General features: G+C 43.1%; 4 protein-coding genes and 1 long non-coding RNA gene across 13 annotated transcripts; 3 read left to right on the forward strand and 2 right to left on the reverse strand.

Moving 5' to 3' along the window:
- Window positions 1-5589: 5589 nt before the first annotated feature.
- NNT (nicotinamide nucleotide transhydrogenase) lies at window positions 5590-59450 on the reverse strand. Of its 3 annotated transcripts, none has more exons than XM_079994751.1 (22): window positions 59219-59450; window positions 52395-52602; window positions 45540-45769; window positions 41904-42121; window positions 41058-41145; window positions 38264-38352; window positions 37452-37639; window positions 35938-36071; window positions 35380-35571; window positions 34581-34734; window positions 33570-33731; window positions 32203-32313; window positions 30411-30556; window positions 28899-29094; window positions 27036-27269; window positions 25547-25707; window positions 24363-24542; window positions 22602-22761; window positions 21696-21777; window positions 9915-10033; window positions 9370-9485; window positions 5590-8317 (listed from the first exon to the last, which is right to left on the reverse strand). In XM_079994751.1, exons 2-22 carry the CDS (start codon window positions 52546-52548, stop codon window positions 8168-8170), a joined length of 3264 nt encoding a protein of 1087 aa, XP_079850877.1. In that variant the 5' UTR covers window positions 52549-52602; window positions 59219-59450; the 3' UTR covers window positions 5590-8167. The 3 variants fall into 3 exon arrangements, with proteins under 3 accessions (XP_079850877.1, XP_079850878.1, XP_079850879.1); XM_079994752.1 differs by lacking the exon at window positions 59219-59450 and adding an exon at window positions 58884-59014; XM_079994753.1 differs by lacking the exon at window positions 59219-59450 and adding an exon at window positions 58417-58435.
- Window positions 59451-62408: 2958 nt separating this feature from the next.
- On the forward strand, window positions 62409-83171 carry PAIP1 (poly(A) binding protein interacting protein 1). Its single transcript, XM_079994963.1, has 11 exons — window positions 62409-62934; window positions 68187-68335; window positions 69538-69726; window positions 73881-73993; window positions 75143-75254; window positions 76788-76913; window positions 77760-77866; window positions 78576-78693; window positions 78807-78861; window positions 80431-80524; window positions 81569-83171. Exons 1-11 carry the CDS (start codon window positions 62673-62675, stop codon window positions 81666-81668), a joined length of 1425 nt encoding a protein of 474 aa, XP_079851089.1. The 5' UTR covers window positions 62409-62672; the 3' UTR covers window positions 81669-83171.
- On the reverse strand, window positions 82626-87310 carry LOC307226447. Its single transcript, XR_013843430.1, has 2 exons — window positions 87210-87310; window positions 82626-83291 (listed from the first exon to the last, which is right to left on the reverse strand). It is a non-coding gene; the product is annotated as an uncharacterized lncRNA (long non-coding RNA).
- On the forward strand, window positions 85194-106420 carry LOC307226230 (uncharacterized protein C5orf34 homolog). 3 transcript variants are annotated; one of them, XM_079994836.1, is made up of 14 exons: window positions 85348-85366; window positions 93930-94080; window positions 94239-94467; window positions 95240-95329; window positions 96953-97584; window positions 98807-98908; window positions 99596-99716; window positions 100235-100326; window positions 100617-100689; window positions 101630-101800; window positions 102888-102982; window positions 104041-104133; window positions 104456-104496; window positions 105221-106418. In XM_079994836.1, exons 2-14 carry the CDS (start codon window positions 94052-94054, stop codon window positions 105460-105462), a joined length of 2010 nt encoding a protein of 669 aa, XP_079850962.1. In that variant the 5' UTR covers window positions 85348-85366; window positions 93930-94051; the 3' UTR covers window positions 105463-106418. The 3 variants fall into 3 exon arrangements, with proteins under 3 accessions (XP_079850960.1, XP_079850962.1, XP_079850961.1); XM_079994835.1 differs by lacking the exon at window positions 85348-85366 and adding an exon at window positions 93622-93847; XM_079994834.1 differs by lacking the exon at window positions 93930-94080 and having other exon boundaries at window positions 85194-85366; window positions 105221-106420.
- Window positions 106421-106516: 96 nt separating this feature from the next.
- TMEM267 (transmembrane protein 267) lies at window positions 106517-116771 on the forward strand. Of its 5 annotated transcripts, none has more exons than XM_079995128.1 (4): window positions 106571-106626; window positions 109157-109282; window positions 110041-110428; window positions 112140-116771. In XM_079995128.1, exons 3-4 carry the CDS (start codon window positions 110105-110107, stop codon window positions 112473-112475), a joined length of 660 nt encoding a protein of 219 aa, XP_079851254.1. In that variant the 5' UTR covers window positions 106571-106626; window positions 109157-109282; window positions 110041-110104; the 3' UTR covers window positions 112476-116771. The 5 variants fall into 5 exon arrangements, with proteins under 5 accessions (XP_079851256.1, XP_079851254.1, XP_079851253.1 ...); XM_079995127.1 differs by lacking the exon at window positions 106571-106626 and adding an exon at window positions 107129-107195; XM_079995129.1 differs by lacking the exon at window positions 106571-106626 and adding an exon at window positions 107177-107195 and having other exon boundaries at window positions 109182-109282.
- Window positions 116772-143473: the final 26702 nt, after the last annotated feature.

Consider the following 143473-nt stretch of genomic DNA (forward strand, 5'->3'; position numbering starts at 1 on the left):
ATGTTCACTCAGAAGCTAAACCACGTTAAAAGGGGGTTAATGTCAAAGTATGTCAGCCCCCCAATCCCTGCTTAGTGGTGCATAATATTCCAGAGGGTTCCAGGCTCTCACCCAGGGTCACATTTCCATTGAGAATCAAGACGCAGGAGAGACTGTAAAGGTAAAGGTAAAGGGACCCCTGACCATTAGGACCAGTTGTGACTGACTCTGGGGTTGCCGCGCTCATCTCACTTTATTGGCCGAGGGAACTGGCGTTCAGCTTCCGGGTCATGTGGCCAGCATGACTAAGCCACTTCTGGCAAACCAGAGCAGCGCACGGAAACACCGTTTACCTTCCCACCAGAGCAGTACCTATTTATCTACTTGCACTTTGACGTGCTTTTGAACTGCTAGGTTGGCAAGAGCTGGGACCGAGCTTGTAATAAGGTAAAGGGACCCCTGACCGTTAGGTCCAGTCGCAGATGACTCTGGGGTTGCGGCGCTCATCTCGCTTTACTGGCCAAGGGAGCCGGCGTACAGCTTCCAAGTCATGTGGCCAGCATGACTAAGCCACTTCTGGCAAACCAGAGCTGCGCACGGAAAGGCCGTTTACTTTCCCGCTAGAGTGGTACCTATTTATCTACTTGCACTTTGACGTGCTTTTGAACTGCTAGGTTGGCAACAGCTGGGACCGAGCAACGGGAGCTCACCCCGTCGCAGGGATTCAAACTGCCGAGCTTCTGATCGGCAAGCCAAAGGCTCTGTGGTTTAACCCACAGCGCCACCCACGTCCCTGGAGACACTGTAGTGACTAAGATTTATAGTGGGGTAGGAGAGCTGAAAATAATGCCAGTATATTTCACATCTGGCAACCAATGTTTCCCTTTGGTTTCAGTCCATGGGTAGATGAGTCTAAAAAGCCCAGGGCACAAATTTCCATGCCCCTCTTGCAGCTATGGTGGCTCATTTACAGATCCAGTAAGTGTTAGAATTTAAAACAAAATAAAAAAATTCCTTCCAGTAGCACCTTAAAGACCAACTAAGTTAGTTCTTGGTATGAGCTTTCGTGTGCATGCACACTTCTTCGTGTGCATGCACACGAAAGCTCATACCAAGAACTAACTTAGTTGGTCTTTAAGGTGCTACTGGAAGGAATTTTTTTATTTTGTTTTGACTATGGCAGACCAACACGGCTACCTATCTGTAACTGTTAGAATTTAATCAAGCTTCCTGAATGCCTGGATCCAGCAAGGGTTAAGATATAAGCCAGGCTAACTTCTTCATGATGTAATCACCTGGGTGAGGGGCCATTAAGAGAAGAAAGGGGAGGTAATGAGCCATTAAGAAAGCAATGAAGAGGGCACTCGGCCTCCGGCTCTTAGAAAGTGAGGGGGACAATGCCAGCGCTTTTCAGCAGAATTTGCTGTGGTGTGACCTAGAAGGGGGGAAGGTTGCAGGATGGAAAAGGACATGGCTAGTGTCCATTTGAATCCGAGGCTGTGGTGGGGGAGAAACAAGGACTACGGGGGAGGGTTAATGCTGTGAACGCCTCTGACGTAGGCTCAGGTTTGTTGTTGTTGTTTAGTCCTTTAGTCGTGTCCGTCTCTTCGTGACCCCCTGGACCAGAGCACGTCAGGCACTCCTGTCTTCCACTGCCTCCCGCAGCTTGGTCAAACTCAAGTTGGTAGCTTCGAGAACACTGTCCAACCATCTCTTCCTCTGTCGTCCCCTTCTCTTTGTGCCCTCCATCTTTCCCAACATCAGAGTCTTTTCCAGGGAGTCTTCTCTTCTCATGAGGTGGCCAAAATATTGGAGCCTCAGCTTCAGGATCTGTCCTTCCAGTGAGCACTCAGGGCTGATTTCCTTCAGAATGGAGAGGTTTGATCTTCTTGCAGTCCATGGGACTCTCAAGAGTCTCCTCCAGCACCATAATTCAAAAGCATCAATTCTTCAGCAATCAGCCTTCTTTATGGTCCAGCTCTCACTTCCATACATCACTACTGGGGAAACCATAGCTTTAACTATATGGACCTTTGTTGGCAAGAGGCTCAGGTTATATATATGTAAATAAACAATTATTCATGAAGACACCACAGTCTCCGCCGTGCCTCATTTCCAAAAGGAAACATGGACCCTGGGAAAAGCTCCTGGAACCCCTGGAATCTTGAACTACTCAGAGATTGGGGTGGACTACACCAATATAGATTTTTGCCTCTTACTGGAAATCACGTGTAAGGAGAGTCCTTATTGCGCTTCGGTCCTGCTTGTTGGCTTCCCATTGACCACTGTGAGAACAGGATATGGGAATAGGTGGGCCATTGGCTTGATCCAGCAGGCTCTTCTTATGTTCTTAGTTTCTGTTGAGTATAGAATAGATCTGCCTCTAAGATGCTACAAGGCTATGTATTCATTGGTGTCAATGCCCCTAAGCCAAATTTTAGCAAACTGCCCAATTTGTTACTGTGTAGATTACTGTTTTGCCCCGTCCTTTTCCTCAACGAGAAGCAATAAAACTCCCACATGGCCAGACTAAGAGCTTCAGCCTGTAGAATCAATTGTTACTTTGAATCAGGGAAAATATCTTGCAAGCCAACATGTACTAGGGTTGCAAAATTACTGCTCTGGGGGAAACTGCAATGAAAGTCTAAAGGGGGAAAGTAGACACAAACTTACTAGAAATAATTGGCCACAAGTTTTCTTTATTTTTAAAGCCTTTATCTCCCTCATTATCCATCTCACAGAGAATATATTGGTATGTGCCACTTTAGAAACATTTTGTGATAGTTGGCAAGAGAAAAAAGGTCACCCTCTAAATCTGCAGGGGGGTGTTTCTCGTTACAAGCATAAGTTTCACAATTTAATTATTTGTGGGTATATGGAGTGGTAAAATAACCTGGATGGTGATTAGCCCCATACCCAGCTGTGATGGTGCAGTCTGATCCTCTCATTTAGCAAGCATCACATGCTTGCAGGCTGAAGCCCTAATTAATAGAATTATTTGTTTCTCCTAAGTGACTTCAGGCCAGCTGGATTATACAAGTCACTGCCATGAGCGCAGAAGAATTTTGGTCCCTGGTCTACAGCTGTTAGAACAGCAGCCAGTAAAAACTAGCAGCTCTCAAGGAGCTGGATGTTTAAACAAGAGGGCAGCTCTAACATTCTCATCATTCAAATTCTCCAAAGCAAAGGTTTTCTAAGGGTCTGGAAAGTTTGCTTGTTACATGCATACATATGGCAGAGGCAGGGAGATTTCAATTTAACTCATCGAATTTGGTTGGATTTGTGGAATTGAAAGAATTTTTTTAAGCTCCTGTTGATTCTTCTAAGAAATTTCCATCACAGAGGCAATTAGCACATAACAAGTACAGTGAACAGACACTGTGTGTTATGATTCCATTTTTTAAAATGCTACCAAAATGCATGGGTGGTTAACTAGATTAAGAACAGGAGGTCTGGCATCCTTGGGGCCCATTGTCATCTCTGAGCCTTTGCAAGCCCTGTCCTCAATGGGCAGGTGTGAGCTTCCCTTTTAAAAAAAATGCCACCATGCCCTGGGAGCCCTGACACAGCATTACTCCAAGGCACTGTAGGAAATTCAGTTGCCTGCTGCAACCACCACCCAATAAACCAACAAGCAGCAGGAAGGAGACAGGAGAGATTCCACACAGGGCACTTTGCCAATGACCCGCTCAAACACGGGACCCATTCTGCCAAGGAAAATAGGTGGTTGTTGTAAAAAAAAAAAAAAAAAAAAAAGCAGCTTGGTTAGCATGGAATAACAGACATCCTCTGGGTATATTAGCCACCCTGAGTCCAGCCTTGGCTGGGGAAGACGGGGTATAAATAAATATTATTATATTATTATATCCATATTCATTTGATGCCCATTTAACCATTGTGATGCCTCCTGCAAAGAACCCTGGGGATTTTTAATACAGTGAAGCTGCAGCAGATTCTGTTAAGAGGTCCTGAGTCCACCTAACACAAACACAGTTCCCAAGGATCCTAGGGTTGGGAAGTGGGTAGGGAATGGGCAAGACAGTGCTTGAAATGGACGGTTCAATTAAAGGAAGTTCTCTGAACTACACCTGGAAGCAGGTCCCATAACTGCTGGATGGGAATGAAGTGCATTTGGGGGTAGAACTTGGAACGATTTATCGTTCATCTTTCAAGTTCGTTCTCTTACATTTGTCAGAGACTCTTTGGGCCTTTGGAGCTTAAAGATTGTAATTGTTTCCCCCACCCCCCCCAAAAAAAGAAATTACTCTCCACTGTGCCAATGATCATTTGGACGAAAATGAATGGACTGTTCCTCTTTGAGAGGAAGGACCATAGCCCAGTGGCAGATCGTCTGCTTTGCATGCAGAAGGTCCCAAATTCAACCCCTGTAATATCCAGGTGTCAGCAGAGAATCCTGCCCAAAACCCTAGAGAGCTATAGCAGGACAGTATTGTGCTAGAGATGAATGAACCATCTGATTCAATATAAGGCAGGTTCATAGCTGTGAACTGAAATGAACTAGCACATTTTGTAAAGGGATGAACACGAAATGCAATTAGTTCCTTTTTCCGACAGCCTGAACTAGTTTTTGAAATGAACTTCCCAAGATTCAGATGAGAAATTATATGCTGCATCCTTGGTGCTTTTGTTCTAGAAAAAAAATGTGCTAGTACTCATCATGAAGTTGCCACAGTAAGTGCCACATTTTAACCAGCTCTTTTCTTCTAAAAAAAATAAATGTTGACAGTACTGCACTGTGCATACTTAATATACATACGTAATTTCTGCAGATCCCATATGTTTTCCTGGTGTCAGATTTTACTTTTACATGTGTGTGTGCATGCACACACATATTTCTGGTGGATTTAAATCCAGGACAAGATTGCTCAAATACTTTCTGCTTTTAATGAATGGCTGGATCCTAGAGCACAGTCTGAATGGACACAGTGAAGTAAAATGCTGAAATTCTGGATCAGTGACTGGATGGGAAGACTGAATGAGACCCCCACTCTCTCTCTCACTCCTGACTTCCATGGAAGAAAGGTGGGGAATATTAATAGAATCATTAAAATAAAAGCCTATTAATAGATGACAGGTTTCTGGAATGGCTAAATTGAATTTTATGTTTCCACGAAAAAGCAGACAAATGATGGAGAGTCGCGAAAAGCAGGCGCTTCCTGTTATTGCCCTCTGGAAATGAGATTCACTAATTACTGCACTTGCTGTATAAGGATCATGAACACTCATGCATCAAGTTTGACATGCAATAAATAAGCAGAAGACTCCTTAGCTGGCAGTAAAAGAGTGTGGAGGCAGAAGATGCTGGTGGGTTTGAAACAAATGAGGCAGTATTATTTTAAAGGCTCGAATTTATTTTTCTTTGCCATTTGCACTTCTAAGTGAATAGGTAACGGATTTTTTAAGGACTGGTTCAAGTTGTTGGCCATTAAAGAGCTACGCAAACTAGGGGACTGCTAAAATGTGAAAAATAGCAATTTTGTGCCCAGTAAATTTACACACACACACACACACACACACACACACACTTCAAAATGAAGAAAACCTGGTTTTTTTCAAAATACTGCAATAAGGACGTGAGATTTGGTTCACTTTATTTATTTATTTTAATAATCCTCTTGTGTTCCATAATACAAACAATAGGAAGGTTAACATTGGTACTTCTGGTCCTCTTTACGAACTGCTTGTATATCATCAAATTAAAAGACAATATTTTAGGCAAGTTGGAAACTGCAGCCTTTAAAGGCATCACTATGCATTGCAAAACTAACTCTGATGATGGTCCTCTCTTTGACTATGTTAATGTGTAGGTTGTACAGAAATGGGAGGGCAATAAGACAATAGCAAGACGCAGAACCTTATAAAAATGCACATTAAATCCTTATGGCTGCAATGCAGCATTCAATAAATAACGATACCAATTAACACACTGCTTTGTTATGCAAACTTGATAGAAGATTGCAGCTGTGTACACATTACCGTATTTACGCTGGCTCCAGTGCGTTCCCACCGCTGGCATTGAAAGCTGAGCGTACATGATGTTAACCGCAATCTATGTGTATCTTGTAGTTTCTTGATAAATGCTCCTATGTGCTTCCCTCAAACCAGATGCCATCCGATTTGAAAACGCAAGCTGCGGTTAAGATGCGTTTTGCGCAGCTCAGACAGCCTTTGCGGAAGTGCAGGTGGCAGCTTCCTTGAATGGGAGTCTGAGGGTTGCAGGCACAGGGGAATGAATCGGGCAATGTGAGTTGGGTGAAGACACCGCTGCCCCCTCTCTGGTGTGTACAGAAAGTGCTAATGTGCCGTAGAAATGGAAAACAAACTTGCTGCATTTGAAGCCACTAATGTGTGCATAGCCTGAAACCAGCTGGAATGGAGTCTTAACTGGTATTCTGTAGTAACTGGTACGGTTATTTATTGTTTGCATGCACCTATGAGAATATATGGTTTTACATGGGACGCGGGCGTCGCTGTGGTCTAAACCAGGCATAGGCAAACTCGGCCCTCCAGATGTTTTGAGACTACAATTCCCATCATCCCTGACCACAGGTCCTGTTAGCTAGGGACGATGGGAGTTGTAGTCCCAAAACATCTGGAGGGCCGAGTTTGCCTATGCCTGGTCGAAACCACTGAGCCTCTTGGGCTTGCTGATCAGAAGGTCGGTGGTTTGAATCCCCGCGATTGTTGTCGTTGTTGTTTTACTTTATATGGTTTTACAAAGTTCTGGATCTTTTTGCCATTTGCATTATTGTAGGGGGCGGGGCTCTGATGGTGTACAGGTTTGTATCTTTAGAAATGTATGGCACAACTGCAACACAATCAAGGTCCCAAACAGGTCCTGCTAAAACATAGCTGCCCAAACTTTGCATTGGAATGTTGAGGCTTAAATATTCTTATGCATCAGAATGACACTGAGTAAGGAAAGATGACAAGTTTTTTTAAAAAAAGAAAAGCCCCACTGAAATGAATGGGAGCTGAGAGGAAGGATCACTTCTACTGGTTTACTGGGCCTGGAAGATCCTAGCTGGATCCAGTCCTCTGCTATCTACTGCTGTTTAACTTATGGGAATCTCACCATTAAAAAAAAGAAACTAACCAAGAAAAGGAGGTAGCTAAACGGACATAATTTTCATCTGCTATTAAATTAGAAGGTCACCATAAGCACAATGTTAAAAATCAGGATTTATAAACAGTCAAGTTGGGCTAAGTTTAACTCACTTCATAGTAGTCTGTCTTGCCCAGATGTTAAGGCTTTCTAACACAATTACAGCTATTTGTTTTGCCTCTGTCACCACGGACGGTTGCTACATCATTATGCAAACATGACAAATTCATTTTATTAGTCAAACATTTGAGTTCCACTCAAGTGCACTAAATAAAATCAAGGCTGCACTGGAAATCAAATAACCCCCGATACCACTGAATTGTAGCTTCAATGGTAATCTTAATTAAATTAAAAAGGAAGACCAGTAATCAGAATCTTTTTTTCTCCCTGAAGCTTATTGGGTTTCTATGCTGCCCACATGATTTTTTTAATTAAAAATGTATTTCAGGTGGTCTAGAATTGTAACTATCCACCCACACCCCAGCATCTGAAGTATGTTGGACAAGAAACCACCCATATCCAGCATCTCAAACACGTCGGTTGTGAATGTATCAAAATGCATTTCAAAAGTAGCACAAAATAGATTTTAGAAGGTCGTAAGTAAGAAGCCAGCCAAAATCTAAGATATCCAGCAAAGGGGTCTGAGATCTGGAAAAAAGCCAATCAGCTGAATTCTGTGTTCACTTGGAACCAATAAACAAGAACTGAAGCCAAATGACCCATTTTAAAAATGGCAGCAGCTGCCCCGCATGTATAAATGCTTCCCTTATATCTCATGTCACACTAGATGAAGAGATTTACCCCCAAATTCCTGAGTGTCATTGTGTTCCTCTGAAATGCACTGCATTCAAGAATTCTAAAAATCCATGTTCCAGCCCCACAAGAGAGCTCACTTTGGGTCCCCCCCCCTCCCCCTTATATACTGTTAGTTAAATTTTCACCCTTAACACTTTTTTTCTGAACCTCTGTTTCAAGAACAACCTACGACTTTTGACGTAGATAACACATTTTAGATTTTTTTGTTCATACTGGCCAAAGGATAGCTTTTTAAACAAGAGGTGTTTATTTCTGGTAGGACTCCCTCACTTTGGCCTGCAGGGCATCACACGTCTTCTTAGCATCCCCAAGCAGCATAGCAGTGTTGGGCTTGTAAAAGATTGGATTGTCCACAGCTGCGTAGCCAACACCTAGAGATCTCTTCATAACAATGACCTGAAATGAGGAACTTGTATTAGATATGGCACAGGTATAAATACTCAGCAACAACACAAAAGAAGGTGGTTGTTTATATAGAGCAACCCCATTGGAAAAAAAAATATTTCAATACACATTAACTGTTCTGTTGTCAGGTTGGGGCTAAAGGTTTCCCCCACCCGTTTCAGAAAAGCCGACCATACTCTGTTAAGGGATAACTGCAACACTTTTTGTTTATTCAATACAGGTGTGGCAAGCACCGTATTTTTCGCTCCATAAGACGCACCTGACCATAAGACGCACTTAGTTTTTAGAGGAGGAAAGGGAGAAAGCCCCATTTGGGGGGGGGGATCAGCTCACAGTTGTGCAGCTTCTTTTGCAAAGGGGAAAAGTTTCTTTTTTTGAGGATCAGCTCAAAGTTGTTAAGCTTACTTGCAAAGGGGAAAAAATCTGTTTTTATGGGGTTCAACTCACAGTTCTGTAGCTTCTTTAGGAAAGGAAAGGGAGTCGTTTCTACAGTTTCTAGACAGATAATCTAATCAGCCAGTCACATGTCACTGGGGAAACAAACAGCCTCCATCTGCAGAACATTCAACAATGGAGGCCTGGGCAAGGGGGCGGGGCCAGAAAGGGACCCAGTGATTGACCGCATATTCGCTCCATAAGACGCACAGACATTTCCCCCTACTTTTTAGGAGGAAAAAAGTGTGACTTATGGAATGAAAAATACGGTAGGTCCAAGAGGAGTTGTGGGACTAGAGTAACAGCAGTCTATATAATCAAGGCACTGATAGCTCCCTGCAGTGGGAGAAAGCAACAATATTCCACTATGTAATTCCCAATGGGCAGAATAATTTGGAAGACATTCTTCCAGGTGAAAGTTTGCAAATTTTCCCTGCCCTCTCAACAGTGCCTTCTAGCCTGTCCATATTGGAAAAGAGTTCAGGAGAAAGTAGGCAGAAAATTTGTGGTAGCTTGGGGCATAATTAGTATTATGTTTCTAAATAAGATGACAGCTTTAAAGAGTTTGAGAAAACATGGAATTTCTGCCACAATGTTTTGGAGCCTACCTGCTTTGCTTTCCAAACTTCTAGAACAGGCATTCCAGCAATGATGGAGTTTGGATCTTCCTGAGCAGCTGAATTAACTGTGTCATTAGCTCCAATGACAAGGACTAGATCAGTTTCTGCATTAAGAATAAAGGGGGGGAGACCACATACAAACACACAAAATTATGAACAGAACTCAATATTCCAACAGTTAGCCGCTTGCATCATAGTAGCATGAAGATGCAGAAACTTCAATTTATCACATGGAGATATAAAACCAGTACAGGTGGACTTCCCCAAATTAATTATTGGAGAGTGTTAAATTGTTTTTCCTGGAAGCTTAAAAAATTAGATTAAAATGATAAGGAGCAGCATGGAAATATTAATTTCCAATGCATGCATTTAGTAAGGGAACTGATAGCAATGACAGAGTGAGCCAGATAAGAACCTGACATAATTTAGACTGCAAATTTCCATATTGTAATCAAAGTGAAGCATTCTGAGCTAGCATTTTAGAAACCACACAGAGATGAAAGCAAAAACGGACCAGGGAGTGGCCCTCTCACCTGGGAAGTCTTCATTGATCTCATCCATTTCTAGAACAATGTCATATGGCACACCGGCTTCTGCGAGTAGCACATTCAGTTGCCCAGGCATGCGTCCGGCGACGGGATGAATACCAAACCTGAGGGTAGTGGGAGAAAGAGGCAATGAAATCATGTATGTGGTACATAATAAAATAAATAAAAAGAAAATAGGAAGAAGCTTTAGAACATTGAGTCCGTGTAGCTCAGTATTGTCTGCAGCAGGGATTCCCCAAACTTGGGCCTCCAGCTGTTTTTGTACTACAGTTACAATCATCCTGACCACTGGTCCTGCTAGCTAGGGATGGTGGGAGTTGTAGTCCAAAAATAGAAACCCAGGTTTGGGAAACCCTGGTCTACACTGAGTAGCAGAGACTCTCCAGGTTTCTCAGACAGGGGTCTCTCTCCATCCTACCTGGAGATGCTGAGGATTGAATCCTGGGTTCTGCATGCAAAGCAGATGCTCTACCACTGAACTCTTCCCCAACTCTTCTCTTATTAATTATCACAGCACATTATTTGAGTACAACCCCACATGTTAAATATGGAACCCCAAGGCTGAGAGGGTAAGTTAAGAACATAGGAACCCTGATGGGTCAGACCAAAATCCCATCCAAAATCTCCTGGAAGCAGATCAGCATTCTTCCAACCTGATATTCAGAGGCCTGCTATCTTTGGGACTGGAAAACACCCATAGCTTTATCCTGTATGTTAGGGATGATGAGGAAAGTGACAGAAAATGTAACTCCAAATAATATGACGGTGCAACCACATTTGGAATAATAGGTAGAGTTCTGGTCACTCAAAAAGGATATTGTAGAGCTAGGAAAGGTTTGCAAAAACCAACAAAAAAGGGTTGGCGTGGTTTCCTAATGACAAAGCAAATAAAGCATTCATTTAGTTTAGGGGGGAAAAGGTGAGTAAGGGAGACATAGAAGTATATGAAATTGTGAATGAAATGGGAAAGAGAAATAGGGTGAGGGGATTTTTTCCTCCCCTCTCTTATATGTAAAATACTAGAACCTGATGTCCTCCAATGAAGCAGAATGGTGAAAGATTTGAGAAAGACAAAAGGAAGTAATTCTTCACAAAGTACATAGTTGAAACGATGAATTTGCAACAAGATGTTGTGGTGGCCAACATGCATGATGTGGACAGATTTAAAGGGATTAGACAATTTTATTGAATTTCATTGAATGAGGCTATAAATGGCTACTATTCATGATGGCTCCAGAAGCAGAGGCAGGCAGTGTGCCACTGAATGTCAGTAGCTAGGAGGCACCAGCAGGAAAGGGCTGAACATTACCCTCATATTCTGCCCATGGGTTTCCCATGGGCCTTTGGCTGGCCACTGTGGGAAACAGGATAAAGCATGAGGCTTTTCATCTCAGGGTCGTGGGTTCAAGCCCCATGTTGAGCTAAAGATTCCTGCATTGCAAGGGGTGGGGCTAACTGACCCTCAAAGTCCCTTCCAACTCTACAATTCTATGATTGTTCTTGTAATAAGGTAAAGGGACCCCTGACCGTTAGGTCCAGTCGCAGATGACTCTGGGGTTGCGGCGCTCATCTCGCTTTACTGGCCAAGGGAGCCGGCGTACAGCTTCCAAGTCATGTGGCCAGCATGACTAAGCCGCTTCTGGCGTACCAGAGCTGCGCACGGAAAGGCCGTTTACTTTCCCGCTGGAGTGGTACCTATTGATCTACTTGCACTTTGAGGTGCTTTTGAACTGCTAGGTTGGTAGGAGCTGGGACAGAGCAATGGGAGCTCAACCCGTCGCAGGGATTCAAACTGCCGACCTTCTGATCGGCAAGCCCAAGAGGCTCAGTGGTTTAGACCACAGCGCCACCCACGTCCCTCCTCTTCTTGTATGCTTTTGTATAAATGAGTGATTGCTTTAATCATGCAGGTTACTACTAACAGTGTCAATGTGAAGCTGTTGCCTGAACGAGTTTAGATTTGAGTTTAAAATGCTAGGTCTTTTAATTTTATTTGCATACTTTACAACAAAAGCCACAAGCCAATTCAACACTCCAAATTCCTCATGTATAAAACCAGTTCAAAGCAAGATGGGGATTTTTGCCTTTTAAAAAAAAAATCCAGATCATGTCACAAAGCTGGCCCTGGGACTATACCAAAGAACTAAGATCTGGGAGCCACCGATGGGTTTAAAATTTAGCTGAACTTGAAAAGCCTTTCACAAACACCTCAAGGGTAAAAAGTCCTTGTGTGAAAAACCTCAGTCTACAACAATTCAACATGACATAGAGATTTTCTTTAGAGCCCAGATTCTGGCCCAAATAGTGAAGATTTAGCTGCTTCTGGATCAAGTCTCAAATACACAAGGACTGAACTGCTGAATTTATCAAGTTAATGGGGGTGATTGTTGCCATGAAATTATTGAAGAGATTAAACCTGTGGCAAGAAGAGGTGGGCAAGACCACCTGCTTAATTAAGTCCACTTGGGAATTAAAAACATGTTTTTCAGAAGCTTTGCTTTGTATTCCTGGAACACCCTGGCCTGTATTTGAGAAACATGCAGGAGCTCTGGAGCAGGAGTGAGGAAAGTATAGAGAAGCTTCTCCCCACCTTATATAATTTGTACCACTGTATAGGAAATTTGTCAACGCAGACACACTAGATTTGATTTGCTCTGTCTAAAAGAGGGTTCAACATAAAACTAATACAATGGCAATTATGACGCACAGTGTTTCATTATCATACCTAATCCTTAATATGAACATTTCTCCACCATTTTAGCACACCGGCCAAATATTTTCATCAAGCTTTCTACAGAAATGTTGAAAACAAAACAAAGGACACCAATCTTGTGTGAGTACAGTCAAATTAGGCCACAGAAGCATAGGTGTAATTAAGATTTTCTTTTTTCTTTAAGGAGAACTCTTCCCATGCCCAGATCACCTAATTATCTATGACAACCTGCTTCCAATATTTGATTTTGGTTGTTCAGAGAACTGGGTGAGTTGTGTTTAAGCACACAGAATCATAGAATCATAGAGTCGGAAGAGACCACAAGGGCCATCGAGTCCAACCCCCTGCCAAGCAGGAAACACCATCAGAGCACTCCTGACATATGGTTGTCAAGCCTCTGCTTAAAGAAAAACATGCACCACATATTTTAGTGGTGGTCCTGGAAAAGATGGCAGTGATATGGAAGGCCTGGTGTAAGCATATATTATCTGACAGACAGCTATTGAGGGCTCATGTATCTCCCACTGCCCTGCTTCACATTTCTAGAAAGAATCATTCTGCAGGGTTAAGGTACTGCTGGTGTTAGCACTAACCAAAGCTAATTACTTGCTGTGTTATGATTGCCAAGCCACTTGAGCATCTCGGGACTAAACAAGGCATGTTATATAGGAGATTCATGAACAGGACCTCCTCAAGGGATAAAAAATAGAGAGAAATCACAAGCAACTACAGGGAAACACTAAGTGAGACATTCCTTTGCCCTCTGCTGTTTTGCAACTAAAACCAGTACCTGCAGTGCTTCCTTGCCTTGAGCTAAAGAAAAATCAAAGTAGACCTTGTTCTCAGATGTCCTGTGACATGTCTCATTTGGCCCTAAAATTATCAACACAGGAAGTATGTATTCACATGTCTACAGTACTTCCAGGATAGTGGACATTTCATAAAGCTGCTTCTGGATTTGTAGCATACTTTTTTTCCTTTTATAAACGTATATACATATACTTCCCCTTAATTGAGCATCTCATGGAAATGTTTCTGCAATTTTAAACTAACATGGAAGCAGCAATCAGTATTCAGCCCTATTTTTAAAAACCATAGGGGCTAGAAACTTGGGAGACGGAAGGGGTAGGGAAGGCTGATAGAAACAGTAGGCTTTTTCCTCACAAAGCATGTTTGCAAACGGCACACAGCCCCAAGGATACTTTAGAGGGAAAATAACTGCAGTCCTTCTAGCAAAGACCAGATGTAGAATCAGATATACAACAGCAAAACAAATAGGACAAAATATTAAGAAGCTTAAAGGTTCAGCCAGTCAGCCACTAAGTAATTCAAGCCATGTGAAACAGTTCTCCTCTTTCAAAAAAAAAACACCAAAACCCTGCTGAAGCACAATAATTTTTAGAAGAACTCCAATGTGGATGTCTGTGTTAGAATTCAGGCAAGAGATGCAGTTCCCCTGTGTTTCCAAAATAAGTTATATCTAAGCAGTTTTTATTACAATGCATCTTTTGGTTCATCTCCCTCCCTCAAGGTTCTTCTCCCTCCCTCAAGGTTTGGGAGGGACAATTGTTGTTTGTTGCTGTTGTTTAGTCATTTAGTCATGTCCGACTCTTCGTGACCCCATGGACCAGAGCACGCCAGGCACTCCTGTCTTCCACTGCCTCCCGCAGTTTGGTCAAACTCATGTTAGTAGCTTCGAGAACACTGTCCAGCCATCTCGTCCTCTGTCATCCCCTTCTCCTTGTGCCCTCAATCTTTCCCAACATCAGGGTCTTTTCCAGGGAGTCTTCTCTTCTCATGAGGTGGCCAAAGTATTAGAGCCTCAGCTTTAGGATCTGTCCTTCCAGTGAGCACTCAGGGCTGACTTCCATTTTTGAGTGACCAGAACTCTACCTATTATTCCTAGTGTGGTTGCACCATTATATTATTTGGAGTTACATTTTCTGTCACTTTCCTAATCATCCCTAACATACATCTTATTTTGTCTTTCTCTCGTCTGGTGTGTTATGAACAGTAACAATTTAAATTTGAGGTCTTGTTGGCAATGTCTTCCTTGGTTAAGAACCAGCAGTGGAAACCAATTTGCATTGTTGTATTGCTCCAAGGGGTAGGACCCAAACCAACAGATTCAAATTACAAGAAATGAGATGCTGACTCAACATTAGGAAGAACTTTCTGACAGTAAAAGCTGTTTGACCATGGAACAGACTCCCCTGGGAGATAGTGGACTCTCCTTCATTGGAGGTTTTTAAGCAGAGGTTGGGTGACCATCTGTCGGGGATGCTTTAGCTGTGGTTCCAACATTGCAGGGGGTTGGACTGGATGACCCTTGAGGTCCCTTCCAACCCTAAAATAAAATTATTATTATTATTATTATTATTATTATTATTATTATTATTTATACCCCGCCCATCCGGGCAGCTTTCAACAGAATATTAAAATACAATAGTCAATTAAACATTAAAAGCTTTCCTAAACAGGGCTGCCTTCAGATGTTTTCTAAAAGTCTGGTAGTTGTTTTTATCTTTGACGTCTGGTGGGAGGGCGTTCCACAGGGCGGGTGCCACTACCAAGAAGGCCCTCTGCCTGGTTCCCTGTAACTTGGCCTCTCGCAGTGAGGGAACCGCCAGAAGGCCCTCAGCGTTGGACCTCAGTGCCTAGGCTGAACAATGGGGGTGGAGACGCTCCTTCAGGTATACTGGGCCAAGGCCATTTAGGGCTTTAAAGGTCAGCACCAACACTTTGATTTGTGCTTGGAAACGTACTGGGAGCCAATGTAGGTCTTTCAGGACTGGTGTTATGTGGTCTCGGCGGCCGCTCCCAGTCACCAGTCTAGCTGCCGCAATATATTATATTATTCTCAGTGTTTGTGCAAAACAGTATGTGCTTGTTGATTTAAACAGCTCAGCCATTGTGTACACAGAGTGAACACTCTTTGAGCATTATGTGTGAATAGCTGAATGAATATACAACACCCCTGAAACTGCATGTGGAAAACTGTGGGTTTAGAGCTCAACTATTTTTGTACAGATGGCACACGAATCGAATGCAATGTAGAAACACCCCTGATGCTTCACCGCAAGCAGAGAAGCCTGGGTTGAATGCATTACAGGTTACAAAACTTTTAATCTCTCATTCCGCTTTACAGGTTCCGGTCTCTGGGACCTGTCCTCTGTAAACTCTGATTCTCATGTATTCCAAGCAAGCACAACACTCCTAAGGATGTTCGTATGTTCTCTCATTCATATCATATTTCTTACGAAAACAGAGAGCGTGTTTCTAGGAAAACTGCCAACCAAGTGGATACTGGGAACAGAGAGAGATTGCACGCACCGGGATAATCAGAGGCAGAGTGGCTAGCAGAGCATGTTACACAGCAAATTTATAACTCTTAGCAGTGCTCAGAAATGCTATTGAGCAAGCAGAGATACGCATCGAGCAGATGTAGCTTACTAGGATCACTTATGTCTCAGAAATTTTGGCAGAAGCTATTTGCACATAAGATTATTAATTAAATTACAGCAGACAAATTCTGTGACGGGTTGGACGCATGAACTTCCATTGTGTCAGGGCAGTGAAAGCCTATTATTTCCAGCTTTTTACAATAAGGACCTCTGGCTGTATTCCAGTTGGGCAGCCTCACCGCACACCAGTGGGGCTTCTCCACTGCCGAGTTGTAAAAATAAATAAATAAATAAATAAATAACACCCCTAAAGAACGTCCTGTGCATCTGCCAAATTCGTAGCCAGCACTGGAGCCCCATCCAATGATAAGCTAAGCAAAATAAGAGTTTGAACTGTGGTTAAGTTTAAGCACATTTTAGAGAAAGGCTGGAAATGGCCCCACTTTTTGAGGAAGTTGTCCTTGTGAAGCTAGAAACAGAGTCTTTGGCCACATCCATACTATGCATTAAAAGCACAAACTACCCCAAGAAGGAGCACATCATGTTCTCTGCCAGAGGTACTACCCCTCCTCTAACAGTCGAAACACTTCAGTGCTGCTAACGCAGCAAAAACACAGTTTGGGGAGTGTGAGGAATGCTGGAACGGAACTTGTGAGTAGAGATCTTTAGTGCATCTACTTATGGGCCAAGATGGAAGCAGGGCATGTCCAGAGGCTGCATGGTGCAGCAACCTTTCAGACATTAAGCAAGTCCAGTCTGTGGTCCAGGCACTTCCTGTGCAGAAGGACCACCAGGGCACACTGTGTGGCCTACCCTGAATTCCCTGGAGGAAAGGCAGGATTCCCTGTGTAATAATAAATTAAAAAACAAAGCACAGTCTTTATCACAGCTGCTAGACCTAACTGCCAAGCCACCTTGGGTGCTGTGTATAGCAGAAAAGTCAGGGAGAAGTTTCCCATAAATAAATAACTGAACAACAGAGTTTTGCAACTCCTTGTATGCAATGTGTAGACACAGGAGAAGGAGAACTGTGAAAGGATTTACAGCTCTCTCCGGAAGCTTCTGATATCCCTGGAGTAGAACTGCATCGCAATGTCCAAATAGTCATGTGTATTTTAGGGTACAGGGCTTGGCTATGGTGGAGTGGTACAAACAGTTGTTAATTAAGCTGTGTTCTGTAGCTGCGAGACACTAAACCTTTGACTTACAAGGTTTGTGGTGTTTATCTTATGCCTTCAGTGGGGCATATTTACATTCGGCAGTTTAAGTACTCGGCGGGGGGGTGGATACTGTTTGTGATAATACTTGTTCACCTGCTCTCAATGTTACATGAATTCTAAATTCTAGAAGTGGCATTTAGTAGGCTGAATTAGTGAAACGTTTCAGTGTTTCAAACAAGACATATAACATATTATGAAGAACATTAAATTGAGTGAAAATAGTTTACACAGACTATTTAAAAGAATCCTAAACGGTACCGTAAACTAAAAAAGGAGCTTTCTGGGCCCTAATATATTAATGGTGCAGAGCCAACAAAAGTCAGCATGGTTCCATAGAGACTTGGGTTCAAATCCCAACTCCCATGCATGCAGTGGAACGGATGAATGATGGTGTTGCTCACACCAGAATTCCCAGTCTGCAAAAATGGAAACAGTGACCTGCCTTATAGAACCGGGAATTGCATGAAATATTACTCCCTACCAAGAGCTCAATAAGAGCCTGAGATCAGATCCAGAATCTGGTTTTGAAGAACGACATAGGCCCTGGGAATGAACAACTTGGAGCAGATGCAGAGCACACTTTCCTTTGTAAAAATGCCAGAGCTGCCCTGTTGAATCAGGTCAAAAAGCCAATCTAGTTGGGCAACTTGTTTACCCCAGTAGCCAACATACATCAGAAGAGTCCTGCTGAATGGGGTCAAAAGCTCATCTAGTCCAGCATCATGTTCTCACTGTGGCCAAGCAGATGCCTGTGTGAAGCCTGCAAATGGGACATGACCACAACAGTGCTCTCCCTACTTGGGATTCACAGTATAATGCCTTCAACAGTTCACCTCTAAGAACTCACAAATAGACCTATGCAGAATTAGATAAACTAACAGGAAGGATTCGAAACCGGCGAGACCAGAAATTCACGGAAGACTGGAGTAAATTTACGGATTATTTGAAAAGTAATTGTGAAGAACAGACGACGTTTGTAGGGTTGCAAGAAGTTTTGTGAGGAGTATTATTAGAAGTATTGTAAAAATGGACAAGGGGGAGGATGATTTGTTAAGAGATGTAAAGGCAATATAAAGTTAAGAAATGCATAAGAAGTGGTTAAAATGGTGGATCATCAGAGGTGCTGATGGAAGTCTAAAAAGATTGTATAAGTGATAAGTTTTGTGGTATATTTTATAATTTATATGTTAAAATTAATTTTAAAAAAATATAAAAAAGAACTCACAAATAGACCTGAAAACCCCCTTTTCTGTTGTTGGAGACATGCTATGACCCCCTTTCCCATCCTTGTTTAGTGTGATTCTTGTCCCTAGCCCATGGGTGGCGATGGCAGTAGTGGGTGTTTGTTGCTGCCTTGACTGATGATTCTGGGAGTCAGTGTACCTGCTCTCTATTTGTCACATACCATTTGCTTCCCCTTCCAGGAATGCAAGGCTGGAAATGATGCCTCCCCAACTAAAGGGTAATTTTCTGATGCTTCAATTCCAGTTCCACTTTTGCTTTGTTAAAAACTTCCGTGACTTCAAGGGGACTTGGTTGCAAGCAACTGTGCTCTTAAGATCACAACCTTGGTGGATGGTCGCTGCTTGCTGCTATGCTTTCATCGTTCAATTAATACCAGAATCTAGTGCAACAACCATCTCAAAATAAAAGCAGAGGCAGAGGTTTGCTACCACCTCACTTTGAACCCAGTGCTTATTGAAAGAGCCTGCTCCTGTATTTGCCTGCAAGTTATTTAGCCATTAGGCTTCCGGCAAAAAATCAGCCCAAGGGGGGGAAATGTCTTTGGAAACGCTTCCTTAAGAAACACAGCACATCCATCACCAAGATACTTACTGTATTACGCAGTAAGATACAGACAGGGAGAAAACAGCAGGAAGTTATGTTACAGGCACATATTATTATTTTTTTGCCTGGTTTTAGTAATATGTTAAAGATGCAACCCTGCTGCAAAGGAAAACCTTATGTCCAATGGTGATGTTAGGAAATGCTGTTTCCCTCCCAAAATCTCTCCTACGCTTCTGAGTCGCAAGTCTCAGTATTAACATTACATGTTACACAATCTCTGAGGGTTTTTTGTTTCTTTTCTGGAACATGTTATGGCTATGCGCAAGGCTCACCAAAATCACAGCGTCTCTGAATCACAGACATCAGGCGTGCCATCAGGATGACAGATGCAATTTTTTCTTGGCGCAGCACAGGTATTATACATTGATGACCATCGCATGACTGTGCTGGCATTTATTTGTCACAGATGTGCAGGCAATGCCACCGCATCTGGGACGCAGCGCTGTCCTGAGGCTCTGTGGGGCCGGCAGGAAGCGCCGGGCAAGCAGCTGCACTCAATGAACACCATGGGTGCACCAGAACGTGATGAAAGACCCAACATGCCGCAAACAGTAAATACAGACTTCTTTCATATAAATCCCTCCAGGTAACTGCTGTGGCAAACGCTTGCCAAAATGGGCTCTAGCATCTACTCCATTTGCATTTATTCTGTACAGAGCTGACGCAGAAAGGAAAGTCTTTAGTGCTTTGAGGTTTTAAAAGGGGGGGGGGGACTTAAACACTAGCTCACACAGGAGCCAAAGGGAAAGAAAAGGTTGGTGGAAGAGAGAGAGAGATAGAGAATAGCGAGCACTTTGTTTTGTTAAAAATTGGTGGGCCACACTCCTGGTGTTATAAAGAAGTGATTGTGGCTTAGAACACAGCAGCAAGCATGGTCATGCTACACCTGAAATGTCAGAATTATCCCTAAATGATGGCAACACCCATTTTGTATTAATTGTTGGAAGATCCAACAGCAGCTCCATGTTTCAAAGGAATTCAATGGGCAGCACAAGCAGTTCTGGCATTTTAAGCATCAATCCATGTTCACCCAAATGAAAAAGTGGTCAACAATAATGCCATCATGCCCCCCATTCCGAATGATTATCTATGGAAGGCAGCGTCCATGCGGTATTAATACACACACCACAATCAAGCAGAGGATTACAAAAACCATCGTGTTGTTCCAGAAATTAAGAACCACGGAACTAATTTAATAACAGAAGACCTAATCAAACAAAGCTCAAGCCAGCTAAGCCTTAGATTTCAAATACACCAATTTAAAACTCTTTAGGGCCACATAATCATTTGTGAGAAAACCATCTAGCATAGATGAGAAAGGCCAGCAGAGAAAAAGGAATTTGCATCCCACCACCAGAAAGTTAATCTCTCATTTGCCTATATATTTGATCGCACTTGGGGGCAGGCATACAAGGAGCTGCAAGGCTGAATGGTGAAGTTAGATAACTTAGTCCCAAGTTGTCTCTGGTTCTACACAGTGCTTTTCTTCTAGAAAAAAATGTGCCGGTACTCACCATGAAGTTGTTACAGTTAAGTGCCACACTTTTAACCAGTGCTGGGGGTGGTACTGCATACCCCTGAGTACCCCCAGGAAACAATGAGCTGGTTCTACAGGTGAATACCAGCACCTCAAATTGGGCTTAAAACCCCAATTTACAACACAGGATGCACATGTTCATATTATAAACAAACAAACATTGGGTAGAAAAAAATAGCCTTAACTGATTTTCTTACTTCGAAAGAGTGGGCTCTAGGATATATTTATTTCATAAAATTTCCATGCCACTTGCTTGTAAACAGCAAAACAAAACCTCAGAGCAGATGCTACCACTAAAAAAGCTCATGTGTGTCTGTGTGTTTATGTATAGATAAGATACTGAAGGAGAGAGATGTTCCCCTAACACAGTAGCTACATTGGGATGGTTACATCTTGGCTTAATAAGCCAAAATATGAACAAGTCTCATGGCCCCAAGTGCAGCTGCTTTGATGCTACCCTGCATGAATGGGAAATAAGCCAGGAAGTCTTCAACAAACTATAAACAGCTCCCAAACAGAGTATGAAACCATGGTGTAAATTCAGCTTCATGCCTTCACTTGTCAGGAAGCCACTGACCACAGTTCTCTGGTTCCTGTTAAGGGACGCAGGTGGCACTGTGGGTTAAACCACAGAGCTAGGGCTTGCCAATCAGAAGGTCGGCGGTTCGAATCCCCGCAACGGGGTAAGCTCCCGCTGCTCGGTCCCTGCTCCTGCCCACCTAGCAGTTTGAAAGCACACCAAAAAGTGCAAGTAGATAAATAGGTACCACTCCGGTGGAAAGGTAAACGGCATTTCCGTGCACTGTTCTGGTTTGCCAGAAGCGGCTTAGTCTTTACTATGGTTAACTGAATATTGCCTCATTTCCTGGCTTCTGTGAGGAAGAAGTGAAGGAACTGTATGCAGAACAGCAAGGGTTCTTCAGCTGGAAATACAATCGTCTCAATGAGGCTGCTTAATCATCAAAACCTCTTTGTGGTTTTCAAAACAATAAAACCACCTGATCCACTGTGCATTATTTCCCTTCCCAGTCAAAAAATACTCACCTGACATGCTTGCCTTGTTCCTTCAGCATTTTCACTAAGTCAGCAATTGGATATTGAGCCTTTGCTGCACAAAGACCATAACCTGCAGAGAAGCAGAAAAGCCCAGATGCTGTGAAGTGCTTTACCAATGTCTCATGTATTTGCCAGGTTAACTGATGGACACAGAGAGAAACACACAAACTAAATTAACCATGCTGGCTGTCTTTACTTTCCCATGTAACCAGTCTTCAACCAGAGAAACTTCTATTATGTGATGGTTAGGGTTTTTGTTTTAGTACAGGTGATAATGAAATGATCGGCCCCAATAACAGTGGATACTGCTGCTAACTGGGAAGTATAATTTATGACACCCAGGCTAAAATTCCCATCACTTTTGACACTTTTGACAAACTACAGTTCCCTGGGTTCTTTGAGGGAAGCCATGTGCTTGAAATGTATGGTGTGGGTATTGCCTGAATGCAGCAAGTAATACAAGGAATGATAGGGAGAGAACCCAAACACTTAAGATTATTTATTCATGGAAATGCAACTATCTGACTTTTAGAAGACATCTGAAGGCAGCCCTGTTTAGGGAAGTTTTAAAGGATTGGTGTTTTATCATGTTTTTAATATTCTGTTGGAAGCCACCCAAAGTGGCTGGGGAAACCCAGCCAGATGGGCGGGGTATAAATAATAAATTATATTTATTGTTGTTATTGTTATTTCATTTTAATAAGGCACTAGGCACTAGGTGTGGATATGAAGTTAGGTTGGTAACAGTATTGGCTTGGCCATTGTCTTCCACAATTTGTATTACAATAGCAGAGCAAATGTTCTTAATTTACGGATACTGTTCATCACATAGAATCTGGTTCTCATGACACAGGTTACAAAAGCAATAGCCATGAGCAGCAGCTTCAGTTTTACCAGGAGTGATGATGATGTTGTTGGCTTCCTTTATCATGTCAACAGCGCTGTCCACATTCACTTCTGTATGCGTGCCGGTTATTTCCATGGGTTTCCCACCAGCTGTCGAAGTAGTGCCATACCCACCAAGGATCACGTTAGCAAGAGACCGATTCATGGCCTAGGGGAGGCGAAAACAAAAACCCTGAATGCTTTAAACAAGTTGCAAATGCAACGAATACAGTTTTGTGAAGAAAAACTTCAGCATTTATTATTATTATTATTATAAGTTCTCCCTCTGTGGCTTTCTCCAAGTTTTTATTTCCAAGAGTTGTCTAAGCCTCAAGGTGACACCATGATGCAATATCAAACATGAGTCTCTCCCAAAGGCAACAGACGGTAACAAAGTTCAGGTCCTTGGAAGATGCAAGGAGACAAATAACATCATGGACTAGGAAAGATGAAAAAGTTGGAGATGAACTGGAAACAATGCTAACCTCCTATTAATTTAAAAAAACGAAACGGGGGGGGGGGTGAGAAAGAGCTAACAGTCTTGCTGTACAGTATAAGCCACCAGTACAATTTAATGTCTACAAGAAGTTCCAGATGCATTAGTGATTCATTCATGCAGATTTGCTGCCACGCAGTGGCCATCCAAGTTATACCCTTAATGTTACTTAAAATAAAATAAATAAAAACCTGCAGGTTGCAAGCAGAGTCATTTTAGTTCTCTCCCTAAGCGAAACAGAATATGTTTGGAGTTTCTGTGAACAGTACATCAATGTGTAACATTTTAAGTAACGAAAAGTTAGCCAAGCAAAAATAAATAAAGAGAAACCACCATGGCTGCATGCCTAGCAACTAAGGAACAGCTTCAAATGCATGGTATACTATAAATGTAAAGGGACCCCTGACCATTAGGTCCAGTCATGACCGACTCTGGGGTTGCAGAGCTCATCTCGCTTTACTGACCGAGGGAGCCGGCGTACAGCTTCTGGGTCATGTGGCAAGCATGACTAAGCCGCTTCTGGTGAACCAGAGCAGCACACGGAAACGCCGTTTACCTTCCCGCTGAAGTGGTACCTATTTATCTACTTGCACTTTGACGTGCTTCCGAACTGCTAGGTTGGCAGGAGCAGGGACCGAGCAACGGGAACTCACCCCGTTGTGGGGATTCAAACCGCCGACCTTCTGATCGGCAAGTCCTAGGCCCTAGGTTTAACCCACAGCACCACCCGCGTCCCCTGCATGGTATACTACATCAGTATAAATGCCATGTTCATGAGTCCTGGTTTCAGAGCTTTTAGGATATAATGTGCTTTAAGGATTTAAAAGACAGAATCAGTACAGTGGTACCTCGGGTTACATACGCTTCAGATTACAGACTCTGATAACCCAGAAATAGTGCTTCAGGTTAAGAACTTTGCTTCAGGATAAGAACAGAAATCGTGCTCCGGCAGTGCAGCGGCAGCAGGAGGCCCCATTAGCTAAAGTGGTGCATCAGGTTAAGAACAGTTTCAGGTTAAGAATGGACCTCTGGAACGAATTAAGTACTTAACCCAAGGTACCACTGTACTCTGAATTGGGCAAACAGCTACAAAAGAAAAAGAGCCATGGGGAGAAACCAGGGTGGGTGGAAAATGACATGAATGAACAAGTTAAAAACACAAAGACTGAAGTTACAACACAAAACTTTTCCACACACACACACACACACACACACAATGATTCAGTCTTCTCAGCGTATTGACGGGAGAAAGCACATGTCTACGTTTTCCTTACCACACACATGATATAAGACAAGATGGCACCAGAAGAGCCAATAAGCGCGCCCACAATTGTTAGCAAGTTGTTGTTGAGCAGGAATCCTTCAGCACAGAGTGCCCAGCCAGAATAACTGTTCAGTACAGTAATGACGACGGGCATGTCTGCCCCACCTATGGCTGCTGTTAAAGTGACACCCTGTGGAATGGAAATAAAACCAATAAATGAAAAGCAGATTGGTGTATCACTTCTGCTCAAAACCATTCTGAATGATCTCCACAGCCCTTTCCTTTTCAAGTGTATCTAAATTATTCACCAAGACCATTGAAATACCATGCCAAGACCAAACCATTGTTTTTGTAACTGTTATGCAATTCTATATATATAATATATGAAGCAGCCTCCCTAAACCACTGGAATTTCACCCAACATTGCTTTCAAGTCTGACTTTACAAAAAGAACTGGACCAAACTCAAGAACTTTGTGCATCTTTAAGCCAGGGGTAAGCACACTTTTTCAGCAGGGGGCCGGTCCACTGGCCCTCAGACCTTGTGTGGGGCAGGACTATATTTTGGGGAAAAATATGAACGAATTCCTATGCCCCACAAATAACCCAGAGATGCATTTTAAATAAAAGGACACATTCTACTCATGTAAAAACACGCTGATTCCCAGACCATCTGCAGGCCGGATTTAGAAGACGATTTGGCAGGATCCAGCCCCCGGGCCTTAGTTTGCCTACCCATGCTTTAAGCCAACAAATGTTGTTTCAAAAAAAACAACAACAAAGGAATGGGTGGACAGCCTTTTGGGGGGGGGTCAAGGTCTGCATTCCCTCAGAGGTAATCTCCTGGGGGTCGCACATCACAGTGGGTGGGGGCAAAGCCCAAACAGAGTGGGTCCACTCCCTCCCTTCCCTGTTTCATTTCTCCCACCTTCACATCAAATTAGGTCAAGGAGAACAGGTGGCTAAACTGTGGAATAAAAAGATACCACACTGATTTCTTTGCATTGCTCTGTCTGGAAACTTTAGGGTTCTCCATACCCATACAACTAGCTGGTTTATAACCGCTACCTTACTTCAGCTTTGTAGGAGTTCAGCATGCCTAGTAACAAATGTGATTTTTCTGCATCAGAGTTTACAGTTTGGCATTTTCACTAGCACAGCATTCCAAATCACCCCCTTCAAATCCCATGCTCACCATGACAGCAGATAGAGCAGACACAGACCCTAGACAAGTCAGTCCAGTTGTGTAACTAGGATCGATCATGTAGGGAATCATTCCTCCCACACTTGCAGTGAGTAAGCCGGCATTCAGTAAGTGCCGGCCTGGTAAGAGGAGGGGGGCAGAATTCAGGATACCTGCAGTAAGTAAATAAGGAAGGAAGGAAGATCTTTCAATTTCTAGAATTGGCAGCTTTAGAAAATCAGCAGCTTTAGGAGGAGGCAGAAGCCCACAGACCCAATATCAAGTTCCTCTTCTATTTCCATCTGCTCTACACTACTTTTGGCCCAATATCAACTCCATCTTCCATGGGCAACATCAACAGGAATCAATAGGATTCCAGAAGCAATGAAATAGTAGTCCTGAAATGGATGTGGATAACATTGCTGAACTACAACTCCCATCAGCCCCAGCAAGCATGGCCAATGGCCAGGGGTGATGGGAGTTGCAGTTCAGAAACACCTAGAAGCCCAATGGTTCTCCAAACCTGGCCCATAACATCTTCCAATTATATACTTCAAACAATGAGCATAAGAAATGCTTTGATTGATCAAACCTATGGTCCATCTAGTACGGCATTCTGCTTCCAAGTATGGGCAGCTATGTGTCATGGAAAGTTCATAGGTGGGACATGAAGTAATAGCCACAGCCCACTGTACATCTCCCAGAAAACAAGATACACCGCAGGTAACCCTCATGTTAATTGCATGAAGGGGCCAAGAATGTGCCAATTTTTTAGACCCATCCCCCCAAATCTAAGGCTGCTCTCACCCCCTCCATTGCAATGTTGGGACATAATGTCTGAAGCAGGGTGGATCCCCTAAACACACAAGCTCTCTGCAAAACTTAAAGCCCAGATCACAGAGAAAATGTATTGTGTAGGGAGGCTCTGTGTATAAAGCAGGCTTTCCACTTCAGATGTTATGTCCCAGCAGATTATTATTCCAGGTTCCCATGAGAATCAGAAGCTGCTGTGTGGGTCAACCAAGAATTGCTGGACTGGCAACAACCAGGCCCTGATTCAGCAGCTGGTAAATCTCTACAACAGGGTTGGGGAACCTGTGCCTCCCCCCAAGATGTTGCCAGGCGCCAACTCCTATCTGTTCCAGAAAGCACAAACAATGGTCAGAAATGATGCGAGTTATTGTCCAACAACATCTGGAAGGTTGCAGGTTCCCCATCCCTGCCCTAGATGTCAGGAAGAATGGCTCTATCACAGCCATACATGTTAGCTTTCTATTTGCAAGTGAATCTCTTATATGTGAAAATGTATTCGATCAACTTGAGTCCACACCTGCAGTCTGATATGGATACAGGACAAAGGCTTACCACCTGAGCCAAAACCAAACCAAAGAGGAATGGCATGCACACATGCATACCAAAGAGTATGCAATCATGTGTACAAAGATGGATAGGATATGCCAAGGGACAGGAAGGGAAGGGAAAGGAAGAGAAGCCAATTTACCTTGGAGCTTTCCATAAGCGACGAGAGAGCCGCTGAAGGTTACACCTCCAATATATGTGCCAAGGTAAGCCACAATCTTGGTGAGGTTTGCAGCTGCATCAGTATCAAAGTGAGGATACTCAATCATGTACTCAGCAATGCAGGTGAGGACAGCAGCCAGGCCAACCAAGCTGTGGAAAGCAGCCACTAACTGAGGTAAATCCGAAATCTGGATACGTTTGGCAATTGTCAGACCTGTCAAGACAAAAGTAGTAAACCATCCGATGCTGTGGTGTGTAAAGAGGAAGCTGTCCCTCAATGCAGGAACGTCTAAGCTAGAGACAGCATGCACTACAATACAAAAGTTTCTTCAGCAATAGCACAAATGTGCAGTCTCTGGTTTGCATTTCAAGCCTAAAAATAAGAATAATATAGGAAGTGCTGGACACAACTGCAAGAAGGCCAGCAACAGCCAACATGGTCACATCCAGATGTTGGGCTGCAAGTCCCATCAGCCTCAGCCAGTGTGGCCAATTGTCAGGGATGGGAGCTGTAGTCCAACAACATCTGGAGGGCATCACACCTGATCTAAGCACCTATTATCCAAGAAACTAAGGAGCTTTCCCCCCCCCCAATTACTTTCTACTCCTGACTTCAAACACCTCTATGATTTCATAGACTCTGTCCTTTAATTCTAATGATGGCTCTTGCTTGTCTTGACAGAGCATATAAAGCATGTTGTTGGTTTGATCTGCCTACCTTCATCCAAATATCACTGCACGGTTCACAACATAAAAATACAAAATGAGAACACAAAATACATAATAAAATGGTAAAAACAAATTAATAACCCCCTCCCACAAGCACATTTAAAAGACTACACAACTTTTCAAAGGCCTAGTTGTAGAGAAATGTTTTCCCCTGGTGTCTAAGAAATATTTAATGAAGGCACCAGGCAAGTCTCCCTAGGGAGTGCATTCCACCAGTGGGGAGCCACCACAGAAAAGGCCTGTTCCCATGTTGCTGCCCTCTGGACCTCTTGTGGAAGAGGTGCATGAAGAAGGGCCTCAGATGATGACCACAGGGTCCAAGTCAGTTCATATGGGGAAAGAAGGTTCTTGATGTATTGTGGCCCTGAGCCATTTAAGGCTTTATAGGTCAAAACCAGCACTTTCAACTGGCTCCAAAAACTGACAGCTGGTGCAGTCAGGCCAGGATTAGTGTAATATGCTCAAAATGAGCTGAAGAACTATAAAGAAATATAAGAAACACATCTCAAAGTATTGTGAAGGTTGGCGCCAGCTCAAAGCATGAGGGGGTTCTAGTAGGCCCCATATCTTCTGCTGGTGGTGGGCCCTGCTGGACAACCAGAAACAGCCGCTGCCTAATGTGTACAGTAGTACCTCAGGTTAAGAACTTAATTCATTCTGGAGGTCTGTTCTTAACCTGAAACTGTTCTTAACCTGAGGAACCACTTCAGCTATTGGGGCCTCATGCTGCCACCGCGCCAATTCTGTTCTCATCCTTAAGCAAAGTTCTTAACCTGAGGTACTATTTCTGGGTTAGCGGAGTCTGTAACCTGAAGCGTCTGTAACCTGAAGCATCTGTAACCCAAGGTACCACTATAATCACAAAATTTACATCTCTTGCTCCCTCCCCCCTCTTTTGCCCATGGCCCCCACTCACCACTGTGGGCTGAAAATAGTTTTCCACCCTGCTTTATCTGCTAAAAAGAAAACAAGTTTCCCCACGTCTCTGAAGCATGAAGACACCTGACAGGGAAAAATGTCATCACCTGCACTAGGCTCAACTGCAAAAAAAAAGACACTGTCCTGCGTTCAGAGGTTTTCCTAAAACCAGGTGGTGTTTTAGCTCTGCACTCACCTATGGTGCCACCAAGAGCCATTGCGCCCGACATCTGCGCCAGCAGCTCAGGGGATGGTTTTAGGCCTCCGAGAGTAGCTGCCATGCCCCCAGCAACACCTATCATGCCCAAAGCATTGCCAAGCCGAGCTGTTCCTTGGGTGGAGAGGCCAGCCAGAGCACCGACACAGCACAAGCCTGAACCCAGGTAGATCATCTTAAGAAGTGAAAATAATAAATAATAATAATAATAAGAGTTTTTGAAAAAACATATAAAGGACCTGCAATTGCTAGACACCGTACCCCCAAAAAATAGAGGGTGAGAGGGTACTACAGGCCTCATCCACAGACTTCAAATCCAAAGACATACTCGGAAGGAGAGTAAAAGGAGAGTAAACCAAGACTGTTTGTGTATACCAAACAGAACCAGGAATGCTGTATGCCAAAGCACCTAATTTCCTGCAAAGAATGATATATTGCACTCACTGCAATTATATGGAACAACTGCCGGATTACTAAATACGTTGACACAACTGGGGCATTCTGGCACGAGCTGCAATGAATTTGGTTGGGGAACGGCATTCTTCACTGTGCCAAGTATAAGAACAGATCTTATCTCCCTTGAAGTCCTCCGGCTCTTGCTTTGGGCTGGGAGCCTCAGAGAAGGCAGAAGAAATGCACGTTTTTCCAGCTTGCTTCTGCCTCTCTCCGAAGCCAAGTGACAAATATCCACTTTGCAAGCTAAAGAATTCTTAGGAGGACTTGGTGGAGACAGAAAGTCCTGACTGCCTACTAAGCCAAACCAATAAAGGTAAAGGTAAAGGGGCCCCTGACATTAGGTCCAGTCGTGACCAACTCTGGGGTTGCAGCACTCATCTCGCTTTATTGGCCGAGGGAGCCGGCATACAGCTTCCGGGTCATGTGGCCAGCATGACTAAGCAGCTTCTGGTGAACCAGAGCAGCGCACGGAAACACCGTTTACCTCCCCGCCGGAGTGGTACCTATTTATCTACTTGCACTTTGACGTGCTTTCAAACTGCTAGGTTGACAGGAGCAGGGACCGAGCAACGGGAGCTCACCCCGTCGTGGGGATTCGAACCAATATGTGGGTCCTATTCTTTACTTAGAATGGGGGTTTAAGAACCCTCATCTTCTCTGCATTAGCAATTTGTTTGCATTATCATGTGCCATTCCCAAAGGTTCTGCAGTGTTTTTACCACAGAAGAATTGGGGCAAGCTGCAGCCAAAAAATTGGGGGGGCGGGAGGGATGACTCTCTTAGGTAGATAGAATTCAGTCTCACACAGCATGCATTTAAAGCACACACATGCAGAAATAATCTTGGGAACTGTAGTTTACACCTCTCAAAGAGATACAATTCTCAGCACCATTTAAAAACTACAGTTCCTCGATGCTGATTGGGGCAGGAGGGGTGTGCGTGCAGTCTGTAATATGCCCCCGAAAACTGCCAATTTACATTTTCTGTATGCACTGAAAGAAAATGGTACCCTGGGTCCCCAAGAGATCTTCTTACCTGTTCAATGTTATACCCGCTATGGAGAGCTGCTGCATATCCTCCTATAAAAGTGCCAGCAGGCAACAGGTACAAGTAATTGTATTCAGGGGGATCAGTGGGGCGCTTGAACATATCCAGCATCCTCTGTGTGACTAGGAAACCACCTTTCCCATAAAGAAAAGAAAAGAATATTTAGATTTCAAAACCAGCATAATGGTATTATTGAGTGCTAGGAAAATGGGCAATTGTTCTGAAGTTTAAGCCTCTGTTTAATAATAGACTCTCAGCCTCTCCTAGGGTGCTGGCGTAGACTGGCTGGATGCAGAGGAGTGGGGAGAGGCACCAGCTGAGGAACTCCCCCCCCCCCCCAGGGAAGACGGCTCAGAGCCCAGGGATTGGTGGTGGGATGATGATGAGTGATCAGAGAGGGAAGAAGGGACAGACTGGGAGGAGGAGGGTTGAGGTGTCGGAAGGTGAGGAGGCAACAGGCTTGAGTGAGCAGGAAGAGTCTGCAGCAGAGGGCAGACCAGACTCAGAGGCAGGAGCGGGCACAGGGGACAGAGGCCAGCTGCTGAAGAATCCAGGGAGTCTCCCCTCTTGCTGTGACCAGCTTCCCTCAACCTCTGTTCACCCAGAACACAGAGAGAAAGGGCAGAGGAGAGATTGGTTGTGCGCAGACACAGTCTACAACTGCTTGGGGAAAACCCTGGAGAGGAGGGGTCAGGCAGCTGTGGGAAGGCGGGGACCTTCAGTCCTCATAACTGCTGCATTGGGGCAAGACATACTGGGAAGAGTTGCTGGGATCACAAGGCCTGAGCTGTTTTGGTCTCTTGAGTGAAGAGCTAACTTCAACGGCACTGTGTTTTTTATTACTGACCTACGCTTGACTGTGGTTCCTGACAGGTTCGTCCTCATGCTATTGTGAATTATTATATGATGCATGCAAGAGGGGGAGGCTGAAACCAGAACCAGAACAAATGTTTAGCTATTACTGACTGGGGCATGGTCCATGTGAGTGGCATGGTATCAACACATGCCAAAACCAGAGGTCCAAGAGGACCCCAGTGCATATCTGTTGGATCAGGAGAGAAATACAGTGCTGCTGATAGCTTGTGGATAAACAGCAGAGCAAGCCAGGCCTGGAATGGAAAGGTGATAGCTCAGTGGCAGAGCATCTGCTTTGCATGCAGAAGGTCCTAGGTTCAATCCCCATCAGGTATGGCTGGGAGAAACTCCTACCTGAAACCTTCGAGATCTGCTGCCAATCAGTGTAGACAATGCTGAGCTACAGTGGTCTGGCTCAGGCTAAGGCAGTTCATAGAAAAGCTCTCCAACACTGGCAAAGTCATCCTCATCATGGCCTTAGCTCACTGAGGAAGTTGCTTATACCATACCGAGTTATACCCATTGGTCCATTTAGCTCAGTATTGTCTACATGGACGGTCAGTGGCTCTCCAGAGTTTCAGACAGGAAGCCTCTCCCAGCCCTACCTGGAGATATCAGTGACTGAACCTAAGACCTGCATGAAAGGCAAACATGTAAGGCAAACATTCTGCCCCTGAGCTATATGGTCCTTGCTCTATAATGGTGACATTAGGACCAGTGATGGATCTTGTTGCCACTGCATAAGCTTAAGGACTCAGGTTTCTCATGAACAAATAACTAGAGGTCAGAAACGTATTTCACTGGTTTCTCTCAATTTGGATACACAAGCATACCATACCTCTTGGCCACCGCAATTTGTGACATCACTGTTTTGGTTCAACATTCCTAAAGGCAATAAGCAAGAAAGCCAAAAGATAGTCCATACCTGCAATGTTGATAGAGGACACAAAAGCAGCAAGAACAGCAAGGCTTTGAGGTACATTATCAGGGAGATATTGTCCCCCCATCAGTGCCAATCCACCAACAGCTGTCAACCCTGTGGGGTGGAAAACAGCAGTTAAGTTCCTGTACAATAGGGGGAACTGATGCCAGTTGTTATATATGCCTCCTATTCAAGAATTGACAAACACCAACAGAGATTGTTGTGCTAGTGATCCTGTTTACAATGCTCTTGTTCTGGTTTCTAACATTCCTTCTACTGTGCATTAACTGTTGCCTTATGGAACTGTGAGTTTTTGACTGATAGACTGCACTAAATTTCATTCACACCAGTAGGTTTGGTGTGACACAGCAGCGAATATCATTGAACATTTCACCACCACCCAGAAACAAACCCTTTAGTGTTTATGTGTACTTCTTTGCATCCATGAGTCACCCATGAAAATGGTGGGAAAGGACTGTATGCCATAATTTTCCAGGTTAGCGGGGTTGCAAATGGGTCTTTTTCCTGGAAGCAGTTAACATAGAAATGAGAGCTAAATTTTCACTAGATTTCCACAAGTGTATTTCATATTATGTGAAAGATCACACAGAACACAAAAATTATCAGGGAAAATGGAATAAGGTGCTGTCTGAATGTGTCTTAACTAGATAATACAGTACTTTCAAATCTGCATTGGACTACCCTGCCAAATGTACACTTAATGTCACCAGCAATACAGCTAGAAACTACCTACCAAATTATGACAGTGGTAAGTATCTAGATAAGGGCAGGAAACTGGATTTGGCCAGATAGTTATCTCATCAATCACCTGATGCAGAGCACTTTGCAAAAGTGTTCAGCACTTTGAAGGGGACTCTGCAAGACCCTTTTGGCTAAGCCAGGGCTTTATATGGCTGATGTTGCAAACGTTAGCCCATTCTTGGGTGACAAGAGAACTAAAACATAATTAATTCCATTTGATTATATTGCATTTTGTTAATCACTGTGTAAAAGCTGGCTCCACTGTGCATAAACCTACCAATTTCCAGGCAGAATGTACATGTGATGAAATAGACTCTAGGACTCTAGTCTGTAATACCTTGCGTCCCAACAATACTTTTAGTTGGCTTATTTTTTGGTAACCATACCTAAAACCCACATTTTAGGCTTGTGAACACATTATGTGACAGCAACGTTTACCCCACAAAGAGGGAGCTGCAACCCATCCTCTGGCTGTCAGTTGAGGGCACCTATATGACACACATTTCCAGATACAGGTATGTTTGGTGTCATTTACACTTTTAAGTGACAAATCACCCCTCAGAGAAATGTCAGGGTCAAAACAAAAAAAAAGCAGTCATTTGTATTACCTGAGATGGCGTTCGTCACAGACATGAGTGGCGAGTGGAGTGCAGGAGTCACACCCCACACCGTGTGGTACCCAACAATCCCAGCCAAGCCAAATGTTGTCACCATCTGAGTGAAAGCTGAATTTGGAGCGGCAACACCCAATCCGAGCAAGGTACTGAGTCCTGCAAGACAAGAGAGCATTAAGTCCTGCAATGAATGAAAACATATGGTAGATTTCATGCTAAGTTTTAAACACTGACAAAATACAGCCTCCCTTTGTTTCTACAGTTGTGTTCATTTATTAAATTTGTATCCCACACATTCCTCCAAAGGAGTCCAAGGTGGCTAAGACAGCTAGTCCTACAAAGATGGCAAAGTCATTCATTTTTCTCAAAGTAATTTTTCTAGCATTTTCAGGCTGCCTAAATAGCACATGATCCATGGGAAGTACTAGCAAAGCTAGACCTTGCTTCTGATATTTTATGGCAATGTACATTTCATCTCTCTCCTTCTCCCGCTTAAAGGCCCAGAATGGATTAAACAGCATGATGGTTCGGAAAGCTCTATATGTATGCACATACACACACACACACACACAAAGTTAGTTATTCTACCTCCACCAATTCTGGCAGTGGCAAAAAAATAAGAGTGCTGGGGTGAGCAGAGCCCATTTACCCAATAGGGATGTAAATCATTCACACACGCCAAGTCACAGAATTGATCATTTGAATGGAGTGGGGACAATAATGCCTCCCCTTCTTCTCAGCTCACTGTATGGATCAACTGAAGATGGGGGCTGCAGGAATGCAAGCCACAGTTGATATGCATATGCACATGCACATACACATACACACACACCTGAGAGGATTCGCCAAGGGTGAATGACCTGAGTGGAAGAGGGAAGAATAGCTACCTGGCTCCCTATAATTTGACAGCAAGATCCATCTTTACTTCTAGACATTATTAGGCCCTGGGACATCTTTGGATTCAGGTTCCACAGAGTGGCCAGAGTACGGCAGCTGCTTTCTCACCTGCTGTGTATGCAGAGGCAGTCGTCATTGTTTTCCTGAAGGGTGTAATGGTGGCTGCTTTTTCTGCTTCCAGCTCTGCCACAGTCTTCTGCTTCACAGGCGCTGCCTGAGGAATGTTCTTGGGAGGTGGTGCTGGAAAAATCACTTTTCCGTCCTGAGAAAAAGCAGTTGTGGTTTTATCCAACGGATCAGAGAATTTGCAATCTCCTGGGCTAAAGTGGACCCCCCCCCCACTGCCCAGAGACATGATTTAGCCTGCCAGTTCTTAAATCCAGAGGCAAAAGGAGTAAGAGGTGTCTGTGACTATGGGATTTGCAGCACTCTTCCGGGAAGTGTCAACAAAGGTATGGACCTACGATCCTTTCCTGCCTTGACAAAGTGGTTCTCAAGCAAATCTTATCTGCTGATTGGTGTGTGTGCATATTATACTGGCAAGGAGCTATGCACAAGCATTTTTAACAAACAACAATTAACAATTAACAAAGGAATAGCCAGATATCATATCTGGATAACATTGTGTGCACCTGAATGCACTGTTTAGTTCCATTCAACATGCTTGGTTCATTTGAAGCCAAAAAAGGCTAAACTGATGGATGTACCCCCAGGATTAAGTAATGCATGTATAATGCAGTTGAACACAAATAATACTACCCTCCTTGCACATTGATGACAGATTATCCAGGGGAATTTCAAAACATTCAAAACATACAGGTGCTTCAATTCAGGTTGTAGAAGAGAAAAAAGAAAAACAGGCTGAGGCTTGGACTCCCAATTTAAAAAATAACATAGATTAGCTTACCTTCATTACCACTGTTCCTCTTACAACATGGTCCAGGGTACCATAGTCAAATTCATCCTTTATGTCAAGGAAGAACTTCTCCTTGTCCGGGCTGATGGCCTTCAGGAGCTTGGTGATGTTATTGGAATATAACGTGCTGGCTTGGGTGGCCATTCTGCTGGGAAGGTCCGTATAACCTATGTGTGTAATTCCCTGGAGATACCAAAAATATGGCTTCATGAATAAGCAAGCTGAGGCACAACTCCTGAAGTCAAAGTTAGGGGGGGGGAACCATTCCTAGACATCAGCATCTAAGAACATGGTACTAAATGTTGATTTTGCCAAACGAATAGGAAGGGTCACAGCTCAATGGTATACCATTTGCTTTGCATACAATAGGTCCTAGGGGTCATCTCAAGGTACGGCTGGGAATGTCCCATCAGAAACCCCGGAGAGCTGCTGCCAGTCAGTGTAGACAAGACTGGCATGTGTGGGTGGGGCCCTGACTTACTCCACTTACAAAGGCTGCTGCTGAAAGCAGCTACTAAGAATATCTGGTGGCTATTAAGAAACCAGTACCTTGTGAATATAGAGTTCTCCTGGCTTTGTAGTTTCAATGTTTCCCCCAGCTTCAGCAGCTAGGTCTACAACAACTGAGCCTTCCTTCATCAATTCAATCATATCTTTCCGAAAGAGGATTGGAGCTTTTTTACCTGGGGGGGAAAGTAGGAAAGCACTGTATCAAGTACACCAAATAAGGAAGAACCAGTGATCACATTTTCCTCTAAAGCAGCAGTTCTCAACCTGTGGGTCCCCAGATGTTGTTGGACTACAACTCCCATCATTCCTGAGCTCTGGCCTTGCTAGCTAGGGGTGATGGGAGTTGTAGTTCAACAACATCTGGGGACCCACAGGTTGAGAAAGGGTGCTCTAAAGGAAGAAATGATTTCTCTTAATTTTCCCCTTGATTTGCATGTAATTCAGTAAACATAGTATTTTAGTTGCATGCATGCATTTCCATACGCAACAATCTGATTCACTTCCAGATTATCCCAGATTCAATGGGAGCAAGATACATCCCTAGATAGGAAGAAGCCCTCTCCTCCACTAAGACGCTACCAAAAACATCATGGGAAGTTGAAGAGTGGCCAACCTCATGGGAGGCTTGGTGCTGAGTATTCCAAATTGTATCCCAAACGAGACAGCAGTAAAGTGTTATGGGCAGAAATGTACTGTACAGTGGTACCTCGGGTTACAGATGTTTCAGGTTACATACACTTCAGGTTACAGACTCTGCTAACCCAGAAATAGTACCTCAGGTTAAGAGCTTCAGGACGAGAACAGAAATCGTGCTCCTGCGGCGCGGCGGCAGCAGGAGACTCCATTAGCTAAAGTGGTGCTTCAGGTTAAGAACAGTTTCAGGTTAAGAACAGACCTCCGGAACAAATTAAGTACTTAACCCGAGGTACCACTGTAATGGGAAGAAACCTAGCAGTCTTGCACACAAACTCAGCTCTGAGGTGGTGACTACTTTCAGCTGGAAGGTCAGCAGAAGTTAGTATCAATGGCAGATTTATTCATGTCTTTTGCAGGGCTAACATCTTGGGCTCCAAATGGCACGAAGCAAAAGCAAGAACAATGCCAACTAACCGACAGCTTGCATTTGGACCACCGTGTGCAGAGAGAGGGAGAGGTTGAAAACTTCCCTCGCAGTCATGATCCTGACGAAAATCACTCTCTCCTGCACTGCTAATAGCCTTCAGAAAAGACCACCCAATATTGAATGAACCTTAACACCTTCACCATGAGCTAAACACCAACACAATGAAGAAGCAATTTTGGCAAGATCATGGCTGGGGAGGGAAGGATTCAATCTCCCCTCTCTATGCATTGTGGTCCCAATAAAAATCATTGTGTGCACATGTGCCTATTATCAAAGTTTTTAAAAACATGATGTACTAGCCAGTGACGAATTTCGAGTCATGTGCTGTTTTGACGCCAAGTCAGAACAAATATCTTTGCAAATCTGCTTAAGTAAACACATTATTTTCATTTCAACAGGAAAAGGGCTGCCTGCTCCACAGGACACCTACCGGGAATGAGAGCTGTCGTGATGATAATGTCAACATCTTGGCACTGTTTTGCAAAGAGTTTCATCTCGGCTTCAATGAACTCTTTAGACATCTCTTTTGCATAGCCTCCCTGCCCTTCCCCAGATTCTTTTATGTCAACCTCCAAAGGCTCCGCACCTAGTGATTTGAACTGCTCCAATGCTGCAGCTCTGTATATTTGAAGAGAAAAATAAGCTATTAACAGGAAAGTTGGGGAGAAACGAAAGGACAGCGTTAGCAAAGGCTCCACCCAGGAAGGGCTTTTTACTGGGTCAAATAGGCCCACAGGGGTGGTCTAGATGGACCAAAGCCCAGCTTTTTAAGGGAATTTCCTATGTTTCTCTGGGACCCCACATATGACATGCTGGCCCAAACTCCTTGGCAGAATAAAGGTAAAGGGACCCCTGACCATTAGGTCCAGTCATGACCGACTCTGGGGTTGCGGCGCTTATCTCACTTTATTGGCCGAGGGAGCCAGCGTACAGCATGACTAAGCCACTTCTGGCGAACCAGAGCAGCGCACGGAAACGCCGTTTACCTTCCCGCCAGAGTGGTACCTATTTATCTACTTGCACTTTGACATGCTTTCAAACTGCTAGGTTGGCAGGAGCAGGGACCAAGCAACGGGAGCTCACCCCGTCGCGGGGATTCGAACCGCTGACCTTCTGATCGGCAAGTCCTAGGCTCTGTCGTTTAACTCACAGCGCCACCCACGTCCCCTCCTTGGCAGAATAGATGGATACAAATGAAATAGTAAGGCCGCTAGCAATAATTTACAATGGGTATGCACATACCTGGTATCAAACCCACGAACCACAGCTCCCATTGATTTAGCTGCTCCTGCAGATGCTAAGCCTGCGACTCCACCACCAATGATCAGAACCTGCGTCCGCAAAACACAGTGCAGTTAAGTCACAAATCAACTGGCATTGGTTCAGTGTCAATGAATATGGAATGAAAATGGTTTCCTGAGCCTGAATATTTTACAAGCAAGTTCAAGCAGAACCCAGCTTCTTCAGTCAAAGCAGTCAGCCAGTCAACGGAATAATATTTCAATCAAAAGGACCCTTTGCAACTTCCCAGCCATCAGGTAGCTATTTTGTAAACAAGAGGAACTACTCCTAGGCACAATTGTGAGTTTTCCCTCTGATGGGATATCTGGTCACCTGTGCACATTCGGGAAGCTGGGAAAGGAGCAAACATGGGAGTATTCCAAATATCCACACTAAATGTGACTGTGCACATATCTCAGTTCTTTGGTCTCATTCTCACAATCCCTATTTCAGGTCTTAAAACCCAGTTCAGACATAGCCATATTCTGAAAGTGTTAAGAAGTCTCATTAGGTTAAGAGTACAAAACTCAGTTTGGCTGTTCTGTTGACAGTCCAAACAGAAAAAGTGTTTTATCCTTCTGGTTTATTACACAAGAAAGATTTTCTGCTTGTCAAGGACACCAAACTGACCCCTTCCTTGCCATGGGGCCTCCTAGTCTTTGCTCTCTCACTCTGGGACATTCTTCTTGTCCTCTGCAGAAATGAACACATTGCTCACATTTCAGTGTGACTTCTCTGACTTCTCTGACACATCCTTGGGACCAAGAGGATTAACATCTTCTACATCTGGTTAATACTCCACACTCCCAAACTTTTGTTCTGGCTTCCCACAATCCCCCAATGCCAAGATATAGCTAAACTAGCTCGGCACTAATCTAATCTGTATTATCCCTTGCATCTTTCTAAACAGTGCAACAGTATTTGGGAAAAGAGCAGCCAGGGCTTCTTTCGGGGTAGATTTAGAAAACCAAAAGCTGCACAGTAACCATGCACCATCTGTAAGCAGCTGGAGGAAGACAATAGCTAAATCCAGTGCAGCTTCTCCTTGGGAATGTGAGGGAGCAGCAGGGTGATAGCACTAAACTTAAATCAGGGACTACCACCTTTCCATTAAGTACATAAGCAGCACAGTAAGCAGGATTGCATGCATATCCCACAGTTCCTTGGAACCAGGCATTATTTGCATTCAACATCTGGCAAATCTGAAGGCCTAACAATCACGTCAGGCAATTGCCATTATTATTACTTATAATTAATTGTTAATAGTAAACTAAAGTGAAGTTTTTAGCAGGACCACAGCTCACGAGGAAGGAAAATTCTAGCCTTCTCTCTCCAGCCACAATTTCCATGGAAATCACACACAATTAGTAACAGGGGATAAAGATTCCACTGACATTCCACTGATTCCCTCTCACTAATTACAGTGCAGGACGGTGAATCTTCTTCTATGCATGCAGACTAATGAAAACATATGCAAGAATACTTAATTTGCATAAATTAAGAGACCACAGAGCTTTCCCCACTAAAAAATCTGATTTGGTTAGCGCAGAATAAACGCAGTCTGGTCAGTAAGCTTCCAAGCGATTACTACATTGCTCCTGGAGAGCCGAATTTAATCCTCTTGCCAGAGCAGTATCTGGTGCAGTATTTTGTACAGAAATACTCCAGGAACAAAATAAAGCACATATTACTTGCCCTTTGATATACTCTAATATTTTCTCCACCCTTATATTGTTTTATTTATCAAAATTGATATAGTCCTTGATTCTAATGAAACCTAGAATTAATATTAAAATTATATTTTAAAAAGTTTAATTATTTAAACCATCTAAATGATAATTAAAATGAACAGCAGAAAAAAGTTATTAAAACACACCAACATGTCAGGTTTGGGGCTTTCCCACTTTTAAAGGGGAAAGTGGCAAATCACACACACAAATATCTGTGTATTGAACTATGTGTGTATTTTGTACTTTAGGATCTGCACACAACACTTTGTACTAGTTACAGGTAGGTAGCCGTGTTGGTCTGCCATAGTCAAAACAAAATAAAAAAATTCCTTCCAGTAGCACCTTAAAGACCAACTAAGTTAGTTCTTGGTATGAGCTTTCGTGTGCATGCACACTTCTTCAGATACATGCACACGAAAGCTCATACCAAGAACTAACTTAGTTGGTCTTTAAGGTGCTACTGGAAGGAATTTTTTTATTTTATTTTAACACTTTGTACTGTACTTGTTACAACAGCACTAGACTCAGTACAGATCTTTGGACTTTATTTTACAAGCCTGTAACAAAAAGGGGGCCCGTAAAAACAAAAATTAAACCTAGAATTCTAGACATCAAGCAAAGTATTGTTCTTTAGGTTGTAGTCTAGATAAAAAGCACAGCATCTCTTTAACCAAAAATGCAATTCATAAGACACATCACGCTACGTATGAAGACCTTGTATTCCAGCAACAGCAAGCCAATTTTTATATTAAATGTCTACAATTTGAACATCTTAAACTTTGAAGGATGCCAATTCATAAGCCATTCAGCCTCAGCTGCATCCAAACAAATGCCTACTAACAGCAAAAGAAGCTATATTTGGCTCACTGAGAGATGCTAAATAAAGGGGGGGGGGAGGTAGTCATCCTATGAAACAAAATTCCAACCAGTATCTATTGCAGTTGAAATGCAAAGTCACGTCACATTTCTATCACCTGATGATTGTGCCTGCAAATAACAGCACTTGCACTTATTTCATTACCTACCTTTGCTGGAGGGACTTTGCCAGCTGCCGTGATCTGACCCGTAAAAAAACGACCAAAGTGATTGGCTGCCAACACAACTGCCTTATAGCTGTCAGAAATAAAAGAGAACACAAGCATCCGTATCATTTCCCAACCTTACATTTATTTTATTTATTTAGAAGAGGGTATTGTTGTTTATTATAAGATGGTACAAATAGCAGAGGTATTTACTGGACAAATTTGCTTGTCCAAAACATAGCCTTCTCATTTCCTCATTCCTAAGGAGATGCGCAAGCTGTTGATGGCAACCTCCCTCTGATCTGGCCCGTGCTCTTTGGGCTTTACAAAGTTTGGGTCAAATTTGCAGGAGCTTAAAAACTCCTTTCTATGTGCAAGTATTCACCCCCGGTATTCAGATTCTTCACCTGCAAGTAATTCCTTCCTAATTCCTTTCCCAACTAATGGATCCTTGCCCTCAGTAATAAGAGGGAACCTAGTGGGCTTCAGATTCCTATACATTATTTGAACCCAAATAGATACCAGTTCTTAAATATTTTCCAAACCGGATAGCTTGGCTATCTGCCTTGACTACACCTCCAGGCATATCTCCACAACTGGACATAATCGCTTATCCAAGGGATAGACAACATGGTGCCCTCACCATATTGCAGACCACAACTTCCATCAGCCGCAGCCAGCATGCCAGTGATGGTAGAAGCTATGGTCCACAAGGTGTGGAGAGCACCACACTGGCTGCCCTTGTTCACAAACGAAAACAAACCTTTGTTTGGGATATGAATCCCAACCAAAACCCAACTGCTCATTGATGTAATCACCACAGCTGGTTAAAACACTGTGTTTTCATACCCAGCGATGTTGGCCATGGAGCTGAGAGCATCATATCCTTGAGCAATGGTCACGCGAGGGACCTGATCCATAGCCAAGACAGTGGTTCTTCTTTCTGACAGTTTGTTCAGGAGGTCTGGGTTTTGAGCTGGGTAGATAAAACTGATTAGGGTACCGGATGACTTAAAGAGATCTGTCTCGTGCATGCCAAGAGCTGGATTCAACATAGGAGCTCTCACCTGAAATTGAGAATGCGCAAAAATTAATAAAATTAATAAAGCATCACTTAGCATTTTCATAGTGCTAAAGACTGTTCAATATGCTTCTCGGGAATCCTCCTAATAATCCTAAACACCTGCATATAAAGAAGGGCAGTTTTCATTCCAATGTTGCAAAGGAACTGGTGTTAAAATAGGTAACGTTCAAACCATTTACAGGTACATTGACATTGCTTTTAAGTGCAAACAGTAGGTGTAGGAGACTGATGTAGCTCGGACCCTTGGCAGTAGTGTAAGTGATCTTCAACACTTTGCCCCCTCCAGCTGCAGTCTCAGTCCAGATGAGGGGTCCAACATCTGCTATTTGCATTAGGGAAACAGTAACTGGAAGCTTTCCTTCCCATTCCAGATTGGGACTGTGGCAGAAGGCAAATTGTTATACCCTCAATTGCACCTGCCAGGGCCCAAATCTACACCAGAATTTCATCTCTGGGAGCACGTGGGTTGCCTCACAATACCTTCTGAGTTAATAGCCCTGGGAAGATTTTGAAACGAGGAGTCATGGTTCCGAGCTCAGCCTAACAGCCACTGCAGCACTACAGCTCTCAAATACAGTATCTCAGCAATCCTCAAATAGCTCTGTGGTGCAGGCTAATATTTTTATTTTTTATTTTTTATTTTTTGTTTGTTTGTTTTTGTTTTACAGAAGTATGTGTAATGTCTCTCGTATTTTTTCCATGTAACATTTTTACAAATCAGTTTCATTTGTTGAGACATTAGGAAGAAAAGGGGTGGAGGGGGGGAAGATGGGTGGGGTCGGGTAATTATTATCATTATTATGGTAACAAGGGAAGAATGCATTGAGGGTGAGATATAGTAAGGCCAATTCTGCGTTCCAAGTCTGAAGCAAGATTTAAACCAAGAACATCTCAATTGCCAGCTGATGTGCTTTCATTACTGCAACATGAGGTGAATAAGCTGCTGTGAACAAAATTTATAATTCCATATGTTTCTAGGCAGACCATGGCTCAGCAGTGAAGCACATGCTTTGGAAGCAAAAGGTTCCCCTTTTCAAACTCTGAAATCCCTAGAATGGCAAAGAAACAATCTTGCCTGAAATGTTAGAAAGCCACTCCCAAGTCAGTGTAGAGATAATGTTGACCTATGGTCTGATTTTGTATAAGGCAGCTCCTGATGCATTTCGAAATGTTTAGACTACAGGAGCCAAGACTTAGCACATCATTGCCATTCAAGAGCAGCTGCAGGAATGGACTTTGCTCAATCGATAACGTGCCTTGTGATAAGTGCATTTGGACTGCAAGGACTGAGGTTTCCTTTCTGTTTGAGGATTTGCTCACACATGTTTTAGAAATATCATGGCAGGGAAATCCCATTCCTCACATTTATAGTGTTTTTAAAAAAAACACTATCCCTGCAGGCTGATTAAAGATCACCGATGCAGCCAGCAGAGGAAACTTAATTTTTTTTTAATATGGCAACTGTGGCTCATGATCACAATATATCGAAGCACATACAAAATAAAAAATATGCAATCAATATTTTGAGAAAGCTCTCACCCACACACCATCTGTTGAATACATCTGGAGAGTTAGGATAGACGCATGAGCTGTGGTTGCCAAACGGGGGAAGGAATTAACTTATCTTCCTAGCATCTAGTTGCATGGAAATTCTACAGACAGTGCAAGTGACTTATGCAATGAGCTACTGTACTTAACAATCCTTATAATATATAGCAGCTACTACACTGAGGCTACTTATTGAGGTTATTTTGCAGCAACTGCAGTGAGCCAAAGGAGGACTGTAGGCAACACAAATCGCACACTCATGAATATGTGGCACTGGCTTCCTTTATATGTGAACAGCCCTGATGCACAGATCACCATGGGCCAGTTCCATAGATCTAGCTTTGCATTTCTGGAATTCTCCCATCACTCGCTCATGCAAGCAAATACTCATATCAGTTTACTAATTGCCTTCAGATCTTTCCTAGCACAGGAAGAGCTCCCCAGTGGTAAATGGTCTGCTACACACATTCATTTACACCGCACCAATGAATCCAAGGATTCTCGCCATTCTCACATGGCAAGGGAACCTGGGCAAGCATGTGAGGCCTTGCTAGATTGCCTGCAGAAACTGTAGGCCCATATATTACTGAACCTGGCATCAGTAAAGGTAAAGGTAAAGGGACCCCTGACCATTAGGTCCAGTCGTGACTGACTCTGGGGTTGCGGCGCTCATCTCGCTTTATTGGCCGAGGGAGCCGATGTACAGCTTCCGGGTCATGTGGCCAGCATGACTAAGCCACTTCTGGCGAACCAGAGCAGCACACGGAAACACCATTTACCTTCCCGCCGGAACGGTACCTATTTATCTACTTGCACTTTGACGTGCTTTCGAACTGCTAGGTTGGCAGGAGCAGGGATTGAGCAATGGGAGCTCACCCCGTTGCAGGGATTCGAACCACCGACCTTCTGATCGGCAAGTCCTAGGCTCTGTGGTTTAACCCACAGTGCCACCTGCGTCCCTGGCATCAGTAAGCTTCCTGGAAACACCAGGATCCTCTGGAATGCAAAGGTTGGAAAGCCACCACTGCACAGGCTAAAATGTAGTTCAGTGGCCTCCAAAACATAAAGTACTGGGAGTCTATATTTGGTGGGGAAACTAAGAAGACTCCATGGGCAAGTGCAAACTCAACACCTCCAGATCGCAGCCTGCATCAAAGCTGCCATCTGGCAGTGAATCTGTGACACTCTGTGCCTTTGCTGCAGTCTGACTCCACCCTACGAGGTTAACTCAGCATTATTTCTCTACTCAGCAGCGACCACATAAATAGGGCATTTGTATGACAGGATGAATGGGGCAGGGGTAAGGAACCTCAGGCCAGGGGCCCAAATGCAGCCGCACAGGCCTCTCTATCCTACCCTTGGGACTGTCATAGGAAGCTGCCTATATCAAGCCTGATCAATGATCCATCTAGCGCAATATTATCTACCCTTATTGGAAGCCATTCCTCAAGATTTCAGACAGGGAACCATCCCCAGCCATACCAGGAGATGACAGCGATTGTACTTGGGACCTTCTATCACTGAGCCACAACCCTTCCCCAAGCCACACACCCATTTTCTATGTCCCTTTGCTCAATGTTTTTGCCTGGCTGGAATATGTCCCTGGGAACTATGTTGATGGCTCTTGCCTGTCTAGATGGAATGATGTGGGTGGGTGGGAATTTTTTACTTGGCTGTAACATAGCCTCTGGTACAAAGGCAGGAGTCACATCCATTGCGATGCCCACTTTTGCCTCTAGGCATGCCCACGTGTGCCTATGGCCCCACCCACCTCTGGCTAGCGGGCCCCGGAAGCTGAAATGGTTTCCCCACACCTGCAATAGGGAAGTATTGGGGAAAAAATCCAGAATTACTTTGACGACTAAATCAGATGCCAAGACTTCTTTCGTCCCTTGGATCTGTGCCCCTGCCTCTCTGTAATGGTCATCAGAGAATTTGGAAGCTTCTCCTGCAGTCGACTCCACAACAACGTTAAACCCTTGTTTAACCAGGGCTTGAACTCCTGCTGGCGACAAGGCAACTCTCTTCTCATTCTGAAATATCTCCTTGGGAACACCCACAGTCAGCTGCTTATATGGGATACCTGTAAATGGAAGAGAAGCAAACAGCAAATCCTTTGGTAGTTTGCAAAGGGCAGGGGGGGGGGGAGAGAGAAAGAGAGAAAACAACCTCCAATGATAATAGTCGTTTGCATGTACAGTGGTACCTCTGGTTACATACTTAATTTGTTCCAGAGGTCCATTCTTAACCTGAAGCACCACTTTAGCTAATGGGGCCTCCCCCCACCACCATGCGATTTCTGTTCTCATCCTGTTGTCATCCTGAAGCAAAGTTCTTAACCCGAGGTACTATTTCTGGGTTAGCGGAGTCGGTAACCTGAAGCATATGTAACCCGAGGTACCACTGTACAATGCTTCAGGCTGAAAATATGATGGACAACCATCATCCCTTTAGATACCAGTCTATAACAACTCACCAGTGCATATATGGCAGGAGTAATTCAATAAAAAACATTAACTATTCATAGTATTGGAAAAGATAAACACATTCAAATGATTAAGCCCAATCACTCAGAAAGCAAATCCCAAGAAGCTCCATGAGCCTTACTCCTACATAAGTGTGCAGGATTGTGGCCCAAGTCCAATTTAAATAAAACAGTAAGCACTTGAGTTCTATGAAAAGCGGTTGTGTGAACTTAGTGGTAGAAGTCTAAGAATATCTTCTTCTCTCAGGTGTAAAACTTATTAGCATGCATAATGTTTGGGTTTTATAAAAATTCTACAGTCCTTTGCACTTTGGGTACAATGTTTTTTATAGTCTTCTTTAACTACAAAGGTGACGACCTTGGGATAGACTTCTTTCATTTTACAGGTGAAAAACTCCAGCTAAGAGTCCAGCAACTTGCCTAAGGCCAATTAGCAAGTCTATGGCTGAACTGGTCCTGCAGCCATTTCTCACAAGGTCATGTTCCACATGCCACTTGGCCAGGCTCCAATGTTTCTGTTCCTCCAAAACATGTGACCAACATTCCTTCAAATGCTGTAACACCAGAAACACCAACAGCCATAAAACAGGAGTGGAGAAACTGTTGTTCCATTACTTAAGGAGTAATCTCTTGGAAAACTAAAAAGGCATTTGCAGCTTTTTAGTTTAGAGAAGAAGCGACATGATAGAAGTTTATAAAATTATGCACGGCACGGAGAAAGTGGATAGAGAAAATGTTGTCTCCCTCTCTCACAATCCTAGGACTTGTGTTGAGAACTGAATGATGGAGGATTCAAGGCAGACCAAAACAAAAACAAAAAGGGGTCCTTGTTGGTGCATAGTTAAAACTATGGCATTCGCTACCACATGAGGCAGTGAAGCCCATCAACATGGATGGCTTTAGAAGTGGCTTACACAGATTCACTGAGGTAAAGGCTATCCATGGCTCTTATTCCTGATGGTGATAAGCTTCTGAATAGCAGTTGCTGGAAACCACAGGAGGGGAGAGGGCTCTTCTGCTCAGGTACTGCTTATGGGATGGATTCCCACGGGCATCTGGTTGGACGCTGTGAGAACAGGAAGCTGGACCAGATGGGCCATTGGCCTGACCCAGTAGGGACTTACTATGTTCTCAGGACCAGAGGCACCATCTTCTCAAGATGACTGAGGGGACGTCATGTGGTGTCCTGATGTCACACACACGCAACGTCGTGAGGAGCCGGGGGGGCAGAGCCCAAGGCCCTCTGAACATTGAGGGAGCCTGGGCCCCCAAAGAAACACTGGGGGGGGTGGAAGTGCCTTGGCCCCTAGGATCTGACGTATATGCTTGCAGCACATTATCTGGCATGGGTGGTGCTATTCCCCCCTCTCTCTGTCTCTCCCCCCTCCCCGTCCACCAAACTCATTCTCTCTCTTTTATACTTCTCTACCCCCTCAGCTGCCATCCTAAGGAAAATAATCCCCACACACAAACACACCGGTGGCAATTAGGATTGGGAAAAAGCTCCTGAAGAAGAAGAGGAGTTTGGATTTGATATCCCGCTTTATCACTACCCTAAGGAGTCTCAAAGCGGCTAACAATCTCCTTTTCCCTTCCTCCCCCATAACAAACACTCTGAGGTGAGTGAGGCTGAGAGACTTCAAAGAAGTGTGACTGGCCCAAGGTCTCCCAGCAGCTGCATGTGGAGGAGCAGGGAATTGAACCCAGTTCACCAGATTACAAGTCTACCGCTCTTAACCACTACACCACCCTGTCAGCAGTAATGGAAACTCCACCCAAGGCCTAACTGGTGGACCATGAGAGATTTTCATTGGCATCCTAGTGCACAGGGGAGGTAGATGTTTGCTGCTTTACTCCTCAGCTGCCATCCCAATGAAAATCACCCCTCCTAATAAACTGGCTCCCACTGGTATGAGCGCAAGTCTTCTCCAAAACTGAAGTGCCAGGCCAACCCTTTATTATAATACTAATACTAAAAATAATGTTACTTATTAACTATGAGTTAACAATATACCATAGTTGCTCACCCCTTCTTTAAGGTATCACCCCTTTCCCCTGTGAAGAAACAAGGTAGCTTTGGGAAGCGCTGATAAAATGCCCGGTCATGACCTCCCATTCACCAGCTCACAGCAATGGCTTCTACAAAGATGAAGCATGGAATAAGCATCGCTCGGACATAAAAGGCCAGCCACAGGACCCAACATCATCCCTGGTAAGCTTCCGCCATTCACAGAGGATCACCTCAATTTTGCTTAAATCTCACAAAATGGAAATCTACAGGGAACTACGGAGAGGAAGAGAGCAGCACTGTGTTGGTCGCCTTCATGGACTCCTCAGTGACCTTCCACAGAGACAAAACCCAAGAGTAGACACCAAAAGTGCAATCTAAGCACAGCCATTCAGAAGCAAATCCCAATGAACACAATGGGGCTTACTATCTAGTAAGTGTGCTTAGGACTGCAGCCTCTTTAGACAAGAGACTATTTTTAAAGACTACTGCTAAGATGGGGAAGGGGGAAAAACAAAATTTGTGCCTATTTACCAACTCACTATACCAACAGCTTCCGAAGAAGCTGCTCACCTTTTTTCAGAGTTCTGCGGGAAGACAAGGAGACAGCCTGAAGGGAGTGAGGTAGAATGAAGACAGAAAAAAAAGATACAATGAATAGCGTGGAGGAAGCAGACCAAGACGTTTCCGTTTACATTGACTCAGTAAAATTGCACACCTACATTGACATCTTCCAGTGAAACTGGAAAGGCAGCAAATCAGCAGCTTTCAGTGGGGCATCCTTCACACCTCACATGATAAGCCCAGCACTGACTGTCACTGCAATCCAACGAAGTACTGCACCAATCACTCACCATCAATCATGCTAGCTGGAAAAGGACAACCCAATGGCTTCTTCTACTACTACATTTATATCCTACCCTCTAAGGAACTCAGAGCAGTGTGCCAAAAAAAAACCCATAATCTCATTTCATCCTATTTAAGGCAGGAACTTTTCTATTGTGGACCCATCCCTCTGCAATGCATTTCCTGAGGTCCCTCCTTTAAAAAGGCTTAAAAAACAAGCCTAAAGAGACCTGGATCAGCTTTAAACTGTTGCTGGTGAAATATTTTAAAGTTATGGCTTTGGCTGTTGCTGATGATTTTGCTTTGCAATGGAGTTATTTTAACGTTGCATGTGTGAAAATATAAATAGTTTCGGTTTTTGTTCTGTAAATCACATTGAAAAGAGTGTTAACCTTTTAAATCAAAGGGGGGAACCTTTGACCTTCCAGACGATGCTGAACTACAACTCCCATCATCCCTGACTACTGGCCATGCTGGCTAAGGTGGGTGGCAGTTGTGGCTCAGCAACATTGGGTGGACCAAAGTTCGCTCAGCCCTGCTTTAAAAGGTGGCATAAACCAATAAATAAGACCATGAGGCGCTGACTGGCTCTGTTACACTCAGCTAAGTCCATAGCCAAGCAGGGAAGTGAACTAAGGTCGCCTAGCTTCAAGTCCCATACTATATCTACTATACTGCATTAAGAAACTGTGTAGGCTGGGAGTAGGTAGGAAATACAGGAAAGGAGCGAATGAAGGATATGAATGGTAGGATCCACCTGCAGCCGGCAATCAGACACAGGATGGGACGGCAACAAGCTTAAGCAAATTCCTAGGATAATCACAACCACCACTCACCTTGATTGCTATGTAAAAAGCACCCTGTTACTTTGTTCTGACCAGCAAAGGAAGTGGTAAAGTTAACAGAAAGTTTCATGTATCCTCCAGTGAAGAGGCCAACATGTTAATCGTCTTAAAAATGAGTTCAACTGATCTTAATCTAATACTGGGAGGAAACACTTGCAGGTCACACTAAACCAGAATTTGAGCAAAGAAATTAAAACTGGGAGGTTTGAGTTTGCATGCCCTGTGTTCCCCTCTCCTCTTTCCACATGGCTAGGAGGATCCCAGCAGAGTTTTAGCTTCTATTTTCTATAATCTCTTGTCATCCTGGCCAGGGATTCTGGTTTACAACACTTAACCAAGCCAGCTACAGAAGTTCCAGTTTGAAATTAGCTAGTTTAGAAACTGATTAGGTTTTGCGTTTTGTTTTGTTTTTTAAGAAAAATGAAAGATCCCTGATCCAGACAATGATAAGCAAAGATTTTGGGAATATGAAGCTAAGAGCTACCAAAGTCCTGCTCCTGGGCCCTACAGATGGAGAGGAAAGTGTGTGAGCCTGGGTTTTGTGACAGCTCCTGTTCTTTGTCCTAAACCGTGGTTTAGCATGATATGCAAACATGCCCTATTTAATGGCTGAGCAGAGACTGGTCCATTCAAAAAGCAAAGCAGGCTGTTTCCATTGGCACTCACTTCATAATGGCATCGCATAATAGCTACTGCCAAAGTCAGACTAAAAGTGCTTGCTACACCAGTGAACTGCAGAATATTCCCCCCCACACACACACACACAAAAAGGAAGCAAAAGAGCAACTCAAAACATTAATATGACATCCATTTTCAGTTTCAGTTTATTCCTTAAAGACGTTTTTAGCTACTCTTAGTCATGCAGAGCTACCACTCTGCCTCCTGCCTGTGTGCCAAGCTACATGAAAGACTGTCTGTAAACATAAGAGGCACAAGTGTAAACATGCCTTTCAGTGACTTAATAGGAGAAAAACCATTCCATTTTTGCCCAGACCTTAGATAGTCAATGAAAGCTGACCTTCCTTCTACAGAGCAAGAACCCTCCTATGATACAAACTACTGTTTTACCTACAGAATTTTGGACTGAGCATGAAAAGTGGATTTCATGCTTTGCTAAAATTCCATAATCATCTTCTGATGCTCTATTCTCATCCATTCTTGATTACTTGCACCGCTCTGTGAACTAGAATTTGCCCATCCAATAAGTATATGATTAAAAACCAGATGAGATGTCAGGTGACAAAACAGACATTGGGAGGCTTAGTTTGGTCAGAATCGAGTATACACTTCCAGAGTTAATGATAAATACATTACTTCTGGTAAATTAGCCACCAAAGCCACTAGAGGGCCGTGAATAATTGTGACCCGGGATTTCTAGATTCATCTACCCATGTACTATCTGAAACCAAAAGGGCGCGTTGGTTGCCGGATGTGAAATATATTGGTGTTATTTTCAGCTCTCCTACACCACTAATTAGGACAAAAGAGGAGTGGGGAAAGAAGACAGAGACTGACAAGAAGTACAGTGGTACCTTGGTTCTCGAATTTAATCTGTTCCAGGAGTCCGTTCGACTCTCGAAATGGTTCAAAAACCAAGGCACGGCTTCCGATTGGCTGCACGAGCTTCCTGCACTCAATCGGAAGCAGTGTCGGACGTTCAGCTTCTTAAAAACGTTCACAAACCAGAACAATCACTTCCGGGTTTGCAGCATTTGGGAGCCAATTTGTTCAGGAGCGAAGCCATTTGACTACCAAGATACCACTGTAATAGGGAAGGGTTTGGGGAAGTAAGAGGGTTGGTTAACAAATTCCCAAGCTTCACCAAATATGTATGGTCCAGTAAGAAAAGAAAAAAAGAAGAGTCTCACAGAATATGTTTTGTGAAAGCAACCACTGCAGATTAAGCTTTAACCTGAAGATAAAAAGTATCTAGATATATTGATATATTTAATTAGCTGAGTTCCACAAATATTTGCTAGCTGCGGAAGTATTATCTTGCACTTCATCATGGACTTTCCTTGCCCTTGGCATGTTTGTAGGCAAACTTGACATACACACGTTTCCAAGGCACAATTGTGTCTCCAAATATAACACACGTCTTCACCAGCAAATTGCTAATCATTATAATGGGCAGGGAGCATGTAGAAGGAGTGATAACCTTACGAAAACCCTGGGGTTGCATTTTGACCTCCTGCGGGATCTCTTGTCAGTGAAGGCTGAGCGACCTAGTTTGAATGTGGAGGGAAGGCTTTGCCCTCACAAATTAACCCAGGAGCTTAGACCTTTCTTTTCACCCTGAAAGGGAGCTTAGCAACCATTCACTTATAATGGGAGAAAGAGGAATAGAATCAACATTAAAATCGAAACTTAACTTGCTGCCTGCCCCTGGTTCCTTTTATGGATTACATTAGGAGGGTGACAGAATGTTGGAAGAGGGGATGGAAAGTTGGGAACTGGCTTCTACAGGTGTCAAGAATCAGACCTGTTAGTTTGAAATCATGACTGCCTATCTGAACTCACATACCTGGTTTGACAGGAGCCTGGCACCAGAGCACCCGGTGCATGCGGAAGGCTCGTAGGCATGGTGTCTTCACAGTCTTCGCCTTGTGAGACAGCGCACTGTTGAAAAGGGGACTGGAGCAGCTTGTCGAAACTGTACGTAGAATAAAACTTGCCATGTTGTCCAAGATTCAGCAGGCAGGATCACCCCGTTACGAAGCCACACAGATGCCCTGCCATATACAAAAGCATCAGCCCTTCAGCAAATAATAGCAGCGGAGACTTACAAAGCAGTATATTCAAAACATGTGTCACTTCAGATCGCGATTTGCATTCATCAAGACTTGGGGAGGGGAGGCTAACAAGGTCCACAATTCTTTCTCTGTGTTGTATCCAATGTTGGTACCATCTCACAGTGTTTTAAAACCTTCAGCATCTTAATACAGTGGTACCTCAGGTTACATACGCTTCAGGTTACACACTCCGCTAACCCAGAAATAGTGCTTCAGGTTAAGAACTTTGCTTCAGGATAAGTACAGAAATCAGACTCCGGTGGTGCGGCAGCAGCAGGAGGCCCCATTAGCTAAAGTGGTGCTTCAGGTTAAGAACAGTTTCAGGTTAAGAACAGACCTCCGGAACGAATTAAGTACTTAACCCGAGGTACCACTGTAATTTAAACAAAGTATAATACACAGATTTCATTTCGTACAGATGCAATAATTATCTCTCTTCCAGCCTAGACATAACTACATATTTCAATACAATGACCATAGCTCAGGGACAGAGAACAGGCTTCACATGCGGAAGGTCCAAGATCTGATCCCTACCATCTCCAGATAGGGCAGGGGAAACACACTTGTCTAAAATCCCAGAGAGCCACTGCAGGCAATATAGGGTTGGAGTAACCAACATGGTGCGGTTGGACACTGATGCCTATCAGTCCCAGTCAGCATGGCCAATTGGCAAAATGATGGAGTCCAACAGCACTGGTGGGGATCACACTGGCTACCCCTGATGTAAGCAATATCAAGCTGGAATGGTTCTGTGCATACCAAGGAGAAGAGTCGGTGGAAGAAGATTGGAAAAAATTCAAAGTTTATCTTCAAAAATATTGCAAAATTAAGGATTGCTAGAAAGATGTTGGGAAAAGAAAATTATGTGGTTTTAGTAGAAATGACATAAAGGATTAAGTTAAAATGAGTTGGTGAAAGAGAGAATGTAAAATTATAGTATATTAAGACAAATTATTAAGATAAAAATAAGGTTGGAAGGATTTGCTGAAATAACAAATTGAATTAGAATACAAAAATGGGAGGCGTGAGGAGGTCAAGGAAATAAGTGAATGCAAGTAAGTGATGTACAGGTTTGACTTGTTTTTTACCTTTTTTCTTCTGTTTTCTGGTTTTTGATGATGTTTTTTTATATGTAGTGTTTTTTCTTTTTTCTTTGATTGTTATTATTTTCTCTCTTTTTTTCTGTAATCTTTAAAATCTTAATAAAAATTTATCTAAAAAAAAAAGAAGGAATGACTCTGTGCATGCAGCCATGTAGTGTGAGCTCCCGATTCCTGGGGCAGGTGCATGCATGCACAGAGGGCAGGGCACACAGTGCAGAGGGTGAAGGATCCCAACGCAGCACCCCAGCCCTCGCCGCAGACGCTGCTGGAGAGCCCCGTAGTGGAGCCATGCAGGGCCACACTAAACCGCCTGCCAACCCACACAGGGGGAGCCCGGCCAAGCAACACGGCACTTGGTGGGCGCGAACCAGGCACTGGCACCTCCAGCATGACCTGGTTCAGTACTCTTATCCATAAGTGCTGGTTCTTCCGACACTGGGAGAGGAGTGCCAGGCCAGGCCGCGCTGGGACCCCTGCTTTGCACCCCCTCAAAAATCTATGCCCAGGGCCCTGGCCCTGCTGGCATCCTCCATGTTACACCCGGGGTGCATGGAAGCTTCCCTATTTCCTATGTTAGTTCCAAAACAGTCTTCACGTTTAAGTTACAGTACCTTGAGCCTTCATGTAGCAGAATCTCAAATGCAAAAATAAGCTGAACAGCAATTTATATAAAATTATGCCACCATCGCAACAATACTAACTGTAAACTTTTTAAGGGCATCATTACTATCACCAGTGATTATACTTCAAAAAAAAAAAAGTACTGGGTACAATCCAACAGCCTTGAAAATTAATGAGGGTTTTACTATTGTTGTCACTAGGATCTAAGCGTCATTACCAGCAAGCTGGTTAAATCTAGCTACGTATGTTTTATGATGTTCTGCATTCAAAACAAAGCCGGTAAGACTAAGTGTATTGTTTTCAAGGATGAAGACTACAAAGGATGGCAAGCTGTAAGAAGCCCAAATTATATACAGGCGATAACCTACAGAATAGATTTGCTAGCCTACACAGCGTGCTGAAGGGGGGTTACGTACCAGCAGATAACAGGCATTTCATAATGCTGGTGCCAGCCAATAAAGCGTAGCCCAGGAATTAATTCTCTTTTTTCTGCTGGAAGTCTATTTATAGTGCAACCATAACAACATGTAAAAGACTGAAAACAGCAGCAACACATCGGGGAACTCAGTCTGAAGAGTTTGTGTGACTTGAAAGTCCTCATATTATCATTCCAGCATAAATTGATCTAGTAAAAAATCTACTTTAAGGGAGGATTAATACGTCAACAACTACACCATGTAACAAAAAGCATGCAGAGGTATATAAAAAAATTGCTGTTAACTGAAAACGTTTATTTCAGCACTGAAGAAACAAAGCACACCGTCTCTCTCCATTCATAGATCAAGTTAAACTGTAGGCAACATTTTTGCTACTCTCTTGGAAAAAGAAACAAAAGACATTGAAAATTGATACCCACTATACAGCTGCCCAATAAGCACACAGTTATAGTATTTCAAGAAAAACTCTTACCTCCTCAGCTTGATGTACGAGTTTAAAAAGTTTCCAACAAGCATAGTTACGAAGCAAATGCCACAAATAGAAAACACAGGAACACTGTGAGAATAGATGCCACGTACCCAAGATATTCAAAATGTGTAAGAAATATACTCACTCCAAGAGAAGTACAGTTAGCCCTTTGCCAAAGGAAGTGAACAGCTGTCAGATAAAAGTGACCCCCTTAAATGAATAGTCCACATTAATAATGCCTCGACTACCAGAGCATTTACCACGTCTGCAGGAAATGCATGAAGCTGGAATCCCCATTCATTAACAAGTTCCAATTGGCTGCTCTCTGAAAGCAATGCAGTGTATAATTTGCACCAAAGGCACATGATTGGATACAACTCTTTATCAGTCTCTGAGAGGAGTCAAGTTCATTCATTGAGGGAAGGACTTGTGAAAGCCTTCTCAGAGTCACGGCCTTTTTAATTTATGCAGCCTGCTGTCAGCGTCCAATCATCTACCCAGGCATGCAAGTTAACCACAAGTCTTAATTCACTGGTGCCTGAAACTGTAAGTCAGAACTGTGCTTTATAGATAACTCTGAGAGTTTATTTATTAATTTTTAAATATGTACAGTATTTGACTATGTCTATGTGCTCCTGAGAATCCAGGGCCTGTAACTAAAACACACTTACTCAAATTATAACTAGATAATTTATTTAATATAATGTAATATTAGCAGTAATATTAGCAGCACAATCACATGCTCCACAGCCAAAATCCCACTGCCCACCATCACCTTGAATATGGGACCTCAAACTCAAAAAATAAGGTCTCGTGGCATTTTGTGGAAATATTATCCTACTGTTCAGAAGAACTGAGTTTTATGGTTGTAGAAGAGAAACTATTTCTCTCCCTTATCCATGCCCTTGCTATACATTCCAGGCAAATAGCTGGCATATTCAAACAGGGCTCTTAACCATTTCTGCAGATCAAAGCAAGACAGGATTTGCCAACCTGTTGTCTTCCAGATGTTTTGGACTAGAACTTTCACCAGTCCCAGTCAGCATGTGCTGGCTGAGGTTGCTGGGGAGATGCAGCCCAAAACAACTGGAGAGCAACAGCTTGACAAATATGAAATAGGGAAGGAGACAATCTATAAGTGTGCAATGCTGGTAATTTGCATATCCAGATATCTGGGAAGCAGTCCGTGGGAAAGTGCCAGAGTGCCGCAGGCCAACTGCAATTCCCTGGCGTGTGCTCCCTCCTTTCATGTTTTATTGAAGTACACAATGGCAAAACTATAAACTCTGAAGTGTGTTTGACTCAGACAGTTTCTAGAATTATGCCTGGAAGGCCACAGCAAGACAAGGCAGAGTGCATTGCCTCCCATTACCTAACATACTCAACGAGGCCTACTTCCAGATAAATACGGACGCGAGACCTGCAGGTCAACAGTACTGCCAGAGACTTGAGAGAGTCACACCTCCGCTAGTAGTAGTAGTAGTAGTAGTAATAATAATAATAATAATAATAATAATAATTTATTATTTATACCCCGCCCATTTGGCTGGGCTTCTCCAGCCACTCTGGGCAGCTTCCAAAAAAATATTAAAATACTGTAATACATCAAACATTAAAAGCTTCCCTAAACAGGGCTGCCTTCAGATGTCTTCTAAAAGTCTGGTACTGTAGTTGTTGTTCTCTTTGACATCTGGTGGGAGGGCGTTCCACAGGGAGGGTGCCACTACCGAGAAGGCCCTCTGCCTGCTTCCCTGTAACTTGGCTTCTCGCAGTGAGGGAACCGCCAGAAGGCCCTCGGTGATGGACCTCAGTGTCCAGGCAGTATGATGGGGGTAGAGACGCTCCTTCAGATATACTGGAACGAGGCCGTTTAAGGCTTTAAAGGTCAGCACCAACGCTCTGAATTGTGCTTGGAAACGTACTGGGAGCCAATGTAGGTCTTTCAAGACCGGTGTTATATGTTCTCGGCGGCCACTCCCAGTCACCAGTCTAGCTGCCACGTAGAGCACATTGCAGTAGTCCAAGCGGGAGATAACCAGAGCATGCACCACTCTGGCGAGGCAGTCCGCAGGCAGATGGGGTCTCAGCCTACGTACCACATGAAGCTGGTGAACAGCTGCCCTGGGCACAGATTTGACCTGTGCCTCCATGGACAGCTATGAGTCCAAAATGACTCCCAGGCTGCGCACCTGGTCCTTCAGGGGCACAGTTACCCCATTCAGGACCAGGGAATCCTCCACACCTGCCCGCCTCCTGTCCCCCAAAAACAGTACTTCTGTCTTGTCAGGATTCAACCTCAATCTGTTAGCTGCCATCCATCCTCCAACCGCCTCCAGACACTCACACAGGACCTTCAGTAGTAGAGGTAGATGACCTGCAGCCCTCCAGAGGTTGCTGATATCTGGCTCCCATCAGGCCCAGACAACCTGTCCAACAGGCAGGGATGATGGGAGCCATATTCTGACAACATCTGAAAGGCCACAGGTTAGCCACCCTTGCCTTAAAGGGCAATCCACTTTCAAAGGTATGGCAACCTAAATGTGTAGCCGTACCTTTGAAGCAAGTCCCAGAACAGAGCTTTAATTTTTAAAAAGGGGAGTATAATGAAGCATTGCCCTCTGGCCCTGGCTCTCACATCTTAAAAGATAAGGCGTGACTCCCAAGAACACTTGTGGCTTCTGAAGTCATGTGAAAGCAACCATAATTACTTAAACCGCTTCTTCCCAAATCCTTCCCCCTCACACGCTGCACAGCCTCTCTCCTGCCCTTTATATATGAAAGGAGCTTCCTCAAATCCCAAACGGTGCCCATTTCAAGACTCAAACAAGGTCGCGTCCTCCATTCCCACCTTACATTTGACCTCCACGTAACAGGCAAACCGCGATGTTGACTTTGGCAACTGTTGCGGTTCCCTTCTGACAGTTAGAAAAAGAAAGGGAAAAAAGCTCTCAGAGGCTCAAACGCACACGCCTTTATAGCAACTTAATTTTGCTGCATAACAATAAAGACGCTTTGGCTAAGCTGGAAGATGCCAAAAAAGCACATTCCTTTTAAATCTCTTTCCCCAGCCCAAAAGAAAAAGCTTCCCTTCACTTCGGAGGCATGTGGTTTCTACATGCCTTACCTGCATGTTCTTTCTCAATCATTTTGTTGCAGGACAAACAGGACAGGGGAGGCCTGTCAAACCAACAGATTGCTCACTCAGTGGTTTGGGGGGTTTTTGGCGTGAGGAGCGTACCAAAGGTGACCTTCCATCCTGTGCTAAACCCATTGAAACTCGAACCCAGAGGCGCCTCCTCGCGAGTAGCAGCCCCCCCAAAAAAACCAGCCTTATTCTGCTCCTGTCTGTGCCACTCTTAACCATAACGGGCAAAATGGGAAGCAGCTGCTGCTGCTACTGCTGCTTTCACCCCCCTCGCCTCCCTCTTTTCTCCTTAACTTCAGCGGGCCTAGAATAGCAACAGTTCTGCTCCTCCTCGTTGCCAAAGTTGCGCTTTGTGCGTGGAGGGAAAGCGGCGGGTTTAACCCTTTGCGGGGAAGCCTGATCTCATTTCATTTTAAAGCACACCAATATATATCAGTCATGCCCACCTCCTCGCAGTCTCCGCTTTTCTTTCTCCCCCAACCGCGATGGATGACGAGGAGGGCAGATGCCAGAAGCGCCAAAAGCGTGGCACAACAAGCAAGCCGCGCGGGAGATGCGATCGGGGGCAGGGACGCGGGGGAGAAAGTGTTTCCAAGCCTCAGCCCCCGCCCCAAAAGCAATCGCGGCGAGCGGCGACCGTGAATGAACCGCCCCCGCCCCCGCCCCCAAAAAAACCCACACAGACACCGAGCAAGCCCTAGGGCGCGCCGAGAAGAAAGGAGGAAGAAGCGCCGAGCGGAGGAAGAGAAGGAAGAAGAGGAGACAACAGCTCGCTACCTACCTCCCGCCCTTTGCGCCCTGCTGCCCGCTCCGGCCCCGCTTGTCTCTTTTTTTTTTGCAAATCTATGCAATATTGCGCTTGACCTTCCCGGCTCGCCGGAGCCGCCGGCGCGAGACGGGAGAGCAGCAGAGCCGGCGCGAGGCCCCAGCCAAGTGGGCGGGGCTCGAGCCGCCCGCAGCCCAGAAAGTGGACGGGGATGGGAGCAGAGAAGAGAAGAGAAGAGAGAGACCCTGCCTGGGCAGAGGCGAGGTCACGTGGCGGGGAGCCGCGCTCCCCTCTGGCGAAAGAGAGGGGGCGGCAGAGGGTCTCTCTCCGACGCGTCACGCCGCTCCTGGAGCGCGCATGGGCGCGCGCGCCCCTGGGGCTTATATCATTTTATTTTTGCAGCGCGCGGAGACGGGCTTGCTTTCAATGGAGGGTTTAACTGCGCCGGCGGCTTGTCGTTTCCTTCAGCAGGACACCTTGGGGAGACGGAAAGGCTGAGGAGTAAACCCTACGCAGAAATCCTCCCCAGTGGAGTCCCTAAGACAGTTGGATGGCGCCTTGTGTTGTACTCCTCCTTCTGGCAACTCCTGTAGGCTCCATAGGAGCCAACTCCTAGGGGTTGAGTCCCTTCAACGCCCCAATAAAATATTTGAGGGGACTAGACTCCCCCAAAAAGTTGGTGGGCATTGCCATTCTAATAGGGTGCGTGAGCCGTGTCTTGTGATCGATTATGTGGGTTGGGGGCTTACCTACACCCCCCCCACTTGAATAAAATATACCTCTCCCTGCAAGTTGGCAGGGGGGGTAGGTATGCCCTTACACACATAATAGACACTTGTCAAAATAATCTTTCTCATTAAGGAAATAAAAATGAAAAAGCACCAGTCCCAATACAGATCCTCTGGGAAAGCAATTTCTTAGATCTCTCTGTTCTGGCAATTGTCAAATCATTATTGCTACTCTTTAACCAGTTTCCTACTCTTTAACCAGTTACTAATCTGCACAAAACTCATCTGGAAGCAGTGGCCTAATTCCTTCCATAGTTTACATAGCTTCAGTCCAGAAATAAACATTTGAGAAATAAAAATGTGAAGTTACCAAGCTGCTAGTTCTAGCATTCATAAATTACAGTGATTAATAAAATACTGGAAGAGTTTGGTCCTCCCTTATGCTGCTTTTGTAAAGAATGGCTTATTATTCTGGAATCTTATAATGGCCAGCTCTGAAAGGGTGAGCCAAGGGGTACTGTTGAAACTCCTGCTTGTGCCAGATGAGCAAGCAATCCCAAGTTGCCACATTTTCTAAGCATACATTCTTCCTAATGAGTCTTGTCAACGCCAGGGGGTCATCACTCCAAACAAGCATGCATTGGAATGAAGCCTTCTCTTCCTAATTATTTTTATATGAGAACTTTGAAACTTTAAGAACTGGTACCTAGGCTTGTTTCTTTTCATCCTCCCTTCTCACTTTTGTGGCATGTATTTTAGATTGTAAGCCTGTGACCCTACACAAGTTGTCCATCAGCCAGTCCTGATTTTTGCAATATGAATACATGTTGACACCATTCTCAAGCCGTTGTACATGTAAATGCTTCCTACAAGATGACAGGGAGTGCAGTCCTGGGACACTTTCTGGGAGAAAGCCGCATTTAGCATAGTGTGACTTGACATAAGGGAACATAATAATACAATCGTGCTGACTGGCTGCAATCCTATGCATGCTTTTCAGGGAGTAGGGCCCACTGAACCAAGTGGGATTCAGTCCCAAGGTGGTGCCATTTCCTTTTACATAGTTAAGAGCAGTGCTATTTTTCTAGAAAAAAGGGTGCCGGAACTCACCATGAACACCTCTATCATTCTCTTAGAATAGAAATGGTGCCCACCTGAGAGGTGCCATAACTGAGTTCCAGTGAATTCTGGCTGGGGAGAAAAGCATGGTGCACTCATCATTCTTACTGCATAGGGTTGCCATATTTCAAAAAGTAAAATAGTGATTTATTTATTTTTAGCTTTTGGAGCGGTTTCCGCTCCTTTTTCCATCATGTTGCCGTACATCCGGGTTTTCCCTGACCTTTTGCCAATTCGGCATAATTCTCCACCCACCCGCCCCCCACGCCATTTCTACACCTGAAAACCAGGACACGTCAGGAATTTTCCTGACGTATGGCAAGCCTATTACTGCATTTGGTATGTGCTTGTGTCCATTCTGTATTAAAAAAACGAGAATACAAAAAAATGAAAAAGAGTGGCTTTGTTTAGCCAGGTACAGTGTATAGTCAATTAAATACTGCCGCTTGAATGGATTATTTTCATTCCACACTGAATTTGTGTGAACGAGAGCACACCTATTTGTGTGTGTGAGACAAGGCCCAAATCAAGGATGTGAAACCTAGGAGGGAGCTTTCCCCAGATAAAAGGTAAAGGTAAAGGTACCCCTGCCCGTACGGGCCAGTCTTGACAGACTCTGGGGTTGTGCGCCCATCTCACTTAAGAGGCCAGGGGCCAGCGCTGTCCGGAGACACTTCCGGGTCACGTGGCCAGCGTGACATCGCTGCTCTGGCGAGCCAGAGCCGCACACGGAAACGCCGTTTACCTTCCCGCTGGTAAGCGGTCCCTATTTATCTACTTGCACCCGGAGGTGCTTTCGAACTGCTAGGTTGGCAGGCGCTGGGACCGAGCAGCGGGAGCGCACCCCGCCGCAGGGATTCGAACCGCCGACCTTTCGATCGGCAAGTCCTAGGCACTGAGGCTTTAACCCACAGCGCCACCTGCGTCCCAGATATTGGACTACAATTCCCATCAGTCTCAGCCAGCATGGCCAATGCTTATGCCTTATGGGCGTTGTAGTCCAACATCTAGGGAGGGGGGACATCCCCAATAAGGTTCCCGGCTTTATATCCACTAGCAAAACACATAAACAGATTTCGCTCTTTGGGGTGGAAGCCTGTCTGGGAGGTAACAACACTTCGTGCATCTGACAGGGGCGGACTGCACCCCACAACAGCTTTATGCCACCACAATAGGAAGGCGATTTAGGGGTCCTGGAGGCTCTCTCTGTCTCTCCACAAGTGGGGTCCCGTTAGGCCCCGCGCGTTGCCATGGCGACGCGGGAGCGAGGGGAGGCCTCCGGGGCGCTGCGAGGCGCTGTGAGCCGAACCGGGGAAACGCAACAAGCGTCCCTGACTGAGCGCGAGAGGGGGGCGTGTGTGTGTGTGTGTGTGTGTGTGTGTGTGTGTGTGTCGTTCGTCTTTGGTGGCTGGCGGTGTGTGGGGATTTCACCCCCACCCCGCTCCGCCTGACGAGGAAGAGCGAGCGGCGGCGGCAGCAGCAGCAGGAGGAGGAACCGAAAGTGCAAGGGCTTCGGAGCAAGGGGAGGAAGCGGGTATCGGGGCGGGCGCCGGCCGCTTGCGGGCCGAGGAGGACTCGGGTGGTTTCCCTCATGAGGAAGAGGCGGGCCTGAGGAGGCCGACATGTCCGACAACGGCTTCGACCGGGCTCCCGGTGCGGGTCGAGGCCGAGGGGGTGGGGCTCCTACGGCTCCGGAGAGCGGCGCCCGCTTGGGGATGAGCGGAGGAGGAGGCGGAGGAGGAGGAGGAGGCACCAGCAGCGGTAGCAGCGGCGGCGGAAGAGGCTTCGGGGCTCCGTCGCAGCTCCTCAAGCAGGGCTTCGCGCACCACCAGGAACCCCTCCGGCCGCCCAAGACGGCGCCCCCGGGGGCCGGCGCCGCCGCAGGTATTTGGCCCGGCGCCGCTTCCTGCGCTGTCCCTTCACGCCCTCCCTCCCACTTTCGTGTTTTGGGTGATTTATTATTTATTATTATTATTATTATTATTATTAGGAAGTGGAAATGGGGTGGCCGACCTCCCCGCATAGCCTTGGCCCGTCGTCGGGAACCTCCTTCCTCGTAGTCGTAGCTGAGCAAGAGAACATAGGAGCCAACTCCTAGGGGCCGGGAGGTCTCTTTTGCCCTCCTCCCCAAACAATAAAATATTTGAGGGCCCCCCCCCCCAAATTTATGGGCTTTGCCATTCCAAGGGTGTGCGTGCACTGCGTAATGTCATCGATTATGCGGGGCGGGGCTTACCTGCCCTCCTCCCCCCCCCCAATATTTTATTCAAGTTGGCACCCCTGGTAGAAAGTGTGCAAACCTGGCTGGGGTGGGGAAAATGTGTGGTTCCCCCCCTCCATCTCCACAGCCCTTGTACTCCGTCCAGTCTCCCTCGGGTGAATTTGGGGCTATGCAGGGGCGCCTTTGGAGGAAGATTGTGTGTGTGTGTGTGTGTGGTTTTCTTGGGGGGGGGGAGGCGAGAAATCGTCGCTCCTCCCGCTTCATCCCTGTATCTTGGTGTCTAGCGTCATGCACCGCTATTCCTCAAGAGCACCTCTATTTCTGGCCGGCTCCGCATACTGGGTGACTATATTTATTTGCGTCGGCGGCCCTGCTGTAGTAATTATATCACTGGGCTGTGTTGAAATGCACCCTGCTGGTGTTTCTATCTCTCCCATCCATTCCTCCACCAATGTTTTTGCCATTTCATCCCGAATAGATGCAGAGAAGGCCCTTTGAACTTCGGGAATTGAAGCCTGCAGTCCTTTGCAGATTTTCTTTGGGAATAAACCTCCACTGGCCATGATGAAGTTAGGTCCCTCATAGGGTAGAGCCAGTATTTTACTTCCTGAAGTCTCTTTGGTTATTGGAATGGCTCCTCTGTTGTCCTGATTTAAATTCTCTGGGCAGGGACGAAGAATGGGATTAGGATTATTGCAGTACCAAGGGCTAGGTGAACTTTTTAAAAAAGATTGGGATGGTGTGTCCCTGCATGCCCCATCCTCTCTGTAGACTGCCCTTAAATGCAGTCTGAAATAGATATGTATGGTTACAAACAATGTGTCGATTTATATTTGTGCAAGTTTGCTAGTGTGTAGTGCAGTATATATAATTTGACCTTCCCATTCCATTAATTAGAAATCTGGTCCATATATGTTTCTCACTGGGTAGTAAGATGGTACTGCTGATTAGAGAGGAATAAAAAGGTAAAGGCAAAGGACCCCTGACCCCTGACAGTTAAGTCCAGTCGCAAGTGACTCTGGGGTTGCAGCGCTCATCTTGCTTTACTAGCCGAGGGAGCCAACATTTGTCTGCAGACAGTTTTTCCAGGTCATGTGGCCAGCATGACTAAGCTGCTTCTGGCAAAACAAGAGCAGTGCGCGGAAACGCCGTTTACCTTCCCGCTGGAGCGGTACCTATTTATCTACTTGCACGTTTGACGTGCTTTCAAACTGCTAGGTTGGCAGGAGCTGGGACCGAGCAATGGGAGCTCACCCCATCGTGGGAATTCGAACCACCGACCACAGCGCCACCCACGTCCCATAGTGAGGAATAGGGCAGGGTAAAATAAGAGCTTGTGTGTGGTTGTTTTTCTTAAGGTCATTTTCCTATCTGAAGTCTAACCTCACTAATTTGAAAGCAAGTTCTTGTGAATTAATACAAATTCTTTTTAAGTATATACACTCAGGATTGGGATAGATAGCAGCCCAGTCCTAAACATGATAATTTAGAGTAAATTCTGCTTAGTTCAGTTTAGTTGTGCATAGGGTTGCATTGAACCCAGTGAAACTTGCATTAAAGTACCGTATTTTTTGCCCTATAAGACTCACTTTTTCTCTCCTAAAAAGTAAGGGGAAATGTGTGTGCGTCTTATGGAGTGAATGCAGGCTGCACAGCTATCCCAGAAGCCAGAACAGCAAGAGAGATTACTGCTTTCACTGTGCAACGATCCCTCTTGCTGTTCTGGCTTCTGGGATTCAGAATATTTTTTTCTTGTTTTCCTCCTCCAAAAACTAGGTGCGTCTTGTAGTGTAGGCATGTTTAGGAGATTACGGTAAAAATGTCTTTGAACTCTTCATGGAGCTTTTGTGCCCATGTGGAAAAGGGCTGTCATGAAACTCAACCAACATTTTAGGCAGTGTTAATTTTGATTACTGATTCAAAATGTAAAAAGCAACTAATCATATGGGAAGATGCAAGAAGGCTGACATCCTGAAACATGAGGATTCAGCAGTAAATTTGACTGAAATCTGTAGTTGCTTCTAAGGAAGTTTCTTGTGTATTTTTATTTTTACCACTCTTCAATTTAAAATGTTCAGGGCGATTATATAGGGCTTAGACTTTAAAACTGAGCAAGGTGGCAAGATTCCCACATCTTGTGTACTGCATTTAAAAGAAGTTGTTGCCTTTGAGGAAGCAGCTACACAGTAAATTAGGAAAGCAGAATATGTCATCAGCTGTAAATAAGTGCGTCGCCTGCCTTAACCCTAAAATTTAGGACAGACAACATATTCATTAAAAAGCTTAGTTTGTAAACTTCTTGAGACAGAGTTGCTTATGCCTGCCATCCATAACATAGAATATACATTGATGATACGATATACTTAATTACCTGTATGGGTTTAATCCAGTTGGTGCCCTTGATTCAGCAGGAGTTATCTGGTAACAGAGAGGAGGTGATTTTTGCTGATCTGTCATATCCTTTTGAGTCTCTGACACCCTTAAAATCTGCTGCGGGGGGGGGGGGAGTTTAGGGGACACTCCAGAACATGTTTCTGGAGATTGCAGGGGACAGGAAAATGAGCTGAAATCTCCTCTGTTTGTTGACACCTTTGCTGGAGCAACAGCAACAGGAGGACCAATTGGATTCTACCCTATGAATTAAAATGCCGCCTTAAATACAATTAAATACATTTCTCCACCAACAGAAAGACTGACACATGTCTGCTATTTTGTCTGAAATGTGGCAAAAAGGCTTTATACTTAATAAATACCTTAAATTTTGAATATTTTTCCTCTTATACATGTCTAGGAAAAAGGTTTATGTTTTGGTAATGCAAAACTTTGCTTTATTCTGTGTAATCTTCAGTGCATAGGAATTATTTGTAATTTGTAAGGGGTGCACAAGAAGCTGTCATGGTAAGACCTGTTGACTTAAGGAGTGTGAGATACATAAATATATACACACACACAAACAAGAATCTTTATTTACGTTCTGAGGCAAAGCTATGTGTAAGATTCCAGATTCAAGCTCTGTTTGAATTGAAAGAACGGGGACAGCCTAATGTCTTTGATATCTAATGCCAATTAATTCAGGTTTTTTTAACAGTTACATTCCCCAATTATACCTTTTTAAAAATATATGTGATTATTTTATATTAAGTTTTTATTTTAAAAAAATGCATCCCAGAACTTCTTTGAAATGCATTCTAGTGGCTAGGGAATACATAGGTTATAGTAATATCTTCTGTGTGATCCAAGAGAGCTATGGTGGGTTACAAGATAATGACACTCCAGTCTTAATAACTAGCTAAAATCTAGGCAATAACAGATTGACTGAGTGGGGGACTTGTTCAGATCCCCATTTCAGTACCACTTAATAGACAATCAATCATCAGTAGTGTAGACTCAAATGTTCATTGATTTTGTTTCTCTGTTCACAAACTTCCTACACTAGGGGTTTCCTGACTGGTCTGTGGACCACCAGTGATTCACAAGCTTCATTCAGGTGGTCTGCACTATGTCAGCATTAAATATTCATATTGATTTGTATTTGTATTTTATTGCTTCTTTTATTTCTTATGGTGTAGTATTGTATTACAGTTTGAAGTCGTTCAAACTGTAATACAATAAAATCTAATATAAGAAATAAAAGCAATTAAGAAAGCAATTATAAATAATGCAGTTATCTAGCACAGCGTATTGCAATAGCTATAACAGGCAGGAAATATTTAGTGGTCAGCCAAGATGCTCAGCAGTTTTCAAATGCTCTGTGCAATAAAATATTCGGGAACCACTCTTTTTGATTCTTAGTGTACAATCCAGTGGTTCCTGGGAGTGCATCCCAGCGGCCATAGGATGAATTGGATCCCTCTTGCTTAAGTCAGAAAGGGAGATCTGAGGTTAAGGGTTTAGCTCTCCAGTGCTAGAAGCTCCTCTGAAGTCCTGGCCCAACTGATAATGGAGCTTCAACCCAACATTGCTAGCATCAAACAGGTGTGTGCCAGGTGATTCTAAGAAATTGCTTCAATCCAATGACCTCTTGGCCCCACAACTTGGCCCCAAATTGGAACTGAGGGTGTCCAGATCTCTCCCTCACCTTATCCTCTTGTTATTACTAATGAGGGAGGGGGGAAAGTTTTTTAAAATGCATTTCCCACTGACCTGTGCTGGAAATGAGTGGAAGGGCACTCCCTCTGTTCTGCCCTGCAACTTGAGCCCAGAAGGGCATAGGATGAGATGATAGAACTGCCTTTGAATTTAGCTCTCTGTCTCTCACACACCATTTAGGATTGCGGGCTTCAACTATTAATGATTGATTGGACTTTGAGTGGGTTCTTTTTCTTTCTTTTTTCTCTTTGAGATTAAATCTTCTCTGAATTTCACTCTCCCCCCTCCCCTGCATTTTTCCTCATGTCATGTCTTTTTAGATGATGAGCCAGTAGGCAGGGACATTTTTCTGCTAAAGGGCAGGGTATAAATTTTATTCTCACATTTGGAGTTTTCCTGATGTGGTATGATGCAGCTCTTTATAACTTTATGAACACCATGTATATTAACAGCCACCTATATGCCTGTGGCAAGAACTGTGTCTAAATTGTGTATCTTCTCTAGTAAAGGAATAAAGCCATCTCTCAGCTGTCATAGAACTGCCTTGTGTTTAAGAGACTGCACTACAATGATAGTAAAGTCTTTTAATTCTTCCTAGCTTTAAAGCTGAGCTTAGTTTCCTTTTTCCATGGTTGACCCTGACAAAAGTGATTTATTTAAGTGCTAGTGGTTGTATAATGTCAATAGTGAGAAAGAGAAACAATGAGCAGAAGAGCAGGGATGCCAACAAGATTTTGGGAGCCCAGTACACTGTTGGGGGAGGGTATTTTAAATGACTTCTGGTTGAAACATGCAAACTCAGTTTCTTCATATTTTAAATTTTCAGAACAGGCAAGAGCTACATCTTTACCAGAAAAAAATAGTTCTAAATCAGGAATGGCTAAACCTCAAGTGGTTGTGGCTCCAGTGGTAATATCAAAGCTTTCTGTGAATGCACCTGAATTTTACCCCTCAGGATATACCCCTAATCTTACAGTAAGTATTTAGCCTCCTCTCTCTTCCATTTCCAAGCAAGTGAGGCCAATGTGAACATTCTGCTAGATTTGTTAATCTTCTTTGTAAGAAATGACTTTGATCTTGGAAGTTGAAAATTCCATCCCTTAATTTCTCTTGGTGTTTTAGAGATCCTTAAACACCAAATGGTTTAAAATGAATAAATATGCCACCCATAGACACTTTTGTCTGCAACTTTTGATTTGTCTAATATTAGGTCACCTAGGCAATCTGTACACAACATTTTCAGATTGCTGAAATTTTTAGAATGCCTTAGGGACTGCTTGAAAAAGTTTGCTCTTGAATGACATGGGCTTTTGTGGATAAAGCCTTCTAATAGGCCCTGCCTATTTAAAAATATATGTATTAGTAGTGTGTATATGTAAAAGTATACACTTCTCTAATATCTAGCTGTCTGATCTGAGAGGACAGCCTCTCCCTCTTTTTTGATTATGTGCCAGTACTGCACACAGCACATTATTAATATTATTAAGAGTGCTAGTATACTTGACTTCAAATACCTTTCCATAAAACTAAGTATCTTTTGCTATAATGTAACACATGGGTTGCCATTGTGGATTTGGGGAGGGCTATAAGTTGGAAGGGGAGGCAGAAAGTCCATTTATATACTGTTTCTGGTCTGTATGAAAAAATCAGCTTGTTTGCTTTTTTGCAGTAGCATCTCTAAAAAGCAACAATGTTTACATTTTATATATGCACATAATAATTACAAAATGAATAAATGTAGAAGATTTTAGTTGAGGGAAAAATAGCTAATTAGAGTGTGCGCATACACACAAACAAATTCCAATGCCATTGCAACTGCCTAGCTGAAACAGCTCCTGTTGAGTGAATTGGGCATCCTGTGCCTGTGACATACCACCCAGTCTTGTTGTTATATATTATTTTACAGTAGCTATAACTTAGCTGTAATTCACCAACAGCAAGTATTCATGGTGTGTGGACAGGACAGCATGGCTCACCACAAGATTGTTAACAAGGCCCCCTAGTAGAACTTTATGCCCAGTTTAAGACTGTTCCAGGGTTGTGTGTTTTTTAAACTTCAGATTGCTTTATTTATTTTGCCTTCCTTCCGCTATTATTGGTAAATATAAGTTGTTGAAGCCATTTGAATGAGAACTGATAATAAGTTTAATTCCAAAGCTGACTATAATCGCTTTTAGGAATCTTCTTTGGAAGATGGTTGTGATGGATTTCCAACTCTAACAGAATATGTGCAGGACTTTCTCAACCACCTTGCAGAACAGCCGGCTTGTTTTGAAACTGAAAGAGCACATTTTTCAGAAACTGTAAATGCTTGTGTCACTACAGATGAAGCATTACAAGAACTTGTTGAGCTCATATACCAACAGGTAGAGTGTGTGTATATATATGTCATGTTTGATGGACAGGTTGCATAATATATATAAAATATCTACATGAATTTCTAATCTCACATTAACATGGTATCCCATCAAGTTTACTTTTATTAAAATAAAATAAAAGATTGAGCCTTTAGGAGCTTTTGAAGATCTGGATGTTAATTATTTACACTAGAGATGAAGCTTTTCATACAATTGTAGATTTGGAAGGGACCTCAAAGGTCAGCTACTCCAACCCCCCACAATGCAGGAATCTCAACTAAAGCATCCATGACAGATGACTATCCAGCCTCTACTTAAAAACCTCAAATGAAGTAAATTTCACCACCTCCCGAGTGAGACTGTTCCACAGAGCCGGCTGCAGGGGAACAGCCTCTGTTAGACTAGGTTCAAGAGGAGGAGGGACTGGCTGCACCCAAATCCCCTCGGAGCAGGAGGAAGAGCCGGGTACTGGGGCAACGTCAGCCCAGCAGGAGGTGGGGCAAAAAGTGGAGGGTGTCCTGCGGGTGCAGACAGTGTCATCCATTGGGGCCAGCTGGTTTATCCAGTGAAGACTGAGCTACGAGAGCTTGGACTGCAGCTTCTGTGTAATTACTAAATGAATCTAAGAGTAATTAACCTGTCAGCCTGCCACATCTTGTGTGGGAGAGACATCGTAAAACCCGACAGAATCTTCTACTTGAAGCCATTGGTTCAAGTCCTGCCCTCCAGAGCAGGAGAAAACAATCTTGCTCCATCTTCCATGTCACATCCCTTTAGATACTTGAAGATGCCTATCATATCTCCTCTCTGTCTCCTCTTGTTCAGGCTAAATATAACCAGTTCTCTCAACCGTTCCTCATAGGGCTTGGTTTCCAGACCCTTGATCATCTGGGTTGCCCTCTTCTGCACACTTTCCAGCTTGGTCAGTAACCTTAAACTGTGGTGTCTAGAACTGGGGACAGTATTCCAGGTGTGGACTGACAGGGGCAGAATAGAGCAGGACTATGACTTCCCTTGATTGTGACACTATACTTCTTTTCATGCAGCCTAGAAGAGTGTTTGCTTTTTTGCAGCTGCATCACACTGTTGACTCATGTTAAGCTTGTGGTAAACTAAGACCTCTATATCCTTTTCATGTTTACTATTGGCAATCCAGGTGTCCTCCATCTTATGTTTGTGCATCTGATTATTCCTGCCTTAGTGTAAAACCTTACATTTGTCCCTATAAAAATTCATTTTGTTAGTTTGGGCCCAGTTCTCCAGTCTGTTAAAGTCATTCTGAATTCTGATTCTATTTTCTGCAGCATTAGTTTGGTTCCATGTGCAAATTTGATGAGCATCCCTTCGATTCCTTCATTCAAATCGTTTATAAAGACATTGAACAATTATGGGCCCTGCAGGACCTCACTTGTCACTTTTTTCCAGGATGATGAGAAACCATTTGTGATCACTCTTTGGTTCGGTCAGTCAACCAGCTACAAATCCACCTAAGAGTTACCTTGTCCAGCACACATTTTACCAGCTTCTCCACAAGAAGATAATGGGGGACTTTGTGAAAAGCCTTTCTGAAATCAAGATAAGACTACATCCACAGCATTCCCCTGATCCACCAAGCTTGAAACTCCTATCAGAAAAAGAAATGAGATTCATCAGACATGGCTTATTATTGAGAAACCCATGTTGGGTCTTAGTTATCACAGCATCCTCTTCTTAGTGCTCACAGACTGACCATTTAATTATCTGTTCTAGGACCTTTCTTGCTATCAATGTCAAGCTGACAGTAGTTGGTAGTTGTCTGTGCCTGACCTATTCTCCAAGTTTTCTCAAAGATTAAAGACAAAGGCTCAGAGATTACACCTGCAAGTTCCTTTAGTATACTTCAGTGCAGCTCATCAGGCCCTGGAGATTTCAAGTAGCTGGGTATTCCCTTGCTTTTTCCTATATTGGGCTGCAGCTCTCTCCTTGCATCATTTATGCTGTTATTACCAGGCTGGACACTGCTTTCATTTTGGGAAAGACAGAGGCAAAGTAGGTGTTGAGCAGTTCCATCTTTTCTCTGTCACCCAATAGCATTTGTCAATCATCTCTATGCAAAGGACCTACTACTTGCTTGTTCTTCTTCTTGCTTTGAACATAGCTGAATAAACCTCTTTTGCAAGCCTGAGTTCATTCTGATCTTTGACCCTCCTAACTTTCCTGCAACTGTTGCCTATTCATGTATACTCTTCCTTTGTGATTTCCCCTTTCTTCCATTTCTTATACATGCCCTTCTTACATCTCAGCTCATCTGTGAGTTCCTTATGCAACCCCACTGGTTTCTTTAGATGCTTCCCACTTTTCTTGTCGGCATTGTCTGCGTTTTGTGCCTTCAGTATTTCACCTTTAAGAAACTGCCATTCGTCTTTGAATTTTTTTGACCATGGAATTTCACCCAGTAGTTCCTTAAGGATTTTTTGAATCTAGCTTCTTAAAGTGCAGAGTGCATGTCTAGCTACATTCAGCTTTCCCATCCCTCTGTACAATGAAACCCAAGAGGCTGTGATCACTTCCTTCCCTGGTTCCTAGTACTTTCACTTCGTTGGTCAGCTCTTCCTTGATAGTGAGGACCAACTCCTTGCAATTTTGCCATGCAAATTTAAAATAGTGACAGAAAGGTGTGTACCTTTGAGTAATGGGCTGCAGAATGATGACGCTCTCCCTGTTTTTTAAAGTTTGGCATGAAGGAAACTTACATTCTGCGTTATAGCTTAGAAATATTGTTTAATCTTCACTGAATGTCTTTTACTACACAAAGCAAATGGAAAAAGATAACAAACTCTTATATCCAAAGTATTATTTTTTTCCTTTTGGGGGGAAGTTCATTTGCTTTATGAAACCTTACTGTAGCCTACTTAAAATTCTAGGAAATGATTTAAAAATAGAATATTAGTTCCAGTTTCAATGCTCTTAGTGTCATAGTTCACTGAATAATAAGCTAAGGTCAGGGCACGTGCAAATGCCAATTCAGAAATCAAAGTTTAAGTAGGACTTCTTAGATACGAAATAGGAAAATACCTCTTTGATCCCTTTTTTCACTTGCAACCTTCTCCATTGTTTGTTTACTGAGATGTAAGGCCTTCTATGTTCAATATGGCCTACTCCAAAGGAAATACGTACTGCTTTCTGAGGCTACTTAATGTTATTTTTGCAATATCATTCCTCACTTCTGTTAGTTGGCATTTTTTTAGCGTTGAAAAATGCAGTTCAAGCCATGGGCATTATGTACTTTTGTCTTACTAGCCATACATCCAAACCAGAAGATGACCCAATTAATTTTAAAGGCTGAATCTTTAAAGCAGAGCTTTCCAAACTTTTAATGTTGGTGACACACTTTTTAGACATGCATCATTTTGCAACACAGTAATTCAGTTTTACTAGCAAATCGGAGGTTAAACTAACCCCTTTCCAGCCACGGGTCGAGCGCAGGGAGCATTTGCACGACACCTACACACTGCAGTCGACACACTAACATGTCGCGACACAGTTTGGAAAGCTGTGCTTTAAAGAGCATCCATAACTTGAGAGAGATATCTGTCACTTTGCTAACATTACAATGTATCCTGTAGTTGTTTTTATATTTCACAACGCACTGGTTTTTGCGTCTTTTTCTGCTCCGGGTATTGTATAAATTCAGTTAGATAATATTTACTATCAAATGTTGAGGATGTAGAAGATGTCTTTCTGCCAAAAGCGAATTTGAAACCTCACGGAAGTTTTGAAAATGAGGACAGAGACCTTGAATTGAACTCTTTTTATCAATTAGAGGACTCGGTACAAAGATAACTCACAACTGTTTTCTGAGATGGCTGTGAGTGGGGGGTAGCAGTGTTGCAGCTGTGGGACTTAAGGGAAAAGCAAGGAACTAAGTGTTTCAAACGCCAAAATTATACCAAGGGGGCACATGAGTATAAGAAAGGATGCATTATAATAAATAAGAACTGAGTTAACTGAGCCTTAGAGGAGGCCTAGCTGCGGGTTGTTGTTGGGGCCTTTAAAAAACAGTGATTTCTGGTTAGCTGAATATTCTTTTCAAGTTCTTGTGGAGGGGTCAAGGAAAATATTTTAAGTACAAGAAATCCACAGCATTTTGTAATTTTAATTCCAGTTATTCTTTTGTTTGAAAGGCTACATCTGTTCCAAATTTTTCTTATATGGGAGCAAGGCTGTGCAATTATCTTTCTCATAATCTCACCATTAATCCGCAAAGTGGCAACTTTAGACAATTACTGCTTCACAGGTCAGTATCTGTATTTTTATGACACTAATCAGTCATGCTCAAAATTGGCTTGATTTTCTTGTGTTTCTTCACTACTTAAACATCTGATTCAAGAGATTGCCCAGTGGACTACCAGAACAATTTTATGTGTTGCATAATTATATTCTGCCCCTATACATCAGAGGCATTTTGGGATTTTTGCTTCATTTTGCTTCATTTCTTATCTCCACTTCTTTTCAAATATTTTGGCTGGCATGTTCTAGTAAGTAAAACTTACAGATTTTATAGTAATGAAGGAGAAGCTGCTGACAGTCAACCAGCCTTAATTTAGTCTGTGTATATTCTATATTCTCTCCATGTTTCCAAGAGTCCCAGCTTTCATTTTTAATGCAAATTTCTAGCCTGCATAATTGCAGAAAGCAGACCACCTGAATTTTTTTTTTTAGATAAACAATCCGTTGTTTTCCTCCCCCACCCAACCAAGAATACATTTGTGTGTGTATCTCTAAGTGTTCCCATGCTTATAAATAATACCATATATATAAACTTAACTGCAACTTGTATAACTTAGTGGGTAAAAAACTGGGTGCCGGTAGTGCTGAAGTTCAGCTTTTTTATTCTAACGAATGAAAAGTGATGAATATGCTTGAACATTCATCTGGTATATTTTCTCTGGGTGGAATTCAATGTTACCCTATTACAAACGTTCCATCTGTGTAAGCTTTTCAGCATTCATTCACGGACACAGCTGGGATGGGTCTCTAGTAATCTGGGGAAGTTTTGCCTCTTCACAAATTTATCTTGGACAACATCTCATTTTATATTGCATTATAGATCTCGGTGGAAGCTATTGACAGTTGAGTCAGTGCTATCTGCATATCCCTTTCTTAATTACACCTGAGTGTAACTGAACCCAGAAATATATAGCTAAATATATGAAGGGTGCATTTAAATTAATGGCAGCAATCTATTTGAGTAGTGAACAACCATACTCACGAAATGAAGCCCTGGATATGCAGTTGTTTCCATTATACGCCATCCCATTTTAATCTATCCTTTGCCTATTATTCCCCATTAATACTGGCTTTTAACTGCAGGTTTTCAATTTTTTTGTATGACTAGAACTGACTGACGTTGAGAATATTGCTGATTAAAACATGTCTTTTCTAGGTGTCGAAAAGAGTATGAAAATAGAGATGAAGCTGCCAAAGGAGATGAAGCTGCACGGAAAAGATTTCATGCATTTGTGCTATTTTTAGCTGAGCTTTATCTAAATCTAGAGGTAAAGGGATTTGGTTTTAAAAAAATCAGAGCAGTGGTGAGAAAAGGATCTAAGCATACATTTTGACTATAAGTCAAAAGCAGTAAAAATCTAAAAATAAGTATCATACCTTTAGCGTAGAGTTCTCTTATTTATTGCATAATTTCAGTAAAATTATTATTTAAAGTGTCCAAATCCTTGTTGAAACATCCAAGTGCCTTTTTGCTTACTTGACAAAACATTGGATGGTGTGAACTATATATTCCTTAATGAGCAGTTGAGTAGAATTCTGCTACTATCCTTTATCACTTTATTTCCCTAAACAAAACTGCTATACACTCGTTTATTCTTAACATGAAGCATTTTATCCTGGTTAGAAAGAGCTCCCATAACCAAGTCACTATTGGTAAGATGGTCCCTGCTCTGAGGCTTACAGTATAAAATACATGAAGAAAAAAGGATCGGAAGGGCAGGGGCTTCAAGCAATATTTCCTAGTTAGTTCTTCTAATGACCATCTAGAATGGAAAGCGTTTGAGGCCAAGAGGAGTCAAAAGTTGTTGGGTCCTTCAGCAGAACTGATGGAGAGACCTACATTCCCAGCTCTTTCCCTCTCCTGTAGCCTGATGGAATGGCTGGTGTAGATGACAAGGTTTAGTATAGTTTCATTGTAGACTGAAGTATTTTCTTTCTTTTCTAACCAAAACTGAGTGTTTAAGGGAAGGGCCCAGAATATTCTTGAGGCTTATTCAGACAGTAAAGTTAATCCAAAATTATTAGGTGATTAGGAATGCTAGCATGAATGTATCAATTTCTAAATACTTTATCTGCCAGCCAGCTTCCTAGAATTAGGCTTCTTAAGCCTAAGTAATGTAGTGCAATTGGCAAATAAAGTATTTAGCGTAGTTAAGTAGCATTGATTTCAACAAACTATTATAAAAGGTGGCTTTAAATTTCCTCTTAGCTATTCAAGTGTACAAAATCATTATTCCTGATTTAGCAAGCAGGCAGAATATATATATTTGCAGAACAAAGTAGTCTTGTTGATTTTTAAAAGGGGAGAAGACTTACTGATGCCGAAAAGAAACATAGAGAAATGGCTCCCCAAAGCCAGAAAAGAAAGGGGAGGGTGTGTGTTCTTTAGCCACATACTTAACAGGGAGGAAGGTGCAATGCTAAATTTTCAGAAAGAGATCCACAGGTGGTTTAGCATAGTGCCGTCTGTGCTATTGGCCTTTCTTTGTTCTTTGGGAGGAGCAGAGTGGTTTGTTGAAAAAGCAAAGGCAGTCTGCATCTGCTCAGGGCATTTTTACTGTATTCTTCTGGGCTAGTAAAAGTATTTTTTACTTCCTATCCCAGATATAATGTATAGACCCCTGATCATGGGCTTTTGGTTTATGGTTCTGTAAGCAGCTAGTTTTATATAGGAAAATACAATTCCAGACACTCGGGTTTAAATGACTTGCAATATTTTTAATTTTGAAGTCATCAAACCAGTGGTTCCAAACTACACTAATTTTAATGGCATGTAAACATTCATATGTGCATTTTTATAGGTAAAAGGAACTAAAGGTCAGCTAACCCGAGCAGAGATTCTTCAGACTGGACTTCATGAATTACTGAACACCCTTTTCTCTAATCCTGTGGACAACAATTTAACCTGTGCGGTGAAACTACTGAAAGTATGATGTTTTCATTATTAAGAGTTGTTTTCTACATCATACTTGATCTAATCGGGGTGCCCAAACTTTTTTCAAAGAGAGCCAGATTTGATGACGGTGATGATGATGATTATACCCCGCCCATCTGGCTGGGTTTCCACAGCTTTCAACAAAATATTAAAATACAGTGGTCTGTTAAACATTAAAGGCTTCCCTAAACAGGGCTGCCTTCAGATGTCTTCTAAAAGTCTGGTGGTTGTTCTTCTCTTTGACATCTGGTAGGAGGGCATTCCACAGGGAGGGCGCCACTACCGAGAAGGCCTTCTGCCTGGTTCCCTGTAACTTGGCTTCTCGCAGTGAAGAAACTGCCAGAAGGCCCTCGGCACTGGACCTCAGTGTCTGGGCACAACGATAGGGGTAGAGACGCTCCTTCAGGTATACTGGAATAAAGAATGTGATTAATCATAAAAATAGGTTTCAAGAGCATTCAACCAGTGGTGTGCAAAGCTTGGTGGTTTTATTATCTCCCCTACTATGGCAACTCTAACAGAAGAATAAAGAGATCTATGCATGAGGCTGTTACATATGTGTGGCATAATAAATACTGGAAGAACATCCAAGCAGCTTCTTGTTTCCATAGAAGGATATCCAAGTAGCTTAGATTTGCAGGGTGGGGTGTTTCTATGCTTTTTTATTTTTATGCTGCTTGAAGAGTTTTAAATATTAAGCTGTTTAGAAATGCATTTAATCAATTAAATAATTAGAAAGTACTATGAAGGCCTTCAGCACAGATCCTGTGATTGCAGAAATGTCATTAACCTTAAATTCACATTTTGAAAATGTCTGCTAATAGTATGTGTTCTTTAGTTGACAGGCTCAGTACTAGAAGATGCATGGAAAGAAAAAGGAAAGACTTATATGAATGAAATGATACAGAAAATTGAAAATGTTGTCTTGGATGCAAATTGCAGCAGGTAGTGAGAAAATCATTGCTTCCTAGCTTTCCATTTGGGATGATTACTGTTCTTTGCCATCTCTTAAGGTGGAACAGCTTTTAAAGCTTTCTGATCATTACTGTAGTTAAGAATTGTTGTTGTGGTATCTTTAATACAACTTGTGCTGAAATTTCTGACATGGTTTAAGTCATACTGCTTTCAAATAGACCAGTCTTTGGTAATCAATGGGTGGAATCCAACTGGTGCCATTGTGCTCACTGATACGCTTTTGATCCAGTAGATGCCTTCACTAATGGAAGGAGAGGGGAGGCGATTTTAGGCAATTCTCACTGCTGCCTTCATCATGCAGCCCTCAAAAAAAGCACCCCCAGAGGAACAGGACATCAGCAAAAATAGCCTTCCCTTTTCTTCAGGGGTGTGGGTGTGGTCACCAATGTCATGTTTGTGTTGACTGAATGAGAGTATTGACTTCAAATTCAAAGTTGAGATCTTCATATGAAGAGTGATATACAATTTAATAAATATATAAATGTAAATGATTACTTTTCAAATTAAATTGTCTTTGGCAATTAGTTAAAACATTGTTTTAAACTGAGCAACAGTTTAAATGAGCAACAGGTATCAGTTTTGTTTTGTTTCTCCCTTATGTTCTGATTGCAAGCAGTGAGTAAACTACCCCCTCGTGTTGGAAATGCAGTGAGTTTTATTATGTACTTTCTTTTTACAGAGATGTAAAGCATATGCTTCTGAAACTGGTAGAACTACGGTCAAGTAACTGGGGAAGGGTGCATATAACTTCAACATACAGGGAAGCAACTCCAGAAAATGACCCTAATTACTTTATGGTAATGAATACTTGTGTTTCCTCTTGCTTCAGATGCATTTATCAGACTATGTATAAAGTACTGATAAAATGTGGAAGTAGTTACTGATAAACACAATCATATTTTGATTTCAGAATGAACCAACGTTTTACACATCTGAAGGTGTGCCTTTCACTGCAGCAGATCCAGGTATGTCAACAACTTGATTGGGAGGGGGCAGTTAGGCAGAAATTATATGAGGAGCTCATGAAGTCTGATATTAAAGAAAACATCTGTAAAAATGTACAGGCAACTCCCGTTTTAGGCGCGACCAATATATGCACCATCCTGCACACATGCACAGCATTGAACCCAGAAATGACTTCACTGAAACATCACTAAAGGGATGGGGTTTTAGCAGGCCTTTTCAGTGGGTTTGCAGTTTCATGCAAGCACACAATGACCCAGAACAAAACCTCCGCACAAATGGGAAGTTTCCTGTATTAACGTTAGGTGGAATTCAACATTGAACAAGCTTGCCGCTTGGCAGATGGAACAACCATCCTTTCCTCTCCCCACATACTGTTCTGGGTGTTCTCCCCCCCCCCTCTCTCTCTCTCACACACACACACACAGAACTGAGCCAGTTTAAGAAGGCAGGGGGGGAGTCCCGTTGCTCAGGCAGAAGCCCTTGCACAGGGTTTCCACTAATGGGGCTCTCTTAGTGAATCCCACCCATAGCTTTAATGTTAGCTGTGGAAGGATTAGAGGACACACCAGGAAGCTAAACAAGAACTTTGTTATCTCTCCCTCTCCAACAAGAACAGAACAGCAACAGGAAACCCTTGACTCTGGCCAGGCACCTAAACAGTAGCCCTGTTCAGGTGTTAACACCTGACTAGGGAATGGCAAATTGAGTAGCGTTAGTGCACTCCAGCCTCAACCATGTAAGTGCCACCGCTAGCCTTCCCATGTTGAACAGGAAAGTCTGAAAGTGGTCAACTAAGTGTTCAACTGGACTTGCTTAGAAGCCCCCTGCAGACCTTCCTGCTCAACATGGGAAGGCTGGGAGTCAAACTGGAATGCAGAACCATTACGGCTTTTCTCATTTGTTAGTGTGCCAGTGTGGTGTAGTGGTTAAGAGCGATAGACTCATAATCTGGGGAACCGGGTTCGCATCTCTGCTCCTCCACATGCAGCTGCTAGGTGACCTTGGGCTAGTGCCACTTCTCTGAAGTCTCTCAGCCCCACTCACCTCACAGAGTGTTTGTTGTGGGGAGGAAGGGAAAGGAGAATGTTGGCCGCTTTGAGACTCCTTCGGGTAGTGATAAAGCGGGATATCAAATCCAAACTCTTCTTCTTAGTGAATTATTAGCAACAAATTATAGGATTGAAATAAAGTTTTTCCTCTATGATTGCTGTGAATTGAAGCCTTGTGGTATTCTACCCCTTTCTTGGTTCTTGCAACCTTTTTCTTTTGTGAGAGTGTGAATTTGTATCATTGTATTTGCTTGCTGAAGCAGCTTGTTAATTTCACCTAATCTTCTTAACCTTATGTTGATGGAATGGAGTGCAACAAAGTGATGTGCCGAAAATCTTGTAAGTGGTACTTGAAACAGCATCAAATTTACACTGATCATGCTTTGCACATCTGTTACTTAGATACATCCAAACATTTATTTGTGTATTACTGACTGTGCAGTTTTAGTTATGGGTATAGTGAATGAACTATACTTTGAAATGCAGCTTAATTTTTTAAATAAAAAAATTCTATCATAGATTATCAAGAGAAATACCAAGAACTCCTTGATAGACAAGATTTGTTTCATGAGTATGAGGAAAATGGAACAGACTTATCAGGAGCTGGAGATCCGTAAGTTCTTGTTTCAGTCTGACATTTTAATCTAAACGTATCCTGGCTTCAGTTTGTTGTCTGAAATCCTGAATTAGGGCACCACTTTTCAAGAGTGTTTTCATCAAAACTTGACCTTTTAAAAAAATCATCTTATAAACAATAAAGTTTCTAATGGATATGCCTCACCTTGTAATTTTGCTTTGTTGGCATTCTCTGGTGCACCAATCAAATTACATCTTTTTCTACTAAAATAGTGTTGCTTTTGAAAATAAAATTTCTGTACATTCAGGAAAAAAACAGCTTGGCTCTGAGCAGAAAGCCTCTTCTGCTTACAGAATTCCTGTCTTCACAGAAGAGCACTGCACAAGAAAAATGGAATTATTGTGATAGGGTTTCTTCCTTTTGCACAAGATCATTTTCCTTTTTCTTATGAGGACTCCTCCATATATTTAACTGTTTATAGCTTGAGTCTTCCACACATGTGTAGAGCAAGCCCTAGTGATTGGAGCACAGACAGTTGCTCACAGGAAAGCAAGACTTGCTTTGCACTTGAGAGCATGAAGGTATAAATATAATAAGAATAAGAATAATACCAAAGTTAAATCATATGCAATCTGACCATTAGGGCTTACCTTGCAGTGGGAAACGGAATGCACCCTGTGTATATCCAAGTTGCAGGCGCACTGTACCACAGCTCCAGAAACTTTATTGTGCAAAGTCTTCCACTAGCACTTGCACAGCATTTTGCAAAATCACACTAATGAGTAAACTCATTGCTTTCACACTTCTTTGAATCCAGTGCTGTGTAAGTTTCTTTTCTGAAATATTGCACAACCTTATTCCAAACACTTGAGCATTTTGTAATTATAATGCGATTGGACAGATGAACTTAGCTTGTGCAAAATACTTCCATGTCAAATTGGCGCAATCTGTTCTGTTTATTGTCAAGGGTACATATAGGTATAAAAATGGGGCTTTGATCCTGGTGTTTATCTTGCTCTTAAAGATGGTGTCTTCTGTGACTGGAAAAGATAGTCATCTAACATATGGATTCTTTTGTAGGTATTTTGATGATGATGATGATGACGATGAGATGGACCCAGAAATTGAAGAAGCATATGAAAAGTTTTGCTTAGAATCAGAACGCAAAAGGAAACAGTGAAATGCTACACGTGAATAATAGTGGTGTGTTTTTTTTAAAGAAGAAAAACAAAAACCAGCATAGGTATGAATAGCAAATAGAAGGGATGGAAAATCTTTAATATCCATACCAAACAAAGGAAATTAAGTTTCTCCTAGCAGTTAAGTTATGCAATTTCCATTTTATTAAACAGAATCTGCCAAAAAAAATGTAAACTTAAATCCTGTAACTTAAACAATGTGTATATATATATCATAGTTTATTTTATGTACAGTTAAATAAACAATGTTTTGACTGGAACAAATTTTATTTCAAACATTTCACATTAATCTGCAAATCTAAGGGTTGTCGTGGTACATTATCACTTTTTTAAGAAAGGAAAATTCCTAGAATCATAAAATACACTATGACTTTGCAATTGTACTTCCTCGCCTTCGTATAGGATATGGCTGTCATCCTATATTTTTTAGGGTCATGAACTGCCAAATGTTTCACAATCATGAAAACTCCTACTACTCATCCACCCTGGGGGGAAACTGAAAATCTGCACATAGAGTATTGCTCTCAAACAGCTAAATATGGTAGGCATTTTAGTTCATAAAGGTTTTCAAATGAAATTCACTTGGTTAAAATGTCAGGTTGGTGATCTCCCAAAATGCTGGTTCAATTTAGATGTCAGGTTAGCGTAAATGAGTTTGGAGGAACAGGCATGTCTTCCGCATTTATACCTCTTCAGCCCAAACTCACATTTGATTCCTTCCTTCTGCCTTTCCTGATTTACCTTAGCCATAGTTTGTCATGATGCATAAATTGAGCAAACTATGATTAGTGCTAATCAGGATTGCTTACAAATCATGGTTTGCAATCCCACTTCACAGTGACAGAGGGAAATGGAAGTCTCACACCATCTCATCATTTACTTTCGAGAGAGAGTGATGTCTCAATTGAGGAATTCTATTTGTTTCCTGCCCTATATTCTTCAAAAAAAAATTGACATGATTCTGTTTTTAGTTCAGTGTTGCACAATAATGTGTGTTGCTTTGAACTGTGATGCTCAGAAATTGGCATTTCTGTTACTTCTCAATTTGGTAATTTAGATACCATATACAATCACTTGTATAGAGCTAAACAGTTTTTTATTACAGAAATTAAGCCCTAAATGTTTGCTGGTTATTGTCCCTTCCCTTTTTAAGCATCTATTTTTGTCTTTATGAAATGTTGCCCAGGAACATGTCTGGCTTTTTTGGGGGTTCCTCGTTTTATATTGAATAGATTAAGTAGAGTCTATTTCTTAACACAAGATGTGTGTGTGAAATTTCCCAAGCAGTAGGTAAAATAACTTATGTAAAGACAACAGAGGTTGTAAATATGCATGTAAATAGTGCTGTTTAATATTGCACTGTCATAACTTGGTACAGTTTGTGTCTGTTAACAAAGTTAGCATCACCTACATCATTCGGCTGTTAATTTGTTTAGCTTATGAACATCCTATTTTGGAAAATAAACTCCTTTGTTTTGTTGGGGTATGGTTTTGGTCTTCCTTTTATGTCCTTATTTTCATAGCATGAGCTCTTATTCGGTATTCCTTGCTTTTCGTCTGCAAAGCAGCATCTCTGTAGCTGCTGGCCATCATTTATCATTGTCCTTTAAGAAAGTATATTCCAGGTAATAATATTATTAATATGCAGCAACATCAGGCCCACTGGCTTGACCCCAGGACCATGGATACCCGGGGTGTGTGGGCATCTGACATCAGATGCACACACTGGCGGGCATGCTGTCATGGGGTACGCAGGCCCCCATGGTGCAAAAAAACATGGATGCCCAGCCCCTTCATGGGGAATGTTGTGGGGGCTGGAGCCCCCACCCCACCCGGTGCCTATGAGCAACATAGTTTCATCTGTGATTACTGATACATAATGTCATGTTGCCAGCTTCTTTTATGTGCTTCCAGTTGAACCCGTGCCCAAAATACTTGAGTAATTAAATTTGTTAAGCACCATCTGCAAGATGAGACTAGCAAATACAGTGGATTGATTTTAAATTAAGACAGTTTATAAACCCACAAAAATTGGTGGTGATATCCAGCGTTAGTCATACTCAAAGGAGACCCACGGAAATAAACGGATTTAAGTAACAGGTATTTCAATGGGTCGATGAATATGGCTCATGTTATAGGTAAAGGTAAAGGTAAAGGTACCCCTGCCCGTACGGGCCAGTCTTGACAGACTCTGGGGTTGTGCGCCCATCTCACTTAAGAGGCCAGGGGCCAGCGCTGTCCGGAGACACTTCCGGGTCACGTGGCCAGCGTGACATCGCTGCTCTGGCGAGCCAGAGCCGCACACGGAAACGCCGTTTACCTTCCCGCTGGTAAGCGGTCCCTATTTATCTACTTGCACCTGGAGGTGCTTTCGAACTGCTAGGTTGGCAGGCGCTGGGACCGAGCAGCGGGAGCCCACCCCGCCGCAGGGATTCGAACCGCCGACCTTTCGATCGGCAAGTCCTAGGCGCTGAGGCTTTAACCCACAGCGCCACCTGCGTCCCTCCACAGCGCCACCTGCGTTATGTTATACCACCCTTTAAATCTTCTGATTTAAAGCCTTTCACAACTACAGGTGGAAGTAAAACAAATATGCATGCTTCACCTGTGACATCCCGTTTAGATACTTGAAGGTGCCTATCACATAGCCTCTCTGTCTCCTCTTGTCCAGGCTAAACATCTCCAGCTCCCTCAACCAGTCCTCATAAGGATTGGTTTCCAGATCATCTTGATCACTTCTCCTTGTGCACACATTCCAGCTTGTCAATATCCTTCTAAACTTGTGATATATCAAAGACGTATTGTTGCTGTTTTTTGTGTTGAATATATGCCATATGGTAATTTATGGACCGAATAGGTATCTAAAGCCATTTGCGCATAGCAAAATATGTATTTTATCAAAGTAATTGATATAGAAATGAGCAAACCAGTGATATTTTAGGGAGCAGGCTGGCAGGCAGGGCCCATTACTTACATCAGGGGATATCAAACTTTTTCAGCAGGGGTCCGGTCCCTCAAACCTTGTGGGGGGGCTGGACTATATTTTGGAGAGAGAAAATGAACCAATTCCTATGCCCCACAAATAACCCAGAGATGCATTTTTATTAAAAGGACATATTCTACTCATGTAAAAACACGCTGATTCCCAGACTGTCCACTGATTTAGAAGGCGATTGGGCCGGCTCCGGCTCCCGGGCCTTAGTTTACCTACCCATGACTTACATCAGAGGAGCCTACACAACGCCAAACACTGTTGCTATATGTAGGTTTTATTTTATTTGTTTTATATTTGGGAAATGTACATCCAGGTTTTTTCCCTTTAAATTTTTTGGGTCCCCCAAAAGCTATAACTCGTTTAGTTTATAAGTAAATCTGGCACTGTAAAAACTATGCAATTACACAGCACACCCTTCCGAGGACTCGTGCGCTAAATCGCCAGAGACGCGAGCCTCGAAAGCTCATACAGTATTCAACAGGGAAAGCAGAGCTCCGCCTCCTCCTCCCCGGCGCCGCTAGTCCGTATGATCCGCCCAATATTCCTCTCGAGCCCCTCCTCCTGCTGCTGCTGCTGCTGCTCGGCTTCCTCCCGTCGCGCTTTCTGGTTGGTTTCCCCGCCTTTCGGCGCGCCGTCTGGAAAAGGAAAGGAGGCGAGTTGCTGCTGCTGCTGCTGCGCTTTCGGGTGGGCTGAGCTTTTTTCTGCAACTCTCTTGGTGCATCTTTGCCTCTTTCCGCGTCGTGGCCGTGCAGAAGTGGAAGGCTCTCTAAACTCTGCCCTTTTAAGGTAGGGGGGTGGCGAGGGGGCAGAAGCGGGGTGGTCACAGTGCCGGATTTACCTATAAGCTAAACAAGCTACAGCTTAGGGCTGCACTCTCTTGCGGGGCCCACAAAAAATTTAAAGGCAAAACCTGGATGTACATTTCCAAAAAATAAAAATAAATAAATAAATAAAACCTACACACGGCAACAGTGCTTTGTGTTGTGGCACTGTGGGTTAAACCACAGAGCCTAGGACTTGCTGATCAGAAGGTTGGCGGTTCGAATCCTCGCGACGGGGCGAGCTCCCGTTGCTTGGTCCCTGCTCCTGCCAACCTAGCAGTTCCAAAGCATGTCAAAGTGCAAGTAGATAAATAGGTACCACTCCGGCGGGAAGGTAAACGGCATTTCCGTGCCCTGCTCTGGTTCGCCAGAAGCGGCTTAGTCATGCTGGCCACATGACTCGGAAGCTGTACGCCGGCTCCCTCGGCCAATAAAGCGAGATGAGCGCCACGACCCCAGAGTCAGCCATGACTGGACCTAATGGTCAGGGGTCCCTTTACCTTAGGCTCCTATGATGTAAGTAATGGGCCCCGCCTGCTAGCCTGCTCCCTAAAATATCACTGGTTTGCTCATTTCTATATATAGGGTGCCCACATTCTGCATGGACTGGTTGCATTACTTTGATAAAATACATATTTTGCTGTGTGCAAATGGCTTTAGATACTTATTAGGCCCATAAACTACCAAACAGCATATATTCAACACAAAAAGCAGCGACAATTTGTTGTTGACAAAGGACAGCTGGACATACTAAGGGCCCCATTACCTTCAGTAACTTAGGGGCTCATCAAACCTAAATCCGGCCCTGGAAATGGTATGCACAAGTGAGACAAAATGTTATTCGTATATACTCGCCCTTCTAGCAGGAGCACTTCTATTTGCGGTTCCTTCCGGACAAGCCATGCGCTCTTCCTCAAGGAGCTTCAGCAGGACATTCCTCAGGGCTGGCCCATTTTTGGGGAGGGTGGTATCCAGAATATTAGGGTCATGCTTTCCCCAGGCCAAGCAAAGACGACACAGCATGGTGTGCAAGTGTTTGGGCTTCAGAGGGAGAGAGAAGTTGGCTAGTGACCACGGCTCATCTCACTTTATCCTCACAAGAACCCTGTGAGGTAGACTACACTCAGGCAGTGGCTGGCCCCAGGCCAATCAGGGATGTGAACACAGAATGAGAGAATTTTAGAGTTGGAAGGGGACACAAGGGTCATCTAGCACAACCCCCTGCAATGCAGGAAACTTCTTGCCCAACGTGGAGCTCGAACCCACAACCCTGCGATTAAGAATCTGATGCTCTAGCAACTGAGCAAAATACAACATATGTACTCTTTGCCAGCTCACTATTCTATATGTGTCTTATGAGCTTAAGAAATTGGGTTCTTATGTTAGATACTGTTCCTGTATGGGGTGTATGTACAGTATAGGGATCACCGCAGCTGCTTGCATTTTTGGACCCTCTTTGGGGTATTGGCTGTGGGGGCTGTCATGGTGAGCTCCTCCACTGCAAAATTTGCCTCTGCCTTGACGTTTCTTAAGGGACGTGGGTGGCGCTGTGGGTTAAACCACAGAGCCTAGGACAGCTTGAATCCCCATGACGGGGTGAGCTGCCGTTGCTCAGTCCCTGCTCCTGCCAACCTAGCAGTTCTGCCTTCTGCCCCTCCCTCATAACAACCCAGCAAGGTAGGTTAAACTCAGATATAGCAACTGACCGAAGCTCTTCCAGATCCTTGGAGAGAGCGGCTGCTTCTCTCTAGCGGGTACAGTGGCAGTTGAGGTAGTTTAGATTCACAGTCCAGACATTGGCCCTCTTGTCTACCTTGTGGCAATAAAAGGGCAGAAATAAAAGGTCAAAAAGAGCACATCCCTTGACACTCCGTCTAAAACAGGCACAAGCAAACTTGGCCCTCCAGATGTTTTGGGACTACAACTCCCATCATCCCTAGCTAACAACCAGTGGTGCCTGCTCTAAAACTTATGTGCCCTGCTTTGTTTTCAGGAGGGGAAACTAGAAAAATTAATGCTGTGGCCTACCTGTGTCCATTTTACTTAGTATAGTGGTATCTTGGTTCTCAAACTTAATCTGTTCCGGAAGTCCGTTCCAAAACGAAGGCACACTTTCCCATAGAAAGTAATGCAAAATGGATTAATCTTACTTACTTACTTATCAAACCTTTATTAGGCATTATGCAGGTAAAACCATAAAAGGAAAATAACATATAAAAGCCTTGAGATATATATAAAAAGGCAGGAGTTGGCTACATACAAATATAGATATATACATATAGAATCAGTGGTTTTCCTTGTTAACCTGCTCCTTGGAGGACTGCTGCCAAAAACTCGGCTACCCCCGCCGTTACCCTTTGGTCAGCGTCGGATAGGTAGAATCCCACACATTCAGCTTGCTGGGGTTCCAGACCACCCGAAAGGGGGGACAGCACGCGTTGACGGAGCGTACTGTACAATGGGCAATGAAAGAGGATATGCTCTACAGTGTCCGGGACATTCATAGAACATCTGCAGAATCTCTTGCTTCTGGGAATGTTTTGATATCTTCCCCAGACAAATGCTGAGGGAAAAACATTCAAACGGGCCAGCATAAAAGCCCTACGTTGGGCTGGGATTATTAATTTAGAGACGTAATTGGCTCTGCAATCTAAGATATTTAAATCGTAGAATCTGGGGGAGCAAATTTTGTTTACAGCTGCCATAATATTTTGTCTCTCGACATCCTTTAGTCTAGTTAGGATATTATGGAGAATATATTGCTCATTAGAATTGTACAGGAGCTCCAGCTCGATGCCTAAAGATTCAATTTTTTTTTCAAGGTGCTGATACCATCTTGATTTATAAGGGTCTTTGAGCAAATCAGCGAGCAGACTTGATGGAGGGCAGCGAAAATGGCAGCGTAACCAATACTTTATTGAGGTGGACCATGCCCAGTATTCCATTGTGTGTATGCCTATTTCTGCACACATTGTTTCATATTTGATCATAAGAGGGAGTCCAAGAATACGTCTCAAAAAGCTGGAGTGAATCTTTTTTATATCACTGTTATATGCTTGGACCCATAGCGGGATACCATAGAATATCTGGGATTGCACTTTTGCTTGAAATATCTGATTGGCCGCAGGAATAAATTGATTACCTTTCTGATAATAAAAACGGGCAACTGCTGATGAGATGCACTTTGCCTGTTTTATGGCATTTGTGCGATGGGTTGCCCACCCTAAGTTGCTCTGGAATAAGATTCCCAGATATCTATGGATTTTCACTTGTTGGATTTCTTGCCCTCTTATTTTCCATTTCTCTAATTTCCAACCATTCGAGAAGACCAAAATTTTTGTCTTCTCATAATTTATAGAGAGTTTGTTACATTCGCAGTAAAGGATCAGTGAAGATATAAGACGTTTCAGACCCAAGCTCGTTAGTGATAGTAAGACAGCATCGTCTGCGTATAATAAGAGAGGAACTGGTTTCTGATTGAGTTTAGGGGCATGTGATTCTATTTTTTGAAGGTAATCTGGCAAGTCTGATAAAAATAAATTAAATAGAAAGGGGGCAAGAATACACCCTTGTTTTACCCCTTTCGAGTTTGGGATGTCTGAGGAGAGGTGACCTTTGGTGTTAAGTTTGACTTGACAGGTATTGGAAGAATGTAGATTTTGCATTAGAATCAATAAGCGCTGATCAATTTTTAATTCTATGAGTTTCCTCCACAACTTTGGGCGGTCAATTGAGTCGAATGCACCACGAAAATCTACAAAAGCAGCGTATATCTTAGATTGCCTTTGGGATCTGTATTTTTCAACCAGATGCATAAGTGTAAGACAGTGGTCTAGAGTAGAGCAACCTTTGGAGAAACCTATTTGTTCTTTCCCTGGTAAATTTAGATTTTTCATCCAGGTAAGAAGTTTAGATAAGAGGTGCTTAGCGTAGATTTTCCCTATCACTGATAGTAGGCTTATCGGTCTATAATTCCTTGGTTCTTTTGGGTCGCCATTTTTAAAGATTGGAATAATTATTGATCTTAACCATATCTCAGGTATGGTCCCATATTTATCTATAAGAGTAAACAATTGGGCTAAGGGTTCTGCCCACCAATCTATATAGGTCTTAAATAGTTCTATTGGTAGACCGTCTGGCCCAGGAGATTTCCCCGATTTGAAGTTTTTAACTATCTCTCTAATTTCCTCTTCCTCTACCCTTGGCCACTCCTGGAGTTTATTAATTTTATTTTTAATGGTTTCATTTCCTTTAAGTTCACCGTGTAGATTGTTAAATACAGATGTAAAGTATTGGGACCATTTGGATTCTGCAATTGGTGGCAGAGTTAGTTGATTTTCGGCTTTCAGTCCTCCGTACACTAGGCTCCAGAACGCTTTGTTGTTTTTACTCTGAATTGAGTCGAATAATTGTAGCCATTTTTGAGTTGCGTATTTCTGTTTCTTTTCGGCCAGAATATAATGGTATTTTCTTTTTTCATCAAGATAAGAGGGCTCTAGTTTAGTGCGATTATTTTTAAATGTTTGGCGCAGTTTTCTTTTTAGCTGGAAACATTCATCATCAAACCAAGGGCTAGCGCTATATTTAAGTTCCCAAACTTTAGGTGGAGTACTAAGCTCTACAAGCATTTGGAAGATTTCATTATAAATTTTAGGAATATCACAGTAGGAATTAGTGGTCTTTAAGTTGACTAATACTTGTTTTCTCAGGTTAGCTGTAAGTTTATGCCCCACTTCTGCACTCATTTCCTGGGACCATTTTAATTGGGTCATTTGTTTGTATTGAGAAGGTTCTATGATATTGTGCTTAGTTATTTTGGTTTCGTCCTTTAAGCTAATAGACAGCAATAATGGCTGATGATCGCTTTCAGTGCGCGTTCCAATTTTGAGGTCCATGATCGAATTTATAATATTATAAGGGACAAGAATATAGTCGATGACACTGCATCCTCGGGGGGAGAAATATGTAAACTCCCCGCTTCTATCGCCATTTGTTGAACCGTTCACAATCTGCAAATTAAAGTTGTTACATAATTCAAGTAGGCGTAAGCCTTCGTTGTTAACAACCCTGTCTCTGGAGAATCGTCCTATTTTCAGGGCATGTGCGATATCATTATCAGTATTCCAATTTAGTTTGCTACATAGTTGTTCATTGTTGGTTCCCACTCTGGCATTAAAATCACCTGCTATTATCAGTGAGGCATTTGGGTATTTATCGGACAGATTTTCTATATAAAAGGTTAGTTGTGACCAATTTTCACTACTGATGTTGTTTTTGGTTGGGGGGATATAGACATTTACAAGTAGCAAAGAGTCTTTTTTTTGGGTTAAAAGTAGAGCTTGTGCAAGTGGTAAACATATTTCTAGTTGCTTGATTTCAAACCCTAAGTTGTCTTTGATCATACAACAGAATCCTGCTTTCGGCCGGCCCTTCGTGTTTGTTTTCAATGCGGGTTTCGTATAGGAGATGAATCCGTTAATTTTAATATCTCTAGTTGACCATGTTTCTTGTAGGAGTATTAGTTCAAAATCCTTAAAGAAGTTCATTAGGTCTGGGTCTCCGTCTTTGTTTCCCCACCCTGCGATATTCCAGGACAACAGGCGTAGGATCCGTTTTTGGGTTGGTGGCTGGTTGACAGCATTTAGTCATTCTAGTTCTGTCATTAAGTCCAGCGAGGAATTTTTTCTTGTGCAGATACAGCCATTTGTCGCTGCTTTCGGTGGGGGACGTAATGGTGGATCTTTTAGATTCTTTTTTAAAGTGCGGGAAATTTGAATTTCCTCCCTTTCTTGATTTTCTTCCTTAACTGTTCCTTGTTCCTGAGAGATTTCTGTGGTTGGTGGGCTATTATGGACAGTAGGACTGTTTTTAGTCTCTACTTCCATTTCTTTGGCCTCATTAGGTGTTGAGCTCGGTGTGTCAGGTCTGTTGGAGGTCATCTTTTGTTCGGCAAAGTTAGAGTCCTTTGTGGTACTTAAATAAGGGGTACCTATTTCGTTTGGAGCTAGTATTTGATATCTCAGCCAAGAGTTTGTAGTCTCATTACTGGAGTTTTTCCTTGCCGTTTCATATTCTAAAGGCGGCTGGATTTGTAGCTCTGCATCTATACATTTGAAAGTTCCATTTGCAGCTCTCTTTTTGACTATGCATTTTGGGGGAAAGGCTGGCAAGTGTAAAGTTTGATTGTGTATTGTATCTACTGCATTTTGTTGACCTTGTCGGTGAATTTCGGTCAATCTGGCCTGTAGTTTCGTCAATTTACTGAGTATGTTTATTTGTTCTTTATCTGGTAGCTTGGCAAAATTACTCAGCAGATCTTCTTCTTCTGGGACTGTCCAGTCTATTGTGTCAAGGGCGAGGTTGTTATTTGATGCTGCAGTCGCATGGTTTGGGAGCTTGGATTTTTCTTGCGTAATTTTCCGGGTAGCTGACTGCGGTTTCTCCCATCTACTGGGTTCTTCCACGGGGGTAGGGGAGATGTCGGCTTCTGGTGGAATGGCCTTGTTCATCTTATTCTGTCTTTTAGATGCAAACAATGGTCTGGGTGATATATCTTCAAAATGTCGGCGCGGAAAAATTCCTTTCTGGGCTAAATGAGCCTTTACCCTTAAGATTTTAGTTGGGATTCTATGACTACCAAATCTTAGTAGTACTTTTTTGGAATATCCGTCGTTAGTGAGCCTCTTGACTGCTTTTAAGTCAATGCTTCCGCCCTCAGAACCAAGGAGCAGATTTAGATGGTGTCTGGCCCAGAAAGATGACTCCCAGTAAGGTAGGGGTCCTCTATATGGAAAAATGTGGAGAACAATCTCACATGGCCTCAGTATCAGGTTGATTGAGTGAGGGGGGCTTCCTCTGATTTTTGACTGATTTAGAGGTATAAATTTGTATTTGTTCTGTTTATTTCCAGGGGTTGTTAAGGATGGCAAAAAGGGAGTGAGTTGCCTCCTTTCATCTGGGTTATCCAGCTTCTTGGAGATGTTTTGTAATTGTTCAAAGATTTTTTGAACTGTTTGAGCAGTCAATAGGCAGCATTCCTCCAGCAGCTCCACCTTTCTATCAATTAGTGCTTGTGCCTCGGTTATGGGAGTAGTAGCCTTGTCCTCATTTACTCCTAGGGATATCTCTTCAATTGTCTTTCCATGTAAGGAGTTGAGGAAGGTTTTGGGAGGAGATACGTGCTGTTTTTGAGGTAGCAGGTAATTATCTAGATTACTCTGTTTAAAACCAGAGGGCTCTGTGTCAGTTTCTATATCAAGGCACCTGGGTCTTTTGCCTCTTCTCATTACTAGATTCTTAAATCAATGAGATCAGACTTCTAAATAGAATGATAAAATGCTAAAGTTCTCTGGTCACAATCTTGTTCAATTCTCATTCGGTCCTAGCTGGACTGCTGCGAGGTAAGTAACGAGTAACTGGGAGGGAGTGCCTTAGTGCTCGAGAGGGAATGTCTGAGAGCCTTCGTTAAAACTTCTTTAACTTCATTAAGTCCCGGCACCGAGGAGGATAAGATAAGATAAAATGTTCAAACGCACAGCGAAATAATGAAAGGAAATAGAATCCAAAAGGGAGGAGAGCCGGCAACATTTAGTTAAAAGATCTCTTTGAGCTCCGATAAGAGCGTCTTACCTCGGCGCCATCTTGAAGTCCCAATATCATTGAGCATTTTTATTCTCATTGGATTAATCCGTTCTAGAATTTTAAAAACAACCCCTAAAACAGCAATTTGACACGAATTTTACTATCTAACAAGACCATTGCTCCATAAAATGAAAGCAATCATCAGTGTTCTCTACTATAAAATAAATAAGACAGCATTGTAGATGATAAAAATTAAAATTAATTCATTTTCTTACTTGCACTGATGATAGTCATTGTTTGGATGGGGAGCTTTTATCCGTTTCCGCAGTCACATAATCAATCAATCATATAACGAAAAACAAGCCACAGTAACAAAAATGAAAAAGCCACACAAACAAAAACACGCAAAAAAGCAAAAACAAAGGCATCAAATATCACTTCAGAACACAGCAATCAGAAATGGAAGGCTTTAATTACAATGGGGGGGGGGGACTCAAATGAGTGGCGCAAGGGCAGAAGGGGGAGGGGGAAAGGCTTAATTACGATACGGGGGACTCAAATGAGCTGCGCAACAGTGAAAACAGAAGCTCAGGAGCACGTTCGGCTTCCGAGGCAAAGTTCGAAAACCGGAACACCTACTTCCGGGTTTGCAGTGTTTGATTTCCAAGTTGTTCAGGAACTAAGCTGTTCGAAAACTGAGGTACCACTGTACTGATTTCAAAAGCCAGTAACTGCCAACTCCCAGGTCACAGGGCCTGTGAATGTGGGTTTGTGAACCTAAAACTGAATTTCATGTGGACCACTCTTAACTCTGTGGAACTAGACTAATATTCTTGTTTCCCTAGAAAGTATTTATCCCACCATTCTTCAGAGTGCTGTGCACTGCTTAGAGGTCTGAAAAGATGTGTATAATGCTCTGATTGGCTGCGTAGTTCTGAGGGAGCTTTCTCTCTGTATGTTTGGCTGAATGTATTCCTGCTCTGTGGAAGGCCTGAGGTGAGCGAGACAAAACCTTATTTCTCCTCAAATTATACACTTATTTTTGCTCTGTAAAGTGTTAAATCAGAACTTTTTGCTCTGGATTTGGGGTGTGGTATTTAAGTGACTTTGCCAACGGTCCACAGCCCCTTAAGTTGTGATCTTCTTCTTTATAGATTGTCTTTGAATGAACATCTTTCATCTGCCGCCATGGAGTCAGAGAGCATCGTGATCCTTTATGAGGACAATTCTGTAGAAGTGCACTATGAGGATGGATCCAGGTTGCTGCTTTCTCCTTGTGGGTCTGAGTTTTTATTTGAGAAAGCCATTCCTGCCTCTGCCCATCCTATACAACCAGCAGAACGGATTCGCCAGAGGACGCAATTTGCTATCAGCATCTACAGGGTAAACTAGAACATTTTTCTGCCTAAGCAGAGTTCCAGGAGAGAGAAGGGGTTATTGTGGGATAATAAATCAGCCCATGCGTTAAGACACAGATGGGCAACCATTTTCAGCCTGTAGGTTTCATTCTCTTCTGGGCAACTTTTTAGGGACTAAAAAGTTTTTTAAAAAAACAACAACAACAACTGTATTTTATATTTGGTGTTAGCCGCCCTGAGCCCAGTCTTGGCCGGGGAGGGCGGGGTATAAATAAAAAATTATTATTATTATTATTAAATGCCCATGCTGAGTGAGGCCAGACTGAAAAGTGGATTTCACTTTTGTACCGAAGCCTAGTTTCTAAATACAGTGGTGCCCCGCAAGACGAATGCCTCGCAAGACGAAAAACTCGCTAGACGAAAGAGTTTTCTGTTTTTTGAGGTGCTTCGCAAGACGAATTTCCCTATGGGCTTGCTTCGCAAGACAAAACGTCTTGCGAGTTCTTGCAAGTTTGTTTCCTTTTTCTTAAAGCCGCTAAGCCGTTAATAGCCACTAAGCCACTAATAGCCGTGCTTTGCAAGACGAAAAAACCGCAAGACGAAGAGACTCGCAGAACGGATTAATTTCGTCTTGCGAGGCACCACTGTATATACAGACGATAAGGATGTTGGAACTAAACATGGGTTCTTAATTACAATTCTTCTCCTTTAAGAAAGGGGGAATTAAATTTATGCTTTTGTTAATTTACAAATTCCATGATATATATTGTTGTTGTTTTTTGTGTGTGTGTTTTTAGGAGAAGCTTTTGCAGGCAATTGATTTCCGGAATCAATATTCTGATCGTCCCTATTTACCTTCAAGTATTATACCTCCTGAAAGGAAAAATGTAAGTGCTTTTTGTAGGCTTACTATTCTTATTTATTAAACTTATTAGTCGCCCGCATGTCTCCAAGCGACTTACTTGTAAAGGAAAATATGCAATACATACACAATACCATAGGAGAAAGGGGAAGGCCATATAATACATTAACATTTCCTATAATGTAACATTTATGGAAAAACAAAAAACCAACATATCAGCCGTATAAATAATAGCAAACAATGTTAACAACACTCAAATAATAAACGAAGCAACATCCCCACTCACTAATTAGCAAATAAAGAAGACCTTAGCCCCCTTCCTAGTCCAAAAGCTATTCACATAGAACCAACCATTTTCCCGCTTTAACCACCCTGCCTCACCCAGAAGTCTGGTGTCAAAGTCAGCTGTTGCAAAAATCAGTGCTGGATGGATCCCGTGTCTTCCAGGGATGGTCTGGTGTCTCTCTTCTCCCTTTGGGAGGGAGCAGTAGCAAAGCAGGAAGATGGTAGCAAAAGTTTTACCTCCTAAGCAGTTGTCCTGGCTACTGCTCCTCTCTTGTTGCTGGTGGGAATGCAGAGCAGAGACCTGCCTGCCTGCCTGCCTGGGGATTCAGCGCCCTGCCTAGTGTCAAGGCCAGCTGTTTCAGATCTGTGGTGGTGTGGGGATTTGACAGATCAAAGTGGGTCCAAACTAAATTGCTGGGTGGTAGCTCATGGGAGTTGTAGTCCAAAACATCTGGAGAAGGACCAGGTTGGAGAAGACTAATTAATCACAGAATCATAAACTTGTAGAGTTGGAAGGAACCCTGAAATTCATCTAGTCCTCAGGGACCATATAACACTGGTTCTGAAAGACCTACATTGACTCCCAGTACATTTTCAAGCACAATTCAAAGAGTTGGTGCTGATCTTTTAATGATAACAACAACAATAATAATTTATTATTTGTACCCCGCCCATCTGGCTGAGTTTCCCCAGCCACATTGGGCAGCTTCCAACAAAGATTAAAAATACATTAAAATGTAACACATTAAGAATTTCCCTAAACAACGCTGCCTTCAGATGTCTTCTAAAAAATAATAATTTATTATTTAAAGCCCTAAACGGTCTCAGGCCAGACTACCTGAAGGAACGTCTCCACCTCCATCGTTCAGCCAGACACTGAGGTCCTACTCTGAGGGCCTTCTGGCTGTTCCCTCCCTGCGAGGTTACAGGGAATCAGGCAGAGGGCCTTCTTGGTAGTGGCACCTGGCCTGTGGAACCGCCTCCCATCAGATGTCACGGAAATAAACAACTACCTGACTTTTAGAAGACACCCGAAGGCAGCCCTGTTTAGGGAAGTTTTTAATGTCTGGTGTTTTAGCGTGTTTTTAATCTGTTGGGAGCCACCCAGAGTGGTTGGGGAAACCCAGCCAGATGGGCAGGGTATAAATATATTATTATTATTATTATTATTATTATTATTATTATTATTATTAGTCTAACCCCCTGCAATACTGGAATATGCAGCTATCCCATACAGGGATTGAACCTGCAACCTTTGCTCTCACCAACCGAGCTATCCAGCTAATATTTAGCTGTTAAATAATAAATAGCCTCGGTGGCATTGTGCTTGAGATTTAAGTGATTTTTCTTCCCCTCTTAACAGATTCTTTTCGCAGATATCTCTAAAGCCAAATGGCCCACTTCTTGTGCCAAGAACGGAGCAGCCCGTTTTCACCATGGCGCTGTGACCATCTCTTCTCTAGATGGCCATGCTAGTCTGACCTTGCCTGTCCTTCAGCAAGAATTCACAGTGGAGTTTTTGTGCAAAGTCAGCCAGAAGTTATCAGCACCACCATTAGATAAAAAGTGTGGTGAATCAATCCGGGATCGGTGTGGAAGATCCGGCCAGAATTCTGCTGGGAAACCGTCTTCTCAGCAGCTGAGAGCGGAAGAAGGAGAGGGTGACTTTGGCAGGTCTGTGGCACAGAATATGCAGGACAGCAACTCAGGATCTGTGCAAAAATTAGAGGAGAGTCGCTGGTCTTTCCAGAACTGCTCATCAGAATATTGTTGGGTTACTCAACATCTGTCTGTGTCCTCCTGCTCCGAAGAATGGAGGTACCCTTTATCATTGGCACTTAGGTTTTATCAATTACACGCTGGCAAAGAAACTGAACCGGATGAAGGAAACACAGATGTTGAGATTGCAGAGCTTAATATATTACACTCTTCTAAGGCAGTCACTCGTTTGCCTTGGGCTTTACCACTCAGCTGTCATGCTCCTTATTTGCACAGGTGAATTGTTTTTATTTATTTATTTACTAAAGTATTTCTATTTCTGTTTTCTTTTATTAAGTCCCTTCCCCTAACTAAGGTGGCTAAAAATCTGCTTAAAAACAGCAGTGAATTTTCCATTGTCACTCTGTGAGGGGAATAGGGGCTTCAACACGCTTAACAAATTACAATCCAGCCAGGGTTTGGGGGTGGGGGGGAGGGCTGTTTAAAACGGTATGATACTGCTTCAAATGTGTAGTGCAGATGGGACTGAACATAGTGGAATTTCATCTGAGAAACAGATAAAATATCAGATTGCTTTTAGGCTTGAAAGCAATATCTACAGAAGGGATGGTTTACTTCTAGCCCTGCTGGGCTCACAACTCCCACGAGCCTCAGCCAGCGTGGTCAGTGGCTAGGATCCCCAGCATAGCTGTCAACTTTTCCCTTTTCTTGCGAGGAATCCTATTAGGAATAAGGGAATTTCCCTTAAAAAAAGGAAAACGTTGACAGCTATTATCCGCAGTCTTGCCCTACAATACTTGTTCTAGATTGTTTCAATTGGTACCAAGCAGGGTGGATTTAAATCACTAGTCAGTGAGACTTGATTTAAATCATTTTTTTTTACAGAAAGACTCATTCTTGCTGGTATAATCTTAATATTTACAACCAGATGAAGGTTTCATTTTTGGAATAATAAATTTTCAGAGTAGTTTTTACAGTTATATCAAAAATTACTGATTTGGTTATACTGTTAGAAATACATAGACAGATAATTATGAAATTATCGTGAGGTTTAATTAAGTTAACTGTTTATATTTGGACAACTTTTCTGCTGTACTTTATTGGAAGGAGAAAAATAATTATTTCCTTCATAAAAATTTAAACAATTTATTTAACTAAAGCAATAACATTATAGCATATGTATCCATGTTTGTTAACTGATGTGGTTAAACGGTTTTGTTTTTTTAAAAAAGAAACTTAGACTGAGTTTTAGCACACATGAAAAACTTTAAACAAATCCTCATTTCCTGATAAATAGCCGTTGGACCATAATGTAATTTAAATAGAAAACTACCCTTAGAAAGATTTTTCCTCCAAAAGCATTTTTATTTTAAAAATCCAATTTAAATTTTAAAAAATCCGATTTTTATTTTTTTTAAATCATTGATTTTTATCCACCCTGTTAGCAAGGGTTCCAGCAGGATTTGTTAAGTTCGGTGTCTGCTGATTTGTTTCACAGGTGGGATTTCTCTGATTTCTTGCAACTGAGGAAAGAGGACAGTGGTCAGTATTTGTACTCCCAGCCAGTCAAAATAGTATGGAGTAAGGGGATCATTTACAGGTGAGTAAAACAAAAAACAAAACACAAAATTTAATGAATAGCAAATTAATATTGCTTACCTAACATTAGGAAAGTTTGGTTTTTTTTAAATATACTAAGTTTTTAGAAGAAGTCTCCACATGATTTAAGTGAAGAAGAGAGGCTTGAAAGCAGTGCCACAATATTGGACAGTCCTATGCACACTTACCTGGGAGTATGTGTCTGCCTCTGTGTACAATATTGTACACAGCTACTACTTCTACAGTTCATGTACTTAAGTCTTGTTGACCCCAATGGAGCTGAAGCATAGATGATGATGATGGTGATAATGATAATTTTTTATTATACATCAAACATTAAAAACTTCCCTAAACAGAGCTGACTTCAGATGTCTTCTAAAAGTTGGATAGTTGTTTATTTCCTTGACATCTGATGGGAGGGCGTTCCACAGGGAGGGCGCCACTACCAAGAAGGCCCTCTGCCTGGTTCCCTGTAACCTCACTTCTCACAGTGAGGGAACCGCCAGAAGGCCCTCGGAGCTAGACCTCAGTGTCCGGGCTGAATGATGTGGGTGGAGATGCTCCTTTGGGTATACTGGGCTGGCTGCAGTCCTGTACATGATGTGACTTCAGCCAACACCACTGTTTTATCTGTAATTAATCCACACAGTCTCATAAGGTAGTAGGACTAATCAGTACTTTCTCTTAGGTTTCTTCTTGGAGCTAGACACATAGAAATCTACCCCGGTGATGGCTCAGTTTTCAAATCGGAAGGTTCCTTTTTGGGGAAATATTTCACTCGCTATTATATCCAGGAAGGAACGAGGGAGGTAAATGACGCCATTTTATCTTTCAGATCCATCCTAGAATATTTGAGGAACGTTGCTGTAGGTCTTCTATTATGCTATGTTTATAAATTACAGTTTCCATTATGTTTTCCTTGACACTTGAAAGATGACAGGGAATACCCAGGCATTTTTAGAGCTAACAGTGATATGTCCAGCAAAAGGTGGAGATGTTTGAAACTGGCAGACATGGCCTGGTTTTTCAGCTTGTGCTCAGTGTTTTTATACTCTATTCCCCTCACAGAGCTACAGTTCTCAGAGTGGCTTAACAATCAATCCCTCTTCACAGGGAACTCTGAGAATTATAAATCTGTGAGGGGAATAGAGGCCTCCTGACAACTCTCAGCACCCTTAAGAAACAGCAGCTCCCAGAATTCTTTGGGGGAAGCCATGACTGTTCAAAGTACTATCATAGTGCTTTAAAATGTATGGTGTGAATGTGCCTGAGATTCTTGGTTTGCTCATTAGAAAGCAATTTCCTTTTCCTTTTTGCATCTTTTAAGATAGAAGAAACAATGTATTCTGCAAGCAGTCTACCACCTGATGTACCTGGAAGTCTCTACTCTGTGTGGACCATTATCACTCAAGCTGTAAGGTGAAATATTTTGGCTCTGCATTTTTGTTAGTCCACACGCCAAGGGCATGTATAGCTGAGCTGAAGGAACATTTACTACCTTTTTCTGTGTCTTATAAAGCGCGTGTTGAGTAACCGACTCAATTTACATCATGACATGAAATGGGTATTGAGTTTAGGAAATGCTGTTTTACTGGGAGGCTAAGGTCCCAACAATAAATATACAAGTAAATATAAACTGACTTATTTTTATAAAGCCAGTATGTCCTTATGAAAAGTCTTTTATCTTTTTCTTTTTGTAAACTACCTAGAGTTCTTCAACATAATCTTGAGCGCATGCTTTCGTTAACCCATAATTACTCTGTCTGCTGCTGGAAGATGGTGGTGGTAAGTAAGAATGAAGGTGCTGGCAGTTGACATCTTGTAAAATATCATGCTGGTCTCTGTGCTCACAGCACTTCTCAATTTTCAGGGTCAAAAAAATCTAGGCACATGGAAATTTTAGATTTCCATTCCCAACCAATTTGAAGAGTTTAAAGCAGATGATTTTGTTTATAAAGATGTATATTTTTAATGAGAAAAAATAAACCTTTATTGACCTATTGAGGAAATGCTACAAATTATATATAGGCTCTTTAGGTCCTATTCTCCCCTAAACTAGAGAGTATGAAAATAAATGAAACTAGAAAAGGATCAGAAACAGCAAAAGGGCTTTCCAGTAGATATTTTTGCCATTGAAATCCTACTCAATATTGATCCAGAGCAGATTCCAATGTATAGTTAGCAGAGTAACAAACTCGTTGCAGGATTCCCAAAAATAGACCAGAGGCAATTGTATTTTATCCAGCAGAGCTTTACTGCTACTGAAGGCAAATGAGCATAATGGTCACAAATCCAATACATTCAGGATTGGCACTGTCCATAAGAAATCCAGTTGCAGCAGACTTAAACTTACAATAACTTATAATAAGTCTAAACCTTAACACTAAGCATACTATGTACAGAACACCACACCAGAAGGAAAATAGATAGACAGAGAGTGAAACCCAGGTTCCTTCTGGCCTTACTTTTATAGTCAGCATGACCTTGACAGAAAGAGATAACAAGCTGTACTCAGCTTCTCTGAAGGTAAAACCAAAACATCATGAACCTTCTGCTTGTTTCCTTTCACACAGAGAAGTTTCCAGAACCCTCTTGAATTAAGCAGAATAGGAAAGATCTCTACACATCAGTTCAATGCTTTCTGCACTAAGAAATGCAAACGTGACAAGTTTCCCCATGTTATAAATTAGTATTTATTTTTGTCCCACATTGCTTCTTTCAGTGTCCTGAGAAGGGTAGAGGACAAATGCTGCCAGTCCCCCTGGCTGAAACAATTGTTCCCAATGTAGGAAGGCTCTTTGCATATTCAGATAATAAAGTGCATGCCGTTTTTTATGATGGAATGATCCTGAACATGGTGTGGGATTTCACTTCTCAAGATGGAAAATCACAGGTGAGCCTTACAGGGTGTTGATTTAATTTATTCCGTGCTTGGGAGCATTTACCTCCTGGTAAAAGGTAAAGGTAAAGGACCCCTGGATGGTTAAGTCCAGTCAAAGGTGACTATGGGGTTGCAGCGCTCACCTCGCTTTCAGGCCGAGGGAGCCAGCGTTTGTTCACAGACAGCTTTCCGAGTCATGTGGCCAGCATTACTAAACCACTTCTGCTGCATGGAGGACCGTGACAAGTGCTAGAGCGCACGGAAACGCCGTTTACCTTCCCGCTGCAGCGGTGCCTATTTATCTACTTGCGCTGGCATGCTTTTGAACTGCTAGGTTGGCAGGAGCTGAGACAGAGCAACGGGAGCTCACCCCGTTGCAGGAATTCGAACCGCCAACCTTCAGATTGGCAAGCCCAAGAGGCTCAGTGGTTTAGACCACAGCACCACCCGTGTCCCTTTACCTCCTGATACCCGTGCAAGAGAAGACATCCTGACTATTTCCTGTTTCAGCCTTTTCAGTTTCATCGTATGGGTGGCCTTTTATAAAATAACTCCACAAACATTTAAATAGAGAAATTATTTTGTGGCAACTCTTTCCCTTAAAAAATGGCTACCACTTGCTAATTGTTTGTCTGCTCCCCAACCCCCAACCCTGTCCCTGCTGCAGTAGAAATTTGGTGAAGTGTGCCTCTTAAAATTTCTTTGCCCCAAACAGGGCGCAGTTGAGAAGCCATTTGCACACAGCTCTGGTTGTTGATTGTATGGTTGTCCAGCAGGCAGCAGTCAAAAACCTATTTAGAGTGGCTCTGCTATAAACAACAGTAAAAGTGAATGAGATTTATTATGAGAGTATGGGATTCGGGGGTTCGGCCGGTTTGCTTCTGGGGTTGAAGAACTAGGGATATATTAGCATTCAGAATTATACTGACCCACTTGGCTACAAGAAGTGCTCAGAATTGGAAGCGTGCAGGGAACCACCTGGAGGGGGAACTAGAAAACTAAGTCCCTACCTGAAAAAAATGACAGTAGACAGGCAGAAGTTACTTGGAAGGAGGGATGAAGTAGGGTACTTCTACTGATTATCTAATTTTCTTCTAAGAGACCTCAAGATGCTAACACGGGTTGGTGCAAACTCACTTCGCCTGCAGGAGCACAGCAGCTTATCCATGTAGATCATCCTGGGCTCTATGAAAGGTATTTGTAGGTTTTTTGGATAAATTTAGGAATTTCAGTATGATTTAATTTGCCCAAAAGAGAAAAATGCAGGTGAAATATTTTTCCTTCCTCCTCTTGCTGTAGATTTTGGTAGAAGTCATCAATCCTTTGACTACAGCAGCAAACATTTTAATAAACATATGGGGAGATAGTATTAGACACTGTGTTCGAAACTCCCATTGTTCTAGGCACGTTTTACGACAGGGAATGTCATTCGTGCGAGCAGCTTCTGAGCTCCAGGCGCAGTATTGCGCTTAAGATTAAAAGTGCAGAATGGAAGAAAAGGAGGACCCTTTTCTTCCTCCCCGCTTCCAGCTACTCTCTGAAGACTGGAGAAGAGACCCTCTTAAGAATATTACGGGGGTGGGCATGTGAAGGAATAGACCATGGGTTGGCAAACTAACGCCCGGGGGCCAGATCCAGCCCGATCACCTTCTAAATCTGGCCCACAGACAGTCCAGGAATGAGCGTGTTTTACATGAGTAGAATGTGTCCTTTTATTTAAAATGCATCTCTGGGTTATTTGTGGGGCATAGGAATTTGTTCTTACCCACCAAAAAATATAGTCTGGCCCCCCACAAGTTCTGAGGGACAGTGGACCAGCCCCCTGCTGCAAAGGTTTTCTAACCCCTGGACTAGACCATGTGAAAAACGAACATAATATTTTAGCTGCAGTTCATTCATTTTCAGCTTTGCATCCTTGTTATTAAAAAAAGCGCACCTAGATACTCAGTTGTTGTGCCCATAACCTAGGTTTAAGGTGCCATTTGGCTCCTAGCTTTCATTTCTCTGTTTCTGATTAGGCAGCTGTTTTCCTGCACTACTTCTGTGTGCTGTTGGCAGAACATCATGTAGGATCAGATGCTAAAGTCTTGTCCCCCAACTCCCTCGTGTTCATTTTTTGCAATCCAACACTATCAGAGACAGGCGGGTCTGTTTTCCTTATTAGGGACAGGATGCCCCAGCTGCCATTGGTTCTTTAGTTGGTGTTGCCCATTCATGGTGGATGTAACACAACTTATTTTTCTCCAACACAGATACGTAACAACCGTGGTCAAGTGGTGCAGAAGCTTAAACAAGGATGGAGAGGTGTGTGCAGACGCATCACAGCCGATTCCTGAAGAGACCTGGTATGCATCTTAAATGGCTCTCAGGGGCCATCTGTATTTATTTTTAAACACAAGTTTATTCAATTTTATTTATTACCTCTCTTTGGGAACCATTTGGATCCATTAAGAGGCAGGCGGTGGACCATTCAAATTGGTCTCTCCTACCTGCGGAGGGGAAGGGTTAGGGAAGTCTAGTGGCACCAGGAAGTGATCTGACCATGACACTGCTTTTGTTCCACTGGAACTTAAGTGTCAGATCACTCCTGGTAAACATGTTGTTGTGGTAATAAGCAAAATGGTATTTTGAGAAATGTGTTCTCAGTTTTATATTGGTATTTTATAGGTCCGTTGCTGCTGAACTTGAAAAAATAAGAAGATTCAACTGTATCCTTTCCGAGCACATTTTGAATCCACAGAGAAGTTCTTAGCAGGGTTGGATCATTCTTTTCTTGAGGCAAGCGATAATAAACCTTTTCTATACTTTGGTTCAGTTTGTTAGCCAAAGTACTAGTAAGGTGTCTGCGAATAGTATTAAAATGTTAAAGGTCCTTCACATTACTTTGTCATGTGGCAATTTAGTTTTATTTAAGAGAAAGGTTTTTTATTACTTGGGGTGGGGGTGGGATATGCATTATGTACTTATTTAATGACATATTGAAATAGCCTCTGGAACTTCTTTTAAATCTTGCAGTGCAATCTTAGACATGTTCAGTGGGACTTACTACTCCCAGCTAAGTGTTGTAAGTTTGCGGGCTTACACTGCAATTGAAACCCCAGCCGGGAAGGAATGGGGCCACTGTTCCATCCACAGTCTAACGGCAGGGATGACTAATAACCACTTGCCTGTTTTGAGGCTTTCTGTGGGCTGTTCTGCACATTCGGCAGGCAGAGTTTCACACCAGCAGAGTGACTCTAGCAGGACTCTGCCCAAACTACCCCCACCCCTTTCAAACCCAACACAAAGCAGGTTTGCATTGCAGCATGTATTGAACTCTGTGATGCCATCACAAATATAGCACAAGACAGCTTATGAATTTCCCCAGTTCCCCTGAGAGAAGAGATTTGGTTTTTGTCTCGCTGTTTTCCCTCCTTAACTATACAACTACAGTTTTAGTGGAGAACAGCAATATTCCAAGTACGGTTTCAGCTGCAAAAAGAAATCCATCCTGCAGCACCGACCGACAGAACAGACCAGAGGAAATCTTTTTAGTTGAGAATGTTAGTAAAAAGAACATAGCTGAGACTCTGGAAAAAACTTCAAAGGTTATCAGTGATATTGACTCTCTTTTAGCTTCCTCTGTAAAGAGAAATGAGGTCAAAAGTAATTCCGGTAATTCTGTCCCTCATTAATCTGATTGAAGTAGAAAATGAAATTCAACCGTCGAAGGTCAGGCCACAGAGTTGTTCTGAGTCACTGACTTTATAGATAATTAAAGGCAGGATTATAAGTTAAGGATATTGTTAATTTATTAATTTGAGTGTATGTTGTGGGGTTGTTCGTTTATATTTTATAGCTTCCTTGTTTCTCTTTGGAGATAGGTGGGATAGAAAATTTTAATATAAATGTTTGTATATATATATATGTGTGTTTGTGTGTACACAAACTATGGGTTGTTATAAAAGGCCAGAGATGAGAGGATTTTGTTATAATGCCAAATGTAATTGCACTGTATAATCCTGTACCAAATTAACAGTTAAAAATTAGTTATTTCCTACATGTTTGAAAATCACTGGCTTTGAAATTTCAGCTGTCATATTTTATAACATTTTATTCTGATATTTGAAGTTTTTTGGTAGAGGTGGGAGAAGATCTATACCACTGTTTGTGTTTATGAATGTTTGAATAAAGCCATACAGGTCAATTAAGCAAGGCGTAATAGTTAACTAAGTCTTCTAGTACGTTGGCTGTTTTTCTAATAAAGTTACAATGAAATTTCATTGTCACCTTTTGAAAAAAGAAATTATACTTTCCACAGCAAGAAAAAAATCATCCTTTTATTGTTCCTGTATATGTATAGTCTCAAAATAATAATTGGACCGATTCAAATTTTATAACTGTAAAAGTACCCCTCCCACGCCCTCAAAACGGTGGTGCCAATAAAACCTTGGAAAATTAAATTGCTGAACACCGTGTACCCTGCCCAGTGGAACAACCGGGTTCCCATATCCATTCCCTTTTAATTTGCTTACAGGAGGTACAGAGGAGATTTGGAGCATCTGCTCTACCACTCATATGGAAACCCCTGCATGCCACTCACCCCCCCCTACCCTACACACATTTGCGTTCAGGAAGAGGAAGAGCCGCTCTCGTCAATTGCCTTGCTTGTAGCATAAACGACATTTTAACCCTATCTCTTGACTGCGAAGCGAGAGGAAGGAACGCGCCGTCGCTAAGGCGGGTGGGCGGCGCTCCTGCCGCTCTCCCAGGATGCCGCGCGCGCGAGAGAGAGAGAGGCGCCGGTGGGCGGGGCGGCGCATGCGCAGCCACCCATTCCTCTGGCGCTGCTGAAGGAGGTGAGCAGGGCGAGAGGGTCGCTGGGCGGCGCTGAGGGGGCGGTTGGAGGCCGGCGGGGGTTGGCTGTGGGGAGGAAGAGGAAGGGAGCGGTGGCTGCTCTCGAGGGCGGCGGAGGGAATGAATGGCGCGGGTCGCCCGGGGTGCGCCTAGCCGGTTCCTCGCCGTCGCCACTCGGTGCGGCGTCCCGAGGGAGAGCATTCAGCCCCCGGCGTGGTGGGCAGAAGCTCGACAGGGCCTTGGAAAGTACCGGGAAGGCGACAGGGGCAGACAGAACCGCAGAACTGGAAGGGCCCGCGAGGGTCATCTAGCCCAGCCCACCGTGGGGCTCGAACCCACGACCCAGATATTAAGAATCTCGTGCTGTACCAACTGAGCTAACCCAGGCTATCGACACTCTGTTAAACCGCTCTGAGACCTCTGGGTATAGGGCGGTATATAAATTCAATAAATAATAATACGGTAAATTGATATATATCCTCTTCTTTTCCTCACAGCCACAAATGACTGCCTTTCCATGCGAAGGTACAGCTTCCCCCGTTGAGTTTCTGCTTGCTGCTTAGGGGAACAGGTACCCAGTCGTGATGGGTATATATATATAACAGGGACGTGGGTGGCGCTGTGGGTAAAAGCCTCAGCGCCTAGGGCTTGCCGATTGAAAGGTCGGCGGTTCGAATCCCCGCGGCGGGGTGCGCTCCCACTGCTCGGTCCCAGCACCTGCCAACCTAGCAGTTCGAAAGCACCTCCAGGTGCAAGTAGATAAATAGGGACCGCTTACCAGCGGGAAGGTAAACGGCTCGCCAGAGCAGCGATGTCACGCTGGCCACGTGACCCGGAAGTGTCTCCGGACAGCGCTGGCCCCCGGCCTCTTGAGTGAGATGGGCGCACAACCCCAGAGTCTGTCAAGACTGGCCCGTACGGGCAGGGGTACCTTTACCTTTACCTTTATATATATATAACACACACACACACACAGCTCCTCAGGGCAAAGGACTCCCCTCTTGTGCTCTGCAAAGCCCCCATTGTGTGCTCATACAAGTCTATTAGTATTCTTATTATAAGGTGTAAGGGTGAGGATTAGATTAGAAGGGAGTAGAGTGACTCAGACTCACAGTGGTGGCTATGAGAGGTTAAAATCCCGACAGGGGGAGAAGATGAGGGAAGGAAGTGCCTGAGGATGCTCCATGGAGGTATAAGATCTGAGAGTAGGCCTTGAAGCAGCCATGGTGAAGGTTGGGGGGGGGGTATTTATAGGCACTAGGACAAAGGGGATGTCCAGATTTGAGCTGAACTGAAGTATAGAAATGGAGGCAATAGAAAGTGGGGGTGGAATTTTGAATGTGTTGTTGAAGCAAGGGCAGGAACAGGGTTGGGCTTTGTTGTGTTAGGATTAAAATAGCTCAGAAATCATACACAGCTGGAACGTTCCCTTTAGGAAGAAAGGTAGGGGGCAGGAGTGGAAAGGAGCTCAAATTGCCTTGCAAAGAATGCCACAAAGTCTTTACTGATAATCGGCCTGCACATTCCTATATTAGTCATTATAACATAAAATAAAGCAAGAGCCAGATTTTGTAGTACTTTTCTGCCTTGTTGCCTGATTTATGATTCTTGCATGCATTGGATGAGTGGGTTTTTTACAAGCCTGAGCTAGAAAGGGGAGTTGCAGGATCTTGGGTTGGGTCAGTGTTTATTGCTAGTTAGGTAGTCAAAGTAGGTTAGTTCTGAAGTGCTCAACAGAGATCCAAACTAGCTGGTTGATGTGCTGCAGACTAATCTTGCTGAAAACTGGATTGATAACATAGGGAAGATGAGACAACTTGAAAAATGGGCAGTAGTTCATACTGGATTATTACTGGCTAACATATGTCTAGACAATATATAAATACGATTCTGATCATCTCTTAGTCGCTAAAATGTATGCTAAGGGTGACTTTACATGCAACATTTTAGATGTATGGATGTGAAGGTTAAAACAGTACATATATTTAGGTCATGTATTATAAAGTACTCTTCTTAGAATAATGCAGATTTGGCTGCCCTCTTCTCCCCAGCCCATATCCCTTGCTAAATTGTGTGCATAGTGGCAAGCCTGTATTTGTTATTATGTATAGTGTGATAGTTCCTTCCTTCCACTCTTAATGTAAGATTTAGGGCAGGAGTGGGCAACCTTTGGCCTACTCAGACATTGCTGGACTCTGGTTCCCTTTATCCCAAGCCTATATGGCCCAATGGTCAGGAATACTGGGAGTTGCAGTGTACCTGTAGCTGGAGGGCCATGCGTTGATTTTAGGCATCCCTGATTTTATGCATGTAACATTGTGATACTAAGCTCTGTATAGTTCCACTTTCCTGTTCCCTATTGCTACTGCCTGCAAAGTTTAAGCACAGGTGTAACTTAGTCTCCTAACTAACATGGGTAAGTTTGTTTTTCCAGCTTGGGCTTCACATATCTCTCCTACGGGTATTGCAGTTCTTGGTCTGGTGAAACACTAGTTCCTCACTAATTTATTTTGCTTCCACCACATTCTCTAGCTTTACCTTTTTGTAACTGCTGCAGCTTGAACTCTCTCATGGTGGCTGAGAAAAGGGCATGCCAAAAAGTTCTCCATTACAGAGCTGTGATTATGGAGTTTATCCATATTCTCATCCAGTGTTCAGGTATTATTTTGAATAAATTCTGTACCCAGTTTCACAACCACTGTAGTACACTTTGGATGTAACATTCAGAAAGTATCTTCCCTGTCTGTGACAAGAACTGGGCAAAGTGAATGTGTTTGGCAAGAAGTAGTAAACTAATTAGAAATCACTAGTTAATTAACAAGCAACATTAATTATGACTCATACGTTTATTAACTTAGTGAAGGATGATTTCTTTTGTTGCTAGTGCTGCAAAACTAGCCTGGAACGCCATGTGCTGATTTCACCTTTCTCAGAACAGCAAGAGCTGCAAAGTTATATTTGTCTTTTTGAAGATATTTTTATGAAAAACAAAAAAGAGCACACAGCCGTATGCATTGAGGTGTTTCTTCTGGACCCAGGGCAGGCTTCAGGGTGCAAGGAAGAAGCAAGAATGAAGAAAGCCTATATCAAAGCAGATGTGGCAGATGAGATGGAATAATAGCTAGAACAGATACTAGCTGTGAGCTTTGAAAATGTAGGCAAGCAGAAGGGCAGAGGAGAGGTACTGTGCATAAAAATGAGTGCTATAAGAAATGCAGGTTTCAACTAGGACACTGGTTGACGTAATATGCACAGATTTAGCTTTGTATGGAACAGTGAACCGGAAAAATGTGTTTACAGAGATTCTTATTTGGCTCTTAGATTTCTGTGCTGTTTTGTGATCTTTCTGCTCATTTAAGGAAACACATTTTTAGTACTGATAAGTCCTCTCATTAAGCTTTCTCTGATAATTACAGAATGACTGAAGATTTAACAGACAATGGACCGAATGTATCCTGATGGCATTTTGTGCATGGAGACATGTTGCTTGCTATGGCATCTGAGACTGAAAAGGCCCATGCTCTTCTCCAGTCATTCAGCACAGCTTCTGTAATTTCAAGCCTAGGATTGGGGTTTTTCTGCTTTGTAGCAGATAGACTTCTGCAGTTTTCCGTCATTCAGCAGAATGACTGGCTGCGAGCACTCTCTGATAACACTGTGCATGGTGTTGTGGGATTTTGGTCTTGGGCAATAGTGATAGGACTCAAGAAGAAAAGTGACTTTACAGAAGTCATTTTAGCTGGCTTTCTTTCATCTGTCATTGATGTGGATCACTTTGTTCTAGCTGGATCTCTTTCATTACAGGTAAGCAAAACCAGTTTAATTACCTGGATTTTTTTAAAAAACCATATATGCATAATTTGAACCAAAACCATTGGAAGTATTTTTAATGTTAATTTCATGTTAAAATTTTCCATTTGATTCCTTGGTTGTGCTCAGGTTTGAAGGGCAGACTTCAGTGCAAGCCATCCTGATGTGCCATCCCTCTTCTCTTATCAGTTTTGGATTTGATGGGGGTGGGAGTTGGATAGCTTTTTATGCTGATTAGTCTCCAGAGCTAGGAAATACTTTGCATTTAATTTTAGGGCAAAACTGTTGGTCGTAAGGAAAAATAGTGTAAAAGGAGAATTCCCTGGATGCCAAGGTCCAGGTTTGGTTAAAATACTCTTTGGTGAGATAACCCTATCAGAGATTTAAAATATGCATCAAAGTAAAGTATGGAAATAATAGGCTGTTAGACCTTTAAGATTTTCCCTTCTAAACTCCTTCTCCCAGCATAGAGTAAGTTAAAAATTGTTTACTTACAAACTCTCCAAATGTCAGGTTCAGGGGCTTTTCTGTACAGCATTCAGAAAAAGTTGCACTGGCTGTAAAACTTGGGCTTAGTGGTGAAAGTTCCTAAACTGCTGACCCAGACTAATAGCAGCACAACAGCTTTGCCACGGTGACTAGGATTCACTATGCAGGTGTAAATTATCCACCAGGATAAAGAGGTTTGGTTGTGATGCTAGCCTTGTCCAGCCAGTGTATCTGTAATTTGGAACTGCTTCAGATCAGAAATATTAAGTATAACATATTTTAGTGTGCCAGTTTAATATTTATAGAATGCATTGGAGGACCACATTGAAATTGCTTTTCTATACCTTTTCCCAGTAGGTGGCACACTTCACAAGAAGTTCATGTGCCATGTGCATGTAGGATTCTTATTTTCAAACTTTTTATTTTGCTTCCCTCCCCAACTGCCATTTGTCTTAACTAATATGGTAGAATTGTTTTATTTTTAATTGGTTTTCACTTTTATTGTTTATTTAAAGAATTTTTCTCCTGCTCTTCAGCAGAAAAACACTCCCAGTATGGCTTACAAATGTCTGATAATATTTACTTTTACTGTATTATAACATTTACTTTTACTGTAATATGCCATGTATATTAGTTCCATGCACTTTAAGTGCTTGAGCATCCTCAAGACCGTATCTGAATGTTTTTGTTTGGTTTGGATGAATTAATCAAATGACTGAAAAGTAAAATGTAGCACAAAAAGTAAACTATTCTCTTACATTTTCAAACAGTTTTATCATTTATATTCCATTTTTCTGACTCACATGAGTTGCCCAAGGCAGCTTACAACTGCCATCAACTAAGAACACAATAGTTTTTAAAAGATAATAAGCAACATAGCTTCATTAGTTGCTTTAACATTAAGAACTGCTTTGCTGAACAGAGGCAAATATCCACATAGTTTAGACTCCAGTCTCTATTGGTGGTCGGAAAACATTCCATGGCTTACAGTGAGAAGGCAACAAACGGAATGGAATATATTACACCAACACATAGAATAACAGAGCACACACAAAGCATGAAATATACAGTATCTGATCATGGAGTCCTTTCTGGGCTATGTGTTGATTTCTTTCAAAATGGAGATAAATGAAGAAGATTCTAGCTGTCAAGAGTCACATAAACTGTTCCTTGTAATTCTGGCTGCCACTGTACACTGTGCTTTTCTTTCCCATAGGCTGCCCTGACTCTCCCACGAAGACCATTCCTTCACTGTTCTACTGTGATCCCTCTTGTGTGTTTGACATTAAAGTTTATTATGCATCTTTTCAAGCTGAAGGATTCCTGGTGCTTTCTTCCCTGGATGCTGTTTATCTCTTGGACTTCGCATCACGTTCGAGATGGAATTCGTCATGGCCTGTGGATCTGCCCATTTGGAAAGACTGCGCCCTTGCCTTACTGGCTTTATGTGGCAATCACGGCATCGTTACCTCATCTCTGTTCTTTTATTATGTATTTAACAGGAACAAGAGAACTGATGGCAACCAAACATGGGATGCGCATTGATGTCTAATGATAATCTAGAATGGTAGTGTTTGCATCACTGAAGTAATTGCCTCATGTTTTCTGTGTTAGGTTTAATGTTGATTCTCTGAAACCACTGCTGCACAAGGTAATGAACATACCCAAGCAATCTCATTAGCGTCTCCTGCACATTTTTTTTTATTCCAAAATCACTTAAGTATTTTGTAAAGTATCCGTAATAGCAGCTATTCACTTCCATGTCCCTCCCTTTGCCAGTCCCAGGGGGGATATATTGCTTAAAGAAATCTTATCTATGTACATTTTTAGGTGTTCACTTAAAAAATGGTAATGTGTGAGTTGGCCAGCAAAAGTGTAAGCAGGGCAATTGTGTTGAACAGACAGGTTTGTGGGGAATGTTGTGATTTCCTGAGTCTGCCAGCAAATTCCTTTATGCCTTAATGTGAACAGCATGCCACAATATATTTTTTTGTGGGGGGAGTATGGTTTTGCATGCAGCTTTTTTGGTTAGTGCTACCCTGAAAGAAACAAAATGCTGCTAAGGCACAGTTTGTATATATTTTATATCACCACAATCCATTTGGGTGAGTTAAATCATAGCCTCTTCAAGTCTAATTTTATATATGTTTTATAAACATAGGACACCAAATGTTATCATTTGAAATCCTCTACCTTAAAATGGTCTGGGCTCTTGTCCTTCCTAGCTAGGTTCCAGGATAAGTTCAACTTTAGCTAGATTCCCGAAGGTCAGTGTTTCTGAAATGCTTTAATTTATTGTCTTATTTTATTATATTTATTTTAGTGAATGACAGCACCTCTTTGCTTTGTTAACTTGTACTGTAATAGCATTGTGTTTTGTTTACTACATACCCGTTCATTGTAAATTAAGAGACTTTAAGCAGCTGGCTTAGGTTGCAATCCTAGGCCTGGAGAGAGACTCAGTGAGCTAAGTGGGACTACTAAGTAGAAATTCATAGGATTGCACTGAAGTAGCCCTTGTGGGGGCCTTTTTCTTAATGAGTTTAGGGACTACTGGTAAATTTGTAGTGTAGAACACTCTTGCAAACTTTGCATGTATGAAAGTGCAGGTTTGATTTCAAAAAAGTTCTCCATATTAATAGCACCACAAATAAAACTGAGCAGTGTACAAAACAAAATAAAGATTGAATTGAGAGTCCAGGAAAACTTGAGTAAACATACAAATTTGTAAGAGACATTTTTAAGAGGGTGGATGTTATCACCAAGTAACAATCAGCGCAACCAGCAGGGTTTGCTAAGAAGATTGTAAATAATGACTTGGTCTGTACTGGGACAGGGAGTAATTTTTGTTTTAGATCTTTAAACGTCAACAACAGAAACTTGGAACTAGTTAACACACTTTTGGTTCATTGCAAAACATCTGACACCTGGTGTGAACAAATGTATTCAGCATACATAAATGTATTCCTTTGGGAATCTCTTCTATAGATTTTTTAAAACCCCGTATACAAACTTATACCAGGGGACCAGACTTGCCAATTAACCATCATCCTAAAATTTCATTGTTTCTTAAAAGTTCTTGAAGAAAGGTCCAGGTTACTGAAATTTAACATATACTCAGCAATCAGCTCCTCTTATGACTGATATATCAGCCATGGTTTCAGGAGTACTCCCTGCAAATGTTTTCCTGGCGGTCATTTTCTTACCACTGTTCCACTTCCCAGTTCTTTGGAGCAAGCTCTGTACTGGTGCACTGTGACTTAAACGGGCTGCTATGTCACTTGCTTCTGTGATCTCCACAATCATCTACGCAGACAATCAAGCCTGGGTTAGTACTTTGATTCCCTGCATTGGTCAGAGAATCATATTATAGGGTAAAATTTAACACAGTTTTAATCAGAGTAGACCCATTGAAATGACTAAACATGACTAAGGTCCTTTAATTTCATTAGGTCTGCTGTGAGTATAATTTAGTTGGAATACTGCACACAGATAATAGTGCAGATAATGCAAGGGAACTTACTCTAATGCTTTAAGCCATTTTTTTCTGTGTTGAGCAGGAGCCTTATTTGAAGTTGTTTAGCACAGTGCCAAAAATCCTAGTTCAATATTTTTGTTTTAATAAAGAGGTATATATATATATATTTTTCCTAAATGAAGTATTTTGGGAATGTGCTGCTTTTCCCAGTTAGGTTAATTGTCGCTGTGTCAAATAGAACAGTGTTCAATTTAGTGACTGAGGTTTTAGAAAGCAATTAGCCACAAAACACTAATTACATGAAAATTATTATATTTCTCTGATGGCCTTAATAAGAAAATAATCAGCAACCCCACACAAAAATCATACTGTTTTTGTGAGTGTCTTTTTTTAAAAAAAAAAATGCAGTTGTTCTAAAGATGGATACAATTTTCACATATAAATAAATTGCTATCTACTCATGTTTGGGTGCCTTAAAGGTTTTTAGTACATGTCACACAACTTACTGGCAAGCATTTTGTTCAAGTTTTAGAGCTAAATTGTTTTAGGATTCGGCCCTGCAAGCAGTGGCACACAATTCTAGGAAGATTTATCTGTTGATAAATTGTGTGATTGCAACCTTATGGGGGACTTGTGTGTGTGTGTGTGTGTGTAATTATGTCTGTTGTTGGCTTCCTGCCTTTGGGATACATCTTTGGTTTTTACAATTTTTGGCATGCTTTTCTGGATGGGAGCACATGGGTTCAATTGCATCAGTCCATGTTTTGTTTCTTTTGCTGTGCATCATTTTTAGACATTGTGTATTGCTATGCAGTGGTTGTGTTATGGAAGCACAGGCATTCATCTTCATAGAAGAAATATATCTGTTTTATAGAATTGTGGAGGTGGAAGGGGCCACCGGGGTCATCTAGTCCATCCCCCAGCAATGTGGGAATCTTTTTTCCCAATGTGGAGCTCAGACCCACAGCCCTGAGATTATGAGTCTCATGTTCTACTGACTGAGCTCTCTGGGACACTACCTCCTCATCCCCCCACTATCTATAGTAGGGTTAGGCAAGCCATTTCAATTTTATGGAAGGAGAAGGAAGATGCTGTACACAACTAACTATGGGGAGAAAATTAACAAAGACTTTCCCAGATATAATCATTGTGATAAGGGAAATTCTCACCTATATGACTTCTGTTTCAAATTATGCAGTAACCATGTAAGTTGCAGATAAAAGAATAAAATCCATGCTGATTTGTAGGGAAAATTAGCCTTGTAGAACTCAGCTTGCTATGGATGATTCTTCTCTCCCCTGAAGAGGCATGTCTTAAGGCAGCTGGTGAGTAAAGCAGTGTAAAAATGTAACATGTTACAATGTAACATTTTAATTGCTTTTGTTTTGAAGTAAGAGTGAGACTGCAAAAAAGTGGCCAATTTTAGGCCAATACAGTAGTTACGTGATTAATGGAAAAAAGAGAAAAGCCGGCTGGTATGGTTATCCCACAGCACAGTTTATGTACGTTCCTTGCTTGCATTAGCATTTTTACAAAACTGTAATAGTACTATCTGCATTTTATGTTAAAATAACCTGCTTTTCAACCAAACTTAACTTCCAAAAGCAGCTTACAACAATTAAAACCAGTCATAAAGTATGACCTAAAGCATAAGGATCCATTGGGTGTGTATAGCAGTCTCTGTGGGGCCAAGTAGAAGAACTAAGTTAGCTAGTTATGCAAGAAGCACTGTAAGGTTATCACTTTCTGGTCGCTTAGGGACCAGGCTTATCATTTGCAAGACAGATAGAAAATGTTTACTTGAAAATTGCCACTTAACTTGATTTTATGACCCATACAATATATCAACGGCTCATATCATATTAATGAAGGACCATTCCATGGAATTAGTCTAGTATACAGCAAGCGTGTCACACAATAACCCTGTGAAGCAGTTACTTGAATTTCCCCTGAGTATCTAAAAGTTCAGCTGCTTAAATGGAGTACTACTATGAACTTGGTATGTTCTAAAGGCCAAATTTGGAACTCTAAATCCAGTGATTGTGTTCAAAACTTGTATTAAGAACAACAGAAGTCCTAAAATGCTTTATCTGACTGGGACTGGGTATGTGTTTGTTTTTTAACGTGGTACACAATCCTTTTCACTCCAACTTCTTGTCACCCATAGAATTATTACCTAGCTGATTTTCATTCCTTAAAGCTGCAGGGGGGAGGGGGCTAGAGTGATGTGTTTCCTTTTAATACACTGGTATTGTGTTATCTTCAAAGTATTTTGTCTTGTTTCTGGACCACAACTGTGACTACTACTGTCTGTCTGTATCGTTTTCCTAGTTAACACTACTGTGGCATTAAAAATGTTTGACAAAAGGATTCCCATTGCAATTTTTTATCATAACTTATTTTTATTTGTTAAATGCTTACATAAGTAAACAAAGGGAAGTGATACTTCCCTCCACAACGGCCATTGGCATGTTCATACAATTTAGCTTGCCAGATGCTTTACTAGATTTGCATAATTTAAAGTCATGTTTTATCAAAATACCGGTGGCTGTGAAGCATGTGTTAAGAATATATGACTCACTTTGATGGGTTACACCAAACTTCCATCTGTTCCCAAAATTAACAAGCCCGTTGCCATAAGTAACGCTCGCTTAAGTGAGACATGGTGGAGATAGTGGCGCTGTGGTCTAAACCACTGAGCCTGGGGCTTTCCGATCAGGTCAGTGGTTGAATCCCTGCAACAAGGTGAGCTCCCGTTGCTCGGTCCTTGCTCCTGCCAGCCTAGCAGTTCGAAAGCATGTCAAAGTGCAAGTAGATAAATAGGTACCGCTCAGGCGGGAAGGTAAACCGTGTTTCCGTGTGCTGCTCTGGTTTCACCAGAAGCAGCTTAATCATGCTGGCCACATGACCCAGAAAAACTGTCTGCGGACAAACATCTGCTCCCTCGGCCAGTAAAGTGAGATGAGCGCCGCAACCCCAAAGTCGTTCGCGACTGGACTTAACTGTCAGGGGTCCTTTACCTTTTTTACAAGAGAATGTTTAAAATGGGTGGGCAACCGCAGGCCAAATCTGGCATGCCGTGAGACTCAATTTGGTCCAGAAGGCCATTTCCCCCAAAACTACACCCCATCAAGCCATTGGGCATAGGGGTAGGTAGAGATATTGCTGAATTTGCTATGGGGCAGTTGCCTATGGGTAACTTGATCACACAGCCAATCCCTGCAGGAAGGCTGGCTGTTGGCTGCTGTCTGCCAGCCTGCTGATCAGATGCACTTTGAAGCACCATTCAGGACTCTCTGCAAGCCCTGTGTGGTGCTTTGAAGTCCTGACAATCCTCACTGTGATGCCCTGCTAGGGTCAAGGAGACAAGAAACTGACCCATCCACTGCGCACACACACACATCATCATCTTAAATATCAGCACATCTTGTAAATTGCACGTTTGGAGATTGAGAGTGCACTCCTATATTCACCTGGATCCTTATCGGTGGAACTGTGCAGGGTTGCATGTGTCAGCTGCAGAAGCAAAAATGTGTAAAAGGTAGACTGCTTTGTCAATGCCTGTTCTTGCTATAATCCAAAAGTTAGCAAAAAATGCTTACTAGTCCTCAGGGTTGCAGAGATGTTTGCAAGTGTATTTGGGAAGAGCTTGCTAAAGCACTGGGGAAAGAGAAAGGAGGAGGAGTCCTCTTTTCACAGACGGGATAACAGTAGCAAACTTGTGTTTAAGTTGTGTGCTTAATTGTAACAACTGTTCAATGGCCACAGGGCTAGATAACCCTTTTCAGGCTTGAGGGGCATATTCCCTTCTGAGGGTCTTGTGCCAGTTTTGGGCAGGGATGGAGGCAAAAGTAGGCAGAGCAACAAATATGAATTTGTACACACAGGAAAGAGAGAAGCATTGTCAGACTTCAAGGAGGGTGCTGAGCAGGCCAGTAAGTAGCGAGTGGGTGGGAAATAAGGGATGGCTGAGGCTCCTCATCTCTGACTTACCTGTTTTGACACCAACTCCCTTGCCTGAAAAAAAATAAGCTAATTGCATGGACTGTTAATATGCCCACTTGGCACAACTTTCTTGCACGCAGTGAATTTCTCAAATGGCCTTTGGCACCCGACACAATCTAATTGGTGTTTGCCTCTGTTCTAAGTGTTTAATCACCCTCAACCTTAGAACACTTGGAAGCTTAAAAGAATTTGGTGCTACCTGCACTGCAGCACATACACCATATCACCTATTTGTGTTTTGCTTTGTGAACTTTGGCTTCACTTTCCTGTCAGGTGTCAAATGACTTGAGCAATGATAAAAATCCAAGAACCTGCTACTTGTCATTAGCTTATGGCAGGTGCAGGTGTATCAGTCAGTGAAATGCTGCATAAACTTGCATATGAAAGCAATATCCTTTATAGCACTTAATGTATTTTTAAATGAGAGGAGAGAGGCTGGCCTAGGTTTGGGAGAATCTTGGTTGGCTGCATGGAGAGGCCAAAGGGGCCGCATTTGGTCCATAGCTCTGAGGTTCCCCACTCTTTGACAGTTACTTGCAACTGAATATCTAAGATGCACCTTGCTGGATACGACCAAAGACCCATCTAGTCCAGCATCCCATTCTCCCAGTGACCTGCCTGTGGGAAACCCACAAGCAAGACCTGAGTGGACTCTCCTCACTTGTCCTTCCCAGGAACAGGTTTTCAGAGGCAAACTGCCTCTAACAGCAGACATAGAGCATAGCCATTGCAATGAATAGCCAAGCCCTCCCATTTTTGTCTCCATGAAGCTATCTGCCCTTAACCTTTCTTATTTTGTAGAATTATTGGCCCTCCAGATGTTGCTGAACTGCAACTCCCATCATCTCTGGCCATTGCTCATGCTAATAGGAGTTGTCAGCAACTTTTGGTGAGCCAAAGGTTCTTCCTCACACCTGCTGTTTAGAAGTTTAAATATATTCATATGAGCTACTTAATTTTTTTCATATAGGTGTAAAGGTTTAAGTTGTTTTATATATGCATATATTTTATAAATGGTTTTGTTGTATATTGAATTGAAGAAGTGATTCATAAATAACTTTGATGATGATGATGATGATGATTACTAATGATAATGGCTGATGATGGGCTCCCGGTTCTTCATCCTAACTGCCTCTAACAGTGCATCCTCCCATAAGTACCATTGCCAGCAATGATGGTAAACAGGATAAGGAACAACTCTGATTGGTTCACCTGTGCAGTTCTGCTGGTTCTAAATCCATTTCAGTGGTGCAAATTAGTGCTTGTGGTGGTGAGTATAACTGATAGCTGCTCTGTGCTCCCAATGGGAGGAAGTGCAAGATAATAAAAGGAGATAAATAAGCTGCAGGTAAGGAGGCCATCTCCAGAGCATCAGTATTTGGGGGGAAGGATTCAAGTGCACAGCAGGGAAATTCAGGTTGGCACAGTTGAAGCAAATTATAGCACTTTGTCACCCTAATACAGTACTACAAATGCACATAAAAAAAGAAACAGGCTTCTTGCAGTTAGGAAAGTGATGGGGAAATGCATGGAAAACTTTGGGAGGAATAAATGACAGGAAGACAAAGAAATGCCCTGCAAGCAAAGCAGGACAATAAATAAGTCATTTGGAGTAGCCTGTGATTTTTTTATCGGGTCCTCCTTTCTTTTTTTACTTTCTCCCAAGCCATTTTCTGTCCTCCTCTTTTGGTTTAAGCCTGAGGAAGAATTCTAGAGAACATAACATTTTGCTTTCTACTTTGTGGCACTTCAGTTGGTCCTAATACAAATATTGCCAGACTGTAGGTTTTGGATTCCCGCCCGCCCCCAATGGATGAACATGAGCCTACAATTTTTATTGCATCACTGTTTATGCTTCAGGACCATTCAAGCACAACCCAAGAGCTCTACTGTGTAAATACTGTGTTGAAAGGTTGAAGACAATTTCTTCCTGATAATTTCTCTAGGGCCAAAATGGCTGATGGACCCAGAGACGACCTAGTCTGGATTATCTGGCAGATCCAGTTCTAGTTTAGCAGCTACCCTGCTTGTCAAATACCGGTACTTCACACTTTATTGATGATCATTTATTTAGGCTGCCAGCTGCTTTATAACCATCAATGCTGCCTCCTGTTGACATTTTGTTCCCTCTGAGGATGAATGCCAAGTCAAAGGGTTTGTTTGTTTTTTAAAGTAGCATTTCTTTTTTTGCAGGCTGAAATGTACAGAGGCTATTTTCTGGGAAGTGTGGTCTTGAAATAAAACACAGAGGCTGATCTGGAGGACATTAGTTCATGCCCAAATCCCATTGAACTGAATAGGAATGGAATGCCAAAGTTATCAAGGGACTATCAAATAAACTTCACAGTAGATGGCTGGGGCTCCCACCCAAAACTGCACTCGAGTCCAGAAAACTCTAGAAGGGACCAGATTGTCATGCAAAAGGTGTGATGTCATCACACTCTGAGATTTCTGCACCCCACAAGTGGTAGCCAATAATGGGTGGGGAAACTTGAAGTACAATGATACTGCGTTCCATCTTCAGATGTTAACCCTCCATGAATGTGCAAAGGTGAAAGCAGGGCTTGGCCCACTAGCCAGGCCACCTACCGCCCCATGTAGCCTACTAGTTTTCACCCACCCAAATTCTACATGCTCAGACTAACTTTTGAAAGGGGCTTCCTTGCATATACAGTCTGTTCTACATGCCCGGGAATGCTGAACAATTAAAGTGGTTTTGGTGCTCTTGCACGACAAACCCGCTTCCACATATATATGTATGGGATAACAATTACTAGACATGTTGAATAACCGTCACACAGATAAAAATTGAATGCTCAGTGAACAGCTGGTGTCATCTAACCTCCCTGCAAACTTAGGATGAATGCTCAGTAAACAGGCCGTGCCGAAGTGATCTTTGTTGTCCATTGATCTAATTTCGCCAATGAAATGGCAAAGAATGTAGCATTTTCTAAACAATGAAATAATTATGTATATTGTCATTGAATTTATATTTAATAATGATTATGCTTATCTACTATATTTTTTTGGAAAGATGTTCGCTATGCATTTGGACACCTGGTAACCAAATTTTGCACAAGGGTTCCTGAGTTAAAGGAAGCAAGTTTTTGCACTCCAGATATAATTGGATGCCATTTGGAATCTAGATTATGGACGGCACTGATTTCAAAATTGCACTTTCTGTTATTTGGGTTTCTTAGAATTCTTGAGGAATGCTGAGTATAAGGCTGTTAGTTGATTACATTTGTAAAACAAAATAGAAAAAAAAATAGCAAAGTGATCCAAGTCACTGCTTCAATATTGTTTTGTGCAATTTCAGTTAGTGAGAATCAGGCTTGTTTTTTTTTTACATGCCAGCCGTGGGGCAAATAAGTTGAACAAGAAAGGGGGAGAGTTAGTTATTTCCCCTGCTGTGGTCCTGTTTCCTCATTCTGGATGCTGCTGGCATTTGTTTGCCTGTACTAAGTACAGTATTTTGAAATAGTTGGCTGCTGGGATTTTTAGGGGGCTTGTTCCTGCCAGGTTACAACAAATGGCTGGAATGGCTTTAGTTGCTGCATTTCAATCTCAATAAGTGAGCCTGTCCACTGAAAGCTTCGTTTTATGACCCTTTAGGGATCCCCCCCAAAATGAAGCCAGAAACACATTCACATATCCATCTTGAAGGCTAAGAAGCCAGTTAGAGCAAAGGAACCAACTCAGAGATTCTGCAGGTCTCCCTTCTCTGGCTCACTGATTTTTCCGTTGATCTTGAACCAGGCAGCCCCTCTTGCAAAGGGCTGCTCCCCCATTCCAGAGCTGATTGCATAGGACCTGCATGCCAAGAGTCTGGGCCAGATCCAAATCCTTCAGATTTCCCTGTTGCCTCAGAAACCCAATAATAATTACAGGTAGGAAGACCCAGAGGTCTGGTAAAAAGGCACCAAGTTTAAGGTAAAAAAGGTAAAGGACCCCTGGACGGTTAAGTCCAGTCAAAGGTGATTATGTGGTTGTGGTGCTCATCTCTCTTTCAGGCCAAGGGAGCCAGCATTTGTTCACAGACAGCTTTCTGGGTCATGTGGCCAGCATGACTAAACCGCTTCTGGCGCAATGGAACACTGTGACGGAAACCAGAGAACACAGGAACACTGTTTACCTTCCTGCCACAGTGGTAACTATTTATCTACTTGCACTGGTGTGCTTTCGAACTGCTAGGTTGGCAGGAGCTGGGACAGAGCAACGGGAGCTCACTCCGTCGCAGGGATTCAAACCGCTGACCTTCTGATTGGCAAGCCCAAGAGGCTCAGTGGTTTAGACCACAGCGCCACCCGCGTCCCTACCACACCAAGTTTAAAGAAACCGTCTGCCTACCATGTTAATGCCGCCACCGCTGTGTCAACGATGGTGACCTGTGACACACCTCCACATCCTCCCACAATGAAGCTCTCTGTGAGGTACAAACATTGATTTTTATCTTTGGATTTCAGCATAGGAAAGGTTACCATAGTTGTCATCTACCAAATGTTGACTCATCTCTGAGTGTCTGTGTGTCCCTGTCCCCATGTTTCTTCCCTATGTTGCAACCATACGTATCATAATACGGGCTTTTGTAAGGGGGGGAGGTGTTGTTCAAAAGTGCACACCACTTGCAACATTTTCACCTTTAGGCAAATAGAAGGATCCTCCCGCTGCTGGAAATGTCATGCATTACGTCACCGAGTGCTACTGCTTTAAACGAGGCTGTCAGGAAAGCCCTTCTTCACAAACACTATGCAATAGAAGGAAAGCTCATTATTCCTCCCCATCGCTCTCTCCCCTCTTCCCCCCACCCCCACAACTACACAATGTATATGGCAATAGGGTCTCATTATGAATGTAAACCAACTGCAAAAAAGAAAGTGGAGGTGCTATACGTACTTTCCCTTTTTTATTTGTAACACAATAAAATCTTCAATAAAAAATAATTTTTTAAAAAATGCATAGTGTTATGTACTGAAGTTCTCTTTTTTTTATAAATATTTATTGAAATTTTTAAATAAATACAAAATGCAAAAATGATAAACAATATAACATGGATCATAACAGGTTTTTTCATAACTTCTTTGGACTCCCTCACGTCTCCCGCTCCCACTTACATCATTATAACCTTTTTCCAGCAATTTATCATCTTGTTTACATTCTTAAATCTCGTTCAATTAATTTAATCTAATAATTCTCCAGAATTTTTATATTTTCCTCAATCTCACTTATCGTCAAATTCAAATCTAATTCAATGGTAGGCAGTTATTTATGATCTAGCATCCTTCTTAGTCTTCTGCCAAATTACAATACTTTTGTAAATAAATCTTGAATTTCTTCCAGTCTTCTTCAACCCTCTCTTCTCCCAGGTCTCGAATTCTACCAGTCATCTCGGCCAGTTGCATATAGTCCATCAGCTGCATCTGCCATTCTTCCAGTGTGGGTAGATCTTGAGTTTTCCAGCTCTTAGCGATGAGTATCCTTGCTGCCGTTGTTGCATACATAAAGAATGTTCGGTCCTTCTTTAACACCTTCTGGCCGACAATGCCCAGAAGGAAGGCCTCTGGTTTCTTAGTAAAGGTATACTTAAATACCTTTTTCAACTCATTATATATCATCTCCCAGAAGGCCTTCACTCTAGGGCAAGTCCACCAGAGGTGAAAGAATGTTCCTTCATGTTCTTTACATTTCCAACATTTATTATCAGACAAATGGTATATTTTGGCAAGTTTAACTGGGGTCATGTACCATCTATATATCATTTTCATTACATTTTCCTTCAAAGTATTACATGCAGTGAAGTTCAACCCTGTGGTCCACAACCTTTCCCAGTCCTCGAACAAGATATTATGCCCAATATCCTGAGCCCACTTTATCATAACCGATTTAACCATTTCGTCTTGTGTATTCCATTTCAACAGCAAGTTATACATTTTTGATAGTACCTTATTTTTTGGTTCTAACAATTCTGTTTCCAACTTCGATTTCTCCACCTGGAACCCTACCTTTTTGTCATTTTTAAAAACTTCTTTAATCTGAGCGTAATGTAACCAGTCTCGCACTTTATCCTTCATTTTCTCCAAACTCTGCAATTTCCAATTGTCTCCTTCTTTTTCTAATATTTCCCAATATTTTGGCCATTTGGCCTCCATATTGGGTCTTTTTCGGGCCTTAGCTTCCAGAGGTGAAAGCCACCTCGGAGTTTTGTTTTCCAATAAGTCTTTGTATTTTGTCCAGACATTAAAAACTGCTTTCCTGACAATATGGTTCTTAAAGACCTTATTGATCTTAACCTTGTCGTACCATAGGTATGCATGCCAACCAAAAGCATTGTTAAACCCTTCCAAATTCAATACGTCAGTGTCTTCAAGAAGTAGCCAGTCTTTTAGCCAGCAAAAAGCTGCGGCTTCATAGTACAACTTTAAGTCCGGCAGGGCAAAGCCCCCTCTTTCTTTCGCATCAGTTAGTATCTTAAACTTAATTCTGGGCTTTTTGCCCTGCCAGACAAATTTAGATATATCTCTCTGCCACTTCCGGAAGCACTCTGTCTTGTCCACAATCTGCAATGTTTGAAACAAAAACAACATCTTTGGCAATACATTCATCTTAACAGCAGCAATTCGGCCTAACAAAGAAAGCTTCAATTTTGTCCAACTATTCAAATCTCTCTTAATTTCAAACCAACATTTTTCATAATTATCCTTAAATAGACTCAAATTTTTTGCTGTCATGTTTACCCCTAGGTACTTTACTTTTTTAACCACAATTAGTTCTGTTTCTCTCTGAAACTGTTCCGACTCTGCATCTGTCAGATTTTTCCCCAACACCTTAGTTTTCTGTTTATTTAGTTTGAATCCCGCCACCTGACCAAACTCTTGGATCAGTTGTAATACTCTTTTTGTACTAGATTCTGGCTCCTGCAGGGTCAGAACTAGGTCATCTGCATAGGCTTTAAGTTTATATTGTTTCGTTCCGACCTGAATCCCTTCCACCAACCGGTCCCCTCTAATCATATTCAAGAGCACCTCCAGAACTGATATAAATAACAAAGGGGAAATCGGGCAGCCTTGTCGTGTTCCTTTTTCAATTTTAAACTCTTCAGTAACCACATTGTTTACTATCAATTTAGCCTTTTGTTCTGAATATATTGCATCAATCCCATTCTCAAAACCCCGACCCACTCCCATTTCTTTTAAGTTTCCCTTCATAAATTTCCAAGAAATATTATCAAAGGCCTTCTCCGCATCTATGAAAATTAGCACTGCTTTTGTGTTTATGTCAGTTTGCAAAAGTTCCAAGATGTCAATAATGTTCCTTGTGTTAGTAAACATATGTCTACCTGGGAGAAAGCCTGCCTGGTCTTTATGAATTACTTCGTTTAAAACTTTTTTAAGTCTACTTGCCAGGACATCTGCAAATATTTTGTAATCCACATTTAAAAGGGAGATGGGACGGTAGTTCTTAAGTTGTGTCTTTTAAGCTTCCGATTTTGGTATCAATGTGATGAAAGCTTCCTTCCACGATTCTGGCGCCCTCCTCCCCTCCATAATTTCATTGCTAACCTCCATCAGTGGTTGTATCAAGTGGTCTTTTAATGTCTTATAATACTTGGAGGTTAGCCCGTCTGGCCCTGGAGATTTGCCCAGTTTCATGTTTTGAATGGCTTGTTCAATTTCTTGACATGTTATTTTACTGTTCAGGAGAGATCTATTTTCTTGTGACAATTTTCTAAGTCCATTTTTCTCCAAAAATTGTTTAATCTCGACCTCATTCTGCGGCCCTTGGGTATATAATTTTTTGAAGTATTTCTGAAAGCACTTTCTAATCTCCTTGGGGTTCTGAATGTTTCTTCCTTCAATTTCCAAATTTGTAACTGTATTTAATTTTTGTCTCTTCTTCAACTGCCAAGCTAGCAGTTTCCCACATTTATTTGCCGATTCAAAAGTTTTTTGTTTCATTAATTTAATCTTCCACTCTATTTCCTGATTTATCAGTTTAGAATATTGTGCTTTATAGAGTTTGATTTCTCTCAAGATCGGCAGGGACTTCGGGTTTGATCTTAGCTTCTTCTCTAATTCTTTTATTTTCTCCAAAATCTTATCTTTTCTGTTGTTTTGTGTCCTCTTCCTTGCAGCATTCTGTTGTATCAAGAACCCCCTCATCACAGCTTTACTTGCATCCCAAATAATTCTTTTTTCCACCGAAGTGTTCAAATTTATCTCGAAATAGTCCTTCAATGCTTTCTGGGCCTTCTTAATAATCTCCTGATCTCTGAACAAATTGTCATTCATCTTCCATCTAAAGGAGCCAGTTGGTAATAGTATCATGTCCATTTTCAGTGTGTTATGGTCGGAGCAGGTTTTTGGGCAGATTTCCACCTTTCTGACCTTGGGTGCCAGACCTCTAGTTATCCATATTTGGTCGATTCTTGTCCAAGTCAGCTGGGCTTCACAGAAGAATGTTCCTTCTTTTCCCAAGGGGTTCTTCGTTCTCCAAATATCAATCCACTCCATATTGTCAGTCAGTTCAAAAAAGGTCTTTGGTAGTCTGCCATCTTTTGTAACATTCTGGCTTTGTGACTTATCCATGTTGGTTGATACGACCCCGTTCATGTCTCCCATCATGATGATGTTGTCATAATCCAGATAATCCAGCATAGTCTCGTGCAACTTCTTGAAAAATTCCGACTTCCCTTCATTTGGTGCATAAATTCCTAATATCAGAATCTTTTCTCCTTGATGTATTTCGATTGCCAAAATTCTTCCATGTTCATCTTTAAATAAAAATTTAGGTGACAGGCTCTCTTTTGCATATATCACCACGCCTCTCTTCTTTACTTTGTCTGAAGATATAAATTCCTGACCAAGTCTTTTGTTTATTAATACTTTCCTGTGGAGCCTAGAAACATGTGTTTCTTGTAAACAAATAATGTCCAGTTGTTCCTTTTTTAATATATGAAAAAATTTTCTTCTTTTTTCCGGAATGTTACAGCCATTTATATTCCAACTCAAAAGTTGCAGAGACATCCTGGATAAATCTGGTTATTTTTCTAGGGGTGGTACCTTGTTCGCTGGGTCTTCAGGATCCGAGGGTGCGGGCACCCCTGGTACTGCAGGCCCCGAAAGTAATTCAAGTCCTTTTTGGAGGTCCTCTCCGTACGCAGTCAGAAACTTGTCTCTTTCTTCCAGTGATCTGATTTTAATCTTCTTCCCTCTAAAAGTGAAAGATAATCCTTGAGGAAAATCCCACCTGAAGATAATTGTGTTGCTCCTTAACAATCTTGCTAGTTCCAAGTAGTCAGATCTAAGGTCCAACAGTTGTTTAGGAATATCCTTGAAAATTTCAATTCTTTTGTCCAAAATATCCAGTGACTTTCCGTAATGTAGACCCAAAATCTTGTCCCTTTCCTCCTTTGATCTCAGTATTATTAAACAGTCTCTGGGCTTCTCTCTCTTTATAAGTCTTCCAAGTCTGAAGGCTGATACGATTTTAAAATCTTTTTCCTCTAAGTTCCAAAACTTGGAAAATTCTTTAGTCAGGAACTCAGCTAGGTTACCTTCTTCCACTTCTGGTACCGACCTTATCCTTAAATTGGTCTGTCTGTTCTGTAGTTCTATCATAGAAAGATAAGTCTGATGTTCACCTACTTGTTTGCTGAGTGGTCTTACCTCTTTCTCTAGATTTCCCAGTCTTTGGCTGGTATCCTCAGCCAATTTCCGATTTTCGCCTGCAGTCTCCTTTAGTTCTCCAATTGCTTGCACGTTCTGTGCAACTTGTCCAGTTAGTCTATTTAAACATTCAGTATTATGATCAATTTTAGCTGTTTGCTGATCAACTTTTTTATCCAAAGATTCCAGTTTTTCCAGAATTTTCTCTAAAGTAGAACTAATTTCTCCTGAGGCCATCTCTTCCGGTTGTAATTCCTCAATTTCTGCCCGTGGCAGAGAAGCAGCTTCTTTCTCAGAAGTCAGAGTAGGCAAAGTAAGCACAGTAGGCACAGATGATCTGCGTGCCTGGGAGACTGCGGTTAAAGTTGTTTGTCTGGTTCTCGGTCCCTTTTTTCTTGCACCACTCATTCCAGAGTTATCTAAAATTCAAGGTCAAGCTGAGTTGTTCCCATGAGAAAGCAACGGCCCAGATGGCAATAGTCAAGCAGGAGGCCGGGAAAAGGAAAGTAAAACAATGTCACTGCTATTAATCCCAAATCCTCTAGGGGGAGCTTAAAATGTCTTTAGGGAAGAAGACAATTCCAATAAAAATAATAAAATCCAATTTAATGTCCAGGAACCTTCAATAAGGTAGCTTTTAGCAGAGTTAGTGTTTAAAAAACCACAATGTTTCAGACAGTGCTTACTGGTATTCCAAAAGGTGCTTCAAAGTAGCCAGTTCAAACTCCCTCAGATTGTTTCAAAGTTTAAGTTCAAAGTATCCAACCCTGCAGGCTGACTGCTCAGTTGCTCAGGCAGTTCCAGCACCTGGGTTTCTTGCTTAAATTGTAATCCAATTAGAAGAAAGGTATCACAGTCCAAATAAAAGTCATATAATCAATTACTTAAAGTCCTTATTCTGCTTAAAAATAATTTCCACGGGTGTCCAGATCAGTTAGTTTAAAAGTTCACTCTTTGCCTCCACTCCTCCAGCTCTTTGCTTAGAGATTCAATGACAGCGGAAGACGGACTTCCTATTTTTCGTCACTCCGCTTTCTGCCAAATTCAGTACTTTAAGTCCCAAAACTTTGTAAAGTCCTTTTACTCACGGGTTGTTGTTTTCCGAGTCTGAAGTTTAGGAAGAAAGGTCAGCGCTCACCGACAGCAGCAACGCGGCTTTACTCCGCCGATTGCGGAACGATCCACAGCGCCGCAACCCCCTCCGCGATCCGGAGCCCCTTACGGGGTTCCTTCAACGTTTTGGGGGCTGCTCCTGGCGCCCGCCGGATCCCAAGACCACAGGCTTCTGCTGCCTGTGGTTTTCCAAACTGGGTCCCCGCTTCGCCGCAGCGGGAGACCCTTTTTCGGCGGAGCTTCCCTCTCCCAGCTAGGAAAGGGCAGCCATTGCTGTTCGCGCCGCCTCCGGAAGTCTATGTACTGAAGTTCTCACCCTGGGCCAGCAGGGGGATACTGTAGATAGTTATGCAAATGAAGGATCGAAAAGTGACATTCAGTGATTGGATAGTTTTGTATGCAAATGAATGATCAAAAAGTGACGTTCAGTGATTGGATAGTTTTAGAAAATGGCAACAGTTACATTGTTCTGGAGCTCTATATAAGCAGGCTGACTGAGCTCCTTAGCTTAGTTCTGTTCCAGCTTACAAATAAAGAGCTGCTTTGGAAGAATCGCTGTGTCGTGTGATATGTTCGCCCACAACTTAACACTGGCGATGAAGGTGGGATCAATGGACATCAGAGCACAGCCAGATGCGGCCATCCTATGAACTGAGCTGAATCACTGAGCTGAATCACTGAGCGAAATCACTGGACAGAACCAGTTCAGAGCTGACTGTTCTGGCTAGAGCACTGTGTTCCATCCATCGCCCTCCACGCTGGCATCGGAATCATGGCTTCACTTGTGCCTTTACCGCTGTTTGCCCACCTCTGAATCATGGGACTCCTACCTCGCTCGGTTCGACTGCTACCTCCAAGCCAACGAGCTGACAGCAGTATCAAAGGAACGGAAGCGGGGCCTATTCCTCAGCCTCTGTGGGTCTGAGGTGTTTGAGATGGCCTAAGCATTGGTTGTGCCTGAAGCAGTCCAGGCAACACCATGGGACACGATCCAAGAGAAGCTCCGCAACCACTACGCGCCAAAGCCGTCCAAGATTGCTGTCCGCCATGCATTCTACCACCGGAACCAGGCAGAGAGGGAGTCAATCAACAACTACACCACCGCCCTGCGACAGGCTGCAATGCACTGCGAGTTCTGAGACTTAGATGATGCCCTGATGGATCGAATCGTCTGCGGCGTCCGGGACATCCATCTGCAACGGCGTCTCCTCGCCAAGCCAGACCTCACGCTACAGAAAGCCATTGAGGAGGCTTTGGCCTCACAAGCTGCTGAATGCTCCGCCCAGGAGATCCGCAAGTCCAGCAGCCCGCGTCTTGCTAGGAAGCCAGTTCCAGTGCATCACGAAGAGGCCAGCAGTGATGAGGCATCCTCCAGTGAAGACGATGACGTGGGGGAGCGCAGGAAGTTCCAACAGAAGTCCAAGGGCCAACCGGAATGTGCCAGCTGCGGAGGCAACCATTCCCGTGCCAAGTGTCGATTCAGAGACGCCATCTGTAGGAAGTGTTCCAGAAGGGGCCACATCTCTAAGGTCTGCCGATCGGCTCCGTCTGACACCCCCCCTTCATCGACTCGTAAGTCCAAGTCTTCACTCCAGTCTGCCAAGGAAAGCTGTTTCGCTCTCACCAACTGCCGCTGCTCATCTGGAACCACGATTGGCCAAACCGACTCGCCTACACAACGCAAGCTGAACGTCACGGTACTCATTGAAGGAGCTCCATGTGACATGGAGATTGACACCGGGTCTGCCCTGTCCATCGTGTCTTGGAGCACCATCAAAAGACTGGTACCCAGAGTGTCCAAAAGGCAACACGACTCTCACCACGTACACCTGAGAGACTACCAGGGAAATGACATTCCCGTGGTAGGCTTTGGCCGGTTCCGGATCGCCTTCAAGGATTTTTCGGGACTGCTCCGGCTGGTGGTGGTCGAAGGTCAGTGGCCAAGCCTCCTAGGGCTAGACTGGTTTGATGCCCTCGGCCTGGAAGTCACCGGCATCAACTGCATCTCTAACCCAGAGACTGAGGGTCTGGTCAAAGACTTTGCCAAGGTTTTTGACGGCACTTTGGGGCAATATACAGGTACGCCCATCTCCTTTAGCCTTGATCCACAAGTTGCCCCCATCAAGCTAAAGCCTCGCCGGGTTCCCTTTGCTCTCAAGGCTAAGGTGGACAAACAACTGGACAAGCTGATCGCCCAAGGAGTTTTGGAGCCGGTTGACCACGCCCAGTGGGAAACCCCCATCGTCACGCCTGTCAAGTCAGACGGGTCGGTGAGAATCTGCGCTGACTACAAGTGCACGATCAACAAGGCACTTCAGCAGCACGCTTATCCGGTTCCTGTTGTCCAACACCTGCTGCATTCCCTGGGTGAGGGTAAAGTCTTCGCTAAGCTGGACCTTGCCCAAGCCTATCAACAACTGCCCGTCGATGATGCCACTGCTGAAGCCCAGATGATCGTCACCCACCGAGGGGCATTCCGTTGCCGTTGGTTGCAGTTCGGGGTGAGTGTAGCTCCTGGCATCTTCCAAAGCCTTATGGCGCGTCTCCTGCAAGGGCTTCCGGGCGTGGTACCATATTTTGACGACGTCTTGGTGTCCACAGACTCACACCAGCAGCTGTTCGAGCGCCTCTGTGCCGTGCTGACCAGGTTCCAAGAGGCCGGGCTCAAGGTAAAGAGGGAGAAGTGCCAGATCGCCGTTCCACAGGTAGAGTTCCTGGGCTATCTTATCGATGCCTCCAGCCTTCACCCGACCACATCCAAGATCCACGCTATCCAGCAGGCCCCCATCCCAAAGAAAAAGACGGAGTTGCAGGCATTCCTGGGGCTGCTGAACTTTTATAACATGTTCCTGCCCCACAAAGCCACAGTGGCTGAGCCTCTTCACCGACTCCTCAGCACAAAGACGCCTTGGTCCTGGGGTCATCGGGAGACGGCGGCCTTCAACGCGGTCAAGGCTCTCCTTTCATCAGACAGTGTGCTGGTACAGCGAAGCCAGGCCGCTGGTCCTTGCCTGCGACGCCTCACCTTTTGGCATCGGCGCTGTCCTTAGTCACCGTTTTCCAGACGGAAGAGAAGCACCGCTCACCTACTTTTCCAGGACGCTATCTCTGACGGAACAGAATTACAGCCAGCTCGACAAGGAGGCACTGGCACTTGTGGCTGGAGTGAAGAGGTTCCATGAATACCTCTATGGCAGGACTTCTGACCTCATCACTGACCACAAGCCGCTCCTGGGCCTCCTCACCGGTGATCATCCAACTCCACCGGTCCTCTCGCTGCGCATGCTGCGATGGACTGTTTTCTTGGCTGCCTACCACTACCGGCATGTCCATCGCCCGGGGAAATCGATGGGCCATGCCGAGGCCCTCTTCCGTTGCCCTCTTCCAGCGTTTGTGGAAGACCCGGCTCCAGCTTCATCGCTCCTCCTGATTGAGGATCTTCCGGCAACGCCTGTATCGGCTGCCGCTGTGGCCTCCGCATCTGCCCAGGATCGCACCATCAGCCATGTGCTCAACTGGGTGTGGAGGGGGTGGCCACAAGGGCCTTTTGCATCAGAGTTCCAGCCCTTCGCAACCAGACAACATGAACTCTCGGCTTATCACGGCTGTCTGCTGTGGGGAGACCGTGTCGTGATTTCCCAAAGACTCCGTCAACGCGTCCTGGAGGCTCTGCACGTTGGCCACCCAGGAATTGTCAAAATGAAGGCGTTGGCTCAGTGTTACGTCTGGTGGCCTAACATGGAGGATGCCATCACTGCCTGGGTGTCCGCCTGTCAAGCGTGCCAAGAATCGAGGCCTGCACCACCGGCAGCTAAGGGACACACCTGGGAGACGCCAAAGACACCCTGGTCAAGGTTGCACATCGATCTGGCCGGCCCCTTTCACGGCCGGACCTTTATGGTAGTGGTGGATGCCTATTCCAAATGGCTAGAGGTGGCCCTGATGCCCTCCACCACTACCGAGGCCGTCATCCGGGTGCTGCGAGGCCTGTTTGCGACGCATGGGTGTCCTGATGTCCTTGTCTCCGACAACGGACCACAGTTCGCGTCAGGCACTTTTGAGTGGTATCTTTTGGGACTGGGCATCCGCCATGCCCTAACGGCACCATTTCATCCATCCTGCAACGGGCAAGCGGAGAGAATGGTGCGCTCGGCAAAAGAGGCACTGGCGCGCCTGGACCGGGGAGATTGGCACAAGCAGGTCACCGAATACTTGTTCGTGCAACACATCACCCCTCATGCGGCCACAGGGCGGAGTCCTGCTGAACTGCTTATGGGCTGCCGCCTCAGGTCACCGCTCGACCGGCTGCACCCGGACTTTGCCGTGGCTGAACCCCCAGGCTGTGCCAACGCGCCACGGTCATTTGTTCCAGGAAACCAGGTCTTTGCCCGGAACTATGTGGGGGACATTCCTTGGGTGCCAGCCACAGTAGTGGGAGTCACTGGACCTCGATCGTACCAGGTGGCACTCGAAGACGGACGCTTGTGGCGCCGGCACATAGACCAGCTTAGGCGCAGGGTTGGGAACTTGGACACTACCGTGGTACCCCCAACTGCGCTCGTGGCTCCGGAAGAGACACTTACAGATGGCGAGGCTCCACCTACACCTCCCTCGCAAACTGCCAGCGTGGAGTCGAACCAAGCCACTTCAGAGGGTCTGCCAGACTTACCCCAGGCTCAGACCACTCCACTTGCAGAGGCTCCAACCACAGCAGCGGATCCAGGGGATTTGGTTTCAACACCACCTAGGGTCGCACCACAGCCTCAGCAAGAATTGTGTGGCCCCCCGGACTTGGCTACCAGTCCCCGGCGGTCTGGCAGAGTTTCCAAGCGCCCAACTTATTTAAAGGACTATGTTGTTGGACATGTATCACTGTTGGTCTAAGTATGGGAAATGTAATCAATATGCTTTTGTGCCTAATTGAACCATTACGTGTAGTGCTGTATATAAGGAAACCATTACGATTGTAACTAACGCCTTATCTCGGTGGGGAGGGGTGTTATGTAGTGAAGTTTCACCCTGGGCCAGCAGGGGGATACTGTAGATAGTTATGCAAATGAAGGACGTTCAGTGATTAGATAGTTTTGTATGCAAATGAAGGATCGAAAAGTGGCGTTCAGTGATTGGATAGTTTTAGAAAATGGCAACAGTTACATTGTTCTGGAGCTCTATATAAGCAGGCTGACTGAGCTCCTCAGCTTAGTTCTGTTCCAGCTTACCAATAAAGAGCTGCTTTGGAAGAATTGCTGTGTCGTCTGGTATGTTCGCCCACAACTTAACACATAGAGCAGCTAGGGAGTTGTTAAACGAGACTTGTCAACCTTTTTGGTCCTGTGGGTGCATTGTGTATTTGCAAGCTGAAGAAACTGCTGTGGGCATCACACCCACACACCCGCTTCTTTTAAGCATAGTAGGGAAACGGCGTTTCCGTGTGCTGCTCTGGTTCTCCAGAAGCGGCTTAGTCATGCTGGCCACATGACCCGGAAGCTGTATGCTGGCTTCCTCGGCCAATAAAGCGAGATGAGCGCCGCATCCCCAGAGTCGTCCACGACTGGACTTAACGATCAGGGGTCCCTTTACCTTTACCCTTTACCTAGGGAGATGAGAACTTGTGGATGCTGTGTTGGCAGCCCTTGGATTGAGAATATGAGCTGGTAAGCCCTCACTTCATTTAAAATATTATTATTACTATTTTATTTATTAAATTTGTATACCACCCTTCATCCGCAGATCTCAGGGCAGTTCACAGTATAAAAATATAAGATCAAAATACACAATAAAAACTATAACAAAAACAAAGAACAATCACTCTCCTCTGCCAGAAACACATTTACAAGGATATGGGATATATATATATATATATATATATATATATATATATATATATATCTGTACTAGATGTGAAATTGTTTCTATATGTGGCATTGCTTTGTTTCATATATATCTTTATTGTTTGGTGTTTTTATTGTTAAATCGCTTTGAGAGGTTTCCGAGGAACACATTCAGAAATGCAAATAAATTTATTTATCACGGGGCTCTGTAGGGGTCCCTGGAAGGGTAATTTAATGTGGAGAGGAGGAATCCTTCTCTGACAACCCATCCACTGCCTGCTGATTTATTTCTAGTTGGGATTTGAAACCAGAAGCTGGGGAAAAGCCATTTCCATGGGAAAGGAGAGGCAGAGAAAGGAGTCCACACCTTTTCCCCATCCATCATGCAGTTCCGCCCACATTCTAACACACAGGTGTGCCTCCATCACATCTGGTTAGTACCTTTGGGAACTCGCTATTCCCCATCTTCTCATCTGCACACAGGAATAATAATAATAGCGGCAATAATAATAGATGGGTGTATCAAAGAAAGTTATTGTAAAAATGACTGAGATAATATATGGCAAGCAATTTCAACCCATGAAACCTTGCGTGCATGCATTTGTGGGTGTTTGTGTGTATGGATTATATTAGATCCTTAAGATGATATATGTGTATGTGCATGTGTGTGTGAGTGTGTGTGCACACCCTAAAATATTCTTATATACCTGCAGATTCCATCTCATCAGATCTGTTTTGTGCAATGTAAAAATTGGGTCTTAAGTGTGGAGGTACCTACTCTTTTTTTACACTTTTTTACAATTTTCATTTATGTACATTACAACAATTATTCAACCATAATTTTAACATTTCCAACTTTGACTCCCTTCCCCCTCTTTCTGTGGTTCTTTACATTTATTTTCATCCTTTCGTGCATACTCCAAATTAACTTACTCTTATTTTCATCTATTCTCATATATATATCTCATATATTTTTGAAACTGCAGGTTTTTACAACAATCCTGCCAATGTCTTGATCCGTTTACAGTTTATTTGTAAATACTCAATAAACCATTTCCATTCCTTTCTTAAAAGTTTGATATCTTGATTTCTTATTCTTCCGGTAAGTTTCGCCATTTCTGCATACTCCATAGTTTCTGTAACCATTCTTCTCTCGTCCAATTCATCCTTCCTCTTTGGGGCAAATAACATTCTTGCAGCTGTGGTCGCATACATAACTAAATTTCTATACTGTTTAGGTAGTTCTGATCCCATAATTCCCAAGTGAAATGCTTCTTCTTCTTCTTCTTCTTCTTCTTCTTCTTCTTCTTCTTTACGAATGTTATCTTAAACATCTTTTTCAATTCATTATATATCTTTTCTAGTAGGCTTTAACCTTATTGCAAGACCAACACATATGGAAAAAGGTACCTTAACTTTCCAACACTTCTTCAATTTTGATTTATACATTTTTGCCAATCTACTAGGTGTTAGGTACCATCTATATAACATTTTCATATAATTTTCTCTTAAACCATAACATGCTGTAAATTTTATATCTGTATTCCATAACCGTTCCCATGCTTCCATTTCTATGTTATGACTAATATCTGTTGCCCAATGTGGTACCTACACTTTGGGACTGCTTCCTGTTAAGAATCAGCCAAGCACTGTCTTCTCCCTTTTCAGTGCCTCTTGAAAATCTTCCCTTTTTAACAAGTCGCCTAAGTGGAGGGTTGCTTTTTAAATAATAATAATCTCAATCAGTATTTGTACTGGGTGTAAATCGCTTTAATTATTTTTCTCTATGTAATTGCTTTATACATGCTTTATTGTGGATGCTCATTTGACTCTATTCTTTATTGTGAAATCACTTCAAGATGTTTCATAGGGAGGAATTCATAATGAGCAAATATCCTTGAGGTGCTGTAAAACGCCTTGGAGTTTCAGCTGGGTTTGACGCAGGCAGGTGTAACTCCTGAGATGGGCGAGTCAGATTTCTCTCCAGCTTTCTTACAATGGTGAAGGTTAAAATGGTTCCTGAGTGCTTTCTTTCTTATATATTTTATCTCGCTTTCAGGCAGTTATTGAGTTGTTTCCGATGTTGGTTCTGCTCAGAGAAGACCCACTGAAATTAATGGACATTATTTATTTATTACATCCATATACCATCTTTCTCCATGGCTACTGTAGGTCCATTAATTCCAGTTGGCTTACTCTGAGTAGAAGTTTGTTGATTGTGACTCAATGCCTCCCAAAATGGCTCACATCAATGAGAGAGAGAGAGAGAGAGGGAGGGAGAGAGAGAGAGAGAGGGGGGGGGGAGGGATGGGCCTTGCCATCAGCCTTACAAAGACAACATACACAAGGCCAGAATGAAGTGGCAAACTTTACACTTGTTTACATTTCGTTGCATTTTCCATATCACTTCCCATTCCCCCAATTTGGAGAGGTCTTGTTGGAGCTCTTTACAATCCCTTTTAACAACCCAGAACAATTTAGTATCATCAGGAGCAGCATACATTCATATCCTACATTTGTCCTTTTATATTGGTCTTCTTTTTTCTCTCAGTACACCTATTGGCGATTTTATCTTAGCTAGGCAATTGAATTAAAATAATAATAAAAGGGCACGTGTGTTTCCTCCAAGAGAGGCCCAGAGGGTGACAACATGAGAACAGGCCTTTTCTGCGGTGGCTCCTCGTTTGTAGACTGCTCTCCACTCCGAGGATTGCCTGGTACCTTCATTCCAGATCTTTAGGCATCAGACAAAAACCTTTCTCAATAGAAGAGTTTGGATTTGATATCCCGCTTTATCACAACCCGAAGGAGTCTCAAAGCGGCTCACATTCTCCTTTCCCTTCCTCCCCCACAACAAACACTCTGTGAGGTGAGTGGGGCTGAGAGACTTCAAAGAAGTGTGACTGGCCCAAGGTCACCCAGCAGCTGCATGTGGAGGAGCGGAGACGCGAACCCGGTTCCCCAGATTACAAATCTACCGCTCTTAACCACTACACCACACTGGCTCTAACCAGGCTTTAGGCAGATTAAGCATTTTAGGGCCCTTTAAATGTGTTTATGGGAAAGGGTGAATTACTGGTTTGTTTCGCTTTTCATTTTATTGTGTATTCTGTGTTCTCGTTTTGTATGTTTGTGTTTTGAACCACCCTGTGATCTTTGGATGAAGAGTGGTATGCAATTTTTTTTTAAAATCACCTAACTTCTCACCCCTAACTCTAGAATGTTAAAAAATGCAGGTCCCTGAGGGACCACACTTTTTGCATTTCTCCATTCAGAGATCTGTCCATTGATTCTACTCTCTGCTTCCTGCTCCTTAACCAATTCCTGAGCCACAAGAAGACCTGTCTGCTTATTCCACGACTCCTAAGCTTATTTGGGGGGGGGGGGCTTTGGTGAGGGATGTTGTTGAAAGCAGCAAGATATAAAGACGGGCTAAGGTGATCATCCTTTGCTGGTGCTTCTGTTTGAACGACAGTTGTTCGCTCGTGTTTCTTTGGCCTACAGTTGACAACAGTGTCCTTTCTCTTTGGTTCTGCTGCACCAGGGCAACCTGCAGAGAGAATAAGAAGTTCTTTCTAGCAGGCAAGGACATAGGAAACTCCCTGCACCGGCTCATTGGCAGCTGGTGGGGAGAAATTTGATTTGATTCACATTTAAAGGTGAACTTACATAATTCATACTTTCCAAAACAAGATGAGAACACGAGATGCAGGCAGCCTTTGAAATGGGCAGTTCTCTGAATTTTGCAATGCAGTTCTCCAGCCAGGATAAAATGTGCACATAAATATTTTCATGAGCGTTTTTAAAAGTAACAAGACAGTAATTGCAAACTGATGTGGAAAGTGTCGGGAATGGAGCTTAAGATTATTTTTTATTTATGTAATAAAATTGATGTAGCAGCTGATTGTGAGAAAACCATTATTTATAAAAAGTATCGGTAATGGCGAGGGACGCAGGTGGCACTGTGGGTTAAACCACAGAGCCTAGGACTTGCCAATCAGAAGGTCAGCAGCTCAAATCCCCGCGACGGAGTGAGCTCCCATTGCTTGGTCCCTGCTCCTGCCAACCTAGCAGTTCGAAAGCATGTCAAAGTGCAAGTAGATAAATAGGTACCACTCCGGCGGGAAGGTAAACGGCATTTCCATGCGCTGCTCTGGTTCGCCAGAAGCGGCTTAGTCATGCTGACCACATGACCCGGAAGCTGTACGCCAGCTTCCTCGGCCAATAAAGCAAGATGAGCGCCGCAACCCCAGAGTCGGCCACAACTGGACCTAATGGTCAGGGGTCCCTTTACCTTTACCGGTAATGGACGGGTATTTAAAAATATTCCAAAGGTGATTAAAATCAACACTGGCTAAAATGAAACATGTGTAGCTTCTTCATGTCTTGGTAGGCTTGCCTAAGCAAAAATATGTGTGTTACCTCTTGTCTGTCCCTTCTCTGTGGCTGCTTAATGCATTTAGTGGAGCTGGTTTTATCGTAGGACTATTTTGTCCAGCTTGTGTTTCTTTCTGAGGAGGAAAATGGCATATCAGTTTTTAAATAAATGAATTAATAATTCCTTCCCCCTCCTGCCGCAACCATTTCAGATTCTTCTCTCTTCTCTTTGAGGCCCAGCAGCTTTGTTTCCCCCCTAAAGAGCTAAACCTTAACCCATATTGCTTTAGGTCCAGGCCCCTGGCTTGCCATCTCGAAGGAATTCACTTATCTCAAATCTTTTGTCAAACCTTTAATCATCTGAAAACTGCATTCCAGCAAGAACTGGAAAAAGATCTTCCACAGCCAACCATTCTAGACAGTCGTTAGAAGTGGGTACTCACAATGCAACAGTGCAACACGTTAAGGTTGTGCACTTGGGAGCAAACAAGCATTTTGACATTGACTTGGGCCTCCAGAGCAGAAAAACAGAAGATGAAGAAAGCTGTTCCAAGATGTTGGTTGACCCCCAAGATGATTGTGACTACTTCTAGATAGGAATGGGGCAGGGTGATAATGGGATGGGCCATGCCTGGCCCAATACATTTTTGCACCTGAGGCGAACCACAAAATAGCATCCCCACCCCTCGCCACCAGGGAAGAAGGTGTGAGCAGAGATCTACATCACAGGCAAGGGTGGACTAAAGAGCTACATTGGGATCTGCTGCCCCTGTGAATCCTGCCACCTGAGGCGGTTGCTACTCATTGCCTCATGGGTGGGCTAGCCCCAGGATTGGTCATAGAAGTTCCACTAGTTGGGATGTGTGATTGTGCCATTAGATGTGACTCGTGGAATTCACTGCTCAAGTCTTTTTGATGGCCACTGGCTTTAATGGCTTTAATTCACGGAGCACAGGTCTACCAATGGTTGTTGATCATGCTAAACTCTGGTGGGTGCACCTGACAATGTTCCTTGAGCGTTCATCCTGATTTGTTGACGGAGTTGCTTATATAACTTCCCATTTGTTCACCTCACACTTTTAGTGCGTCTCCCCTTCACTTTCCCAACTGCCAAAAAAAGCCTATTAAAAGAGTGGGTATGTTGCACAATGGCGGCACGGCACTTTAATCCACTCTGATTGTGTAAACCTACATTTCCAGTACGCATTTGAATTCCTCCCACAAAATGGTGAAAGTCTAGAGGCAACCTGAGTTCAGAGGCAGTACGCCGCTGAATGTTAACAAGGAAGAAGCTAATCATTACCTGCTTGTGGACGGGCAGAGGGATGCTGTCAAGTACTGAGCTGAATCCTAGAACAATAGGATCCAGAATGCAGCAGTCTGATTGGTCCACAGGAGCCACCCAATCCAGCTCCAGGTGGAAGTGAATCAGTAACCTGATCGGCCTGCAGGAGCAGCCAATCAGGCTTCTGGAGGAAGTGAATCTGCAACCTGATTAGGCCTACAGGAGCAGCCCGGAATTAGCCAATCACACGGGGCCCATTGTGTAAATAATGTATATATAGCTAGACGTTTTGGGGAAAGTTCCATTCATTGCTACTACGAGCTGAATAAAGAGCATGAAATTCACACAACTCCGAGTATATTTCAGATGTCATTGGCTGTGGGGCAAAATAGGATGGATGCCACACTAGGCTGACCTCAGTTCTGGTCCACGGGACTCTTCTTACATTCACAAGGAAATAAGAACAAAGGCTCATTGTCACATAATCTCCCTGCAAACAAATCGGAACAAATGCTCAACAGAGACTGGACAGAGTCTAACCGCCACATAAACTTTGTGCAAGGCAATAAAGGTGAATACTCAAGAAGCCTCTGGTGTGTATACTCTTGTAGTGCTAAAACAAATTGCTCGTCAAATTCCAAATGCTGCGTCAAAATCAGCTGATTTCTGCAACATCCAAATCTTACATGTTCACAAATGTGCATGATTCCTATTATACTGAGGCATTTATTCAACATTTTTATTTTTTGCTAGTTTGCACAGTCTCTTCTGGCTTTGTTGCAAACAACAAGGACAATCTTTGTTTCAGTCATTGGATATTTTGTTCAGCCCCCTCTCTAGCGTCTGAGATTTCAGCAGGCCTTATTAACACACATTCATAAGCTTCACTTCATAGCCATGAAGCTAGAAATTTGAGGTGGCTTGTTTTTTATTTAAATGAAAGCTAGGGGACGCAGGTGGCGCTGTGGGTTAAAGCCTCAGCGCCTAGGGCTTGCCGATCGAAAGGTTGGCGGTTCGAATCCCTGCGGCGGGGTGCGCTCCTGCTGCTCGGTCCCAGCGCCTGCCAACCTAGCAGTTCGAAAGCACCTCCGGGTGCAAGTAGATAAATAGGGACCGCTTACCAGCGGGAAGGTAAATGGCGTTTCCGTGTGCGGCTCTGGCTCGCCAGAGCAGCGATGTCACGCTGGCCACGTGACCCGGAAGTGTCTCCGGACAGCGCTGGCCCCTGGCCTCTTAAGTGAGATGGGCGCACAACCCCAGAGTCTGTCAAGACTGGCCCGTACGGGCAGGGGTACCTTTACCTTTACCTTTAGGGTTCTCTGGAAGTTTAATCCCATTTCTACATTCTGTTCAATCACAATGTACAATCAGCTCTGTCTGTAGCACTTGCTTGCATAAGAGGCCAAAGTGGTAGTCTATTGTGTGAAAAGGCAAAACTAGAAAACCTGCATTTGGTACAAAATCCTACACCTAATGTAGTTTGCAAACTCAGCTCAAGAAGGACTCCAGACTTTAGCAGATCTGGTGCTAGGAAACAAACGTCCTTTGTAATAGTTTGCTGGCTAGCACACATAAGTGTCTACCAATATGTTAAAAAACTTCATTGAAGCTCAGGTTAAAGAGGGAGTGTTATTTGATCCTTGCTCCTCTTTAGAAACACACACTGACATTAAAAGCAAACTGAAGGACATTAGAGTTTTGGAGATACGTGGACAAGAGTAGACCAGGCATGAGATGTATTATATATATATATAAAAGGCTTGTGATTATGGTTGTCTTTATAACATTGTTAAGGTGCTTTGTGGGTGCTCTTGGATGGAACGACAGGGGAAAAACACAAGAGCTCTCCTGGATCAGGCCAAAGGCCCATTTGGTCCAAGGGTGGTGGTGGTTGTTGTTGTTTAGTTGTTTAGTCGTTTAGTCGTGTCCGACTCTTGGTGACCCCATGGACCAGAGCACACCAGGCACTCCTGTCTTCCACTGCCTCCCGCAGTTTGGTCAGACTCATGTTTGTAGCTTCAAGAACACTGTCCAACCATCTCGTCCTCTGTCGTCCCCTTCTCCTTGTGCCCTCAATCTTTCCCAACATCAGGGTCTTCCAGGGAGTCTTCTCTTCTCATGAGGTGGCTAAAGTATTGGAGCCTCAGCTTCACGATCTGTCCTTCCAGTGAGCACTCAGGGCTGATTTCCTTAAGAATGGATAGTCCAAGGGTATAACTATATTAAATACAAGGGATAAACCAGACGAATTGGGTTGTGTTTTAGCTAGATTACAGCAGATGCGGAAAACCTTTGATCCTCCAGAGGTTGGTGAACTACAACTCCCATTAGCCCTTGCCATTGGATGCCAAGCTGAGGAGCCACAAAACAGAGAAGATCCAGAACTGAGAAGATCCATTTGGGGGCACCAAACTTTGGCCTCACACAGGGCACCATATTACGCCAAAGACCGCCCCTGGCTGAGGCAGAAGAACTTCAACTGGGCTCCTCTGCCATTTCCCTAACATCAGAATGTGGCAGTCAGCCACAAAGACCTGAAAATAGGTTACCAGTGCTTAACTTAATTTAAGAGACCCTCCCCAAGCCAGAATCCCTTATGCTCCACTTTCACAGTGACTGTGTTTGTTGTCCACAACTTTGGGCTGCAGGTTGCTTATTGCCATCAAGTGATCAAAGCCATCTATCTGGCAGTTCCCTCACTGCGAGAAGCCAAGTTAGAGGGAACCAGGCAGAGGGCCTTCTCGGTAGTGGCACCTGCCCTATGGAATGCCCTCCCATCAGATGTCAAAGAGAAAA

This window comes from Podarcis cretensis, assembly GCF_951804945.1.
Source record: "Podarcis cretensis genome assembly, chromosome: 11".
NCBI lineage: Eukaryota > Metazoa > Chordata > Lepidosauria > Squamata > Lacertidae > Podarcis > Podarcis cretensis.

Excerpts from the sequence above, each read along its gene's own strand:
- NNT (XM_079994751.1), bottom strand. The coding sequence starts at position 52,548 with ATGGCAAGTTTTATTCTACGTACAGTTTCGACAAGCTGCTCCAGTCCC. Across the intron at positions 42,122-45,539 it reads CATCTGATTTAGTCGTCAAA|GTGAGAGCTCCTATGTTGAA; the intron begins GTAATTCTGGAT and ends TCTCAATTTCAG. Across the intron at positions 32,314-33,569 it reads TGTGACGAACGCCATCTCAG|GGTTGACAGCTGTTGGTGGA; the intron begins GTAATACAAATG and ends TCCACCCCACAG.
- PAIP1 (XM_079994963.1), top strand. The coding sequence starts at position 62,673 with ATGTCCGACAACGGCTTCGACCGGGCTCCCGGTGCGGGTCGAGGCCGA. Across the intron at positions 78,694-78,806 it reads ATGACCCTAATTACTTTATG|AATGAACCAACGTTTTACAC; the intron begins GTAATGAATACT and ends TTTTGATTTCAG. Across the intron at positions 78,862-80,430 it reads TTTCACTGCAGCAGATCCAG|ATTATCAAGAGAAATACCAA; the intron begins GTATGTCAACAA and ends ATTCTATCATAG.
- TMEM267 (XM_079995130.1), top strand. The coding sequence starts at position 110,105 with ATGTTGCTTGCTATGGCATCTGAGACTGAAAAGGCCCATGCTCTTCTC. Across the intron at positions 110,429-112,139 it reads CTGGATCTCTTTCATTACAG|GCTGCCCTGACTCTCCCACG; the intron begins GTAAGCAAAACC and ends TCTTTCCCATAG.
- LOC307226230 (XM_079994834.1), top strand. The coding sequence starts at position 85,209 with ATGATCCGCCCAATATTCCTCTCGAGCCCCTCCTCCTGCTGCTGCTGC. Across the intron at positions 98,909-99,595 it reads AGTAAGGGGATCATTTACAG|GTTTCTTCTTGGAGCTAGAC; the intron begins GTGAGTAAAACA and ends ACTTTCTCTTAG. Across the intron at positions 101,801-102,887 it reads CTCAAGATGGAAAATCACAG|AGACCTCAAGATGCTAACAC; the intron begins GTGAGCCTTACA and ends TTTTCTTCTAAG.